A 140,096-nucleotide genomic window follows, 5' to 3' on the forward strand; every position below is an offset into this window, starting at 1 on the left:
CACCCAACGGCAAAGGAAGAGGAGAAAGAAAGAAATCACATTTAGCAACCCTTTGAGATTTTGAGGTCAAAATATCTCCTCTTCTGCTTCTTCAAAGCTCATAACTTTCACACTCAATGGATCAAGTAAACCTTGTCTTTAATACCCTTTTGGAGTTTAATCTTGAAGATGTTAAATTTCTTTTTTCTGATTTGATTGTGTGGGTTTTGTGTATAAACAGGATTTTAGGATGATGAGGAGTCAAGTTCCAGCGTTTGGGAGCTGGGATTGGAACCAAGACCTTCCATTTACTCAGTGTTTTGAGTCGGCAAGGCAGGCTGGGCTTCTGCGCTACACTACTTACTCTGATGAACACGATGAGGATCGTGATCTGTATGTTGCTGGTGATTTGTACGAGAATCATGTTGTCACACCTACCATGATTGTTGTTCCTCGCAGAAGGGTAACTTATAAACTCCATCCATTCTTTTTTTTATACAGCTTGTTTAATTTCCAAGTCCCAATTTTGCTTCAAATTCCGCATTGATCATTCATGACCAACTATAAAATCGTATTTTATCGAAAAAAAGTTAGGGAAATACAGACACACATAGAACCGGTCATAAACGTCGTAAAAATATAAACAAACATAGAATTGTAGGGACACTAAACAGATTATAAGCCGTTTACAAACCACAATTTAGCGCACTTTATTGACGTCTTACTGACTCTCGTGTTTTATTTTTGATTAACTTTTCTCTTAACATGTTTGCTGTGTGTATAATTTCCAAAACCAAAATAATTACATTGTTTCATGGATGGATGATGAATGATTGATTGTTTTTCTATTGGTGGCAAATTCTGCAGAACAAAATGCGGCAGTCGCATGTGAAAGAAGTAAAAGAGCAAAGTTGGATGGTGAGTGATGTGAAGGAGCCACCAAGCCCCGCACCAAGCCGCAGGCCTACACCAAAGCCAGTGGATGAAGACTTGTACAAAATCTCACCACACCTCTTTGCAAAATCCAAAAAGGTAAAAGGCAGTTCTCCAAAGTCTCTCCTTCTCCGTTTGATAAATTATTAGTAATTTGAGTTTTAACAATAAGGATAAAATAAAAGATAAAGTGAATAGTATTAAGATTGATTTTTTAGTATAAAATTGTGATTTTTTTGTTAAAGTGAACAATACCGAGAGTTTTTCGTTAAAGTTTCCTTATTATTATCATTATTGCATGTCTAAATAAATTTGCACCTACAAATACCTCTTCTTTTTAACCTCTTTGTTGACCTTAATGCATAAAGTTCTTATAATAATTTTGGTTTTCAATTTTTGTGAACCTTTTGGTTGCAGAAGAGAGGATTTGGGTTCTTTTCAAGCTGCTTGCTGCCAACTTGTATTGCTTGATGCAGTAAAGAGGAGAATTTGGGCTCGTTAAAAAACCAAAATTAAGACTGAAAGTGTTTTTTGAAAAAATATTTTTGAATCCAAAAGGATTTTAACTGTAGCTGTAAGAAGCATCAGTTATAGACTTCTTGTAAGAAATACTTTTAAGTGTTTTCTCAAGATTTGCTTGTATCTTACTAAGTATTGATTTCAAAAATATTTTTATCAAAACCGCATTCAGTCATTATAAAGATACTTCCAATCGAGCCCGTATCAGAGTTAGTAAATATTTGAGGAAATTAAAGAGCAAAGTGGTTTAGTGTTTTTATTTAGTGTTCCACTTTAATATTATGAACATATTCAGCTACTGAATGATTATTTGTCTTTCTAGGCACAGGATTTGGGGAGTTTGTAACTTTGTTTTTACAGAAACTTTATATATATTTATTTTGTTGTGGGATAATATTGTTGGAACTTGGAGTTTTAATTTTATAAGATATTGTAAAAGTAAAAGAAGGGCTTTCTTTTTGTGGGGTTTATTTTTTGTCAGTTAAGATATGTGGGGTTTAATATTTGAATATTCCAATATGTCGTGAAAAGAGGGGAATAGGGTTGTTTGGATGAAAAGATTTTACCAATGAAAAATGAGTAATGTTTGTTTTTATATTACATTTTTATACATCTTAAGTGATATCTGAGATGGATAGTCGCATCATTTGAAAAATTTACAAAACTTAAAGAAAAGAAGGAGAAAGATTTATCGTTTATCACGATTATCATTTAATTAATTAGTTTTTCTTAATCAAATAATGTGACTGTTTATATCAAATATCATCTAAAATATTATGAAAATATGATACAAAACATGTATGAATATCATTATGGCTTCACATGTGGGGGTATGGGGATATTTCCTTTTCATGATAAAAGGAAAAGGAAAAGAAAAGGGTGAGGCACACACACTGTATATAACACCCACTCAGAACAGTGATTGATACAAAAGGCACTCAACACACGTAAATTATAACTTCTAGTTTTGGGAAATCGAACAAATATTAAAATTATAATTTAATATGAACTAGTGTTTTTTTTTGTAAAAAGCATCAGTTAGATGTTAGGTGGTTGCAATAAGCATTTTAAGTGTTAAGGAGATTAGATAGGCATCATGATCTCTTACTCATTATGGTTGCTTTAGAGCAACTCTACCCTTGGAGCTATCCCCCGGCAATCTATTATTGAATCCACCCTATTGAACAGTAACTGCCTTTAATGAATAATAACTACCATTAATGAACAGTAATTACCTTTTGCATCTTCACCCTTGGAACCCTCCCCCTGGCAATAGGTAATAAAATAATAGTTTTTTTTTGTTTGTTTAAATAATATAAAATTAAAAAAAACAGGGAAATGGGGCTATAGGGCCTCGGGCTGACACAAAAAACAATAAAAAAATGTCTTGGCCCTCGGGCTGCAGGCCTGTCAACTATCCACCCCCCTTGTGCCCGGGCTCCCACTCTCACTCGGGCCCTCCATGGCTGGAGAAGAATCAATAGGCCCTCGGGCCCCTTCCTGCAGCCCGTTCCCCGTCCAAAAACGAAGGCTGGAGTTGCTCTTATAATTCTCCACTTTCTCTCTTTCTTTCTAAAGTAGGATGCATGTGGGGGTTAGGGAACTAAAGGGGATTAAGGAGTTCAAATTCTAAAAGCATCCATCCCTTGTACTCAAATATGTGACTTCAAAATACAGAAAAAAATTGGGAACTTTAACGAAAAGCACCCAATACTGTTCACTTTAACGAAAAACCACATTTTTACACTAAAAAGTCAATCCTGGTACTATTCACTTTACCTTTTATTTTGTCCTTATCATTAAAACTCAAAGTTTTCAAACCCTTTTCATTAGTTTTCCTAAAAAAATTAGGTAACATATGTAAAGGTTTGTTTGTAAGTGTTTTTAAAATAGCTAGAAGTATTTTTTGTGAAAATATTTTTGTAATCAATTTTTAGTAAAAATACAAGTAAATCTTGAAGAAGTACATAATTGGTATTTATTGCAAAAAGTACTTCAAATATTTTTAAAACCTAAAAATATTTTTCTTTTAAAAACACTTTTAATCATTTTACAAGCCCTTCTAAACAAATTCCAATATATTCACCAGTCACTCAACATAATACAGGTTTCGTTTCCCTATCATCAAAAAGCAAAATTTTTGTTCGGTTACGTTTGGCCACCCTTTAACTATTTAGAAAATCTTACTTGGTTAAACCTGTAGTAAACTAATCACTTGGTATAAATTTAGCACTCCATTTGTGGAAAAACTAATCATTCTTTGGCAACCCCTTTATTTCGACCTTCTCCTTCTATTTTTTTGGATTGGGATCCTCTCCTAAGCCAATGGAGAGGATTCTCCTGACCAAACATTGTAGGTCATTGGATTTTCATCAAACAACTATAATTATTATAACTTTAAAGGGATCTTCCTATTTGTAGTTGTTGAATAAAAATTCAACGGCCCACAATGCTTAGTTAGGAGGATCCTCTCCATTGGCTCAAAAGAGGATCCAATTCCGATAGTTTTTACTCCTTTTTAATCTTGTATTGTTACTTGATATCCAAAATATCGGAATTGGATCCTCTCCTGAGCCCAAGGAGATGATCCTCTTGACCAAGGATCTTGGACTGTTGGATTTTTATCCAATAGCTACAAATAAGGGGTCTCTTTAAAATTATAATAATTATAATCGTTGGATGAAAATCCAATAATTCAAGATCCTTGGTCAAGAGAATCTTCTCCTTGGGCTCAGGAGAGGATCTAATCCCAAAATATCTACTTTTAGGTTACTCTTAATCATTTTTTTTCCATAAAAAAACTAGGCCTAATCGGATAAATGGTCCCCGTAGTCATAAGGTATTCGGATGATAGCCCCTGTGGTAAAAAAATTCGGATTAAAACCCCTGTGGTCTAAGTCTGTTAGGATTTATGCCATTCTGTTAAATAATGTTGACGTGGCTGCCACATCTATGCCACGTGGCTGCCAAATGTCTGCCACGTGGCAAAAATAATAATTTTTTTTTAAAACCTGAATTTTTACAAAAAAAACAAAAAAAACCCAGAAGCTCCCCCCGCCCCCCACCCTCCGCCCGTTCCCCCCCCCCCCCGCCGGACTTCTTCTTCTTCTTTTTCCCGCCGGAGCCCTCTCCCCGCGCGACCCTCCTCCCTCTCCTTCTTCCTTCTTCTTCTTCTTCCCGCCGGTCTCCCCGCGCGACTCCTCCCTCTCCCTCTTTCTTCTTCTTCTTCTTCCCGCCGGAGACCAGCTCCCCCCTTCGTCGGAGCCTTCTCCCCGCGCGACCCTCCTCCCTCTCCCTTTTCCTTCCAGCTCCCCCCCTCGTCGGAGCCCTCTCCCCGCGCGACCCTCCTCCCTCTCCCTTTTCCTTCTTCTTCTTGCAGATCTGGGTTTTTTTTTAAAAAAATTAAAAATTATTATTTTTGCCACGTGGCATACATTTGGTATCCACGTGGCATATATGTGGCAGCCACGTCAGCATTATTTAATAGAAGGGCATAAATCCTAACAGATTTAGACCACAGGGGTTTAAATCCGAATTTTTTTACCACATGAGCTATCATCCGAATACCTTATGACCATGGGGACCATTTATCCGATTAGGCCAAAAAACTAACTAAATTAAAAACTGTTTAGTCATGGAGCGGTTATTTGGAGGCTGCATTTATACATTTCATGACGTGGAAAAACTATCAAAAATTGTAAAAGTTCATAAATAAATGCTTAAGGGTTCATCTCAAGACTAATATTTACAGCTCCATGTGTCTAGCAGGTAGCGATCTATTAGTTTTATAGAGGATCGACTTAGATTAAAAGTAGCGAACTTTAATGAAAATCTTCTGGTATTGTTCATTTTAACTAAAAATCATATTTTACACTAAAAAGTTAATTATGATACTATTCACTTTACCTTTTATTTTGTTCTTATTGTTAAAACTCAAAGTTTTCAAACCATTTTCATTAGTTTTCCTTTAAAAGTATGGCTGTCTTCTTTAATCTTACTATTTATCATCCATTTTTTTCTTTAAAATATCTTCAATATGATGAATAGTCTTATCCAAATCAATTCTTTCTATCAAACGTGTGATATCAATCTTGTTAACTACCTTTTATTTACAGTAACCTAGCTATGAAGTTTAAGTTTTAAGCATATGTGTGTCTGTGTGTAGTGTGTGTAAACGGATTTGTGACATCACTTTTTTACACAATTTTTGATACACGTTTTTGTAGAGTCTACTCCGTAATATATATACTCATTACCTTTATTATAACATGTCAATTAATTAAATATTGAGTAATGCTAGAGACACCAAATTTGTAGACTAAATTAGCAAACCAAATGAGGTGCCACCAATAAAAAATGAGCACGTTTATCAACGATTAAGTAATAATCTAATTATCAACTTCCATGTTATTTCGTTTACAAAATTTAGTTTACAAATTGAGTCTTTCTAGCATTACGTAACATTGTAAGACCCTAAAATATTTCTCCACCTCAAACCATATAGACCATTATGCATCAAACTAATGAAGTGGAACAACTATGACTGCTAAACTAACTCTCACTAAAACGTTAATTAAAGCAAGTAATTGTAGCTATGTAGTTTTTTTTTTTGTCAACTAAAGGCAGGGACCTTTATTAATTGAGAAAATTAGAACCCCCTACAACTTTTTTATATCTTTTAAACTAAACATTTGTGTCTTTTTAAAATTTGATTAAAGTGTTTTGACCAATAGACACCTCACAATTTTCTGTTAAATTAAATTACATATCATTATTGTATTTTCTTAAAATAAAATGTTAATTATTAATTCTAAATTTATCCTCTTAAGTTTTTAATGCGTTTTCCCCTTATTTAATGGAGTATTAGTTATTAACTCTATTATCCCTTTTTCCAATTATAATTTTTCGATCAAAATATTTTTTTTGTTCTTCAAACATTAATATTATTTATTTTTGTCAAATGGTTGGCTATCAACAAAGCACTATGTAATTTTTCCCCTTTTTTTTTGTCAAACTATTTTTCTTTGTTTTTTATTTTTTATTTTTACTTATATTTGTTGACAAACTATTATTAGGTACAACATATTATGTGTATACTGCCGTTAGGTATGTTTTAATTTGTAAAAAACATTGATTGGTACGTTTATTTGCAGTTTTGGTACGTTTGATTTGGTACATATTGTTGATATTGATACATTACTTTTGATTTTGGTACCTTTATATGTTGTTAGTCCTATTTTCTCTTAATGTATTGATATAAAAAATTATATTGGTACATTTGATTTCGTGAGATTTAAAAATATTTTCAACCATTTTGGGAATAAAATATTAAATCGTAGATAATCATTGCTAAATTGTAGGAAGTATTGTGAAAATAAATTGTATTTAACTAGGGTTTTTTTGTTTACAATTATCTCCAAAGGGAGAGAAGGTAATCAAAATGCTAGATTATAGGAAGTTTGGTTCAATACTGTGCACTTTTTTGGCGTGAGATTAAGAAATATGGAGTAGTGGCAGGTCATGTAATTTTGGTATAAAAAATGATTAATTCTAATATATGTGGCAACAAAATGATGAGAAGAAAGTTTAATCAAATCTCTAAAAGGCATAGATGCTTAGTCTATAAAATTCAAAAATAAGGCACTTATATCAAATCTTCCCTGATTAATTACACATCAAAAATTTACAAACCAAAAAGAACCAGCCCAAAAAACATAGAAAAAGCCCAACCAAAGTTTGAGCCCAAACCAGAAAAAACCAAGAACAACCTAGATCTCTGCTGCAGCCATTTCCACACCAGAAAATCCCGTCCAGCAGCTTGCTTCCATGCTTTTGACGAAGCATCCCCACTCCGGTCGCCTCCATCAGCTGAGAACAGCTCTTCAATTGCAACCACAAGCTGGAAAAAGCAGCCATGAAGCCTGTGGAGATCCACATGCAACCCTGCCAAAGGAAGAGAGAGAAGGTGGTGGTGTAGATAACACTCAAACCAGTGAGAACACAAAAATTTGATACACCGACTCCATAAATCGTGACGAATCGAGATGAACAGTGGCTACATATGAAATTGGAAATGACCCAGAAAAAGGGATGCCAAAGAACTGTGGAGAACTGACTAGAAAGGGATTGGTAGGAAAGGGAAAACGCAGCAGAAAATCACAAAGGAAAAACATAACGAACAAAGAACAAACTGCCACCGACCCCAGCCAGAGCTAGGATCGGCGACAACGAAAAATGACTAAATTGCAAACACTCACACGAGACGGTAAGAAAGGCTCTCAAGCAGAGAGATAGGAAAGGAAAGTTTCCCCTTGCTGTTTGGGTCGAGAGAAAGTGACCCTCTCCTTACTTTGTTACATTGTAGCTATGTAGTTACGTACATTAATTTTTCAGTGTCGTCTGAATTGTTTGAATACCATTCGATATTGTCTTCTTAAATTTTTGAAAAGTAAAATTTGAGCTAAGACATAGTGAAATTGCTGACACTCTTCACGCAGCCAAACTCGGAGAGGATAAGAGCCGAGACCCGGAGAGAGCACTGATTATACTAGAGTTGTTATAGGACCATGCCAGTACTGATGTCACTCTGATCATTCACTATATGCCAAGTACGAGTCTTTGTAACGCAAACAAGTGTTACGTCTCTGTGCATTGCATGCATGAACGTGTTGCTTCTTCATTGGCCTGATTTCATCACTCACTCTCTCAATCTCTCTCTCTCTCTCTCTCTAGAAAAGCAATCCAAATCATCTAAATACAATCCAGACATCCCTTCTTTATGAGAAGTCCAAGCCATAGCCATATTATTTCAAAGTTTGTGTGCCCACATTCAACAAATCTATTACTTTTGAGCCTTTTTCTTAAGATCTGTCCTTGAATTATTCTTTCTTGGGGTTTCAAGAACAATCTTGATCTTTCGACATCCAGTTCTATTGATGCAATAACAATGCCGGCTGATGAGAATAAGGAGCCCAAACCCATCCGGTATGTTATTATTATTTTTGTGTATTTTTTTTGTTCTGTAATATATTTTGATGGGAATTCTCATCTATCTCAATTCAACTGCTATATCTTGTGTCACTTTTTCGAAGTTGCAACTTTGTAAAATTGGAAGCCATAAATAAATTTTCAAATTGGGTGTTATTACCCAATTTTTAAGGATTCCCTTAGCTACTATATTAACTTCTGGCCTTCTGGACTTTCTGAATTCGAAGAAATATAAGGTGCTGGGGTGTTTTCAGTCTGACTGATTGTTATGGGTTTAGGCAAAAACTTTTAAGAATTTAGAAACTGGTATATATAAAGCTTGAATCAGGTTATAGCACTAATTTGGTAAAACAAGAACTTTTAGATGGTTCATGATTTCATCAGAGATTGGATTATTTCCTCTTTAGGATCCCAATTGTAATTTTCAATTAACCTGTTTTGCTAATGCAGTTTGTCTATTGATCAAGCCCTTTCAACCACTTGCATTGCTTTGTTTCTATCTTTTTAGTTAATTTGTTCGACAATGTTTGTATCCCAAGCATCCTTAATTTGAGAATGCATGCATCAACTTGGGACACATTTTTTTTCCGATGAAAAAGCTTCATATTCGGGTTTCTTTGCTTCTATATGTTGCTTAATACTACAGAGCTGTGCAACAGTCTAACAGTAACGTATATGCTTCTTGTCCTTGTAATGGATACTCCCAATCCCCCCTATGTGTATGGTTTACTATTACCAGGCTTGATAAAGTGAAGGGTACTCTACCTCGTCGAGAAGATGAATTAGCCAAGGCTATACAAAAGAACATTGGAAGGAAGAATACGACCGAAAGCAAACCAACTAAAAATGCCAGTAGTTCCAAGAATACTTGCATATGCGCTCCAACAAAACACGAGGGCTCGTTTAGGTGCCACCTCCATCGAACAAGCTTGGTAGCACAAAATACAAACAAGTCAAACTTGAATGCCAAGAATGGTCATCATGATGTGGTTGAAAAACACGCAAGGCTATCAAGATTCGGCAGGGCTGCCTCTGCAAGAAATTGCCATGGAAACCTTTCTTTTGTTGGAGCATAAGCATGGCAGCTGGATCAAGCATTCAAGGTTGCTGCAATGTGAAAGAAGAAGAAGCTCAAAAATGTCTAAGTGTTGTCCTTAGCTAAGTTTATATGTGTAATAAACGGTCAAGATTATATCATTCAATGGTGTATAACTTGACACGTGTCCAGTTTGTTATATGTTAAGTGAATCCATGTGAGTTGCACATAATCATAGTCGCTTTAGTGGATTGGCAACGGCTATTTAGCTGGTTTGTAGCCGAGTTTCATGGATCGAATCCAATGTAGATTCGAGGAGCAACGTACTCCTTCTTCCCCAAAAGTTCATCTCTGATATTCAATCTTTGAATACATTTCAATTACTTGTTGAATTGATTACAAATACATAGAGAAATTTAGCTCAAAAGTAGCTCAAACACTAACATGGTCTTAGAGCCGCGTTGGATTTGAATCTGGGAGTGAATCTGTAAGTGTTCATCTGGGCTTTCAACAAAGAACTCAGAAGCATAAAAATGGCTGGATCTAGCATCAATCTTCGTGCGCCAGTATTCATGGGAGTCAATTATGAATTCTGGTGTATCATAATGAAAACAATATTCAAGTCTCACAATTTGTGGAGCTTTGTTGAAGATGGCTTCACATTATTGAAGGAATGGAAGGAGACGGATGAGAAGCAAATTCTTATTGATCAAGATCTCATCTCCAGAGATGCAAGGGCGTTGGGATTGATACAAGGAGTTGTGAGTGATGAGATCTTTCCCAGAATCGCAAATCAAGAGACTGCAAAGGATGCTTGGGATGTTCTTAAGCAAGAATTCAAGGGTGATGCTCAGGTCATGGCTGTGAAATTATAAGGTATTCGCCATGATTTTGAATATGCTAGGATGAGAAATAATGAATCTTTGTCTGATTATCTAGCTAGATTATCTAGTCTTGTGAATAAGATGAAGATGTTTGGTGAAACCTTGCCAAACAAGAGACTAGTTGAGAAAATGTTAATTAATCTAACTCCTGCATATGATAATATTGTTTTTGTCATTGAAGGAACTAAGAAATTGGATGCGATTGATCCAAATGAGGTTGTTGCAACTCTGAAAGGATTTGAGCAGAGGTTGAAAAGGCATATTGAAGATGAGGAAGTGAGTGACAAGGCATTTAGTGTAATACCCTAAAAATTTTAAATATATAAATTAATTATACATGTTTATGAATAAGTGAAGGAAATAGGAAAATAAATCAATAAATGGTTAAGGAAATTTTAGTGGGAAAAATGTGAAAAATCCATTCCTGGATTTGAACTTATTTTGTGGTCGTATTCATAATTACAACGCATTTATTGTTACGGCGGATATTTGTATTGATAAGTTAAAAAGACAAAAATGTCCATAGTTGGCTTAATGTAATTATACAAGGACATATTTTATCCTCATATATTATATCGTATTTTTTGATATATTTGGATACAACTCGACCTCACGAGCGTGCAAGCGCAAACCGTTTGTGAAACGGAATTATAACGAAAGAGTTGTTAACGTTTGAAGTTAGGGATATTTTATAAATTTAATCTTCACTTTAGAAGGCTCCAGAAAATATGGAGCAATGGGTCGTGCCACGTGTGTGGCTGGGATGAAGGGAAAGGAAGAGAAATGAGAGAGATGAATGGCTGAGATAAAAAGGAAAGAAGAGAAAGGAGAGGGGGGGGGGGGGAACTGCCCAATCAGAAGTGGGGAAAAGGAGGGGAAAGGAAAAAGGGAGAAAAAGGGGAAACCGGCCGACCCGTATACCTATTGGACCCGGTTTCGACCTGGAATATTTCCCAGTGAAATTCGTTGATTTTTCGACGGATTGAAAAGAATTACCACCACCAATCATTATTTTGTTGCTCCCTTTTCAATTTTCCACCTAAAATCGACCTGATTTGGTCCTGTTTCACGACAAGGTGGGGTTGTGGGTGTTCCGAAGCCACGGCGTCGATTCCGTCATTTCTGAAACAAATTCCATCAACCACCATAACCAATAGACTCCCCTCAACCCTAAGAACAAAGCCCAAGCATTGGTTGGGGCGTCGGAACTATTCTGGAGTCGAATCAAGAACACCCAATTCAAGGGTTACTGGAAAATATGAGTAAAATTGGGGCTTTTCCCAACCAACTTGGACCTTGGCCCAGGTATGAAAGTTGTTCCTCTCATTGAACTCTACAACCTTGCAAAATTTGGTAATTTTTTGTTATAATTGAATTTTCCAGCGAATCGGAGCGGCCGACTACCATCGGCCAGTGAGCCGATGTCGTCTTTTTAAGCTAAATTTTGATGTTTTGAAACCAAATTTGATAAGCATTTGGTGTGATTCACTTGTTTGAAGCTAGATGGTGATTGTTAGTCACTTGTAGAAATTTTGGATTTTGAATGAATTTGAATTGGTGAACTACGAGTGACTTGATCCCTATTAGGGTACGTAGGCAGTTAAACGAGAAGTTAGATGCAGTCATAAAATAAACGAGGGTAATTAATCTAGTTTTGACCTCTTGTTGGGAATTAGAGTGGAGAGGAGAAATTTGGGCTAAATGAAAAATAATAAACGTATGTTCTTTATAGGTAAATTTAGTGGTAGACTTTTATAAGGAATTAAGGAATTTTAATTAGACAATAATGCGTAATGGTAGCAAATCAAACAAGAGTTTGTTTCGGGCCTATCATCGGAACTATTTCCCAAAAATAAATATTTTAGGGCGGGGCGTTACATTTAGCAATCTTAGTATTCAAAACAAAAGTGGATCACACACCACTAGATACAAGGGAAATTAGCCCTTCAAATTTAGATATAAGAAGGGTGATTGTAAGGCTAATGATAGGCCTCAATATGCTGCCGAACCCTGGTTTAATAAGGAGTACACAAAAAGAAGCATGTAAAATCCATGGGAATATACACCATGGTGAATGTAGATTCAAAGGGAAGGTTCTGCACTACAAGTAAGTATTGAGGGCAAGGTTCTAAAAAGCGTTAGGCGCTAGTCGGCTAGGCGGGGCCTAGGCAGATTTAGATAAATTTATTGTGTATCGTGTAATGAAGTAGAGATTACATAAAGTACACGTATCCAACAAGCTTACAATTTGAAAACACATTAACCATGTAATCAATCTGAGTGTTTTTGGATAATACATGTATCCATCAAGTTTGCAATCAAAATGAATGTTCTTGGATAATACTTGTATGCAATAAGCATCCAACAAACTTCCAATTTAAAAGCACATTGTCATTAAGCATGTTTATACCATATTTAGGGCCTCGTATTTAGATCTCGTACAAATACTCAGGGGACTTAAATGTAATTATGGGATAAAGGAAGGGGCAAATATGTAATAAGTGAGGAGTCCTTATTCTATAAAAGGACCCCTCACCCTCACAATTGGGGGGGGGGGCCTCACTCTCACTCTCGGAGGCCAATTCCTAGGCCTGAGATCCCCTCTCTCATCCTCAGAAGCTCTCAGAAGCTTTCACCCTCTCCCTCTCTATTCCCTCAAATAAATACATAATCAGTGTGGACGTAGCCCAAACCTTGGGGTGAACCACGATACATCTTGTGTTATTTACATTTCTGCAGATTCACGGTCGGATTTACGTTGTTCCAAGACCTCCGGTTTTGTGCCTCACTCTTATGATACTGGCGTTTCTGTTCAAGATCCCCTCCAGGAAGCTGGTGACTTTGGGGCTGGATCAGATCAAGCGGCTGCCGCGGCCCCGTCGTGGAGAAGCACGAGTTAGAGCGGTTTAAGAAGCTCAGAGCAGAGGAGGAGCTCAGGCTCAAGCTTTCACCAATCAAGGCGGATGCAGTAAGCTAAGAGAACCGCAGCGAGGGCAGAGAGGTAAGTGTGGAGCTCCGCCTCTTCAACAAATGAGACCCACTCAGACCTCCTGACCCAGCCGACCTCACTCGACTTCGACATCCAACTCTGCTTCTTCGAAATTTTTTCAATTCCGATCCGCAAACACCACCAGCTCTCTAAACTTGGCAAACCATGGTGCTAAAACTTCAATAGTCGTTCGAAGTCCAAGAGGGTGGCTCATTCGATTGAGCAGCAGGTTGAATCAAAAAGTCTCCAGGATGCCGATTTTCTCAATGTTGTTGTTAAGGTTTACAGCACCCACACCGCGCCCGATCTCACTCCCCCCGATTGCTTGCGACGAATGATGCCAGCACCCACTGCCGATGATTTGTTCACCATCTCTACTGTTGGGATCGTTACAAAAACTCTTTGCACATCAGATCTTTTTGAGAAGGTCTTACAGCTCGCCACCATTGTGGGTTTCTCAGAAGAAGAAGAAGCAGCAAAACTTTCAATACTTGACGCTACTCGGCTCCAGATCGAATAAGCTCTACTGGGTTTTTCCCCCATTTCTGTGATCTGCTAGTTTCTCAGTAGCCAAACGCTGGGAAAGTAGCTGCTGCCATTTTTGTAGTGTTTGAAGTTCTCAGATATTTCTGGATCGTCAACCCCGACTCCGACGATGAAGACCACCGTGATTCCAGATATTTCTGCACTGCTTCTCTGCCCATCTTCAGCCCAATTCTTGGCCTGACGGTTCTCTGCTCATCCCCCGACTCTCCTCTGCCGACTCCGACTCCAAGTCATCCGCATCAGAAGGCGTGGTCATCGAGGAACCCTGAGCGTTTCATTCCCCGAGCAAGATCGTGAGTTTCTCTTCTTCTGAAATGAACGACACTAGTCCTCTTATCGTAGATACGCAGCGCACGATGCCTACCACTCCTACGACGTCGTTTTATTCGTTGCCAGAAACGTACTTGTCGTCGGGGATCAAAGATTTTGCGAGCCCTTTGAGCCAGGCGCAGAGATATGAGAGGGATGATAACTCTATAGTTGTTCATAGAATATCTGGGAGGTTCCCTTCGGTCTCTTTGTTCAAGGAGTATCAGAATGCAACTATGGCAATTATGGAGAAAACAGATTACACTATGATTTCTGGGCATCCTTTCATTAAAAAGTCAGGGTGGTAAGTCCTCAGATGGATGGGCGCATGCGACCGGCGTGAGAAGAGATTCAATAAACCAGCAGAGAAAAGGAAAAAAAAGAGATGATGGCTATTGCTGCTAGTGGCCCTAAAAGCTGCTTTTTGACTTTCCAGAAGATGCTGTAAAGACAAGTCCATGCCTCCGCCATTTGCAAATCTGCAAAAGTAAAGCAAAGTAAAGAGAACTTCACTTTACTTTTGTCTGCCATCTGCAAAGGCTAATGCACCTGGACCTCAGCAAGAGCAAAAGAATAATAAATGCAGCGCAAGGAAAGAGAAAGAAAAGCAAAAGAGCAAAGCAGAAAGCATGCTACTCACTGAGATAATTACAAAAGAAAAAAAAAAAAAAAAAAAAAAAAAAAAAAAAAGGGCAAAAGCAAGGAATAAACATCCCACCAGAATGATATAATTTATTATCTTTCAGAGACATCTGTATAAACCCCATCAGAGGGTAATATGTATAAACCCCATCAGAGGGTAAAAAAAAAAAAAAAAAAAAAAAAAAGGCAAAGCCCAAAATAAATGGGCTGGCATGTTGTGGAGGGCGAAGGCCCATATGCCCAAAATAGCACCAACCCGGTCATCAAAAGTACGCCCAGTACTTCAAATCATACATGAGCATTACTCATGTCATTCATACATAAACATTCATGAGCATCACTCATGACAAATCATACATTAACATTCATGAGCATCACTCATGACAACATACATGAGCAACACTCATGTCATTCATACATAAACATTCATGAGCATCACTCATGACAACATACATGAGCATCACTCATGTCAATCAACATAAACATTCATGAGCATCACTCATGTCAAACAGCTTCAAAAGCTTCATTTACAGAGCTCTAGCTACAAAGCTCCAGCTTCAAAACTTCACTTGCAAAGCTTCACTTACAAAGCTTCAGTGCAAGGTATACAAATACCGCCTTAGAACAACCGCCACTTCGGCCCATACATGGATCCAATTTGAAGTCTCCAGCCAACAGACTCTATTGACCGAAGACTTGGGGGACTACATTATGTACCATATATTGGGCCTCAACTGGGCCTCATAAAAAATACTTGGGAGACTCTAGCCCATCACTTATGTATTGAGGAGCGAGCCCTTATTCTATAAAAGGGAATCCTTCACTTTCATTAGAGAGCACCCATTATTCATGTACTGAGGAGTGAACCCTTATTTTATAAAAGGGACTCCCTCACCTTCATTAGAGAGAAACGCCGCCAGCTGAGCAACCGCCTCGCCGCGAGCATCAACTCTAGCCCATCATTTATGTATTGAGGAACGAGCCCTTATTCTATAAAAGGGACTCCCTCACCTTCAACACCACAAGCCGAGCCAACCAAGGCAATATAAGCCACAAGCCGAGCAACCTCGCAACATGTGACAGTTGAGCATCATTTCAGATTGAGCACCGCCTCATATCGAGCATCAGTTCAAGATAACATCTAGTTACTTCGGCCCACACATGGACTGAATTTCAAGTCTCCAACCAAAAGACTCTCTTGACTGAAGACTTGGGGGACTACTGTTTATACCATATTTAGGGCCTCGTATTTAGATCTCGTACAAATACTCAGGGGACTTAAATGTAATTATGGGATAAAGGAAGGGGCAAATATGTAATAAGTGAGGAGTCCTTATTCTATAAAAGGACCCCTCACCCTTACAATTGGGGGGGGCCTCACTCTCACTCTCGGAGGCCAATTCCTAGGCCTGAGATCCCCTCTCTCATCCTCAGAAGCTCTCAGAAGCTTTCACCCTCTCCCTCTCTATTCCCTCAAATAAATACATAATCAGTGTGGACGTAGCCCAAACCTTGGGGTGAACCACGATACATCTTGTGTTATTTACATTTATGCAGATTCACGGTCGGATTTACGTTGTTCCAAGACCTCCGGTTTTGTGCATCAACAAAGCATATAATCAAAATGAGAGTTCTTGGATAATACATGTATCCAACAAGTATCCAACAAACTTACAAATTAAAAGCACATTAAGCATATAATCAAAATGAGTGTTCTTGGATAATACATTTATCCAACAAGTTCACAATTTAAAGTTTAAACACACATAAAATGCAAAATGAAAGGGATAAGGATATAAGATACTTACAAAGTTTTAAAGCTAGGCCTCAATCTCTTCTTCTCCATATCCTTCCAATACTTTCTCAGTGTCGGACTCAAACTCAATTTCTTCTTCATCATCTCCTTCTTATTCCATGTCCTCATCCGATACAAAATCTTCTTCATGAAGCTCTCTTACTTCAACATTTCTAGAACTCCTCCTAGGCTCTAGGGAACTATCCACCTCTAATTGCTCTCCATCCATTCCCGAACCAAGCTCAATTTCTTCATCAACATGCTCCACAATCCATCCTTGCATCATACTAGCTTCACTAGCAAGTAGTATATCCACTTTCTTCTTGTTCATGATCCTCACATTGAATTGGACATAGACCAAATTATTCAACCTTGTAATATCTAGTCTATTCCTTTTCTTTGTATGTATCCCCTCAAAAGTGCTCCCATTTCTCTCACACCCAGATGAACTTGTAGTAAATGAGAGAATTTTGATAGCAATTCTTTGCAAATTAGGCACACCATTGCCATAAGTAAGCCACCATGAAGCTAAAAAAGTACAAAGTACACAATTTGAATTAGACTAGTAAAGAAAAACAATTATAATTAGATTAGTAAAGAAAAACAATTACAATTAGACTAGTAAATAAAAACAACTAGAATTACTTAATTAGAATCATACCTGGATCATAGTTGTCATCATTCTCAACGCATCCAATCTCCGCCAAATGTCTTCCAAATCCACCATTTTTTTTCTTGTACTTCGGCATCTCTATATTAATAACTCAGTTTTGGACTTCAAAGTCATCGGGGAAGAACTTCTTAACACAAGTGAACATGGCGTCCATGACAAATAAATCATGTTGAATGCTTTGATCTTTGAAGAAGTAATAAGGATTCAAGAAGTAGGCCGTCAAATGTAATGGACCATCAAGCCGATCATGAGCTTTTTCATCAATAATTTGTATGATTGGTCTATAATGCGTCTCATTATATTTTAATGCTCCTTTGATCTCATTCCTCGCTTTTTGTAGCTCCCCATACAAAACCCCTATTGATGGATTTTTGTCCCCATCCACAAGTCAAAGAACCTTAAACAATGGTTCAAACACTCTCAAGCAAATTGAGATCCCATTCCAAAAATGTGCACTCACCATTGTAACATATGCCGTTTTACCCTTTGTACCCTTGGAATGTTTGCATTGTTCCCATTCATCACTAGCAACCATAATCCTCAAGTTTTTTTTTCTTATCAACCAAGCTTTGCAAAGTTAGGAAAGAAGTTGCAAATCTTGTGACTCCGGACCTCACTGTCTCTTTTTCTTTGTATACTTTCTCATCAATGCTAATGTTTTATGATGAGCATAAATGAAGATAGTAAAATCCTTTGCTTTTTCAATCACTCCTTTGAACCTAGGTAGGTTACCAATTCCTAAAGCATGAGGTTCAACGTGTGAGTGGCACATGATGTCCAAAACATGTGTGGCATCTTTTCCATCATCTTGGTTGTTACCGCCATATTGTTAGAAGCATTGTCGGTTACTACTTAAACAATATTTTGTGGACTAACTTCTTTGATACACTTGTCAACATATTCAAAGACTTATTCCCTGGTGTGTGATTCACCAGAGTATTCCTTGGAAGAAAGAAATATTGTGCCTTCTTTGCAATTCACACACAAATTCATTATACTTATTCTTTTTCGATTGCTCCAAGCATCAGTCATAATTGAGCAACCATTCAAAGCCCATTCTTCTATATACTTCTTAAGAGACTGATTTACCCTATCCATCTCTTCTTTAAATAAAGGCTATCGCAAATCATATTGACTTGGAGGTTGGTATCCTGGGCCAAATTGACCAACCGCTTCCACAAAGCATTTAAAGCTGTCATTATCAATGGCATGAAAAGGAATACCGACTTCGTAGACCCGTCGAGCTAGCTATTGATCAACCTGATGTGTTATATCCTTCCAAATTGCATCATGGAGATTTTATTGCCGCTTACTCTTGCTTCCATCATTTGATTTTGAAGAACCGGGATTGATGGAGGATGCAAACCTAGCAATAGGCCCAAGAGTTTGCGACATTTCCCTTGATCTAACAACTTCAATATCTTCATCTTCTTCAATATGTGGAAGTTGAACCTCTTCCCTCACTTCCTCACAGTGCTTATTTCTTTCTTTCTTTTCCTCTTTTGCTTTTTCTAATGCGGCTTTACATTTTGCTTTATCTTCATCTGAAGACTTTGTGCATCCAGCTATGTTTCCCTTGACATAGGCTATGTGTTGTTTCATTTTATAAATGCCACCACTGATATTCTTTTACACAACTTACATTACACTTTATCTGAGTTTGAAGGATCCGCCAACACCCCATATTCCCATCCCACATCGTTTGAAGCACGCTTTAATGGATTATTTGATTGGATGGACGACATTGGATTAGATACTTCGGATAATACAATGCTTGTCATTTAAAAATAAAATTCTATTATCAAATTCACTACAAAGTTACAAACAACTGAACAATATTATCAAATGACAAATGTACATATACTTCATTAGTTCATCAACTACACAAATACTTCAAATTCAATAGTTCAAACATTCCATTATCAAACTTTCAAATGCACAGACTTATGAGATACTTGTATTCAGTACCTACTTGAGCACTACCTATAAAAATCATACCATTTGCATTATTGCATATCAATTCATGAGCTTGTATGTTATGCAAGTCGGAAGAAACTGCAAGTCTGCACTTAAGACTAGTAAACCCAATATGACAGATACCATTATTTCATCTTCTACTGTATATAGGTCATTCGTAGTTAAGCACAAAGGTACCAAACTGGTAGATTAACCCCCCTTTTCTGTAAAGCTCAGAACCCCACAAACCTTTACTTTGGATTAAGTAAATTTAGTTCCATACACTTATCCATAACCATTCAGACATAGACAATATATTAGCATTGAAATCAATATGGTCATTATTTCTAAATCCCAACTTGACGGTTCAACCCCATCATGTGAAATACATTGTTAACAAGGTTTGTTTCGTTTCTACACATTCCTATCTCAATTTTTGTAAATTCTTTTTCATCACAATTAGAGTTATTGCTGGTGGTATACTAACATATATGCTTCATTCAACCCCATAATTCAATCACATGGACTCATAGTGTAATGAAAAAAATATAGAAGACTTGTCGCACTACCAAAACAAATATGAAAAACCGGTATCCCAGATTCATTTAGGCATCTTGATTCGTTGTAGAGACTCAATATTATATATCAAATTATCAATGCAGAGTAGCAAATCATCGCAATCGACATCAATTAGATTTTCGAATAAAATATGGGAAATGCTAACATGCAACTGCAAGAGGTGGACCTTGAAAATCTGGAGAGGCGAGATGATTTGCCCAGTAAAGAAGTCGAGAGATGATGCCTAGCGAAGGATTCGAGACGGCCGACTACTAGGAGAGATGCAGAATTGAAGAAACTTCAAATGTTTAGAAAATTAGGTTAACAGGGGATTAGACACATGAACCTTTAAGTTAGTTTATTTAATTTTTAAATTAGAATTCAAAAAAAAAAAAAACCGTCTAGCTTCTTAGCTTTCAGCTGATTTTTCTGAACCCTTTCCCAAAATCGGGGCGAGGCTCCACTACCCAACACCTAGGCGAATTTTTAGAACAATGAAGTCTAAGGGTGATGCTTGGGAATGGCACAAAAGACTCGAGCATTTGAATTTTAATAGCTTGCAATTGTTGTCTGACAAGGAAATGGTGTTGGGATAACCAAAACTCAAGAAGTTATATGGTGTCTGTGAATGGTGCATTGCAGGAAAGCAACACATAGATGCTTTTAGTAAAGAGCTGACTTGGAGAGCAAGCAAGCCTTTGGAATTCATTCACTCATATGTTTGAGGACCAATGCAGGTCACAACATTTGGAGGAAACATACACTTTTTTACATTCATTGATGATGCAACTAGAATGTGTTGGGTTTATCTTCTAAATCACAAATCAGAAGTGTTCAAAGTGTTCAAGAAATTCAAAGCCATGGTTGAATTGCAGAATGGCTACAAAATTCTAAAGTTAAGAAGTAACAGAGGTTAAGAGTACAACTCTCATGAGTTTAATCAATCATTTGAAGATTTGGGGCTTGAGAAACAGTTGACAGCGGCTTATTTCCCATAACAAAATGAAGTTGTTGAGAGGAAGAACAAAACCATTGTTGAAATGGCTAAAAGTATCCTTCATGACAAGCATTTACCCTATGAGTTCTGGAGAGAAGATGTTAACACAGTTATGTACTTACTCAATAGGTGTCCAACCAAGGTTGTGGAACACAAAACTCCATTTGAAGCTTTCAATGGCAGGAAGCTAGGTATTCAACTTTTAAAGGGATTTGGTTGTATCTGTTATGGTCACATACTTGGACAAGTAAGACAGAAACTTGATGAATCCTCTATGAAAGGAATCTTTGTCGGATATTGGAAGATGGAGAAAAGATACATGATCTACAACTTGAGTACCAAGAAGATTTTTCTGTCAATGAGTGTTGTATTTGATGAGAAGGGTACTTAGTGTTGGAATGCAGCAAATTGTGATAAATTATGATTTCATGTTAATCTCAATCTACTTGAGATTGATCAGAACATTCAGCTAGACGAGAGCAAGTATGTATTACATGAATTCACTAATTCTCAAACTGAGAGTGGTGTGTCTAATACTGCTAAAGCTACACCAGTTAAAGAGAGATCACTGAGTGAAATTTATGCTAGATGTAACGTAAGCATGATTGAACCAGAGAATTTCACTGATGTTGCCACTAATGTAGCTTGGAAGAAAGCAATGGATTCTGAAATTGAGATAATAGAGAAAAACAAGACTTGGGAATTGGTTGATAAACCATTAGGCAAACCTATTGTTGGAGTGAAGTGGATATACAAGACCAAATTGAATCTAGATGGGACAATTCAGAAGCACAAGGCAAAACTTGTTGCCAAAGGTTATACACAGAAGCCTGGTGTTGATTTCAATGAAACATTTGCTTATGTTGCAAGATTGGATACCATTAGGACTCTCATTGCCTTAGCAGCTAAAAAGAAGTGGAAGCTATTTCAATTTGATATGAAATCATCTTTTCTTAATGGAGTGTTGCAAGATGAAGTTGACATTGATCAACTTGAGGGATTTGTAGTGCAGGGTGTAGAAGACAAAGTCTATAAACTAAAGAATGCCTTGTATGGGTTAAAGCAAGCCTTAAGTGCATGGTATGAAGGAATTGATACTCATTTGCACAATTGTGGATTCACCAGAATTCCAAGTGAGGCAACCTTGTATATGAAGTTAATGGGAGAAAGTGAAAGCATCATTGTCTCTATCTATGTAGATGGCATTATCTACACAGGTAGCATCACTGAGTTGTTAGAAGAGTTCAAGTTTGACATGATGAACATATATGAAATGACAGATTTGGGTATGTTATATCATTTTCTTGGCATGAGAATATTACAATTCGAAGATCTTCATTAATCAAAGAAAATATGTAGTTAGTTTGTTGCAGAAATTTGGATTGAAGGACTGCAAACTTGTTAGCACTCCATTGGTGGTGAGTGACAAGCTTAAGAAAGAGGATGAATGTGTGAAAACAAATGAGAATGTATATAGGCAATTGGTTTGGAGTCTGTTGTACTTAACTGCAACAAGACCAGACATTATGTTTGCAACTAGCCTACTTGCTAGATTTATGCATGGGCCATCAAAGAAGTATTTGGGAGCAGTAAAGAGGGTTCTCAGATATATATACAAGGCACATTAAACTATGGATTGAGTATGAGAAATGCAAAGAATCAATTCATAAGCTATTGTGACAGTGATTGGAATGGGGATGAAACTAATATGAAAAGCACATCTGAATATGCTTTCCCTTCTGGAAGTGGGGTTTTCTCGTGGACCTCAGTTAAACAACATAGTGTTGCTCTGTCAACAGTTGAAGCTGAGTACATGAGTGCAACCGAAGCAACCACTCAAGTTGTGTGGTTGAGGTTTGTGCTTCAAGATTTTGGTGAAGAACAAACTGAAGCTACTCCTATCTACTGTGACAATACATCTGCCATTTCTATGGCAAGAAATCATGTGTTCCATCAAAGAACAAAGAACAAAGAACATCGGAAGCAGATATCATTACATTCAAGAACCATTGCAGTCAAACATCATCAAGCTAATCTATTGCAAGTCTAAAGATTAACTTGTAAACATTTTCACCAAGGCTTTACCAAAAGATCGATTTTGCATACTCATATAAAAGCTTGGAGTTAAACCAGTTACCAGCTTAAAAGGGCGTGTTGGAGCATAAGCATGATAGCTGGATCAAGCATTCAAGGTTGCTGCAATATGAAAGAAGAAGAAACTCGAAAATGTCTAAGTGTTGTTCTTAGCTAAGTTTATATATGTGTAATAAACAGTTAAGATTATATCAACGGTGTATAACTTGACATGTGTCCAGTTTGTTATATGTTAAGTGAATCCATGTGAGTTGCACATGATCATAGTCATGATGCTTTGGTGAGTTGGCAACGACTATTTAGATGGTTTGTAGCTGAGTTTCATGGATCGAATCCAACGTAGATTTGAGGAGCAACGTACTCTTCTTCCCTAAAAGTTCATCTCTGATATTCAATCTTTGAATACATTTCAATTACTTGTTGAATTGATTACAAATGCATGGAGAAATTTAGCTCAAAAGTAGCTCAAACACTAGCATCTTTCACAATGGCTGAGCAAGTCAATTAATTAGTGATGTAGTTTTTTTGTTCCTTTAGTGGTACTTTGTAAATGACAAAAGTTTTAGAAACGTTTTGCAAATAGTCTTTCATGCTTGTTCTTTTCTTCTTCTTATGATTAGTTAGTAGAGTTTGAACTGAAGGGAATAATCTCAAAGGCGTCCATCGGAAAAAGTTGTAATTTTGGTCTAACTGAATGTACTAATCTCAAAGAATTCCATCAGAAAGAGTTGTAATTTTGGTCAACAATATCTGAATGGAAGAACAATTATAGTTTTCATTATTTTGTTCTCCTCTCAAATTTAGTTTTGACTTTGTTATGAAAATTGTTAATATTATTTTCAAATTTGTTATGACAATTGTTCATCATCCAGAAGATGAATTAGGAGGTGTAGAAGAGAAATCATGGAGATCAACAGACCGGAGAGAAGTTCAGGAACTTCATCAGACAAGTTGTCTCTATATAAATTTACAAAGCTTATATTGCTGGTCAAGAGCATTTATATCTTGCAAAAGGTCATTTGATAGAGACAATTGTCTTACTGTCAAGTCCTTGCACACCAAGTGATGACGAATATTGGACAAGGATAGTTTTAGAGAAAGATCCAGAGGATATAGCTTACTGCAATTAGTGGGCGATATTGTGCTGTGAACTATGGTGGAATCAACGAGGGACTTGTTAGGGGTTTTTAGTTTTTACTTGCCAAGAAAGATACCAACCACTTTCTTGGTTTAAGGATTTCAAGGCGTCATTGAGTGAGGGCAATTGGTTGTTAGACTCCGATGTAAAATCAACTAGGTTTAGGGTTTTCAAGGTGTCAATGAGTGAGGGCAATTGGCGGTTAAACTCAGAGGTAAAGGACTTGGGGAATAGGACCCTATTTTTGTGTGATTATATATAGTCCATTCTCTGTTGAAGGATCCCTCTGCTCTGGATGCAAGGCTAATTGCATAACTCTTTTCCATACCTATCTCATGATCGGAATAATGGACTCAAGATAAAGATGACTATTTTTAATATGAAAGATGGAAAAATCAGCAACTCTCTAGTGGGATACTGGATTCGTGAACTCTACCGAGTTTCTATTAGGGATATCTTAATTCTATGACAACTACTAGAAAAGTTAAAAGATTAATTTTATCATGTAGCAAGTGAGGTACTAGTTCACTTTCTAAGAACGTGACAAACGTTTATTGAATAAATGATGCCATTATAATGGTGCATTGATTGCTAGACGTTTATCCCTGATTATAGGATAGGACCTACCAAGACACTGCACCTATTAGAATGAGTTCACCCGCTTTAGGAAGGCAATGGCAAGGCAAGGGCAAGGGCAAAAATTATCCTTACTATTCATTCTAAATAATAATTATCTTTGTGCAAATGTACCTATTTGAAAACAAAAAGGGCAAGGACAGTAGTATTCACAAATATATAAATATATAAATATATTATTTTGTATGCCTCGTAAAATGTGTACTTAGTAGGTTTTTTCTTTGGAAATCCAACGGTCTAGATGAGAAGATCGTTAAAAATCCAATAGCTGAGGGCGAGGCTTTTGGCTCGGTGGTTTGCACGTGGGTGGACCTGCTCTGTCTGCTGCCTAACGTCAGCTGTGACGTAGACCACTGCTTGCAGGTGCAAGCCCAAGCTTGAATTGGCACGGCAGCCCAACGGGCTGCTGCCCTTGCTCCAATTTCCACAATGATATTGGACCGGTGGAGATGATTTCTTTGAGTCGAGGGTAATTCAAGCCACATGCTTGAACATTGAGCACTGGTGGAGTTGCTCTAAGGAGCGATGGTTGCATGAATTCTCTCCAACCAAAATGTGCTAAAAGTTAAAACTTTGTGGGCCCAAATGAGGAATTTCCCTCCAGACCACCATCATCTCTCTACTGGTCTTTCATATTCCTCATTTCTCCGATGTATTTTTTCACTATGCCTAACACACATATGAAAGTAAAAACTGAAAACTTGGTAAAACAAAAGCCATATTGGAAAAATCAGTTTTACTTCGTTACTAGGAAATAAGACAAACTAATGAAAATGATAAAAGAGGGAAAAGCCAAACTGATGCACACAAAAATTGAAAATAGATGGATCAACCACGTTTTTACTTTGCCACTTCATCTTTTCTAGGTTTAATTTATGTTATGTTGATGTGGTGTATTAGCTCTCATGTTTACAATTTTACAAGGTTTTACTTATATATATCACTTGTTGCATATCACACTCGATTTCTATATCTCTCTCGTCGCATTGTTCCTTGTCTCGAAAAGCGCAGATAAACCACATCAATAATTTTATCTAGTCCTTCATGATATACAATACGCGTTAATCATTTTATAGTCTATGAACGTGTTAATCATTTTATTATAATCGATTCCTTTGTATTTATCTCAAACTCTCTTGTATCAATCTCTTACTTGTAACAAAAGTATTTTATATCATAGCATAGGAAGAAATGCCCACGAAATGAGATGTTGTTTTCTATATTATTATATCAGTTTATTTTTAGGAGTGTCCGCAGTGGATGGAGTATATATATATGGTGTCCAAGAAACCAGTTAACAATATGACTGGAACTTGGAACACGCCAGTTAACAATATGACTAGAACTTGGAACACGCACACAGATGATTTAATCTCATGGCCAGTGGCGGATCCACAGTGGGGTCAATGGGGTCGCACGACCCCTTGGAACCCATGGAAACAACCTTAGAGACCCCTTGGAGCTGCTGGTACGACCCCTTGGAGCTGCTGGTGAGACCCCTTGGCTGCACACAGAGGCGGATCTATTAAGGGACCAAGGTGGTCCCAGGACCATCCAAAACTCACAAAAGTGGCTATGAAAACCTCTAAGGACTACCCAAATCTGGGCTGTGGTGGTGGAGAAGAGCAGCCATGGCTGCCGAGCACCTTCTGCAAAACAAAAGGAGAAAGAAGATGACTATTTTTCTTTCAAATTACTTGGCCAAAACGAGACCGTTTTGAGCCAAACCATTAAAAAAATGGAAAGCATGCATTTTTTTATTGTGATTGGACATCCGGTCAGATCCTTCTGGTTTAGACTTCACGTGAGGTTCTTCAATCAATACACACTGGTGGCTGAGGTGGAACCCAATTCAAAGTAAAACTCAATTTAAAAACTTTGAAAAAGGGAAAGATAAAGTCCACAGAAGCCAAGGACTTGATTGAACCTCGCGAACCTCAGATGCCGTTTTTGTTATAAAAAAATTGCGCGCTGCGCATTATCCTTATTGACCCCCAAACATTATTTCTTGGATCCGCCACTGCTCATGGCAGAAGAAGAAATAACTTTGGAGTACACGCCAACATGGGTGGTGGCTATGGTTTGTACTGTCATAGTTCTCATATCTCTAACTGTTGAGAGGATCGTTTTCTACACTGATAAGGTATTCATATCCACATATATGTGAATTCTCATCTAACAAGTCACACACACTGATACTGTATCGATAACATATCAATAAGTTATAAATACTTTATTGACGCCAGGTTGATATCACTAGTTCGTTATCAATTCTGAAAAATCTCAAAACGAAGTATAACTGGATCAAGAACTAGTTGGTAGTGATTGATCTACAAATTTGTGTTATCATCGTGATTCATATGATGCCATTCTTAAGATATTGTTGCAGAATCTTGAGAAAAAGACCAAGAGACCTGTGCTTAAGGCCTTGCAGAGACCAAAGGTCCTCCCTCCACTACTGATGCAGTAAATTGAATATTTGAAGCTTTCTTAATATGTGTAGAGATAAATGAGTGGGTTGAGTTTGAATTGCTAATAATAAAATATTCAAAGTTTATTAAAATAGAGACTATTGTTAGAGATAAGAAGTTAAACTGAATAGCTAAAATAATTTTTTTACACTGTTCACTTTTTCTAGTTTAACAAAAATTTAGAACTTCCCTTGAAAATGCTCAACAACTAGTCTAATGTATCAAAAAGATGGATTGTCAACATCATAATAATTATCGATTTAACGTCAACAAAATTGTCGATAACAAGAAATATACACGATGATACAAATTCTGTATGTTAACAAAGAACAGACGTCTATAAATTTCTATATCTGTATGTGTATACGCGCGTACGAATATTTATAAGTACATGAACATGCAGAGCTGGTTTTGGGGCTAATAGCACTTCTTCTGACGACATTCCAAGAGCAGATCGGCAGAACATGCATAACGGAGGGAGAAACAGGCAAGTTATTTGCTGCCTTGTAAGAAACAGTTCGTGAGGACAAATGGACACTGCGCAGAGGTACTTCTTTCTCCTTTATTTGTCTGTTTATTTGTTTTCTTCTTCTTTTAACTAAGTATTTATTGTTATTATAATTTGATAATCTGTCACAAACAGCTAAGTTATTAGTTGTCTAGCAGCATACAACTCTCTAGTGTTACTTCGGCTTTCGTCTTATAATTATTCTTTTGTATTATTTTTTTCCTTCTAACAGGAAGAGGGTATCTTGATACTTAAAAAGATTTTTTTTTTTAAACATAATTGAGACTATTTCGCTTTTTTCTCTTAATAATTTAGAAGGTATAAGAGATATGGAGAAAATATATGAAAGAACGTTCAAAGGGATCGGAAAAGTGTATTGGATTGGTCAGTGCTTTAAAAACCTTGCCTCGGGGCGCACCTAGCTTGCCTTGGAGACGGGGCTTCTACATTTTCGCCTCTGTTTTGTGGAAATGGGCGAAATACTTGCCTAGGCTTTGTCAGGACGCTAGGCAGTTGAGGTGTCGACTGGGTCCCTTTTTCTTTTTTAAGTTGTAGAAATCTGGAATTTGTTTAGTTACAGAGCTGTTTTTGAGTTGCAAACCATGAAACCAGCGAAAGAGATGAAGAGATGACTAGGGTTTAGGTTGAGTTCTTTATATATATATATATATATATTCTCTTTAAAGCTTAAATTGACCCCACTTGTTGACATTTATTTATTGAGAAATGATTTCATTTTCATTGAAAAACTAATTAGTTACACTGAGGTATATATATGTACTCTCATATTTAGATTTACATAGGTAAAGAAAATAGTTACAGTGGTAACTTTTCTAACAACTAACCAACTTTTACTAAAGCTAGCTTTTACTAGATTCTTTTACAACGGTAACTTGCTCTTCACACCCCCTCAAGCTAAACGGAGAAGGTTCAAGTGAAAGCTTGGATCTAAGCTGGAGAAATTTAGTGTGAATATCTACTAGTTGATCCGCACTACATACAAACTGAACAGTAAGAAGCTTAGCCAAAACAAGCTCAAGGATGTAATGATAATAGATTTCAACATGCTTTGTTCGAGCATGAAAACCGGATTTAAGGCTAAGGCAATAACAGAAACATTGTCACACCATATTTATGGCAAAGATGGCAATTTGAATCCAATATCACTAAAAAGTTGACAGATCCAAGTAATTTCAACAATGGTGTGAGCTAATGATCAATACTCAATTTCAGTGGAGGATCTTGCAACTATGTGCTATTTCTTTGCACTCCAACTAACAATGCAAGGACCAAGAAAGATGCAAAAACCACCAGTAGATCTTCTATCCCAAGAGCAGCCTGCCCAATCGGCATCTCAAAAAGCTTTGAGAAGTAGGGGAGATGTAGTTTTGGGAAATCATAATCCATAACCAAGTGTCCCTTTTAGATACCTAAGTATTTGTTTCACTGCTTGAAAGTGAGGTTATCTGGGATAATGCATGAATTGGCACACCAAGTTAACTACAAAAGACAAATCAGGCCGAGTCCATGTAAGGTATTGGAGGGCTCCAACAATGGATCTATATTCCTCTAGATGTGATAATAAAGAACCTGTGAGATCAAGCTTGGCTAAATTAAGTGGAGTGGCACATGGCTTTGCCCCATCCATTTTTGTTCTCTTGAGAAGATCTAGTATGTATTTGGATTGATGAATGAAAGCCCTTGAGTTAGATTTCTTAACTTCTAGACCAAGAAAACTATGAAGATCTCTGAGATCCTTGATTGGAAATTGAGAGCTCAACTAAGAAATGATGTTGTTGCAAACAATAGAAGAGGGTCCTGTCACTATGATATCTTCCACATAAACAAGAACCAAAACCATAGTAGGTTTGTGCAGCACAAAAAGATCAAAGTGCGAAGCTTTAAATCCCATGGAGAAAAGTGCAAATTGAAGTTTCTCAAACCAAGCACGAGGTGCTTGCTTTAAGCCATATAAGGATTTCTTCAAGTGATAAACATGAGTGGGATTATCTTGATCAATAAACCCTGGTGGCTGAGCCATATATACATTCTCTTTCAAATAACCATGCAAAAATGCATTACTTACATCCAACTGATGTAGAAACCAGTTTAATTGTACTGCAAAAGTGAGAATGATTCTTATAGTTACATGTTTGGCAACTGGGCTAAAGGTATCACTGTAATCAATGCCCTCTTGTTGATTGTAACCTTTAGCAACTAGCCGAGCCTTGTATCAATCCACAAAGCCATCTGGTTTCCTCTTAATTCGAAATATCCATTTACATCCAACCAAATTATGAGTAGAGGTAAAAGGAACAAGCTGCCAAGTTCTTGTATTTTGTAAAGCATTGAATTCATCTTGCATTACAACCCCCCATTGAAGATGTTTTGAAGTTGGATATATGTAGTGGGAATAAACTCACTGTCTAAATGAGATGGCATATCACTGACTTGGATCGTGTTTGCATTGGGTGAACAGATGAAACAAGAGGTGGCTCAAAGTTTAGAGAATGAGGGATTTGTATAGGAGAAGATTGAGGTGAGGAAAGTTAAGTAGGTGCAGTAAAAGATGCAGGAGAAGAAACTTGCTCAGGTTAAGTAGGTGGGGAATGTATGGGTGTTGTAATAGGTAAATGGTTAGGTTTAGGAGAATAAATTGGGAAATGTGAGAGAAAACGGTGAGTAAATTTATGTGGTATTTGAATTTAAGGATTTAAGAAGATGTGGATCATGAAAGGGAAAAGTTTGTTCATCAAAATGGACATGTCTAGAGAGATAAGCCTGATTAGTGAAGTGATCTAGACATCTATAACCCTTGTGAGCTAAACTGTAGCCAACGAAAACACACATCTTGCTCTTAGGCTCTAACTTGGATTTGGTGTATGGTTTCAACCAGGGAAAACATTGACATCCAAATACCTAGAGGGAATTGTAATCTGGAACTCTTCTGAAAAATTGTTCCTAATGAGAGGACTTGTTGACTGAAGGTAGTCGATTAATAAGATACACTGCAGTAAGAAAAGCCTCAACCCAGAATTTATGAGGAACATGTGATGCAATGAGAAGAGTTCTAGCAGTCTCAACAATATGTATGTGCTTTCTTTCAACACAGCCATTTTGCTGAGAAGTGTAGGGACAACTCGATTGCTACTGAATTCCATGTAAAGACAGATGATGCTTGAATTCAGAAACTCACCCCCTGAGTCTGATCTTAAAGTTCCAATCTTATGTCCAGAAAGATTCTCAACAAGAGCTTGAAATTGCACAAAAATGTGAAACATATTTGATTTATGTTTGGAAGGATACGGCCAAGTATATTTGGTAAAATCATCTACAATATATGACATAAAAGCAATAGCCACTAACAGAACATAATGGAGCTAGCCCCCAAACATCTACATGAGCTAATTCTAGAGACTTAGAAGTAGTACAGAGAGATTCGTGAAATGGTAACTTGGCACATTTGCCTAAAACACAATTTGAGTAGAAAAAATGTTGAATAGTAGTAGAAATAGGCAGTGTAGACTTTGATAGCAGTGACCGAAAAGTCTTGAACGTTAGATGTCCCAAATGTTGATGCCAAACATGATAGGAGGTCCTTATTACAGAATGAGCATGAACCTTCATTGAAGTAGAAGAATAAGCATAAAATGGATAGAGACCATAGCTGACTGGACCTCTAAAAAGCATCATCCTCGTAGTAAGATCCTTGACATTGAAGTCAAAAGGATTTAGGGTTAATGAACACCAATTATTTCGCAAAGAAAGAAGATCATGCTTCAATTGTGGAACATGTAACACATTCTTTAATTGAAAATTTGCATAAGGTGTTTTAAGTAAAGTAGAACCAGTATGGAGAATTGGCAAACCTTGGCCATCTCCAATATAGACTTTACCTGGACCAGTATAGGGTTGCGGATTCTGAAGATTTTGAATATTGTTGGTCATATGAGAACTTGCTCCTGAATTAAGTAGCCATGGTGGAGGAGAAGAAGTGTTGGAACACACCCTTGAAAGTTTGGATTCATGCGGTTGGAACAATCAATAGCAAGATGTCCAATGTCCTCACAAATTTGACATGGAGTTACTGCAAAGTTGAAAGATGAGAAGCCACGATTTCCACCTTGATCTCCACCACAGTTGTTTGAGTTATTATTGTACCAATTGTATTGACTACGGTTGTTGTAGTTCCTCTGAGAGTTGTTCCTCTGAAAATTACCTCGATTATTGTTATTGTAAGAATTCTGAGAAGCATTAGACTGAGTATTGTATGCTTGAAGCTGTTGAGGTGTAGGAAGCAAATATGAGCATTTGAAGTTGCTGGAATAGAGGTGAAGGACTGATACGGCTCAGAGGAACCTTGAGTTTGCTTTCGGCGAGCAAGAGCCATTTATTTGCTAAGAAGAAATCCATGTAAATCATCAATAGTAGTATCAGCAAGATGAAATTGAATCATATTGATCAGGCAATCCATTAAGAATGAGGTGAAGGAGATCTGAATCATCAACTGGTGCACCGGCAATAGCGAGAGCATCTGTAATTTCTTCAATGCGTTGCAAATATTCAGAGATTATGGAAGTTCATTTTGACATTGATTGCAAATTCGATCTCAACTGATGAATGTGAGAACGAGGGACTCCACCAAATCGCTTTTCAAGATTTTGTCAAAGTTCACGCGCTGATTGAACACCAACAGTAAAGGGAATCAAATCCTTAGAGAAAGTGGAATGGATCCAAATGATGATGTCTCCTTTTCATACCAAATCTCAAAGGTGGTGGCGGTTCAGATCCATCAACGATGCCAGTGAGCTTGTAGCGACAGAAGATCGTATCGAACAGAGAACGCCGAAAAAGGTAATTATGACGCTTGAGTTTTGTTTGAATCATACTCCCAATGTTTTGGATCGTGATGGTGTTGAATGAAGCTTGAAAGGAGAAGTTAGGGTTTGTGTTCATTTGAGAAGAATTGAGATTAGTAGGCAGTGGAGAAGAAGGATTCGCGATCACCGGAGAAGAAGCAGCATGTGCGACCACTGGAGAGGAAGAATTAGAAGAATTTGCTGCCATTGATGAACAAGATTGAAGGTTTGCAGACAAAAGCTATGTTGTTTGGTAGGTAGGAAAATAAGCAAGAAAATATCCAAAGAGGATCGGAGTCGGTGGACTTAGGCGAGAGATACCATATTGAGAAATGATTTCATTTTCATTGAAAAAATAATTAGTTACACTGAGGTATATATACGTACTCTCATAAGATTGAGGACCGTTTTATTGATTTGAGAGTTGAACAGCTAAAATGTGTTTATGTTGTGTGCTTCCTTGCTGCCAAAGAGTGGTCAGACAGCCAACAACTAGGAAATCTGAATATGTTATATCATTTACTCTCTAATTTACTTTGCAGGGGAAGGTCCCATTGCTCACTGCCACTGCGTGGCAACATCTTCAGATGTTCATCTTTTTCCTGGCTGCGGTGCATGCCACTTTCTCTTTTCTAACCATTCTTTTTGCAAGGTTAAGGGTAATTAACTTCTCACCTTTCGGTTTTTCTGCTTTCAAAATCTATATTGCGTTTTTCATGTTCTCAATATACATGGAGTAGATTAGTCAATGGAAACGTTGGGAGGATTCATCAACAAATCGCATGTGTATTATTCAGATGTAGGTAACAGCTAATGTGTACGTACAATTTTCATAAGTTCAAATCAAATGCTTTATTCTTAGCTTTTATATCTAGCCAACTTCTTATGATTATATTGAACTATTATGTACACAGTTAGGAGAACCCACGCTCATCTTTTTATTCGCAGTCGTGGTGGAAATTATCCGGCCTTTCTACGTTGGTTGGTTAGTCATATACCGTTTAATTGTGGCTTTTAGCATCAAGCTCTATACTGAACTGAAAGTATCAAAATACTCTAAAGTAATGTTGAATATTCCCCCCCCCCCCCCTCCCTCCCTCTCTCTCCACCCAAAACTTCTTTTTCAGATGGCATTTTCAAGCAATTTTTTGGGTCTGTGAACAAATCGGATTATATGATGATGAGAATAGGTCTCATCGAGGTACGTTGTTTTGACCATTAGTAGAAATTTTATTTAATTCCAATTTCTCTTTATGCTGTCTACATACTTCCTGTTTCAAAATTTTAAGTGGTTGATGTTCTGTAGGCATGTCCGTTCAATTTCCACACATAACATGATGCGTGCTCTTGAATCCGATTTTAACAGAGTTGTGGGAATAAGGTTAATTACACATCATATTCAAAAAACTTCCATCCGTTGCTTCTTTTTTCATAGTTAGCTCACTGCCTCGCTCTTTGAGGATGAGTCACAAGATGCAACCTTTGTGAATCTTATTAACTTTAAAGCTATCATCTGCAGTTGGTATCTTTGGTTGTCTATGGTCATATAAAATAGATATCAAGGGTATATAAAAAGAAAAGTAAATGAGTAAAGCTCTTAGACAAAGAAACTTCTCGGGTTTAAAGGAGACAGGCAAGCAAAGACGTAGATGGCGATCCACCCCCAAACTTGAATTTTTTACAAGGTTAAGTGGCTTCCCTTTTTCTGCAAAACCACAAAATGATGGGCAAGCTAAACAAGAGACTTGTGAAAATAATTTATTATTGAAAAAAGAAACTAATAATTAAAATTAAGGAAAACTAACGAAAAGTCCAAAAAAACTTTAGTTTTAATAAAAAAATGACAAATAAAGGTGTAGTGAATAGTACCAGGGAAAGGTAAAAATGTGATTTTTCGTTAAAAGTGAATAGTACTATGAGTGTTTCATTAGAACTCCCAAAAGCTAAACCAACTAAAAGATGTAACAATCCAATTAAGTAAGCAATAAAATCAAATTCGATCCTTGGCAACGGCGCCAAAAACTTGTTGGTATAATTAGATAACTGAAATTAGCCTCATTAAGTCCCAAACTTTTGTGCTCACAAGTATATGAATCAAATGATAGTATATCATATAACTAAGGATATCGTTTCACAGAGATCGAATTCATTCTAAAGTCTTACTAACGAAATTGAAACAAAATATAATTGAAATGCTTTAACAAAAAAGAGAAATGATTTGAATTTAACTAAAAACTTGTTGATGCACAAAATCAGTGAGGATTTTGGTACAACATAAAGTGTTAAGTTTGTGACATTGGCTAGATTGCTCCGGTCACTAGCGTGGATAAGTATGTAAATGGATAGAGACAGGGAAGCAAACACAAGATGTACGTGGTTCACCCAGATTGGCTACGTCCACGGAGTAGAGGAGTTCTCATTAATTGTGAAGGGTTTACACAAGTATATAGGTTCAAGCTCTCCTTTTGTGAGTACTAGTGAATGATTTAGTACAAATGACATTAGGAAATATTGTGAGAGATTGATCTCTATTTATAGAAGAGAGTTTCTAGTTTCATTCTGACATCGACACGTGTTGTGTTGTGATTGGCTTTGATGTTGACATGTGTCGCGCTATGATTGGCTTATAATGTCGACATGTGTCGTGTTGTGATTGACCTCCTGATTAAAGGGAAACTCTTATGGGTCCTTGATGGTATAACGTTGACCGGAGCTCAGTAGTTTCGGGATTGGTCAAGTATGGTACAAACAGTGCTCCCCTAAGTTCCCGAGTGAGGGAATCTCTTCGGTTGGGGACTTGCAAGATCCAAGCCATTGAGTAATCACGAAACTTCTAAGTACCGAAGTGTGATATCATTTTCACTTGCCTTATCTGTCTCATATGTAGATGTGGCATCTTCTCTGAAAGTACTTTTCCTCCATCCAAGGGTGGTATCTTTAACTGATGAAGATGCACAAGGTAATGTATCAATTTCACTTGAAGCTTACTTGTAGTTTCGGGTTTGGTCAAGTACAATACAACCCATATAGTAGGAGTCCCCCAAGTCGCCGAGTTAGGAGATTTGCCGAATAAGGTAAAAGACAAGGTAAGCAATCAGACTTCCAAGCAAGCAACTTAGATCGGAGGTTCAACTTCGGCTTTCGGTTGATTGTTCTCCTTGTGTCGTAAACAGTAACAAGGATAAGGGGAAGCAAATGGAGAAGAGAGGATAGGAGATACTTTTACTTTTGAAGAAGTAACTTTCCACAAGCTTATTCTTGAACTGGGCTGGAGGGTTTTCTGGTTTCCTCCAGAGTATAAGGCCGACTCAAGAATTTGAGGGTCAAAACAAGTCCATCAAATCTAGAGTATATTCGACCCTGATTATATGGGATACTTTTGCTGTTGACAAAGTAGTGGATGTATCGGCATGTGTTCTGTTACGCTTGTCTCCACATACTTCCTTGTATCCTTCTCACTTACCCTATCTGTTCCTCAGGCAGATGTGGTATCTTCTCTGAAAGCATAAGATGTTGAAGATGAGTACTCAAGAGCAATACCAGGTAAGTAATCAAGCAAGGGTTCCAGGCAGTCAGTTCCTGACTGGAAGCTTGATTCCAAGTGCTGACTGATTGCTCTCTTTCTCCTTGTCTTGCAGGTAAGAACAAGGCCAAAGGAAAAGACAGGGAAAAAGCATGATATGGGATACTCTTGCTTTTAACCCTGATGATATGAGATACTCTTGCTCTGGTGTGGCTTGTTTGCAGAGGTATTATCAAGGGGAAAATAAGCTAAGTATTTCAAGAGACTCTGCTGAGAGTGCCCTCTCGAATGTGAAGAAAAGTTGAGCATTTTTTTTATTTGCAGGTCTGCCTGGCTGTGGAGGATGAAGGTCGACATATATAGGAATTATCCCAACAGCGAGTAGTAACGCTATTCCTTTACCCTTCTCGGTCATAGCAATGTAGTGGAAGCTGCAAGATTCACATGTTTTAACTTTGTTAGAGCACTTTGAAAAAGTGGTCTGTGGTATCTGGAAAGCTAATGTTGCGTGTGAAGATTGCAGACAAGCTTTATCCAAGAAAATCTAGCTCTTGAAGTTCGGAGAGCGGTGCCTCTTCGATTTTCAAACAAGCTATCATGACGGGGATCTAGCTCTCGAGATTCGGAGAATGGTGCCTCTTCGGTTTTTGAGAAAGCAATCCTGCTGGGAGTCTGGCTCTTGATATTCGGATAATAGTGCCTCTTCGATTTTTGAGCAAGTAATCCTGTTGGGAGTCTGGCTCTCAAGATTCGGAGATATGTGCCTTTTCGATTTTTGAGCAAGTAATCCTGTTGGGAGTCTGGCTCTCGAGATTCGGAGAGCGGTGCCTCTTTGATTTTTTAGCAAGCAATCTTGTTGGGAGTGTTTTCTCGAATGTGAGTAAAGGTTGGGCATTTTTACCAGTTTGCCTTGCCACAAAGCACAGAGGTTGACACACATAGGGACTTTCTAGTTATCAAGCAGTGGTGCTGTTCCTTTACCCTTATGGGTAATAGTAGGGTAGCTGGACCTAGCTGGACCTTCAAAATTTATGTGTCTAAACTTTGTCAGAGATCTTTGGCAAAGTTCTCTGTGGTACCCGATGAGCTGATGTTGCGTGTGGAAAATGGTGACTCTTCGGAATCCGGAGAGTGGTGCATCTTCGATTTTTAAACCAACAGCCATGTTGCCCTTTCTTTTATAAGGACACCAATTGTGTGCAAGAAGTACATTCAGAGAGTTATTGCTTGTAGGAATTTTCCCTTTACTTTAGAGATTTATTGCACTTCATTTCTCCTTCATCATTTATGAGAATGTCTGGCCCATCCGACCGTCGTTTTGACTTGAACTTTGGTGAAGAGGCAGTCATGCCTTCTCAAGATAACATATGGCGCTCATCCTTCTTATCCTTTACTGGCCCTCTTAATGTTGGGAACTCTGTGATGAAGAATGATATGACCGCTGCGGTGGTGGCCAGGAACCTTCTCACTCCCAAAGATAACAGACTACTTTCCAAACGGTTTGATGAGTTGGCTGTTAAGGATTCTTTGGCTTTCAGTATTCAGTGTGCAGGTTCTGTGTCTAATATGGCTCAATGCCTATTTGCTCGAACCCGCCAAGTTGAATCATTGGCGGCTGAAGTGATAAGTCTCAAACAGGAGATCAGAGGGCTCAAGCATGAGAATAAACAGTTGCACATGCTCGCACATAACTATGCTACAAACATGAAGAGGAAGCTCGACCAGCTGCAGGAATCTGATGGTCAGATTTTACTTGATTATCAGAGGTTTGTGGGTTTGTTCCAAAGGAATTTATTACCTTCGTCTTCTGGGGCTGTACTTTGTAATAAAGCTCCAAATGATCAACTTTCAGTGCCTCATCCTTCTAGGGTTCTGCCTAGTACTGAGGCTCTGAATAATCACCCTCTAGTGCCTCCTCTTTCTGGGGCTCTGCCGACTGCTGAAACTTCTCCTCAGCAACCTTTGTGAAGGCTCCCTCTTATTTGTTTATTTTGATTCATGTATATGTATATATTTGTAACTTTTCGGAGATATCAATAAACAAGCTTTGCTTCATTTCAACGTATTGTGTTAAATACACCAAGGCCTTCTTTACTAAGTTTTTTGAATTTTTCCTTTTGTTGAATCTTGTATGTTGAAGCTTTGTGAGTGAAGCATGTAGGTTGAGGTAGTGCTCCCTTAATTTCCTGAGTGAGGAAAACTTCTCGGTTGGAGACTTGAAAAAATCCAAGTCACTAAGTGGTCGTGAGACTTCCGAGTATCAAGGTGCAATAGCATATGGTAGGAGTCCCCCAAGTCTCCGGTCGAGGGAGTTGATGAAGGAGGTGTCTTGCTAGTAGCTGATAAGCTCATATTTATATATATTTTACATAAAATTCACTTGTCTTTTCTTAGTTAGTTCCTTATATTTTTGAGTTATTTGCTATGTTTTTGTGTTTTGTGTGATTTATCAAGCAAAGAAAAGAAAAGTAGCACAAGTGAGATATTAAGTAACAAATTCGTCAAAACTGCCTATGCAGATTAGCTGACTTTGGAAGCATGTTACGAACATCTCAGAATGAATGAGAGAATGAGCCTTATATTCTTGGAAAGCTATGGATGTCTATTTTCTGGAGAAATTTACGGATTGTTAATATCATTTTTCTAAAAGAAGTTATAGGCATTGTAACACTAAAAGGTTCAGAAAAGGGCTAAGCAGATTTCGCTAATAAAATGAGAAAGTAAAGGCACTTGTTTTGTGTTTTGCTTTGTCATCACACTCAACAGCAAATGGGGTTATGATTGCACTCATTTGGCTTTGGAGCAAGTGGAAATGCACGGCTAGAAAGAGAAGGCACGTCACATGCAAAAGAGAAACATAGACAGCTACACACATGCAAACTGCACAGGTTGGAAGGCATACACACACTCTACATGGACAGCACACACACAACAAGAAAGGCACGGCATGGAGGGCTTGTCATGGGCAGAAAATGGGTGGATTGTTGGCTGAAATAATAAAGAACATATGTGTGCAAATGCAAAGGAAAAACACACACACATGGGCAAAGGAAACACACACACATGGGCAGAAAATGGGTTGATTTGTGGCTGAAATGATGAAGAACATGTGTGTAAATGTAAAGGAGAAACATGGCAGAAAATGTGTTTGTTTTATGGCTGAAATGATGGAGGTCATGTGTGTGCAAATGTAAAGGGAAACATGGACATCACACACCTATACAAACTGCACATACAAGGAATTGAAGTGGTCCTCTCCCTAGCCTATAAATACATCCACCCTTCACCATAACAAGGAGAACACAATCCACCCATCTACCCTTCACCACAACTCACCTATATCCATCCACCACCATAATTTACCATTCATCCATCAAACCACACCTTGTGCCGCAGCAAAGAGAAGAAGGAGGACCCTTGGACGTGCTTGCCATTCAAGTTGGATTGTTGGAGCGTTTTTAGGTGTTTTCATTCTTTTGTTTTCAATGTCTAAATTTGTTTATCTTTGCTTTGTGAGTATGAGGAACTAAACCCCCCTTAGCTAGGGGGAATTCGAAACCATGTTCATGCTTGCAATATGATTTGATTACCTTCAGTTGTGATTTCATAAGTTGTGAATTCAATTTGTTTAACTGCTTGATTGATAACTTATTCGTGTATGTTTATTAAGAGTGCACACTTAGTTTGCATGCATGAATATGATGCTAGAGTATAAGAGAGTTTCACCTAATAGTTACAAACTTATATTCACAAATAGTGGAGGTCGCTTATAAACGATCGCGTTAAATAAATTCTTGGCAGAAGTTTCATGCTCATCATAGTAACGAATGCCTCGTCAATACTTATAGTTTTCATAATGCTTAATGATCTTTGATTGTATTTTTATTGTGCTGTTCACGTAAAGAACTTTTGAAGAATGCTTGAATTGTTGTATGCGCTTTCCCATCCAATTCAATAACTTAAGGAGAACTTGAAAGTTAATTTAAGCAAACTTAATTAACCTGGGGTGTTGAGTTTCATGATTGATCGAAAGAACAACTGAAAATTAGTTTATGTGCAAGTATGTCATGTGTGGAGAAGAACCTCCTAGCTAGCCTTCCATCCATTCAATTTACTCAAATTCGTGCAGATTTCATTAGTTCTTTAATTTACTTGTTTTGTTTTCAAATTCGTCAAAACCAAAACCCCTTTTACCTTGTTGAGTCATATTAGTTAGAAACTGATTTAGTTTGTGCTTTTAAGTATTTCGAACCAAGTTGAAACAAAATTCGTCCAAAAGTGTGTTTAAAGTCCAAATCTGCCCAATTTGTGTTTTTAGGCAGATTTGAGTGTTTTTAGCTTGTTTTGAGTTCTTTGAGTTTGTTTTGAATTCTTTGAGTCTAGTTTAGTGTTTTTAACTTTGTTTATATATTTTTAAGTCAGTTTAGAGGTTATTAGAAAGCCCTCCTAATCCCCGGTCCAGAACGATCCCTACTTATACTTATACTACAATTGTCAAAAGAGGGTTAAATTTGAGTGCTTAACTCTCATCGCATCAGTAGCCAAGTTTCCAAAGTAACAAAACTTCACCATTTTCCTTTCTAAGTGGTAGCCCAAAACTCTTCCTTCATATATATTTGTTATGAAAGTTGTTAGGCCCAAAAAAGAGGAGGCCTATGCAATTTTTTTTTTCGAATTTTTGAATTTTTGAATTTTTGAATTTTTGAAATTTTGAAATTTTGAAATTTTGAAATTTTGAAATTTTGAAATTTCGAATTTCTGAGTTTTCGAATTTCCGAATTTTTGAATTTTCGAATTTCTGAAGAAAAAAAAAATATATATATATATTAAGCTTTATAGGTGAAGCTTTGAGGTTGAAGCTTTGTTAGGTACCATGAATTGATTTTGCTTCACACTATCTTGATCAAGATAGTGTGAAGCTTTTGTAGGTGAAGCTTTTTTGTTGAAGCTTTGTAGGTGAAGCTTTGTAGGTGAAGCTTTTGTGGGTGAAGCTTTTGTGGTGGATGAAGCTTTTATGGGTGAAGCTTTTGTGGTGGGGGAAGCTTTTGTGGGTGAAGCTTTTATGGGTGAAGCTTTTGTAGGTGAAGCTTTTGTGGTGTGTGAAGCTTTTGTGGTGGGTGAAGCTTTTGTGGGTGAAGCTTTTATAGGTGAAGCTTTTATAGGTGAAGCTATTGTGGGTGAAGCTTTGGAGTTGAAGCTTTGTAGGTGAAGCTTTGGAGTTGAAGCTTTTGTTGGGTACCATGAATTGATTTTGCTTCACACTATCTTGATCAAGATAGTGTGCAGCTTTTGAGAATTTGTAGTTGTCCTCCATTGATGAAGCTTTTGTTAGTGAAGCTTTTGTGGTAAAGCTTTGTTGGGTACCACGAATTGATCTTGCTTCACACTATCTTGATCAAGATAGTGTGAAGTTTTTGAGAATTTGTAGTTGTCTTCCACTGATGAAGCTTTGTTGAATTTCCCATTTTTTTTTTTTGGGGGAAACTAGAAATTTGAAAATGTTGGAGAGACAACATATACAAATTTTGCTTCCACACTATTGAGCAAGAGATTGTGATGCAAGCCACACCTTGTAGTAGTCGAAGGTTTGGATGAACCATATAAATTGAATTTGCTTCGAACAGTCTTAAATTTGCTTCGAAGGTTTGAGAATTGTAGTTGCCCTCCATTGATGAAGCTTTTGTTGACACCATAAATTGGTTTTGCTTCACACTGTCTTGATCAAGAGTGTGTGAAGCTTTTGAGAATTGTGATTGCCCTCCATTGATAAAGCTCTTGTTGGCACCATAAATTGGTTTTGCTTCACACTGTCTTGATCAAAAGTGTGTGAAGCTTTTGAGAATTGTGGTTGAACTCCTTTGATGAAGCTTTTGTTGGCACCATAAATTGATTTTTTTTCACACTGTCTTGATCAAGAGTGTGTGAAGCTTTTGAGAACTGTGGTTGCCCTCCATTGATGAAGCTCTTATTGTCACCATAAATTGGTTTTACTTCGCACTGTTTTGATCAAGAGTGTGTGAAGCTTTTGAGAATTGTGGTTGAACTCCTTTGATGAAGCTTTTGTTGGCACCATAAATTTGTTTTGCTTTACACTGTCTTGATCAAGAGTGTGTGAAGCTTTTGAGAATTGTGGTTGCCCTCCATTGATGAAGCTCTTGTTGGCACCATAAATTGGTTTTGCTTCACATTGTCTTGATCAAGAGTGTGTGAAGCTTTTGAGAATTGTGGTTGAACTCCTTTGATGAAGCTTTTGTTGGCACCATAAATTGGTTTTGCTTCACACTGCCTTGATCAAGAGTGTGTGAAGCTTTTGAGAACTGTGGTTGCCCTCCATTGATGAAGCTCTTGTTGTCACTATAAATTGGTTTTACTTCACACTGTTTTGATCAAGAGTGTGTGAAGCTTTTGAGAATTGTGGTTGAACTCCTTTGATGAAGCGTTTGTTGGCACCATAAATTTGTTTTGCTTCACACTGTCTTGATCAAGAGTGTGTGAAGCTTTTGAGAATTGTGGTTGCCCTCCATTGATGAAGCTTTTGTTGACACTATAAATTGGTTTTGCTTCACACTGTCTTGATCAAGAATGTGTGAAGCTTTTGAGAATTGTGGTTGAACTTCTTTGATGAAGCTTTTGTTGGCACCATAAATTGGTTTTGCTTCACACTGTCTTGATCAAGAGTGTGTGAAGCTTTTGAGAACTGTGGTTGCCCTCCATTGATGAATCTTTTGTTGGCACCATAAATTGGTTTTGCTTCACACTGTCTTGATCAAGAGTGTGTGAAACTTTTGAGAATTGTGGTTGCCCTCCATTGATGAAGCTTTTGTTGACACTATAAATTGGTTTTGCTTCACACTATCTTGATCAAGAATGTGTGAAACTTTTGAGAATTGTGGTTGAACTCCTTTGATGAAGCTTTTGTTGACACTATAAATTGGTTTTGCTTCACACTGTCTTGATCAAGAATGTGTGAAGCTTTTGAGAATTGTGGTTGAACTCCTTTGATGAAGCTTTTGTTGGCACCATAAATTGGTTTTGCTTCACATTGTCTTGATCAAGAGTGTGTGAAGCTTTTGAGAATTGTGGTTGCCCTCCATTGATGAAGCTCTTGTTGGCACCATAAATTGGTTTTGCTTCACACTGTCTTGGTCAAGAGTGTGTGAAGCTTTCTACGAGTTGTAGTGTTTGCATTGTTACAGAAAGGAAATGTCTGAAGCAGATGCAAGAGGGCTGAATAGCTTGATCTTCGTATGCCATGCACTGAAGTTGTTGTTGGCTTGCAATAAGACTTTGTTGGTGACTATAACTCTTGTTGGGCATAAGTGCTCCCCTAGTTGAGTTGTCAAGCTTGAGGGTTTTTGATTATTTGTGCATGCTAGGAGTTCACATGTACAAGTTGTATCACTCGTCTTCTGGTAGGTGGAATGAATGGTGAGTTGCTTTCATCACTTGGTTGGTGGTACGAAGGTCAGTTCCTTCATCACCTTTCATCACATTTCATCAACTGGTTGGTGGCACGATAATGAGTTCCTTCTGCACCTGGTTGGTGGCATGAGTGGCAAGTTGCCAAATGATATTAGAGTATGGGTTGTACATTTCATCACCTGTTTGGTGGCATGAAGGAGAGTACGGGTTGTACATTTCATCACCTGGTTGGTGGCATGAATGGCAAGTTGCCAAATGATATTAAAGTACGGGTTGTACATTTCATCAGCTGGTTGGTGGCATGAATGAGAGTACGGGTTGTACATTTCATCACCTGGTTCGTGGCATAAAGATGAGTTCCTTCTTCACCTGGTTGGTGGCATGAGTGGCAAGTTGCCAAATGATATTAGAGTACGGGTTGTACATTTCATCACTTGGTTGGTGGAATGAAGAGGGATTCCTTCTTCACATTTCATCACCTGGTTGGTGAGAATAAAGGCAAGGTGTTTAGGCACAATGTAGCAAGTGTCGAATGACACAAAGTATGTTGAACCTTTTCGAAGCACAGTTGGCTTATGTATAGATGTGTTGGAATGTATGATGTTTATGTATGAATGTGTTAGAATGTATGATGTTTATGTATGAATGTGTTGGAATGTATGATGTTTATGTTGATTGATATGAGTGATGCTTATGAATGTTTTGCTATACATGAAAGGATCCATACTTTTGATATGTGAACATGTTGGTTGTAACACTTAGTATCATATACTTTGTATCAAAGTACGCATGTTGAAGCTCTAAGTTAGAGTATAAGGGTAGGTCAGCGCAGACCAAGTGTTCCAGTGCTAGGAACACAAAAGACTCAGAAGAAGTTGTTTGAATTCCCTATTCTTTAAATATTTGCCGAATGGTTTGTGTGACAAAAGATCTCAAGCGGTTGAGAGTCAAAACATTTGTAATATGTATGCCTTCTTATAATAGCATTTCCTTCAGTACCTAGTCCCCACTTTGAAAGAGTGAGGCTTGGCCCCATAGTCATAATAGTCGACGGTACATTCACCCCTGGTTGTCTTGATATGAACTTTTATCCCTCTTGTTGTAATGGGCTTGCTAAGAGTAAAAATCCTTCCTCTTACCAAGAGACAGGTACGTTTGATGGCTTATCGAGTAGCTAAATAAGGCAGAAGATGATGCAATGGGTGTTTGAATGGCCAATATCTCCTCACTTGGTAGAACTTAACTTCCACTTCCCATTTGTTGATAGGGGTTAACCATATAGGGGGTTCCTTTAGTATGTCCTTGCTTCGGCGGAGGCATGGTTGTAAGCATGTGACATCACTTCAGAGTAAGTCTTCCAAGTGTTGGCATTAATCATGTACTTAAAGAAACAATCACGTAGGCCTACCGTGAAGGCCTTAAGAGCGGTCTTGTCATCTGCCTCAACGCAGTGAGAATACTCATGGCTGAAGCAACCGGCATACTCTCGTAATGACTCGTCTAGCTTCTGACAAATAGTGTACAAGTCATCTGCAGAATGCAAGCGATCGGTCTGGAAGATGTGTTGAGAAACAAACAGTTTCCTCAGTTCCTCAAATAAGTCTACTGTCTCAGGTGGAAGACGGCAATACCAGTTTAGAGCTCCGCCAGATAGGGTGGAGAGGAAGAGAAGACATCGTTCTTCGTCGGTGTGCATCCGATATGCCATGACGAACTCAAAGAGGTTAAGGTGTTCAATTGGGTCCTCCCTTTCAGTATAGAGTTGTAGACCAAACTTTTGTTTTGTCTTCGCTTAAAGGGGGTGTCGAGGATCCTTCTTGTGAGAGGGCCAGGCTTGGGTTGGTTCCAGTCAGGTATCTCAGCCTAACGTTTAACCTTCAACTTGTTTACTTCCTCAAGGAGCTGTAGGACAAGGGGGTCCTGAGTGGAGTCATGTACCACTCGAATTTTCTTTCGTAAGTCTCCATCGCCTCTTGGAAGTGGGAAATTTTGAGCAAGGGTGTGGTTTTTTCTTGGACTCGTCGTCCTGACTTCTAGGGCGAGTCTATCGGAATACCTCAGAGTCCCATGTACCTTCATGTTCCTCTGGGACCTGTCGTTCCTTCCCTAGATTGGCAGCTGGCCTGGGTCGTGAGAGGGGACCGAGTCTTTCAGAAACCCTCGCGTGTTTGAGTACGCTTGGTTTCGTGGAGCATCTCAAAGAGTTTCTCATACTGCTCCTAGAGGACCTCATTCTTCATTGTTATCTTGTTGTTCTGAGCTTCTAGCTCATCGACTTTAGCTTGAAGAGCAACCCTCTTTCCTTCCTTCTTTCGTTGCTTTGCACTAGGTGCAAGAGGGGTGTCATTCTGTGTGCTATGGCTTCCTTTGCTCCCCATATTGGAGAGGGATGCCTAGTCAAAAGAGAGTGTGCGAATGGTGGAAACCAGCTTGGCAAAGCTGAAGAGAATGGGAATAAGTGTCGTTCCCACAGACGGCGCCAAATGTTGATGCACAAAATCAGTGAGGACTTTGGTACAACAGAAAGTGTTAAGCTTGTGACCTTGTCTAGATTGCTCTGGTCACTAGTGTGGATAAGTATGTAAATGGATAGAGACAAGGAAGCAAACACAAGATGTACGTGGTTCACCCAGATTGGCCACGTCCACGGAGTAGAGAAGTTCTTATTAATTGTAAAGGGTTTACACAAGTACATAGGTTCAAACTCTCCTTTTGTGAGTACTAGTGAATGATTTAGTACAAATGACATTAGGAAATATTGTGAGAGAATGATCTCTATTTATAGAAGGGAGTTTCTAGTTTCATTCATGATCTCTATTTATAGAAGAGAGTTTCTAGTTTCATTCTGACATTGACACGTGTCGTGTTGTGATTGGTTTCTGATGTTGACACGTGTCGCGCTATGATTGGCTTCTGATGTCGACACATGTCGCGCTGTGATTGGTCTCCTGGTTGGAGGGAAACTCTTCTGGGTCCTTGACGGTATAACATTGACCGGAGCTCAGTAGTTTCGGGATTAGTCAAGTATGGTACAAACAAAACTAAATAAAGCTTGAAAATAAAATGCATGAAAATAATAAATTTAAAGCATAAGAAAACAAGACCTAAGGCATCCGAATTCACCGTAACCAATTCGACTTAATTCCCTTAATATGTTATGCTCAAGTAATTCTCCAATATTGATGATCGATTTTCCTTAAATTATTCAATTGTCATGGCATCTGGTTGCATCAAAAGTATCCTTACATGTTAACCTTCTATGACATATGGATGGATTAAAACAAGTAAGAACCCATTAAGCTATATGGAAATCGTTAGAAAATCACACAAACCCTAATTGCATGACATCTACAAATACATGTTTATGGTATCAATTGCAAGAAGCTAAACCCAAGTTAAGTATGGCATCTACTCTAACTTGCATCAAATCAACTTAATCTAAACCTAGATGGTAATCAAGCATCTAAATAAAAATTAAGCACATTACAAATAGAAAAATACTCAATAAAGATGAAAAACATGATAATAACCATGCCACAAAAAAATTTAAATATTCATGATCACGCTCCATTGTAGCCCTAGCAAAGAAAAACCCCAAAGCCCCTCTCCTTTTTCACTTTTTGCCGCAGCCTTATGTGTGATACGATGTGCTTTTTTTGTTGTTTGGTGGCTGACCTCCTAATCAAATGTGGAATGAATCTCCCTAATATAACACTCACGGCAATAAACATAAATCCTACTAAATTCTAATAAACAAGCCACTAACATTCTAACTAATGGACTTTAGGTTCTTATTAAACAAAAGGGAAAATAAACGGAAATGATAAAACTAGCAATTAAGTTCTCTTTTAAAGTATATTGAATAGCATTTTCATGTCTTTGATCTCTAAAAACCATTTTTGTCGCATCTTCTTACTGTGCATGTCTTTGTGCAGTTAGTTAGCCTCTTGCTCCACTGGAATTACTCTAGACATCCGAAATTGCCATTTTCTTCTCATTTTTCATGTTGTTCCGTTATCAAATGCCTAAATATCAAAACAATATAATTAGTGCATTTAACCCATTCATATATACAAAATTCAAAGAAAATATTGATAAAAATATATGAAAATATGCACACATCACATAGTTTTGTTGACAAGAATCGAAAGTTGGTAAATGTGGAGTTTAAACACGATCCACAGTAAAGACATGCCATAATCTTCATTTGCATTTTTGACCTTGTTCATGAAGTTCATTATCAACAGTTATGTTTCTATGCAGGTTGGCATGCATATTTCTTGATCACATTCATTCCTCTCGTTGTAAGTTTAATCTCTACATCTCTAGTTATAATTCAGTGATCATTTTATCTTTTTATAAAACACATTTGGACATTATAACAAGGGGGTGTGCTATCCACACACCCCTTGTTAATTTCTATCATTTGATCTTCTTTAATTCATTTGATTCGACGGTCGAAAATTAAAAAAGTGTGTAAGAAGTAAAAGAGGGTGTTTCAATAGCACACCCTATGACTACGGTGATTTCTTTGCTACAGCTTTTACTTGCTGTCGGGACTAAGTTGGAGTATGTAATTACTCAAATGGCTAAAGAGTTTGCTGAGAGATACACTGCAAGGGCGGGGGATGCGATTGTTAAACCTTCAGACGATCACTTTTGGTTCCACAAGCCCGAACTACTTCTCTTTCTTACTCATATCATAGTGTTCCAAAATTCTTTTCAACTGGCGTTTTGCTTCTGGATATGGGTAAGAGTGACCTAAAATCTACCACAACTAGTACACTTCTAGATCAAGATGGTTCCAGTACTCTTATGATAATTCGTGCTTCGATCTCTTGCAGTTGTTGGAATTTTTGGATCGCTGGGCCCGCCCCACTCTAACGACACCGATACTGTCCCCACTTAACCACCTGCACAATCCTCAGGTGTGGGGTTTTACCACAAAAGGCCTCGGTATTAGTTAGAGTGGGGTAATACTATTTAAACCCCTTTGGTTTTCTTCACCCCATCGATGTGGGACAGTTTAACACTCCATCTCACGTGTAACCTCATTTAGTGGTTCACATGTGGAGATCCACATCGGTGATTGAAACTCAGAGGTCGGCTGACGTTGGGCCCACTTGTTTTCAATTGGAACTCAGCGGTCGTCTCTATATTAAGAGCTCAGACTTGTTTCCTTCCGGGTGGTGACAAGCTCGTTGGCTTGCACGGGCCCGCAACCGTGGGCTCTGATACCATGTTGGAATTTTTGGTTCGCTGGGCCCGCCCCACTCTAACGACACCGATATTGTCCCCACTTAACCACCTGCACAATCCTCAGGTGTGGGGTTTTACCACAAAAGGCCTCGGTATTAGTTAGAGTGGGGTAATACTATTTAAACCCCTTTGGTTTTCTTCACCCCATCGATGTGGGACAGTTTAACAGCTGTAACAATATCGTTTTGATTCCTGCATGATGAGGGAAGTTGGTTATGTTATTCCGAGACTCGCTATTGGGTAAAACCTTGTTCTGACAAGCTCGGTTACAAGAGTGTGAGTGCATGTGTACTCTATTCTTCTTTCCTTTTCTGATCTTGTTCTGAATGCTAATATCTATTCTCAGAGCATTCATTCAATTACTCTGCAGTTACAGCATCTTCCCATTGCATGCAATTGTCACATAGGTGAGGTGCCAAGTTATAAACTGCTGCACTGTATTCTCTGTTTGCTAAATCCTTTTAAACATTTGTCACTGATATATTTATATGTTTATGTATGATTTGTAACGAAGATGGGAACTTCTATGAAGCCGGCCATATTTGAAGCGTTTGATACTGCAAGGAGCATTGCTCGCTGGCATCAGGCTGTAAAAAGGAGCCGGGCATTGAGAAAAGCTGCTATCAGTGATGAATCGTTTGATACTGCAAGGAGCATTGCTCGCTGGCATCAGGCTGTAAAAAGGCGCCGGGCATTGAGAAAAGCTGCTAGCAGTATTGAGTTTAGGCAAGAAGATGCCGATCAGGCTTCTGTCGTAGTTCAGTGGTTTGAAGTAAAAAATCATGAGTCTTTGCTAAACAATGGCACCGACGTAAGAAATTGAGTCTACAGGAAGATGGCACTAAAGAAGAATCTAAGCCCAAGGAGAGATTACAGAAGACAGTATAACACCATTCAAATTTCTAAAACCGTAGTGACATACAACACTAAAACATAAGAAGCGTAATGATGTAGAAAATAATCAAAACAATCAAAACATGACAAGCGTAATGATGTAGAAGATAATCAAAACATGAGAGAAAATAATGAAAACACCATCGGTGGAATTTTTCAAGTCAACGGGCCGAGGGGCCCACTCTAACAAGGCCGATACTATTTCCATTTTATCCCCTGCCTAATCCTCAGATGTGAGGTTTTATCACAAAAAACCTTTGTATTAAAGTGGAGTATTTCTACTTAAAGTGCTTTCTTTCTTCCCTCCTGGCCGATGTGGGACATTGGGGTTAATAGGCAACTGGCCGACGGATCAAATTAACGAACTGGCTTATCAAAATTTGATGACAATATTCTACTTACTTCGGTTATAACTACAGGTGGTGTGTTTGATTTCTTTGTTGAAAGTGTGCTTGGTTTAATGAAGAGGTAATGGAAACCAACCTAATCGAGAAGACGACGAAGACGATGCTAACAGATGAGTTCATTTTCTGTTACTACGGGATCATTTCATGAGTTCATGGCCAAGAATTTAGTATGTTTCTGGAGGGGGATTTATACTTGCATCGTTCATTCCTCTGTCAATTTGTGATGGTGGTGGTCTGCAATCCTATTTCAGTGAATTTTGAGGAATTGGTTGATATCGATTTGGGAAATTGGTCTCACCAGCCCTCTTACAAATACACCCACTAAAATTAACCCTGTGCTCAAAATGCAATCTCTACTACTAGCCCTTTTTTATGAAAATACCCTCAATATCGTGTCACTAATCTACCAACACAGCATCGAGAATGTATTAGTATTGTGTCAATGATAAAAGTGTTTTGTCAAAGAGGACTAGTAGAGATTGCATTTGAAAAGAGAATAATTTTTCGTGAATGGGCTACTAAGCCCAATTTCCCTATCGCTTTTATTTTTTGTTTTGTAACCAAGAATTCAATAGTTTCGATTATAATTTCTTAACAAAAAGTGATGCATAAGCCTTTTCATGTTACAGAAAAATGTCAATCCTTTGAAATTATATTTTCATTTTCCTTAAGTCATTTTGTATGGTGTGGCGAGTTTCAATTACTTTTCCACCAAGAATATTGAATGAAAAGTAACACCGAAGTGTACCAGCTTCAGAGCTTCTTCCTGGCCTCTTGGGAAAATAAGTGAAACTGATTTTCTTACCGGTACAACGAGACAGACGGTGCGCCGTTGGCATTTGAACAAACCACACGAAATAAATTTCCTGAAAACAAACTCACATTCACTGAGATTGAACTTATGGATTTGAGTACAGAGATCATTGGCACCATCCATGGCTATGTTAAATACAATAATTCAGCTCAATATCCATCTCTCTCTCTCTCTCTCTCTCACACACACACAGAGGCACAGAGGCAGGGACAATCTATATGCAAGCGTTACGAAACCTGCAAAGCTCTGACTCGTGCAGTTAGCTCTCGAACTTGACTCCTCAGACGATCAGGATTACAGAAAAACTCAACAAAGACGCCTCGTTGAAGCCCAATTTCCTTGGCATGATGTTTAACAATCTGCAAGCCATGCGTATTGCCAATATTAATAACTCGATTAAGGTCCAGAAAATAGTTAACTAAACCAATATATGCACCACAGAGTAGTTACCTCATTTTTCTTACGATGCTCCAGTGTCACCTCTTCAACTGCAGCAGAGAGTTTTGCGTTTATTTTTTCCATTTCATCAAGCTCTTTCATCAATGGCTGGAAAACAAAGACAAAGATATATTAATTTTGTACAGGAACAAAGGGGAGAAAATACTAAAGAATTACCGCAACAAGCTGCAATAACAACATGATGACATTATGTTCAAATGGCCAATAGCGGATCAGAAAATGTAGAAGAAAAAGAAAAGTAGCATGTCTAACATGAAATTATGATTTCAACGCTACGATACATAAGGACAACTGAAGGTTTTTTCATTCTTTAGTATTCATACAACCATCATTTTAAAAGGAAACATAACTTGTTAACCACGGTGAGTTATTGTTATATTATGAACAATACTTGCATTATGTCTTTCAACCAAATTTAGATATCAAACGTATCGCACACGAAAACCATCCATTTTAAAACAAGTTAAAGCATAGAACTCTTCAACGTTGAAACAAGATCTCAACAAGACACGATTCTCCATGGTCAGATCTTCTACTTTGTGCAACTTAAAGAGCACATGAAGCATAGAATACCATACAACAACAACAACAACAAAGCATTTTCCCACTAAGTGGGGTCGGCTATATGAATCCTAGAACGCCATTACGCTCGGTTTTGTGTCATGTCCTCCGTTAGATCCAAGTACTCTAAGTCTTTTCTTAGAGTCTCTTCCAAAGTTGTCCTAGGTCTTCCTCTACCCCTTCGGCCCTGAACCTCTGTCCCGTAGTCACATCTTCGAACCGGAGCGTCAGTCGGCCTTCTTTGCACATGTTCAAAATCACCGGAGCCGATTTTCTCTCATATTTCCTACAATTTCGGCTACTCCTACTTTACCTCGGATATCCTCATTCCCAATCTTATCCTTTCTCGTGTGCCCACACATCCCACGAAGCATCCTCATCTCCGCTACACCCATTTTGTGTACGTGTTGATGCTTCACCACCCAACATTCTGTGCCATACAACATCGCTAGCCTTATTGCCGTCCTATAAAATTTTCCCTTGAGCTTCAGTGGCCTACGACGGTCACACAACACGCCGGATGCACTCTTTCCATCCAGCTCGTATTCTATGGTTGAGATCTCCATCTAATTCTCCGTTCTCTTGCAAGATAGATCCTAGGTAGCGAAAACGATCGCTTTTTGTGATCTTCGCTAGATTGCTCCGGTCATTAGTGTGGATAAGTATATAAATGGATAGAGATAGGAAAGCAAACACAAGATGTACGTGGTTCACCCAGATTGGCTACGTCCACGGAATAGAAGAGTTCTCATTAATTGTGAAGGGTTTACACAAGTACATAGGTTCAAGCTCTCATTTAGTGAGTACAAGTGAATGATTTAGTACAAATGACATTAGGAAATATTGTGGGAGAATGATCTCGTAGTCACGAAACTTCTAAGTATCGGAGTGTGGTGTCGTCTTGACTTGCCTTATCTGTCTCATAGGTAGATGTGGCATCTTCTCTGGAAGTACTCTTCCTCCATCCAGGGGTGGTATCTTTAACTGGTGGAGATGCACAAGGTAATGTATCAATTTCACTTGAAGCTTACTTGTAGTTTCAGGCTTGGTCAAGCGCGATACAAACCATGTAGTAGGAGTCCCCCAAGTCGCCGAGCTAGGGGGTCTGCTGAAAGAGGTGACAGACAAGGTAAGCAATCAGAGCTTCGACTGATTGTTCACCTTCTCCCCATCTTACAGCAGCATGAAGGATAAAGAGAAGAAAAATGAGAAGAGATGATATGAGATACTTTTGCTTTTGAAGAAGTAACTTTCTACAGGCTTATTCTTGAACTGAGCTGGAGGGTTTTCTGGTTTCCTCCAGAGTATAAGGCCGACTGAAGAATTTGAGGGTCAAAACAAGTCCATCAAATCTAGAGTACGTTCCACCCTGCTGATATGGGATACTTTTGCTTTTGACAGAGTAATGAATGTATCGGCACGTGTGCTGTTACGCTTGTCTCCACATGCTTCCTTGTATCCTTCGCACTTGCCCTATCTGTTCCTCAAGCAGATGCGGAATCTTCCCTGGAAACATAAGATGTTGAAGATGAGTACTCGAGAGCAATGCCAGGTAAGTAATCAGGTAAGGGGTTCCAGGCAGTCAGTTCCTGGCTGGGAGCTTGATTCCAAGTGCTGACTGATTGCTCTCTTTCTCCTTGTCTTGCAGGTAAAAACAAGGCCAAAAGAAAAGACAGGGAAAAAGCATGATATGGGATACTCTTGCTTTTAACCCTGATGATATGAGATATTCTTGCTCTAGTATAGCTTGTTTGCAGAGGTATTATCGGGGGGAAAGAAAGCTGAATATTTCGAAAGGCTTCGTTGGGAGTGCCCTCTCAGATATGATGAAGGGTTGAGCATTTTTGCAGGTCTGCCTGTCCGTTGGGGATGGAGGTCGACATATATAGGAGTCTCCCTAACAACAAGTAGTAATGCTATTCCTTTACCCTGCTTGGTCATAGCACAGTAGTGGGAGCTGCCAGTTTCACATGTTTTAACTCTGTCAGAGCACTTTGAAAAAGTGGTCTGTGGTATCTGGCTCTCGAGATTCGGAGAACGATGCCTCTTCGATTTTTGAGAAAGCAATCATGCTGGGGGTATGACTCTCGAGATTCGGAGAGCAGTGTCTCTTCGATTTTTGAGGAAGTAATCATGTTGGGAGTCTGGCTCTCGAGATTCGGAGGGCGGTGCCTCTTCGATTTTGGAGCAAGCAATCTTGTTGGGAGTGTTGTCTCGAATGTGAGTAAAGGTTGGGCATGTTTGCTAGTCTACCTTGCCACGAAGCACAAAGGTTGACACACAGGGACTTTCCAATTATCCAGCAATGGTACTGTTCCTTTACCCTCTCTTCGATTTTGAGAAAGTAGTCATGTTGGGAGTCTGGCTCTCGAGATTCGGAGGACGGTGCCTCTTCGATTTTGGAGCAAGCAATCTTATTGGGAGTGTTTTCTCGAATGTGAGTAAAGGTTGGGCATGTTTGCTAGTCTACCTTGCCACGAAGCACAGAGGTTGACACACAGGGACTTTCCAATTATCCAGCAGTGGTACTGTTCCTTTACAGTTGTGGGTAATAATATGGTAGCTAGACCTTCAAAATTTATGTGTCTAAACTTTTGTTAGTGCTGTTTCTTTGCTATTCTTTTACCTTTCTTGGTCAGAGCGATGTAGTGGGAGCTGCAAGCTTCACGTGCTCAACTTTGGCAGAGAACTTTGGCAAAGTTATTTGTGGTACCCATGAGCTATTGTTGCGTGTGGGAAGTGGGTGATTGAACAGTAAGATTCATGTGCTTTCTACTTCACCAGAAGTCTTCGACAGAATGCCCATAATTTCTGCAAAGCTGAGTGTGTGTGTGACAGGTGCTGACAAGGCTAGAAAAGTAGGTGCCTCTTCGATTTCTGAGATCGGCCCTCGTGGTCTCTGAGCAGCCCAGCTTTTGAGAAAGCGAGCGCCTCTTCGATTGATTCGGAGAACGATGCCTCATCGATTTTTGAGAAAGCAATCATGCTGGGGGTCTGGCTCTCGAGATTCGGGGAGCAGTGTCTCTTCGATTTTTGAGAAAGTAATCATGTTGGGAGTCTGGCTCTCGAGATTCGGAGGGCGGTGCCTTTCGATTTTGGAGCAAGCAATCTTGTTGGGAGTGTTTTCTCGAATGTGAGTAAAGGTTGGGCATGTTTGCTAGTCTACCTTGCCACGAAGCACAGAGGTTGACACACAGGGACTTTCCAATTATCCAGCAATGGTACTGTTCCTTTACCCTCTCTTCGATTTTTAAGAAAGTAGTCATGTTAGGAGTCTGGCTCTCGAGATTCGGAGGACGGTGCCTCTTCGATTTTGGAGCAAGCAATCTTATTGGGAGTGTTTTCTCGAATGTGAGTAAAGGTTGGGCATGTTTGCTAGTCTACCTTGCCACGAAGCACAGAGGTTGACACACAGGGACTTTCCAATTATCCAGCAGTGGTACTGTTCCTTTACCCTTGTGGGTAATAATATGGTAGCTAGACCTTCAAAATTTATGGGTCTAAACTTTGTTAGTGCTGTTTCTTTGCTATTCTTTTACCCTTCTTGGTCAGAGCGATGTAGTGGGAGCTGCAAGCTTCACGTGCTCAACTTTGGCAGAGAACTTTGGCAAAGTTATCTGTGGTACCCATGAGCTATTGTTGCGTGTGGGAAGTGGGTGATTGAACAGTAAGATTCATGTGTTTTCTACTTCCCCAGAAGTCTTTGACAGAATGCCCATAATTTCCGCAAAACTGAGTGTGCGTGTGACAGGTGCTGACAAGGCTGGAAAAGGCTGGAAAAGTAGGTGCCTCTTCGATTTCTGAGATCGGCCCTCGTGGTCTCTGGGGAGCCCAGCTTTTGAGAAAGCGAGCGCCTCTTCGATTTTTGAGATCGGCCTTCGTGGTCTTTGAGCAGCCCAACTTTTGAGAAAGCAAACGCCTCTTCGATTTCTGAGATCAACCCTCGTGATCTCTAAGCAGCCCAGCTTTTGAGAAAGCAAACGCCTCTTCGATTTCTGAGCAGGCGCCTCTTCGATTTCTGAAGCTTCGTCGAGTGCAGATTTTTATAGGGGCTGGCATTAAGTTCCAAAGCACACTTGAATCTCCACCAGTAGAAGCTTCATTCTTGCACTTCTAAGATCTTGATTTGTCCGACCTCTTCTCTCTTCAACACCTTTGAAAATGTCTGGCCCCTCCGACCGTCGTTTTGACTTGAACCTTGTTGAAGAGGCAGCCCCGCCTTCTCCAGACAACATATGGCGCCCATCCTTCGTCTCCCCTACTGGTCCTCTTACCGTTGGGGATTCCGTGATGAAGAATGATATGACCGCTGCGGTGGTGGCCAGGAACCTTCTCACTCCCAAAGATAACAGACTACTTTCCAAACGGTCTGATGAGTTAGCTGTTAAGGATTCGCTGGCTCTCAGTGTTCAGTGTGCAGGTTCTGTGTCTAATATGGCCCAACGCCTATTTGCTCGAACCCGCCAAGTTGAATCATTGGCGGCTGAAGTGATGAGTCTCAAACAGGAGATTAGAGGGCTCAAGCATGAGAATAAACAGTTGCACCGGCTCGCACATGACTATGCTACAAACATGAAGAGGAAGCTTGACCAGATGAAGGAAACTGATGGTCAGGTTTTACTTGATCATCAGAGATTTGTGGGTTTGTTCCAAAGGCATTTATTGCCTTCGTCTTCTGGGGCTGTACCGCGTAATGAAGCTCCAAATGATCAACCTCTGATGCCTCCTCCTTCTAGGGTTCTGTCCAGTACTGAGGCTCCAAATGATCCCCCTCCGGTGCCTTCTCTTTCTGGGGCTCTACCGACTGCTGAGACTTCTCCTAAGCAACCTTTGTGAAGGCTCCCTCTTGTGTGCTTATTTTGACTCATGTATATGTACATATTTGTAGCTTATCGGGGATATCAATAAATAAGCTTTCCTTCATTTCAACGTATTGTGTTAAATACACCAAAGCCTTCTTCGCTAAGTTCTTTGAATTTTCTTTTGTTAAAGCTTGTATGTTGAAGCTTTCTGAGTGGAGCATGTAGGTTGGGGTAGTGTTCCCTTAATTTCCCGAGTGAGGAAAACTTCTCAGTTGGAGACTTGGAAAATCCAAGTCACTGAGTGGGATCGGCTATATGAATCTTAGAACGCCATTGTGCTCGATCCTGTGTCATGTCCTTCGTTAGATCTAAGTACTCTAAGTCTTTTCTTAGAGTCTCTTCCAAAGTTTTCCTAGGTCTTCCTCTACCCCTTCGGCCCTGAACCTCTGTCCCATAGTCGCATCTTCTAATCGGAACGTCAGTAGGCCTTCTTTGCACATGTCCAAACCACCGTAACCGATTTTCTCTCATCTTTCCTTCAATTTCGGCTACTCCTACTTTACCCCGGATATCCTCATTCCTAATCTTATCCTTTCTCGTGTGCCCACACATCCAACGAAGCATCCTCATCTCCGCTACACCCATTTTGTGTACGTGTTGATGTTTCACCGCCCAACATTCTGTGCCATACAGCATCGCCGGCCTTATTGCCGTCCTATAAAATTTTCCCTTGAGCTTCAGTGGCATACGGCGGTCACACAACACGCCGGATGCACTCTTCCACTTCATCCATCCAGCTTGTATTCTATGGTTGAGATCTCCATCTAATTCTCCGTTCTTTTGCAAGATAGATCAATACCAGTAAAAATGGAAACAAGTGAAGTAATAAGAAATGAAGGTGTAATAGTGATGTCATACCCGTGGTGTCAATATAGGTTGCGCAGTTGTTGAAGATGCAAATAGCAATTGCTGCAAACTTTGAATTAGAGTGCACCTGATACAATTAACAAGTTAGAAGTTTTCCCACAAAACAAAAAGGTGGAGAAATACACATTCATGGTAGATACTTTTGAAGAGATGACCAAATCAGTGTTACTGAGGAGGCATGTTTATTGGTGTTAAGGATAGGGAAGACATGCTAGACCACTACCATAAAAGTCTACCAAAATGCCAGACATGCCCATGATGCCAAATTACATCAAATTCTACCATCAACCCTGCATATTTGCATTTCTCACTAAAAATACAGGAACAGATGCCAAAGATTAGATAACTTGTTTGTTTCATTGAGGTTCTGAATGTTATATTGTATAGAATTGCTTGTCATATCAGGCTATCAGTGTTCCAGCAAGACTGCTTTGCCAATGTATTTAGTGTACTATGGATGTGGATTCATTCAGCCATCGAATTTTCAAAGTGAATGAGCAAAAAAGATATCAAAGAGCAGGAAAAAAGCCTTATGACCATGTGACGTTGTTGTCCATATGGATGCAAAAAAGAATACCATACAGAGCAAGGCTTGTATAGGTTAGCACCTCATCAATAGTATATATGAAGTAAGCAATGTATATTCTTTAATTTTGGGGTGTAATTTCATTAACTTGAGTCGTGTAGAAATCCTACCATTTGCAGTGAGTAGGAAAAGAAATTAAGAGTACTAACTTGCATGGTTGCAATAACCAACGTGCACAAGGTATGCCACTTAAGTTGCACACGGCTATTTATAGGCCAAAGTGAAAATTTGTTATAGTAATACTCTCAATGGTTAAGAAAAAGCGTGGTAACTCACAACTCATTAACACATCTATTTCTGTCCTCTGGAAGTGAGTTCTCAAGATCAGACTGAAGGGTCATCAAGTCTGAATGAAGACTAGATATCTGCTGCACAATACCCGGAGCTGATACATATGTTGATAGCCCAACTTGAGCATCTAATGCAAGAACATATAAATTTAATAATTGAGAAAAAAGAGAGGAAATAATAGTATTAATATAAAATCTTATCAACTTTAGGTTTATTGAAGAAGAATGCACTGTCATTACTTGAATGGATACTTAAAAGATCTCTAACACCATGCAAAAAGTGATCCTGATCATCCACTCCTCCTTGTTCTTGAACATCAGATGCTGCTTGAATTAATGCCAGGCAACGACCCTATAATGATTAGAAAGGAACATAAACAAGCCATGATAGTGGAAAAAAGGAAAAGATGATGAAGGGTTTAAGTATGCAACTGTAAGCAAGGTTTCCCAAATAATATGGAGCATAATACTTACCAGTTCTGAGCATAATAGTATTACAATGAGATGTGTTATGACTTAAGTTTTGAATACATGTATAATCATCTAACAGTAAGAGAGAATATTTGATAGAGGTGAAGGAGGGGAAATGAATAAGAAGTCTACAGAGGGAGAGAGAGATACCACACGGCCTTTTGTTGCTGACAGGTAGGCTTGCACCTCTGATTCAATAACTTTAAGCAAGGAGTATGCTCCAAGCATGTTTTTCTTTTCCAACTGACAAGCCATTTTTAAGAACTGATGCCTTGCAAGCTGATTAACAAGATGATTTATAAACTGACAAGGCAAAATTGAATAAGAAAATGTTAGACCAGAAGATCAGGAATCTTTGTGATATGAACTCAATGCTTTATTGATTGATGATAAGACAATTAGTAGCTAACAATACCGCTTTCTGCCGGTTAATGTAATATTCTTGTCGCATGACCTTTAAGTCATAATCACCTACAAATTGATAATTCAGATCACGTTAGCTATAAAGAACTTTTTGAGTCATGCAAGGCAAATAATTTGATTTTGTTTCATCTTACAGTTCTAGATTGGTTTAGTTACTAATAATACCTTGCAATATGTATGTGTCTTGGAGTTGAGCCAGCTCCCAACAAAGACCTGGAATAGTCTGAGAAAGGAATACACAGTACCTCAAACTAAATCAATCAATGATATGAATGTGTTTTGAAGGCAGAAATAAGCATATAGAAGAATCTTGTAAGAGTATCAGAATATGTGCCACCCCCAAGAATAACAACTTCAAGAGAAAACCCCACAAGATAAATGAAAGTATAAATACAGGCAACATGATTAGCAGGTAGCATGTCCATGATCCTTTCCTCATGGGGGTTCTCTCTATGACTACAATTAGAAATCAACTTTTTTCTGCGGAAGATTTTGGAAATTTGGATATAACAGGTAAACATAGGAAACTTAAAAACCAAGAACACATACAAACCTCAGATAATAATTTCTCTTCCTTGTGATAAGAATTTGATAGTTCTCCAACAAGTTCTGCATGCTTTCTCCTGTACACATATTAGATACTCCTTAGTCAAAAGATATTATGAAATGTAGCAGATAAGAAACAATTGAAGTCTACCACTATACAAAGTGTAATGAATTAACATGTTAAAATGCGTTGTACCTGAGGGAATGAAGATCAAGATGGATGTGAGCTTCATCCGATGATACTTGAGATTTAAGTGCCATTAGAATTGCTTGCTGCTTAGCATTCTCAACTTGGGCTTCCACCCATTGTCTTTCACTTGTCCCAAAACTGCACAATATTTAGCAGTAACAGAGTGAGCAGGGATTCCAAATTCACCAACAACAAAAAAATGCCAGCATGAAAGTTGACAAGAAAAAGGTTAACCAACCACAGATATAGAAATACCACATCTATTCAAGTACCAGAAATAGATAAATCATCCAAACAACAAAAGTATGGTTGAATTATCAAAATACCACATCATTTCAAAGAATGTGTTCGTATGTGATAGACTGATAGTGATACACAAGCATGCGTGTAGAGAGGTAGATTGATGATGACGAAGATAGAACAGAATACAACAACAACAACAACAACAACAAAGCCTTTTCCCACTAAGTGGGGTCGGCTAATAATCAAACGAATAAAAAAGAAATTTTTTTCTGTGCCTCTCAGGTGTCAGAGAAGTAAAATAATTAACTACTAGAATATACCTTCTCACTCTGATTACACAAACGGAATACATCCTCTAATTTTCGTCATACTGAAATCAAAATGTAACATTTTTGTATCTTTGTAGATTTTCTTAAAAGAAATAAAACAATTGATTTTCTTAAAAGAAATAAAACAATTGAAGTAATAATAACAGCAATTGTTCTAGTTTCTTAAAGTGGATGTAGGGATCTGAAATCTGACAAAATAAGTAGGTATTTCTTTCATTTTATAAAAGTTAAACTTTTGTGAATAGGGGAAAAAGTTACATACATAGAACGAAGTCGTTGCAACTCAGAGACACGCTGATGATGGGATTTTTCTAAATCTGCTGCAATCAAGAGGCCGAGTAAAAGGAGTCAATATTTGCTACTTTATATAAATTAAAACAGCTTAAGATATCCGAATACCTAGGCAACTCTAGATTATGCAAATGATCAACATTTGCATCAAAGTGATAATGATGTGATTACATATTTACTGAATTCCGAAAAGCAAAAAAATAACATTACAAATAAAAACATATTCCTATATTTCATTTTTTCAAGGAAGTATGTGCAGAAAAACAAGAAGAAAATGATTTGTGGCATACATATTAAGTTTCTGTACATGACTAAGCTGTGTACATCACTCCACTCATTGGTTTGTGTAATTGTTTTTACTTTTAAGAGAAGGTTAAAGTGATTTTATGACTCAAAAAAGTAAATTTTCATATCAAAAATAGCCTCTGGTACCAGTTGAAGTATCAAATATAAAAAAAAATCTTCTCAAAGTTATAAGCGTCCAGCAAGCACATGTAATCTCTACTCCGTTGGAAAAGAAAAAGAAATACTTAATGCAGAGAGAGGAAATTAGAAGAGTGAAAAATAAGCAAAAGCCATAGGACAGATTACCTCTTACTATGATATTTGAGATGTCTTCAAGACTCACCCATGAACACTTAGATTTGCCCTCTTCAACAACTAAACGAAAAGGACCCTGTTCATATCACTTAGTAAGGCCTTCATTTTCCTTTTAATAATACGAAGTATACAATAGAAAAACCGGCAAGACACAAAAAAGATACAGCGTAATTGATAGGGCCATAAGAAATATACAAGAGATGAGGGGAAAAAACATGATTTCAAGAACTTATCCAGAAGATTTTCAAAACTAACAAGATAGAATTCCATGAGATGAACTTCTGTGAAATATGAATAGTGGAAATCTGAATTTTACTTAGTTTTCTTTTGATAAATAGTGATCTTGAAATTATTCCCCAAAAAAAAAATATTCAACTGGGACAGAGTGTTACAATTTACTTTCAATGCAGAGGATCTAGAAATAAAATCTGGCAGCCTGGCACAAAGTAATGATGGATATCTGAAAAATAAGTTGCAGCAATACTGGCTAAATTTCCATCCTAAGTGAAAGCAACACTGACACACTGATGCGCGACCAATTAGATTAGCAATAATTAAAGCTGGAAAAGAAAAGGATACTCGTTCATACACAATCAGTAATTAACAATGCTTAGAGAGGGGGAGGGGGGGAATTATCTACACACCGTGTCCAACTGCTTGGCAAACCACTGATTTAGCTCCTTGATACAAGATGAATCTCCAATTAAGTATGGATGAAAGTCTGCGTAAGCTAAATAGATGCCATCCCCTGCAAGTTAAGTAGGGCTAAAAGCTCACAAATATGAAAAGGCAGAAATAGTGAGCTTGAATGTGGAATTCCTAAGCAGAAAAGTGAACATGCATTCCTCCTTCACTTGTGCACAAATCACATAATTATTCTCAATTTCTCATCTTAAAATGCAGAACATATACTGGGCATTAAACAACAAAGGTTATTGTAAAATGTTTAGAAAATCAACACAAGTACTGAAAGCTAAAAGAATACAATACCATCCCCAGAATGATAATGGGCCAACTCTTGTGCTGTAGAAGCCATCCTTCCAAGAACTGCATTCATCTAGAGTAGAGTGAAAGAATTACAAATCTTATGAAATTTGAAGTAGCAATAACTTCTTAAAGTACTTTTCTCATTAAAAAATGGATCAAAACCCTATACACATGGTTCTCTGCATACACAAGGGCAGGTTGAACTGCACACATTTGTTTGTAGATAAGTCACTGAGCATTCGAATGCTCATTCACATGTTTGCAGACAAAATAGTATACATAATATATGGAAAACCAAGCCCAATCAAACAATATGAAAAAAGCTAAATGGATCAAACTTATCATAATTGCTGTCCTCAATTTATCACACCACCAGTGTCTAATAAATTGCTTTTACAACTTAGTCAAGAAAATGAGGGTCACTAATGCGCAGAATATACTTCAGTGATTGTAGCTATTCTAGTAAGGGAGCCTTCTTTTTACTAATATACCTGCAAATTTCTTGCAGAAAGGCTATCGTCTATAGTTGTAAGATGTCCATTGACAGTAGATGTTGCAGCAACTCGAGCCCGTCTCCCTTGGATCAAAGCCGAAGCCTGATCAGTAAGCATGTCGAACTGAGAATGCAGATGTCTAAGCTGTCTCTGCAACTGTAAAGCTTCAGCTTTATAGGCCAAAGTTGCATCCCTAAGGAAGAAAACAAGTCCATAAGTACTGGGAGCAGGGCATCACTAGCCAAAAAAAGATACATCTTAAAAGAGATACCAAGTTGCTAGAATATGCAATGACCAAGCATACTTTATGTTATACAAACTACTGAGAATTTACTGGCATACTAGTTCTCCGCCTGTTTTCTGTACATTATCCTTTCCTTTAACGTCCTCCTTTCTCGCCATGATTTACCCGCAAGAAAAATGAAATAAACAAATCAAGTAAACGATACCCACACCAAAAAATGTGCTGCGAAAATCTCTTCTCAGTCCTCATGTACAGGCCAGAACTAATGCATCACAAGAGGATAAATAACAAAATGAGTATAAATGAATGTAAAAGGTATGCAGTAGAAGTATGGTACCGGATATCTTTGAGTCCCTCCTCAGCTGCGAAAACCGCCTCCTGGTTGTCTGGCCTGGAAGCAAAGGCTGAAATGCTGTCGTACGCAAAGTCCAAATCTTCCCCCTGCAAAACCAACATTTATATCAAATTATCAATACACATACTTTGAAGTTCGAACACAGCATATAAAAACTCAACAATTTTGATTACAAACAACAGAAACTACAATTTTACCTCTAATAGCTTCCCCTCCTGCACAAATTGATCATATCTAAACAAAAAATTTGAGAAAAAAAATCAGAAATTATATATTATTACAAATTTTCAAAATCCAACCAAATGACTATGAATTAGGGGAGAGAGAGTAACTGGGAGAGTTCGGGGAGAGAGAGGACGTTGGAGGGGCGGAGGCTGGAGCAGATCCAGTCGAGGATGGGTCGAGCGTCGTCGTATTGGAAGGGCCATTCGAAGCTGTCAGGGTCCAATGCGTCCGCCCCTTCGTACCCTAATTCACCCAACAGAGCGCACAGCGTCGCCCCGCTCATTTTCCGGTCGTTTTCTTATCTCTTCTCTTGCCCCGTCGTGAACGGCGGTGCCTCGGGATCAGATCTTGCGATTTCAAATGTTCGCCAGCGACTGAGGGGACGAGTGAATTTTTTGGGCCGTTTAGCGCCGGCCTCTGCAGTATGACGTCGTTTCATTTGTGCTTTTTGCGTAATTTCGAACCAAAAAAAAAAACGTCGAGACCAATTTTGTCCTTTTCTCTTTCGGACAGATGATATTTTTGCTGACCGGCGGTCTGTCGTTTTAAATTGCCTCAAAAGTTTTAAACGGCCAGGCTCTAAAAGAGATGTCAAAAAGTTCACACAAGTAATAATGGTTAGAAAAGATAGTACTAGTGTTTTTCAACGGAAATGTCAATTTCTATATGGTATGACATGAAATGTAATAGATAGAGTTGTTGTCAAATTTAACAGCAGCTTCAAATCTATTTTCAATAAATAATAAATATTTCTTTATAATTTTTGTTATTATCTTTTGTTTTAAAATTACTAATTACAATTATAAAAAGTTAATAATGCAATTAATGATAGTTTCAATTTGACATAGTGGATGGAGAACCAAATTTACAAGAAGATCAATGTGCCACATAAGTCTTCAAATTTAAATTTTGTGTTTAAAATTTGAATGAGGATCCTCTCTGAATCCTCTTTGTAAGGATCAAGATAATTTTTTAGTCGTGTTCGTTCATCGTAAATTGTGCAATATATAATGAACGGACACGATTAAAAGATTCTCGTCGGATCCTCCTATCTGTTAACTACATTGGAATGGTTGAGAATTGAAGACAAAATCAAGAAGAAAGATGAACACACAGAGTTTTAGTGAGAGAGAGTTTAGAGAGAGAAATAGGATTTGTATTGACTAAAAAACTAATGAAGATTACACATCCTGTTTATATAGAAATCCTAACTACTTTAACCAAATACTAACTACCTAACTATATTACTAACTGTATTACATTTTTACCCTTAATACTCCCCCTCAATCTCAACTGGGATAACCCAGTTGAGATTGGAAAACAGAACACAGAGGACAGAAAGTTCAAAATACTTCCAATGAGCAGTAGCAACTTGTAGAAACAGAGGACAGTGCAATTTCATACTCATCAATCAACTTCCCAAAGAATTTCAGCCCCTCAAACTGATTTCTACACCGCTGTAGCTACTGTTTTCTTTGCGATAAGGTTTCCAATATTTCACAGTCAACAAGCTTTACAATCACAGAAATCAAGAAACACAACCCCTCTTCGGCAATCGGCATTCAATGAAGAAAGGGAACAAGAACTGCACTCTGGCAATCGGCCTTAATGGAGTTGCACACAATAACAACAAACAAAACTTTTCAAGAACGTTACTCCGGCTATCGGCGAGTAACACACAATACTTGAAACAGAACGTTTCACTTCAGCTATCGGCCTTGTGGAGGAAACATAAAAGGGAAATGGCTATCGGCCTCTCTATCCCAACAAACAATTAAAGAATACCCAACAATCAATCAAAAAAACCAATCTTTCAGCAATGGCAATTGGCCTTCATTTGCTGATCGATCAGGTAATGATAGTACACTCTTGGCAATCGGCCTTCTTGAGTGTAAAATACCCAACAATCATAGACTTCCAAGAAACTGAATCCCTCCATGTCATCTCTCGGAACACCATTTCCGCAGCCTCAATGTTGCTCAACCTAACATGCCTTGCCAACAAGGTATTCCACGAAACCACATTCTTCTCAGGCATCAATCTAAACAAAGAATTCGCGGTTTCGAAATCGTTAATCCGGTCATAAGCCGATATCATAATATTCCAATAAGCAACACTTCTCTCAGTCATTTCGTCGAACACGCACCGGGCAAGTCGCACAAATCCACAATGACAGTACATACAAATCACGATCGAACCCCAACTTCAAAACCCGGCAATGAATTTCCCAGAACTTCAACTCTCCTGAGTGCCAATCGACATATTCCTTCGGAACCATTCTTCAACTTTCCACCAGTCTCCATATCTCAAATCCTAACCGCACTGAAATGCACTGAGAACCTGAGACACCTTTTGGCTCAAAAACCCAAATCAGAAAATCAAACCCAAAATTCCAAGACTCACAGAAAATCAAACCCAGAAACAAATCAACCCAGAAGATGGACGGGAGCAGAGAGCTTCAGTTCTTGGAGGTGGCGGAGGCGTCAATGGAGAATATCACAAATAACCAGCGCGAATGGCCTCTCTGTCTAAAAATTCCTATCGTCTGTAATCTTCGACGGCGATCAGTGGAAATAGAGGTGGGAGAGAGCGGAGACAGGAAGAGATCAAAACCCAGATGAGCATCTGGTGTCGGAACGAAAGAAAAGTCATCGAGATCCCAACAATCGCAGAAAAATCAACACAAAAACAATCACGGAAGCACCGAACATCTAATGAAAATTTGGAAAGAAACTAAGCTAGAAACAGATGAAAAATAATGAGAAATAGAACCACCAGAATCAAAGGCGTAAGCCTGGTGGCTCTGATACCATGTTAACTACATTGGAATGGTTGAGAATTGAAGACAAAATCAAGAAGAAAGATGAACACACAGAGTTTTAGTGAGAGAGAGTTTAGAGAGAGAAATAGGATTTGTATTGACTAAAAAACTAATGAAGATTACACATCCTGTTTATATAGAAATCCTAACTACTTTAACCAAATACTAACTACCTAACTATATTACTAACTGTATTACATTTTTACCCTTAATACTATCTCCATATGCTCACCACCATTAACCAACTTAAAACCCTAAAAGTTGCCACGTGTAATTTATTCTGCTCAGCTTTTCTTTTTCTTTTTTTTTTTCTTTCGAAGTATTATGCTCTGCTTATTAGGAGAGTAAAATCCTCTTTTAAATCAGTGATAAAAGATCATAAAAAAACATTTTAAACTTTTCGAGATCCACCCTACAATATGGGGTCAAAAAGCCAAAATAAATGATTTAAAGTGTATCCACTCTTTTTCGAAGCTCATCAGCATACATAATGCAGTTGGTGGTGATCAGTTTAAGCCAAATCAATTGCGTAGTACAACGATAGAAACAATGGGGGCGAGCCTTCGCCGTCACCGTCGCCTTCCACGGCTAAGAGTTGCCATAGCCTTCCTCCAACAAGGATCCCCGTCGTCTTCCTCGGATAAGGGCTTTTTCATTGTTTCGCCATCATCTTCATTAGATAAGATTCTCTAAAAACACTTTCAGTTTCAGACATTTAGAAGCAGTTTCCAAATGAGACCTAAATCATACTTTGGCTCATATATACAATATGCAATTAAACAAAAAACGACTAGACAAAATTGTATGACTAAACAAAAACAGTATCATCATCAAAAAACGTATACACCTTTTCTCATCTCTGCTGGGATTAAAATCTCAAAACTCCTATGCATTTCGAACAATATCAATCGATTCAAATCTGCCAACCGTCACAAGAAAAAGCTGCCTGTTGTAGTACAAATATCAGTACCCGTCACAATGACAGTCGAGGAAGAGATGAAATGGAAATGGTGACCATTCCAAGCCTCTTGTCGTGTACATATATAAGTACATAGATCATGATTAGTTCTTCAGTCTGTTTCAGAATCTGAGAAGTATTTCTGGGCATCAAATGGTTGTCTCCGGGAGTTCATATCATGGACATTTGGCTGTTTTCTGAGAAGTATCTTAAAAGAGATACCAAGTTGCTAGAATATGCAATGACCAAGCATACTTTATGTTATACAAACTACTGAGAATTTACTGGCATACTAGTTCTCCGCCTGTTTTCTGTACATTATCCTTTCCTTTAACGTCCTCCTTTCTCGCCATGATTTACCCGCAAGAAAAATGAAATAAACAAATCAAGTAAACGACACCCACACCAAAAAATGTGCTGCGAAAATCTCTTCTCAGTCCTCATGTACAGGCCAGAACTAATGCATCACAAGAGGATAAATAACAAAATGAGTATAAATGAATGTAAAAGGTATGCAGTAGAAGTATGGTACCGGATATCTTTGAGTCCCTCCTCAGCTGCGAAAACCGCCTCCTGGTTGTCTGGCCTGGAAGCAAAGGCTGAAATGCTGTCGTACGCAAAGTCCAAATCTTCCCCCTGCAAAACCATCATTTATATCAAATTATCAATACACATACTTTGAAGTTCGAACACAGCATATAAAAACTCAACAATTTTGATTACAAACAACAGAAACTACAATTTTACCTCTAATAGCTTCCCCTCCTGCACAAATTGATCGTATCTAAACAAAAAATTTGAAAAAAAAAAATCAGAAATTATATATTATTACAAATTTTCAAAATTCAACCAAATGACAATGAATTAGGGGAGAGAGAGGACGTTGGAGGGGCGGAGGCTGGAGCAGATCCAGTCGAGGATGGGTCGAGCGTCGTCGTATTGGAAGGGCCATTCGAAGCTGTCAGGGTCCAATGCGTCCGCCCCTTCGTACCCTAATTCACCCAACAGAGCGCACAGCGTCGCCCCGCTCATTTTCCGGTCGTTTTCTTATCTCTTCTCTTGCCCCGTCGTGAACGGCGGTGCCTCGGGATCAGATCTTGCGATTTCAAATGTTCGCCAGCGACTGAGGGGACGAGTGAATTTTTTGGGCCGTTTAGCGCCGGCCTCTGCAGTATGACGTCGTTTCATTTGTGTTTTTTGCGTAATTTCCAACCAAAAAAAAAAAACAAATCGTCAAGAACAATTTTGTCCTTTTCTCTTTCGGACAGATGATATTTTTGCTGACTGGCGCTGTGTCGTTTTAAATTGCCTCAAAAGTTTTAAACGGCCGGACGGCAAGTAATCCTAAAAGAGATGTCAAAAAGTTCATACAAGTAATAACAGTTAGAAACGAGAGTACTAGTGTTTTTCAACGAAAATGTCAATTTTTATATGGCATAACATGGAATGCAGCAGATAGAGTTGTTGTCAAATTTGATATCAGTTTCAAATCTATTTTTAATAAAGAATAAATATTTCTTTATAATTTTTGTTACTATCTTTTGTTTAAAAATTACTAATTACAATTATAAAAAGTTAATAATGCAATTAATAATAGTTTCAATTTGACATAGCTGATAAAGAACCAAATTTACAAAAAGATCAATGTGCCACATAAGTCTTCAAATTTAAATTGTGTTTAAAAATTGAATGATGGTTCTCTTTAGATCCTCTTTATGAGAATCAAGATGATCCTTTAATCATATTTATTAATCGTAAATTGTGCGATATACAATAAACAAAAACGATTAAAAAATTCTGGTTGGATTCTCCAATGTCCATATACTCACCACCATTAACCAACTTAAACCCCCAAAAGTTGCCACGTGTAATTTATTCTGCTCAGCTTTTCGTTTTCTTTTTTTTTTTTTCTTTTGAAGTATTATGCTCTGCTTATTAGGAGAGTAAAATCCTCTTTTAAATCAGTGATATAAAGTGTATCCACTCTTTTTCGAAGCTCATCAGCATACATAATGCTGTTGGTGGTGATCAGTTTAAGCCAAATCAATTGCGTAGTACAACGATAGAAACAAACAATGGGGCGAGCCTTCGCCGTCACTGTCGCATTCCACGGCTAAGAGTTGCTATAGTCTTCCTCCAACAAGGGTCCCCGTTAGGGATAGGCAACGGTTATAGCGAGCGGGTAACCGCGGTTATTTACCCATAACCGTTTATGTTTATACCCGCATAACCGTTTACCCGTTGGGTAATTACCAAAACAGTTATACCCATACCCATAACCGTTTATAAACGGTTAACCATACTCATAACCACATACCCATTTAACCGTAACCGTTTAATACCCGTTTACCCATTTACCATTTTTAACCTGTTTATCTTCTTTATTTTTACCATTACCCCTTTTTCACCCGTCTACATGTTTTTTAACAACTTGAAAATTAAAAAAAAAATATCATAATTTTCTTTTTTTTTGACAATTAAACACCGTTATAGGTGGTACATTCATCATACATTTCCGTATTTTAATTTTTTAAGTCCTTATACCATTCCAATAAGTGAAATAATAGTTTACTGATGATATTTTTAACTGTTACCAATGAAGGTAAATATAATATTTGTTAAGTATTATTGGGTTACAAAAATTGTTTAGGAGACATTTCTGTCAATTTTACGGTTACCCGCAAGGAATTAAAATTAATTTAGCGAATTCCTTGATGATGAGAATCATCATTCCTGTAGCAATGTTATTGAGAGAATGATTGATGAATTCCTTGCTAATTCATTGGGTGCTAAGTATTATTGGATCGAGAACATTGTTTGTGTTAGTTTTACATATATAAAATAAATGAGTAAACGGTTACCCGTTTATAACCGCGATTAATACTCATAACCGCCCATTTAAATTTCATGGATAAACGGTTATACCCATAACCGTTTATTTATGTAAACAATTACCCATAATCATAACCGTTTAATTTAAATGAATGGGTAACCACAGTTAACCATAACCAATAGGTATTTGTCCATCCTTAATCCCCATCGTTCCTCAGATAAGGGCTTTTTCATTGTTTCGCAATCATCTTCATTAGATAAGATTCTCTAAAATCACTTTCAGTTTCAGACATATAGAAGCAGTTTCCATATTACTTTAGTCTAAAGAAGGCTTTTCAATTGCACTGTACAAATGAACAGTGTTTGGAGCCGAATTTCACTTTATTTACAAAATTGCCACCACCGCTAATCGTGATGTACATGTGTTGATGATCGTGGGAAGGGAAGGAGAATGGTAAAACCGCCTTTTTCCATTTCCTTCTCAAACCCTCCTTGCCTTTTTTGCCTTGCAGACCCCGCGAGAACGACACAGACGGTCTTGCCTCCGTCCTATCCTCCTCTCGCCGCCATCTCCCTTCTCTCGCATGTGTCATCTTACTCCACCTTTTGCGTCAGGAAAGCCCATGCGTGGTTTTTTGGGGTGGGGATTTCGAATTTTAAGGGGCGAGAGAGGCTGTGCTTCGTTTCGGTCGGGCCGAGCCTTTATGATTCGATCGGATCGAGGTGATGGGGACAACGCGAGGGGTTGAGGTGGCGTCGGGAAGGTGTGTCATTTTTTTGTTCCTCTTGCTGATGCATAAACCCATCAGTTCCTCTGTAATTCGTTTAGGTTTTCATTATTCTTTTTCGATCATATTTAGGTTCTGTGCAATGAAGGGGACATATAAATCCTGCTCTTGATGATTCAATATGCCATCAAACATTACTTAGGCTTCTAATTTCATTCATAAATCGAAAACCCATTTGGTGAGCCCTTGAGTCAGGGGCTACGCTAGAACATTTGGAATGAGAGTGGTCAAAGCCAATCATGTTTTTGTATTATTTTCGAGTTGAAAATTTAGGTTTTTCTTCATAAGAAGTTGAAATTACACTCTATTGGGTCTGAGACTTGGAAACTCAATATCTTTGTGATATTAGATTAACGTAGTTTAACTATATTTTCTTTTGGTGGGCATGTCTAAATTTCTGTATTTGCACTGTAGGGATGTCTTATCTGGTGAAGTGTTCAAAATCCTTCTGCTAACTGATTTAATAGGTTGAATTTGTATCCAAGGTTTCCTTCCAATATGGTCTGAACTATTTTGTTTAATTAATGAAAACAGGTCACTTCTCTCTATGGTGGTCCCTTAGAGTTTATGTTTATCGTGGAAAGCACAGAAGACCCTACTTATCGGGCTGTATATATGCTATTATCACAGCTTAAGGTGTACGCAACAATAATGATGGTTTCTTTAATATAAGAAGAACATCCAGGACAAGTCATCTATAATATATGCTTGGAAGCACAAGTTTAATGCATAACATTTTTTAGGTTACATGTGTTCCCAGAATGATCTGTTTTAAGTTTAACTTCATTTCCTTGCAGGACGAGGTTGATGCTAAGATTGTTGTGGCTGGTATTTCAACAACCTGTAGTCAGAAAATTCACAACCAATTGGTATGTACCTGATTAAAATAATTTACGCTTTGCCACCATGCTGGTGCAATAGCAAGGTCTTGCACAGTTTAAGTATTATCTTATCAAATCATTATGTACCTATAATTGTTCTATATGACGAGTTTCTTTTCTTTATGGAATACATGAATATAAATTTATTACTAAGTCTTAATGATGTAGGGTATATGTAAATGAATTCAATTAAAAGTTTGACGGACTTCATCAACGAGATCAAAGCTGATCAGAATGTTCTCCTTGATCTGTCTTGGTGAGTATCGTGATCCCAACTCTTTGTTATTATTAGTTCAATTTTTTTGTGCGTATACCCTTTTCAAGGTACGGTCTTCACCAATTTGAAATTTTAGTTTGTTTGTGATTTTTTTTTTCTTTTGGATTTGCAATTTATCCTTTTGTACCCGACAATTTGTGATCCAAATATTTTTTCACGCGTTTTGATTTTCCTGTGAATTTATATGGGTTTAGATTTTTATTGTTAATTTACTGATGTTGGGGGATCATTTTGGCTTCTAGATTGGTTTGAACATTTTTCTATCTTTGTTTTTTCCTTTTTGTAGTTTTAGTCAGATTGAAGTGTTCTTTTCAATTTGAGATTTAATTGAAGTGTTTAGGATTATCTACATATATATAATCAATGTTGAAAATTTAAACTAAATCACTATGCTGCAATCAAACCCACAGATTGTTAGGTCCAAAAGAAGAAGAAGAAGGAGTGAACAACACGAAATTGGCTTTGGGTAAGCTTCCACTCTCTTCTGTGTATAATCTCTTTGAGAAGTGATTTTGGTCGAAAAAGATGATGGCAAAGCACCTTTTCCGTTTCCATATCAAACCCTTCTTGCCTTCTCCATCTCGCAGACCCACGACTCTCACCTCTGTCCTATCCTTCTCTCGCCTCCACCTCACTCCCACCACCATCTCCACTCCCTCACCTTCCTCGCTTTCCTTCTCCTCCAACAACCTCACTGGTATCTCTCTCTCTCCTCACTCCCTCTCTCTCTGTCTCACTCCTCACTCTCTTTTTAAGTCCAAAATTGACAGGAAACTGATGGCGTGTTTGTGAATGCAGGAAAGAGGAATTCCTGGAAAATAGTTTTGTGTGGGCAAAGTTTGATCTTGAGAGTGAGTCGAAACTGGCAAGCGATTTGATGGAATCGGAGAAGGAATTTCCGGAGTTCAAACGGAACCTGTATCCAGATATCAAGCCATACAGTTATGGGTTTTTGAAGGTTTTGGACATCCACACAATCTATTGGGAGCAGTCTGGAAATCCCAACGGCCATGTGAGTTGCAATTCTTCGTCCTAATAAATGACGTAGTTTTTGCATTTGTTGTTCGAATTTAGAGTTTTTATTAGATACAATTTGATTTGTTTTTTATTTTCACTTTTCCAAACCATGATATGATTGATCAACTGAAATTTATTCTTCCAGTAATGGTGCAACAGGTTTGAGCATGATCTATTTGTTTCATTCAGCTTAATTAACACGTTTTGCACTAAATCTGAATAGATATGTCAATAAACTGGCCTGGATATACAAACAAAAGATGATTCAACATCACACTTTTTTTTTGGTAAACCAACAAAATGCATTTAGGGCACGTATAATGGAGATGTTAAGAAATGTTTAGCTTAGGAAACGTGTTTTCAGGTGCCTAACACAACCTCTCACTACTCACTCCCATCAGTTGGTTTTTGTAATTTGAACTTTTCTGTCTGATAAATTTGTATGCTTTCTAGATTTTTTTATGGCAGTTTTGGACCTTTTCTTTTCTGAATTTGTGTGCTTCTCTAGGGTTTTTTATGGCAGTTATGAGGAAGAGCAAGAAAAAGGAAGAACCAGTATTAGGTCTTCCTAAAGAGTACTACGATGATGTGAGTGCCTTTATCCTTTAACTTGGCCAAATGGGTGCTCAAATTTCATGTTTTTATGTGATTATATGAGTAAATTTTTGTATTTTGTTTTTGGGTTTTGCCAAATTCAATGGTGTTATTTATGGGTTTGGTATCGATTTTCAGTTAACAATGACTTTGGGGGAATTGATTGAGTCTGCATTCAATGTAACTTTTCATGCAGTTACATATTGATGAAATAGAATTCAATTTGTTCATTCCCTTCTTTTTTTTAAATGCAATTACATTTATATGATGATTTACAACATATATTCATCTTTTAGTTTCTAATTCTTCATGCAGTCTAAGCTATGAAGGATTTGATAAACCCACAATTGATAACAATGTGTGGCGGCACCAACGGTTTTGGACAAGGAACAAGTAAGTACCATTTTGCTTCATTGTTCCCAAGTATTATGTAGAGATTGCTTTAATATCTTGGCTTCTTCGCTGTATGTGGGGTGTCCGAGATAGGATTTAGGAGATTTGGTTTAGGATTTGCAGAGAGAGATAGAGGGTGTTTTGAGAGAAATGTGGGAGGATTTAGGCGAGGGATTTCAGGGATTTGTTTAGGGTTTCTTTTCTGCGATTTGCAGATAGAGAGATGGGACAAGGGTGTGAGAGAGAGATGGGAGGATTTTCTACGAGGGTAAAGGGAATGGGTAAGGGAGGTATGGGTAATGTGTCGCGGCACCAACGGTTTTGGACAAGGAACAAGTAAGTACCATTTTGCTTCATTGTTCCAAAGTATTATGTAGAAATTGCTTTAATATCTTGGCTTATTCGCTCTATGTGGGGTTTTCGAGATAGGATTTAGGAGATTTGGTTTAGGGTTTGCAGAGAGAGAGAGGTAGGGGGTGTCCGAGAGAAATGTGGGAGGATTTAGGCGAGGGATTTCATGGATTTGTTTAGGGTTTCTTTTCTGCGATTTGCAGACAGAGAGATGAGACAAGGGTGAGAGAGAGAGATGGGAGGATTTTCTGCGAGGGTAAAGGGAATGGGTAAGGGATGGAAAAGCATTTTGTTTTCCATTTACTTCCTGAAACCCGAGGGATTTCTGGGATTGCAGAAAAAGAGATGGGGGTGTCCGTTAGGTGCCCTTTAATTGTCACTTTTGTGATTTCTCCACCCTTGATTGTTGTGTGATTCATTCTCACGAGCGTTCTATGCACAAGGTTTATATTATTCCTTCCTTTTAATTTTGATATTGTTGTGAGTAATTTCTGTTTTATTTTATTGGGTGATTAGATTACAATTTACAATCCCTAATTTTTTTATTTTTACTTTTAATGCCTCAGTGCTATATCGTATAGAACAAAGACTTTTTTGAATGTTATTACTGTTGTGGTTTCTATGTATTTGATACTGATATTGGTCTTTCCCACATGCGCTTTTTCACATGGTTTCATATTTTTCACAGGACACGCTTACCCTATGGGCACCGGTGCCCGTGGGCTCGGCCCTTCCATCTCCTCCAACCGCAGGTGCCTTATATATATATATATATATATATATATATATATATATATATATATATATATCTGTGTGTCGTATCTACTTATTTGCATGTGTTTTTGTGTAGGGTTTGTTCCTTATCAGTTTTCCATCACTTTTAACAATCTATGCAATTATATTGCTTTGAATTAGGATTTCAAATTGAGGTTTTTAATACGTTTGTTTTGGAATTTTTGAGAATGTTGGAAATTTTAGGGTTTGATGATTCTTATTTCAAATATTCAGTTTTACGAAGCATAATAACAATACACAAGGAGGAGCCAAGGCAAATGCAGCCACTGCAAACACTAAGGATTCCAGTATTGCTTCTGCCAACACGACAGTGTACAAAATGGAGCCCGTGTACATCCCCAGTTACATGGTCAAGATTTCCAAGTATCAGTTCTCTTTTAGTCTAGAAAATGTATGTGTTTGGAGGAGTTTGGGAATCTTAGATAATTGTGTTCTTTTTTAACATCTGAGTTGCCCATTTTGTTTGATTTTCATTTCTTGGCAATGATTTTCCTTCGACTGATTTAATGTAGGAGGTTCTGATACGCCCGTTGCAAGCACGCTTCCTAGACAACTGAAGCTTCAACCTCTCAGAGAAGCTCCCGAACTTTTCCAAAGGCTCCGACTTCTCAGAGAAGCTCCCGAACTGTTCCAAAGGTTCCAAAGGCTCTGACTTCTCAAGAACACCCACTACGCTAGTGAAGGGTGTTGCACTCAATGGTGGGGAATGTAGGCATATTTTCACTGTTATATAGCGATCGTATGATGTCAATGCTAGATTCTCTTGGCAGTGTTCTCCCAAATAGGCGACTTAGTAATGAGTTTAACGTGCTGATATATGATATACAAATAAATGCAAATAATCAGGTATTAACTTTTTCTGTTGGTTTTAGCCCCAGGAGATGTGTTAAAGGGGCTTTGCCTTTTAGGTTGAGTCTATAAGCCCTGGTTTCATGAATGGGATGCAGGTAATGTTATATGCTTGCGAACACTTGATTAAAATTCTCTAATTTTCTATATTTCTAAGTGCTGGACAAATTTATAGCATGTTTTTAAAAGCAGAAAGGTTGTGTCTCACCCACCTTTTCATCTCAATTTATGATTATCCTAATTAGGGGTTTCTTAATTAATTATGCTTAAATATTGATCAGTGCTCAATTCCTATATTTCCAACTCCACCTCTCTTTCATCAACAAAGCTTTGATAATTTGTTTTATTTTTTTTTTCTGGAAAAAATTCTGATTTTGATTTTATTCAATTTTTTTTTTGTTTTGTTTTTGTTAATTGCAGCTGCCAGTAGCAATTTTCCCAGTACACATGCCCTCGATGCAGCTTACGCTACTGTTCCCTGCACCGCTACAAGGTATGCGTGCTGATTTGTACATATTCTTATTGATTTTATTTTGTAATATTTAGCAAAATCAAACATTTGATCACCTTATGATTTTGGGTTTGGTGGGTTAGATGCGTACTGATATAAATTTATTTGGTTTTGGTTGATCTGATATTGGTGATTGCATAACATGTTGGAATGTGAATTTTCATGCGTTTTGTAAATCTGAGTCTCTGTTTGGATGCTTTAATATGTTGGATTACCTTAGATACTGGTCTTTCGTGACTCCCTTGATTTATGCATAATGGAACTAATTTACTTTAGCATAGATGATTTTTCTGGTCTTCTTACTTTTGTTGGAATGTTGTTAATGTAATCTGTTAATTTTGGATATTTGTTTGTCATGGGTTCTGTAGAAATAGACCTCAGTTGTGTCCTCTCTGTTTTTCTGATTTTTTTTCTCAATTAGGATGATTTCTTACCAATTTCCTTTGAGATTTGTGCATGTGTGTTTGTTAATGCTCTGTTTCTTCGTTTTTACAGGAAGAATTGTTTAAAAAGCGCATCATCTATATGATCGGGCAAAAGTGCACTTGGTGGTAAGGTGGTGGCAGCTTTGGGCGTTGATGAAGTATCGATCCAAGGTTCACTTTGTTTGAAACATTCTAAAAGCTGAAATAATTCCAAGAATTAATGATGAACAAATTATTTCCATTCCATGCATAAACTGGTTAAGTAGTTCTAGATGGTCTGTGCATGTTGAAGTTTCAAAATAATGACGAAGTAATCATGCTTTAGGTAAATGCCAACCTGAGGGTTTCTTGAGACCCAATATAGATCACCATCAAAATCTCCACCACCCATTTCATCAGCTACTAAGCCCGAACCTTTGCGAGAGAGATTATCTTAAAATCTATTTTGTGGATGAATCTAATTTGTTAAATTTGTCGGGTTTAAGTTATTTAAGAAATTTAGTCGCAAAGTTAAGTCTTTTTTATGAGTTATGTTAATAATTCTACCTAAAATTTTTGTAAATTCATGGTTGGGTTCAAGTTATATTAGAAAACATGGATCATTCAAGTCTTAGTACAACTGGATGTTGTTTGCTTGCACAAAATCTTTGTGCATAGAAGTTGAGTCTTTTTTCTGAGTTATGTTAATAATTCTACCTAAAATTTTTTGTAGGTTTTTTTTTTCATTTAATTTAGGTATTTTAGGGGTTTTTTCTTTTGGCTTTTTTTTCCCCCTGATTTTGGAGTTCTCTTTTTCAGGCTCGAATGCTGTCGTCTTCCGAAGTCCTCAGTAATAAAGGTAAGCAATTTGAAATTTTGGGGTTATTGAAATCATAGCTTCAATTTTGTAGTTTTGTTTAGATTTGTTATATTGAAGATGAATTTGGTATTATGGTATGTTCTCTTTGGATGCTCGGAAAGATAGGTGGGAATTTGAATTGTGTGTAAAATTGACAATTTAAAGTTGTTTTTTCTATTGCTAATGTGTTTTAGTTCAATTGAGTTACAAGGATTGGGGTCTTCACAATTAGGAAGGGTTGGTGCTTTTGTAATGGCACTTTGCATTTGTTTTGAGCGTCCAAAAATTGCTATATCTTGCGCAATGCAGGAAGAAACAAAATAGGTGTCCAAGCAGTGAGAAATGAAGTTGATCATATAAATTGTAAGCCTTCATTTTAAAAATTATCCCTTTAGTCTAAAAGGAGTGAGAAATGAAGTTGATCGTATAGTATGTGTCGTAGTGTCATAAAAATCTGTCGCAATAGTGATACTGAGTATATTATATTTATGAAACAATGCTGGATTTGTTGGATTTTTTTTCTTTTTTGTTTACTGTGGATTCTCTTAGTCTTTTCTCATGTAATTATTGGTGCTTTCACAGACCATGTGTGAATTGCATGCCGCTGATGTTTCTTATGCAAACAGACAATATTTTTTTAGATAACAACTTTTGTGAATAGAAACTTTTAAGTTCATCCATTTGATTGTACAGTGACTCTTGATGTCAGCTAAATTGAATGTAAGTGAAAATCAAACTGCTTTGCTTGGTTCACCTATCTCTTGGTTATTTAAATTCTTTAGTGATGCCTATATTGATTTGTGAGTTTGTTAGATTTACTCTGGTGAAATGTGTGTTATCTACATTGGTGCATTTTAAGTGGTGACTCCGTTTGTACCGCCTTTGTAGTGCATCTTTTTGTGCAAATTATTTACCATTCTGCTACTGGCTCTCTCTCTGCCCCTGCTGCACGTTATTTACAAAATTGCCACCTCCTCTTAATTCTTTGTTCGGTGAGGGTTTCGGGGATGGGAGGCCATGCCGCATCTGAGATAGAGATAGAGAGAGAGAGAGAGGGAGGGAAAGGGAGAGGGACGAGTAAGGATCGCTCGGTGAGGGTTTCAGGGATGGCAGGTCATGCCGATAGAGATAGAGTTAGAGGGAGAGGGAGACAGAGACAAAGTGATAGAGAGAGAGGGAGAGGGAGGAGTGGGGATCTCATTGTCATTGCTGCGGATCCTCGATTTCATGAGTGGGAGAGGGGGGACAGTCTGAGAAAAGCATGTGGGCTGTCGGAATTTGAGGGAGAGGGGTAGGGATCGTGGCTGGGGGTTTGTGTTTGTCCCTTTGATTGTTCTCTGGGGTTGGTTTTGTTCATGAATAAAGTATTGTGTTTTCTCTATATTTTGGTTTTGAGAAGTTGATGGTTTTGGGTTATGTTCTTTTTTCCCTTTTTTCTCAATTCTCAGTGAGTGGCACTTTTTCTCAATGGAAGATGATAGTTCAAATGTGTCAATGGTTCTGGAAATGTGATTACAAGTTTCCATATATTCAATCTACCAACAGCATTTCTATGCACGCAACTCAGACACATGGATATGTTCCAATCTCTGCGACAAGCACTACTGCGAGGCCACTACCATATGCGAATATCTTCATACATGTCAGTTCCCTTTCTCACCTTCTTCATGTTTTATCCAATATTATGTTTTTTATCTGATTTCATGTGTTTTCTTGACGTTTTTGGTTGTCCAAGATTTCTAAGTTTTTGTATAAGAATATAAGAACAAAACTGCACATCGAGGAGTTTATGAACTTTTTGGAGTGTCGGTAACACTTCTCTTTGGGAATATGTAAAACTACTAATCATTGTTTGATAATTCCTCACATGTGTGTGTAATGAACGACTGGACTTTACCATAAATTAATTTAATTTCTATTTCAGCAAATCTGGTCATTTTCTGTGTAAGTTTCCCCTCATGGTTCAGTTCTGGCATTCCCCTCAAAACATCGTTCGTGTCATTTCCTCTTTTTCTGTGTTCAGGTTATAGACCTTACGTATATATTGGAGACTACAACGATAAAAGATGTCAGTTGAATGTATATAAAAGCAAAACTGCTTATCTTATCGTTCTCATTCACTCATGAATCCCTTTGTTCATAATTGTATTGAATTTATTCAACTAAAATGTGTTTTATTCATCCAATTACGTCTGAAACAGCTGGTTCCCGCGGCAACGCGCGGACATATTTTCTAGTGAGACCTAAATCATACTTTGGCTCATATATACAATATGCAATTAAACAAAAAACGACTAGACAAAATTGTATGACTAAACAAAAACAGTATCATCATCAAAAAACGTATCAGTACCTAGACGCCTTTTCTCATCTCTGCTGGGATTAAAATCTCAAAACTCCAATGCATTTCGAAGAACAATATCAATCGATTCAAATCTGCCAACCGTCACAAGAATAAGCTGCCTGTTGTAGTACAAATATCAGTAGCCGTCACAGTGACAGTCGAGGAAGAGATGAAATGGAAATGGTGACCATTCCAAGCCTCTTGTCGTGTACATATATAAGTACATAGATCATGAATAGTTCTTCAGTCTGTTTCAGAATCTGAGAAGTATTTCTGGGCATCAAATGGTTGTCTCCGGGAGTTCATATCATGGACATTTGGCTGTCTCCGGGAGTTCATATCATGGAAGTTAGGCTGTCTCGGGGAATTCATATCACGGAAGTTAGGAGCTTCTCCAGACATCGGTGCAAATGCTGCAGCTCAAATACATAGAACTAATGAGAAAAGCACACCTAAGGCAATTTTTCAACGGAAAATAATTTAACAGAAAGAGAAAAGTTGCTAGTACGAGATAAAAATATAACTTAACTAGCGCATATGTGAATGTCACTTTCAACAAAGACCATCCTAATATACAGTTTGCAAACAATGATATTAATAAACTATTTTATAGAGCTCTTACATGTTTGTTTGTTTAATATCTTTTTCAGTTTGCAAGAAAGATATTTCAGAATCACTCGGGGATTTCTAATACGAGGTCAGCTCTGTAGCGGCTACAATAACTGGACGAATCAAAAGTCCTATGGGAACTGCAGCGCACTCAATCATCAATTCACAAAATTTTGTAAGTTCTATAGCCAGTCAATCTAGGAATCTACAAAAGATGTGAGCAACAAACTTGGACTACCCAACTAATGAACACCAAATAACCAAAACACTGCTCAATCTACCATCAAAGATATTGGTAGAAGAACTTCACCTAATGGTGTACGAGGGGCCAATTAATCTGCAAACCAAATCACAAAAGCAAAAGTTCATACATGCTGGGCTGTATGAATTCTAGAACGCCATTGCGCTCAGTCCTATGCCACGTCTTCCGTTAGATCCAAGTACTCCAAATCTTTTCTTAAAGGTCTCTTCCAAAGTCTTCCTAGGTCTTCCTCTACCCTTTCGGTCCTAAACCTCTGTCGCATAATCGCATCTTCTAATTGGAGCGTTTATAGGCCTTTGTTTCACATGTCCAAACCACCGTAACCGATTTTCTCACATCTTTCCTTCCATTTCGGTTTACCTCAGATATCATCATTCCTAATCTTATCATTTCTCGTGTGCCCACACATCCAACAAAGCATTCTCATTTCCGCTACATTCATTTTATGTACATGTTGATGCTACTGCCCAACATTCAGTGCCAGAAAGCATTGATGGCCTTATAGTCATCCTATAAATTTTTCCTTGAGTTTGAGTGGCATACGACGGTCGCACAACACACCTGATGCACTCTTCCACTTCATCCATCCAGCTTGTATTCTATGGTTGAGGTCTCAATCCACAAAATTTTGTAAGTTCTATAGCCCGTAAATCTAGGGATCTACAAAAGATGTCAGCAACAAACTTGGACTACCCAACTAATGAACACCAAATAACCAAAACACTGTTCAATCTACCATCAAAGATATTGGTAGAAGAACATTCTTCACCTAATGGCGTACGAGGGGCCAATTAATCCGCAAACCAAATCACAAAAGCAGAGGTTCAAACATAAAACTTGTCAAAATACATTCAACTAACCTTTCTCTCTCATTCTCCTTTCTCTGTCATACTCAAATTTATCCCGAATCTGGTTGACCTTTTCCCAGGTATCACCTTGCCTACTTGCAAAAGCATTGTCCTGCAACAAAATATAGGCAGTTGAGTGTATCATCGCACATGCATAACCATGTGACCAAAGTAGTAAAATAGATCCAAAGTAAAAGATAGCACAAGCAACCCTCTAGTATAGTGGGATCCTACAGATACAAAGGTATCACATCTTACTCTAAAAACAATCAGGGTATAATAAATCATAGTTTGATGACAAAAAGCTATTTAGTTCAGCTATAAAGCTTGCTTCAGAGGGCTTCATTTACCAATGGAGATAGTGAGAAATAATTGCATTCACAATAACACAAAAGACCAGGTTTGAAGATTAAACAACATATTATTACGTGTGGAGTTTCAAGTTGTTGGTAATGAACAACTATGTGAAATGCCGGGCTGTCTACTCATGATTCCTAACGTGTAATTAGCGAGGTGTAGGTGCCGAGAGAACACATGTTTTGGTGCATCATATATACATCTGCAAAGCTATAACATATTTGACTAGGCCCAATAAACTGCATCAAATTCGTACCTTAAATGGCTCGGGATGAAACCGCTTGTTCCTGAAACACAAGCAACCAGAGCTAAATTAGCATCTGAATGTCATTAGACATACAATGGGCAGTGAGATTTTACACTACTAGAAAAAAAAAAACCGAGTAATAATTACATTCATGTACATTAACAAGTCCAGATTTTCTAAAAAGTTTCCATCTTTTATGTAAGGATGTACAAAATTTGAAATTAAATATCTACAAATGTCAATTCTTTGCAATACTGAAAAACCATTTGCAGAAATTAATCAACATGGCACACCTGTACGGAGAGAAATCGTGATCATCGTCCTCAGCGGATTCATAATTCGCATGATCCTGAGCAATTTTTTTGGAATAACCCTCGTCCCAATACAGCCTCTCCCAATTTTCCCTCAGCTCCTGGTAAAGTTCCATGTATCTTTTGCACCAAGGCTCGTGTTCCTGTCAACAAATTAAAGTAAAATCACATTAATACAAACCCTAATTAATACGAATCACACAACTAATCACAATTAGCAAGCACAAACCGTTTCCTTGAGGACGAGGCGAGTGCGGCGCATGAACTGGTCACGGAGCTGCTTGCGGCGCTTGTTGGGAATATTGTCCCTGGGAATGACAAACCGCTCACGTGGAGGCACGTGATCGCCGATCTCGTGGATTTCGCCGTCAACGATCCACCACTCGGACTTCTCCTCTTGCTTCCGCATGGCCAGGGCGGGAGACTTGTGGCGGCGCCGAGATGGGCCGGACTCGGTCCGAGCCCACCGGAGTTGGGTGGCGGCGGCCGCAGTCTGGAAGCATGACGGCGAGCTCTTGAGTCGTTTTGCGAGGGAGAGCATTTGGGTTTATGACTTTGGTGCAGTCGAGTGTACGGTCGAGCGTGTAGCCGGGATTTTGCTGGTTGAGACCCGCAAAAGCTTATCCGAGGGCTTAACCGGTTCGAACCGTTTGCATTAGTTTTTTAATTTGTTCTTCCTTGCCCGAACCGGCTGGACAGACAGGTATACCAACTCCAAGCCCAAGACCAAGACGAAGCCCAGTCCAAATAAAATGTTTCAGAAATGGCGATTATCTGGTACAAGTGTCCCGATCAGGGCATTGACATCTGGAAATCGGGGAAACTGCCAGGGGAGGGAGGAACTCGAATTCAAACCATTTGAAATCCAACGGTCACCAATAGTGCGATACAGAGAGAAAGTCCCACCGCATTCGCTCGCTTCCCGCCCTTTGTTCAGTTGCTTCGAGTCTTTCCATCGAGATGTGTGGAAGGGCTCGCTGTACTGACGACGTCATTAGGGCTCACCACCGCAACCATGCCCCTGTCCGTACCGTTAACATGGACCGGTGAGCAAACCTCATAACTCAAAACTCTTTCTCCCCTCTTTTGATTTCTCTTTTGGTTGTAATTTTCTCTCATTTTCCAAGCAACCAAACAGGTCTTAAATCTTGCGTGTTAATGGTCTCTTTAATCAATTGTTTTGCTCATGCTGATTGAAACGAATTTTCGGTTTATGCTTAGGTATCGGCCGTCGTACAACGTGTTGCCGGCGGGATCGAATGTGCCTGTTGTTCGCAGAGAAGACGGGGCGGATGGCTACGGCGTCGTTCTTAACTGAATGAAACGGCGGCGGATTCCTAGTTTCACCAAGAAAACCGAAAAGCCCGATTTCTACAGGATGGTAATAACGTTAGCGTTAGCATTGGCAGTCAGCCACTGTCTTGATTAATAGATTGTTTACATAAATTGAATGGGTTTTGCAGTGATGTTGTGGAAATCAGTAGTAATTTAAACCTCAGTCTATGTGATGTGTCTCAAGTTTCTATTTTTCATAACCGACACGAGAAAGCCTGGTTCTTTTTATGAGATGAGTTGTGAAATTGAACAGTTTTTGTTTGATGATTACATGTTGTGAATTGTGCTAAAATTTGCAGTTTAATACTCGGTCTGAGTCCATTTGTGAAAAGGCTTCCTTCCGTCGTTTGGCTCCTAAAAGCCTCTGCCTCGTTGCGGTTGAAGGGTATGTATTATTGATTTTACTACGTTTGTTATCATTCCGGACTTTTTTTTTTTTCAATTGTCGTTGTATTGGAGGGTCCGTGCGTCTTTCCCTTTCATTGTTGCTGTTTGATTAGTATCATAAAGCAGTTTATTATTTCATGATTTACTTTGCATTCTCCAGTTTTTATGAATGGAAAAAAGATGGTTCGAAAAAGCACCCTTACTACGTCTATTTCAAGGACGGCAGACCTCTCCTGTTTGCAGCTCTTTATGATTCATGGGAGAACTCTGAAGGTAGCTAATGACAACCATGTTGTTCGAAAAAGCCCCTCCCCGTGACCACCGCTTTTGTTAATTTGTTATGCTATTATGTCTGTTTGTTTTGGTCTTGGCGATGATAATTTGTTTTCAAAACCGACTTTATCTGAAATTCTTCGTCAGTAAATTTCAAGCTTGAGGTAAGTTTGTTCTAGGCGCTGATATATCCAGTGTACATTATCATGCAGGCGAGAAACTTCACACCTTCAGTATCATAACAACAACTTCATCATCAGCTTTAGGGTGGCTGCATGGTGAGCCCTACTCATGTTTGTTGATTTTTACAATTTTACTACGATTTGAATACCGTAATGTCTGGATAGTACTAGAAGCCTATAAGTTATGAATTACTGCGTGATTATCTAGTTTATGTTGATGAGAGTAACTTGGAGGTGATTCTATATGTATACATATATGTGTGTGTATATATAAAAAGATATTTGTATAGATATAGTTTGTGATTTCTAGTTACAGTTTCTTGGCTGAGCTATGAATTTAGTCCTTGTTGTGTGAAGTATCTCCTTTGCCGCATTCTTGCTGTGGCACTCTTTGACAAACTTGAGTAGCATTTCTCTAATATTTTGGTTAATTTATCATTATGGACAGGATGCCTGTTATCTTGGGTGATGAAGAATCAACTGACACATGGCTATATTGTTCTTCATCATCCAAGTTTGATTCATTACTTAAACCGTATGAAGATCCCGATTTAGTAAGTGGTTATTGAATTTAGAAAGGAGAAACATAAAATTTACTATTTAATGATCCGGGTATCAAACGTTGGAAGTACATTTTATTGACTGCTAAAAATTTTATTCACCAGGTATGGTACCCGGTGACACGGGCAATGTATAAGGTGCCTTTTGATGGGCCAGAGTGCATCTGTGAGGTGAGGCAGTTTCATTTTTTCTCTTATGTCCATGATGCTTATGTTTTAAAATTATGGAGGGGGACTTAAACGCAATAATCTTTACCCCGATCTCTACGACACTGCAAAATTGGAAATTTTGGCTGCCAGCTTGAATCAAACAAAATGATTCTTGCACTTGTATAATCCTTTAGCTGGTGTTCCAATAGAAGGTAAACTTTATAGAAGTGACAAGGTAAAGGTGTTAAGGTGGTGGTCTCATGGAAAATTTGCCGAACAAGAGAATCATGCTGTAGCATTCCCCACCAAAGTTTTAAGACTGGCTTTTTCATTACATTTTCCCCCTCATATCATGTGTTGCATGATTTGATAGACAAAACAGTGACTCTGCTTCCTATGGGTATATTCTTAATTATATCGACTTTTCATGGCTTGGTGATTGTGTCTTGGTTTCTACTTGGGAGATTGGAATCCTGTTTTCGTTATGGTTTGGTGATTGTGTCTTGGTTTCTACTTGGGAGATTTCTAGGTAATATCTGCTCGATTTTCAGTAAATGTTAAATCCCGATTTGGTTTCACACTTGTGTGGATTATAAACAGAGAGCTTGATTTCAATTAAGAGGTTTTGTTGCAACCCTCCTTACAGAATTCAACAAGAAACGAAAAACAAGCGAAAAGAAGTTGCAGAACTAACAAAGAGGAAACATTTGGGGACGTAAAATTGGCAGAGACCAACTGTAAGCTTCTATCCACCTTTCACTAGGCACCATCTCCATGAACATCTTCTTTATCATCCGAATGGAGCCGGACACAGCCCCCCATTGTAACACCGGCCGCGACCCTAGGCTGAACCCTCGCCGCTTGTTCCCTAGCCACACGGTGATGCCTCTCCGTCTTTTCAGCCGCCTCCGTGGCCGGCACCAGCCAACCAACACGGTGGAGTTTGACAGAATAGATATGGTGACACCACCTCTCCTCAGCATCCCTATTGTTGTTGTTATGCAATTTTATGCATAGTGATTTTGTGATGCTCATTCATTCCTAATTACTTATATAGTGTGGATTAAGGATGAATTGCCGGTGTTAACAATGATGATCAATGATAATGGCAGCAATTATGACAATCATGATTTTTTATCCCCTGATGCCAGTGTGGAATAAAGCAATGTACCCCAGGATGGATTTTATTCAATTTACATTGTTAGGGTTGTGGTAGTCATGATTAGAGTAACACTTTATGATCAAAAGACAATTACTTTAGTGAAATTGTAGGTGAGATGTGTCCATCACGGGCTTTTAACACAATTGTTTGTATCTCCCGCATCATGTGACTTATAATAATAATATAAACTCGTCACAGAGTAATTCTCTCTCGTCGAGATAGGAATCACAAATCTTCCCTTTTTATAAAGCAACTTTAATGACTTGATTATTGAAGTAGAAGATGCTTAAACTTTTGTTCTGTCCGTCGCTTCGACATGTGCCGTGAAAATGAAGTTGGTAAATTGATGGTTTAGATCAATGATTCGATTTGAATACAAGTAGTTTTAATTAGTTTTATGCTGCATGCGTCTGAGAGGGATCGGCATATTTTTTTTCTTTTCATTTGACGCAAGGATGTTCTACTCTAAATTCTAAAAGGCAGATTCTCAATAGCACAACGATTGGGGTATTTTCTTTAACTTAACTTCATGCTTATGTTGGTTTTTAGCCCAACTCAACTATCTTAGTCTCAAATATTTTTTACATACATGATTCGTACAATTTGATTTATAATATGAATGGCTTCGATCATAAGCATGAAGTTCTATAAATAAGCCACGAAGTATTTTGAGGAGAAACTTCTCAATCTTAAAGAGCCATTCTCTTTTCTAACATATCAGAATTAACTTGGCTCCTCAATAGATGAGAAGAAGTTCCTCCTCAAGATGATTTATTATCGAATCTCAAAACTTCATCCTTATGAGGGAAATTAATATATAGAGATATCCCTTAAGAATATCATTGTAATGTCAATTTAAGAATTCGTTGCAATGTCAAACATCCGTCTCCTTGTCCATCAATTTGTATGTTAAATGCTGACGTGGCAAGCGAGTATCCCACTCTCTCGCCCAACTGAATTGAGAAATTAATTAATTTTATTAAATCAAGGATTTTTTTTTTGCTTGAACAAAATTAAAAGTAATGAAAAAAATCTCTTTCCCTTCACGGTGAGCTTCTGGGTCAACCCTTGACGCAGGTATGTCAGTGTTAGACCAAGTCCAACTTCAGTTGCTGTTACAACGGTTTCAAGTAGTTGTTAACTGTTTTAAGTTATTGGTTATACGGTTTTGCTGTAAATGTTGAATTAGCTTCTGCTGTATCTTTTTGAATTTCAAACTTTCCTTGTAAATAAAGATTTCAACATCCTAGATGTAAGTGTTATAAATATATGCAACCCATCGTCGAAATGGGTATGCAATTGAAGTGAAAACCTCCAGTGTTTAAGTTTTGGTTTCTAGAGCCTTTAAAGTCTAACGAGAGAAATCCTTGTTTTTTTTTCCAATTTGAGTACTTCTACATGATAGACTTCAACAGAAAACTGAAGAGTAACGACAACTAGTGAATGAGTTCAGTAGTTCCTCATATAAAATGATTGACTCTAGAGATATAGTAATATGGAGAAGACAAAATTGTTTCAAGCACCGTTGTTTTCAAAGAGAGGAGGACGAGTTATTCACATTTCATTTGATGGTCAGAGATGAATTAAAAGCTAAGCAGTGGTAATTCTAAGGATTCCCCCAGGGAAAAATAAAGATGTCTCTTACGTTACTCGGTCTTGCCCACCATCGTGTTCAGTGGCTGAAAACAACACTGCCGCCACTACCAACAACACCACTCCCTCCCCTCCCATGCTTCCTGTGAACCTCTTCAATGACGACTGTTGTCAATATTAAACTGGACAAGACTAGCAATTCTTCATGGTTGGCCCAAATCCTGCCCATCGTCAATAGCAGAGACCGTACAGGGTATGTTGATAGCGCGCCGCCCCACCCCCCCCCCCCCCCCCCCCCCCCAAAAAAAAAAAAAGTTTTTGAGAAATAATTCTTATAGACAAGGAAAGGTGACCTCTCTGTGGCGGATTACCTGGATTGCATGAATACTATTGCAGACAAACTTGCGTTAGCTGGACAACCTGTGAATGATGATGAATTAGTTCTGATCATCCTGAACAATCTTGGACCTGCATTCGAGATGACAATGAGTGCGACTCAAGCACGTGATACTCCAATCACGTATCCTACCCTCAAAGCTCTCCTATTGGCTACGAAAAAAAATGATGGCATAACAAGCTGCTCCTCTTGTGGAGGCGGCTCATGTGAATGCTTTCGTGGATGCAAGAGGCCGTGGAGGACGATCTCGTGGTACTGGACGTGGTGGTTCTCCGTTCGCTCGTGGTGGTGATGCCAACCAGCGTGGTTTCATTCCACGCAACAACAACAACAATTTCAATAATCCACGCAATGCTGCGTGCCAAGGTGAGAAGTTTAATCCCTGCAGGAGAAAGGATTACCTGCCAAATATGTGGGAAACTAGGGCATCTTGCCCTTAATTGTTATCAAATGATGAATGCAACCTATGAAGGTAGAATTCCAGCAAACACCTACCTGTAATGACGTCTTCACCAATCACGCTCAATAGGTAGAATAATGGACAATGGCTCTTGGACAACGGTGCTAATGCACATGTTACTCCAGATATACAAAACTTGGTGAATGTAAAAAAAATACATCGATAATGAGAATGCTGGTGGTGTAGGTAATGATATTGGTCTTTCAATCTCTTATTGTGGTTCGAATAAAATTCATATTAAATCTTCCTCATATGAATTAAACAATATCCTAAGATGTCCCATTGCTTCCACAAATATATATTACATCTGCCCATAGGTTTATCCTAGACAATAAATGTAACTTATTGATTTTTTCTCAAGGCTCGGAAGACGCTTTTTTGCGGGAGATGTGAGAATGGTTTGTACCCATTTTCAGGTGACGTTGGACAATTCAAATTACCCTATTTCAACGTGTGTAGGCATTCGAGTTTCAACCCAAAAGGGGTATTGTTGGAAGTTTTGAGACTCTTGTCCCACATTGGGGAAAACAAGATTCCCAATGGCCTTTATATAGATTGAATGCTTTAGTCTAGTAATTACAACATGAGCCATTTGGAAACGGATTGAAGGCTTGGGCCTTATTGTTGTGTGGTGGATTAGGCTTGTATAATATAGCCTAAATACAATTAATATTAATTAATCTGATTCATTAATTTTAATTTTTAGATTAAGTTTTTAATTAATTTATTAATTAAAAATGTTTTGATTAAAAGACACAGCTTTTAGAAAGAGTTGTGTACCTTCAAATACACTGAACATGTATTTGAAAGGGTGTGAAATAGCTTATATATCTGCAATCACAGTTTCCAAATGGATCATCTTTTCTTGATCTTTCCTTATGTACGAATTTTCTAGAGAGTAAACACATAAAAAGAAAATTCGCTAGAGTTCTAGAATCCAATGCGGATTGTAGAATTAGGTAGTTGAATCCTGATCGAACAGACGTTATGGAACCACAAGCACAAGAGTGGGACGAAAATACTGTTCGAAGGACATAACTTTTACGCTAGCCTCTACCTTCTATAATCAAGTTAGTAACATTAATTTCTGTATTTATTGTGTAATTTTCGTTTTGTATAGCAAGTATATTTTGGTTAATAAAATATTAGAATTTCTGTTATTTTTGTTTATTTCTGAATTGTTCTCCAACAGTACTCTCGGCCTAGTCATCCTGCGTCAACAATAATCAAGTTTTTAATTTCCAATGAACGAGTACCAATTCATGGTGTTTCAGATGTAACCTTTTGTCATTCATGTCCACTAGGAAAAAGTACTAAGTTATCGTTTAGTTCTTCAGAGTCTCTTTCTCAATTTTCATTGCAAATTTTACATTCAGATGTTTGGTGTTCTCCAGTTGTGTTAATTGAAGGTTTTTGTTAGTATTTGTTGTTTGTAGATGATTATTCTCGATATTATTGGATTTTTCCTAAGAAAAATAAATCTGAAGCTTTTGAAATATTTATTAAAGGATTTTTATCACAAATATTCTCTGAAATTGACCCACTCAATCAAGATAGTCTCTGAAATTGAAAATCGATCAATGTCGTCCTTGAAAATGAGTGATGCAAATCAATATCGTCATTCTGTTTGAATTTCGTTAAAAATCTGTTAGTATGCTAACGTGGCACGTTAGGACCCCACCCTTACCAAATATTTAAAAATTAAAATTTTTTTGGCTAAAAAAGATATTGTGAGCCCTACCCTTACCAACCCATCAGTCCTCACCCTTCTTTCCCACCCCGTCCGTCTCACCCTCTACCTTCCTGCTTCCCAATCTAAGAGTGGCGGAAGAGTACAAGGCTTGGAAAAATGCATCAACCCATTACAAAAATGATGATTTTTAAGATTGGGGATGCTGAAAAAGTTTGGGTCTTTAACAATTTGGCCATAGGCTCCGAGGGAAATGAAACAAACTGGTGAATCGGACAACCATGGATCTCATCATCGTCAATCAAATCCAAAGACACAAGACTTTGAATGATATCTGATTCCATTCTTCGATGGAAAGAAACCCCCCATAAAAATTTGGAAACCCAAAATTTAAAATCCAGAAAAAAAATAGATTTGGGTAACCTAGTGCAGCACTGCTCCTACGTCTCATTGGCCGCCAAAGTGGAGGAGACCCATGTGCTCCTTCTACTTGATTTGCAAGTATGTGTAAATTTCCAGTGACCCCAAACCCAAAAACCGTCGTTCTTTGAACCCTAAACCTAGAAACTGCTGTTGCCAAACTTCACATCTGGGTCCCCGGAGAAGACGGTGGGTGGAGCTGAATTTTTTTTAAAAATTGATTTTTAATATTTAACTATTTTTATTTCCCACATCATCAATATATTTAGGTCCCACAATGCCATGTTTCTGCACTGTCATCATCTAATGGCGTGCCATGTCAGCACATTAACAGATTTTTAACGGAATTCAAACAGAATGACAACTGATTAGTTTTCTATTTTATGGACCATTTTAATTGACTAGGTCAATTTGTGATAAAAACCCTTTATTAAATTTAAAGCCACAGACGTGGTTCAACCCATGTTGTCATTAATTTTAATTTTTGTTCAGAAAAAAAAAATCTCTTAATTTATTAATATTTAATTAACAAAAAAATTCACAACCAATGTTGCATCCCACATCGCCCAAGGAAGTGGATCGTGTAAGCCTTATATGTGTATTCTGATCTCTACCTAGTACAAGGCATTTTGGGAGCTCACTAGCTTTGGGGTCCATCGGAACTCCAAAGTTAAGCGAGTTCACGCGAGAGCAATCCCATGATGGGTGTGAGTTCCCAGAAACAAAACCGTGAAGGCATGGTCGGGGCCCAAAACAGACAATATCATGCTATGGCGAAGTCGAGCCCGGAATGTAATGGGGCCCGAGCCAGGATGTGACAGCCAAAGGGACGAAGGTCTAATTAATAGATCATAAACTGTTGTATACAATGTTCAAAAGACGATGTATGAGGTTGTTTTTTTTTTTTTTTGAAAGAGAACCAAGGCCGAAGTCGAAAACAGCAAGAGAGCCAACGAATGGCGAACACCAAACAGGCACAAAGAGAGAGAAAATGATGGAAGGGGATACAAACAAGCAGACACTGCAACCAGGTGGAGTGTCACCCCAACCATCGCAACAACAACTCAAGGCGGACAAGGAAGACCATCCTTATTCAGAACATGCACCAACGAAGATGGGGGTCTGTTAACCCAAACCCGATCACACATCTCCGGACAGCCAACCGACGCAAGAAAGTCCGCCGAAGAATTGGCTGATCTTGGAACCCAAGACCAGCGACAGAACTGGAAAGCTTCACACAATTGCTTGACCCTTACCAAGATAGGAAAAGCCTCCCAACTGCCAGAATCCAAAGAGCCAGAAAGACAAGAAATGGATTCACGAGAATCCGATTCCAAAATGACCGAGCTACAACCTAAAGCGGAACCCAATTCACAGCCACGCAATAACGCACAAGCTTCAGCCGCAGCAACATTGGGGGATAAGATAACATACCTCGCAGCCACCACAAAACTCCCCCCATCCGCACGTAGGACCACCCCAACAAAACCCATTTTAGACTCCTTAGACCAGCTAGCATCAACGTTGATTTTAATGAAAGGAGATGTTGGAGGGATCCACCGAGGATCCAAAACCTGCCTAGCTGGATCTACCAATCTCCCAATCTTCGAAAAACCCCCAGCCTCCCAGTAAGACCCGACAGTAAATGCAACATCCCGCAAGACGAAAATAGGACCTGATTAAAAACAAAGTTGCAGCGAGCATTCCAAATACTCCAACAAGTGAAAGCAACATAAGATTGAACCCATTGCACATCAGCCGAAGCCCCCAGAGGAAGAGTGAACACAGCCTGCAACCAGCTCGCCCACGAAGGAATACCATCCCTAGCCACTCAATAATGAAGAGCACCACCAAACCAAATAGCTGCTACCCACGGACACAGGAGGAATAAATGCTCCACAAATTCATCCTGGTAGAGACAAATGGGACACACTGGGGAAGGGGATGATCGCCGACGGAAGAGCACCGCTCGAGTGGGAAGGGCATTATGTAAGGATAACCAAAAGAAATGACGGAGCTTATGAGGCCCTCTCAATTGCCAGACCATGCGCCACAACTGCCTCGGAACTAAGCGAGCACCAAGCTGGCGTTGATCCCGTAACCCAACAGACCTAGACAGCAGCAAATGATAGCCCGATCGAACTGAGTACTGCCCATTCTTACTTACATCCCAAACTAGATGATCTTTCCGACAAAGATCACCAAGAGGGGTAAGACAGATAACATTTTGCTCCACCTCTGAAATAAACTCCTGCAAAAAACTAATATCCCATGCATGTGACTCAGGCCGAATAAGAGACTAAACCCGCAAGCTGGGAGTAACCGCCACCTCCCCAAGCGGTGTCGGATGCCCCTCAGGTAAGGATGGGAGCCAGCGGTCCACCCAAACACGCACATCCGCACCACTCATGATTTGCCAATGAGAACCATTCCGTAAAACCTCTCTACCAACCAGAATACTACTCCAAGCCCAGGAAGCCCTCCCACCTTTTTTGGCATCCCAAAAGGAACAGTGCGGAAAATAACGAGCCTTAAGAACTCGAGCCCAGAGGGAATTCAGATCAGTGATCAACCGCCAACACTGCTTAGCCAACAAAGCGTCATTAAATTCACTGAAATTCTGAAAACCCAAACCTCCCATCAACTTCGGAAGACCAAGAACAGCCTTAGAAACCCAATGTGTCTTCCGCCTGTCCCCAAGACTACCCCACCAGAAGCCAGCCACCAAAGCATCCATCTCCTGACAGACTATTGCTGGAAATTTAAAAATGTGCATCGGGTAGGCAGGAATAGCTTGAACAACTGCCTTAATCAAGACTTTTTTCCCAGCTCGGGATAAAGTACACTGCTTCCAACCTTGCAACTTTCCCAAAAATTTTCCTTTAATATAAGCTAGACCTCGTTTTTTGGATCACCCCCAAATAGCTGGAACGCCTAAATAAGCGCCAGGATTAGCAACCACAGGAATGCCAAGAACATTAACCAACTCATTGGAAACTTGCAGAGAAATATTCACCCTAAAGTAAACACTCAATTTTTGCAAATTAACTTGCTGACCAGAAGCCTCACAGTACCTCCCAAGAATGTCCACCAGGTTCCGATAATTTTTAGCATCAGCCTTTAGAAAAAGAAGAGTATCATCCGCGAAAAACATATGAGAAATGACGGGCCCTGATGCGCCAATCTTCACTCCGTCCAACATCTTCGAATCCACCGCCTCTTGTATTAGACAAGAAAGGACCTCCCCAACCAGCAGGAACAGATATGGGGAAAGAGGATCACCCTGCCTGAGACCCCGAGAAGGAGTAAACTGCTTGCCGGGTTGTCCATTAAGCAGGACAACAAACTGCACCGAAGACACACAACTCATAATTAGATGTCTCAAGTCGCTGCAAAATCCCTTCCTAGCCATAATAGCATCAAGGAAGTCCCATTCCACACGATCATAGGCTTTCTGCATATCCAGCTTAATACCTATCTCAAACTTATTTCTAGCCTTTCGCCCTTTTAAGAATTGAAAAAGCTCATGAGCTATGCCAACATTATCGTGAATCATCCGACCAGCCACAAAGACATTCTGGGAGGGAGATATAATATGCGACAGAACACCCTTTAACCGATTTGCAAGAACTTTAGACAGAACCTTATAAGAATAATTGCAAATACTGATGGGTCGAAATTGCGAAATCGTTTCCGGATGAGATACCTTAGGAATTAGAACCACGTGGGTAGCATTGAGCGTACACGGGCTGGCCGTACCATGCATCAATGATTTGATCAAGCTGTTAACATCATCCTGCAGCTGCTCCCAAAAGGATTGATAAAAAATCCCTTGGAAACCATCCGGCCCAGGAGCTTTGAGACTTCCCATATGTAACGATACCTTCTTAACTTCCTGCTCGGACACCGGCGTAATGAGCTCCTGATTCATTGCCGCGGAAACATCCTGATGTAGGCAATCCAAGAGAGAACCCTAATTCCTTGGACCCCCCGACTGAAATAAGGAAAGAAAATGATCATCAACTAACTCCCGAACCCTACGGGGATGCTCAACCCACTGCCCATCTCCATCCTTCAAAGTAAAGATCTTGTTCCGCCTGCGACGTTATAATGTTGATTGATGGAAGAATTTAGTATTTGCATCACCCTCACGTAACCACTGAACACGAGATCGTTGATGCCAATAACTTTCCTCCTGAGCGCGAAGGTCATCAATCAGTCTAGACTTCTCCTGAATTACAGTAAAATTCGGACCCCAATTCTCCTGAAGCACCCCGAGTTGCTGGGTGAGGTCCTCAATTAGCTGGCCGCGCTTTTTGAATTTATTGCGACTCCATCGAATAAGGCAAGACCTACAATCATTAATTTTAGACACCCATTGAACCGGAGCCCCTGCCTCCCCCCGCCGAGCCCAGCACTCACTAACCAACAATTTACATTCCTCATCCTTAGCCCAAAAAGCCTCAAAACGAAACAACTTCTGTCGTTTAGGCCCATCTAACTCAGACTGAATAAGCAGAGGACAGTGATCAGATCCCTAGACTGGCCCATGCAAGGCCATCGAATTGGGCCAAACCTCCTGCCACAACCCATTAATTAGACCCCTGTCCAAGCTTTCTTCCACCCACTCCCCACGCCTAAAACCCCTCCACGTAAAGGCAGGGCCCTTGAACTCCAGATCAAACAATTCAGTAGCATTCATAAAATCCGCCAAAAACTGAGGCCGATTGTAATTAACCGCCACTCCTCCGGACTTCTCATAATCCCAAATGAATTCATTGAAATCACCACCACAGAGCCAAGGAACATCCGATGGAGAGAAATGAGATTGCATCCAAGCCCAAAATTCAGCTTTTTCACCAGAGTAAGTTGTACCATATACACCAGTAACCCGCATCCACTGATGGAAACCTTCAAATCTTACAATAGAATCAATTACATACCTTGACGAAAAAACTATTTGCACCTCCAGAGAATCTTCCCACCACAAGCTCAAACCCCTAGCCTTTCCGATTGGGTTCACATTAAAACCATTCGAAAACCGCATACGTATCCGCAAGCCATCTAGCCTATGACTCTTCATTTTAGTCTTAGATAAGAAAATCATAGAGGGTCTGTTGTTTCGTATAAGCCCATGAAGAGCTCGAACTGCCGTGTCCGACCCCAGACCACGGCAGTTCCAAAATAGATAATTCATGGCAGCCTTGCGGCTGTTGAGGGCCAGCCGCCACCACCCCGAGTTACAATGCCCGCTTCCTGAGTCGCACTTGGATGCTGCTCGTCCACCAACTCAGCTTCAACATGGGCCAGCACACGAGTGCTCAGATTAGAACCCTCATGTGGCTCAACCTCAGCATAGACCGCACGCTGTATCATCAAGCAGCGTTCCTGGACATTCAGCCCTTGCCAAGTCTCCCCCATCATCCCAGAACTGCCACCTTGATCACGTATTCCCCTGACCTTCTTAAAAGGATTTTGTACCAATTCCCAGCTTTGACACCCACCTCCCCTTTTCATGCCACTAGCCTCCACGAGAACAGATCTTGGATTTAACCAATTGCCTTGAGCCTCACCTGCAATAGTGGATATCAAGCCCAATGAACCTGGACTAGACACAGAGTGCTGATGTGTCCCCGCGCTGATAACCACCGACTCCCGCTCCCTATGAGGATAAAGGTCATGTACATCCTGTTGAAAAATATTTAGACCCAAAATGTTCCAATTCTCGTGACTGCGATCATCGGTCTCTTTCAATAAAGTCATACTATGAGCATCCTAAGTTTTCGACTTCCGTCTCCACTTCCTCGTTGCGCAGCATTGCGGTTGAGAGGCCTCCCCAGGCCCAGCCATCGTCGGAAGAACCTCGCGTCGTTGATTCAGCCTTGAAGCACTACCCAAGGGCTGTTCTATTGCAATAACGTCACCCCTAACGGCTCCAGCTATCCTTCGTGCTCCAACTCCCAAAACTGAAGGTCTCGAAATAAAAACTTCATCCCTAATTGGAGGTGCTTTGAGCCATTCTCCATATCCTGCCTCCCCTCCAGAATTAACGGCAAAAGGACAGTCAGTATTGATGTGGTCCACACGCCCACACCTATAACAGAAGTCTTGTAGTCTTTCGTAGCGAAACTCCACCCACATATCCCGTTTAGACTCACGTCTCAGCCAGCAACCGTTGATCAGAGGGGCAGCCGTATTAACGAGTACTCGGACCCGTAAAAAGCCTCGTGCCTTAGCCGGGTCCTCCAACTCCAGAACTTGTCCAGCAGTCTGAGTTAGACGCTTGACATTCGCCAGTGAGCTGAGCCCCAGTGGCACACCGCGAATCTGCACCCAAAAAGGAACCAATTTAAGCTGCACTTCTTCCACCGCTAGGTCCGGAAGCCATTTCTTTACCGAGAAATTTTTCTTCATAACAACCCAAGGTACCTGATCCATAATTCGCTTAGCCATCCTCTCATCCTGAACCGATATAATGAAGGTATTCTCTCGTACCCACTTAATATCGACCTCCCCAAATTCTCTCCAAACCGAGTGAAGGATGTTTCACACTCCCCATCTGTTTAAAGTCTTGGTTGCTAAGACCTTACCCACTAGTTTCACACCATGTTCCATGGCAGCTAAATCCAAGGAATCTTCAAGCTGAACAACAAGGTCCGCTACCCCTGGAGTAGCCATGAGTTTCCTCCGAGCTAGCAAAGGATACCAGTGAGATCCAATCGAAACTAATAGAGACACCGAAAATAGCCACAAGCACAAAGTACTTCCCCAAAATTTACCACTCAATCTCTGGTATAGCAGATGCAAAAGGGACTGAGAGACCCTGACCCAAACATCCGTAAGAGAAGAAATTTGTGCATTAAAACCCTCTAACCCACTGACACCAGAGTAATTAAAGTGTGTTCGGTAGACCGAACTACCAACAGTGGAAAACCCTAAATTCGCTCTGCTCAAAACAAACATTTCTGACTCCCAACCACCCAAATGGAGCCCAAAAGCACCGAGGATCGAATTAATGGCCAAAATCCCCAACTCAGCAATCAATATAGCTACCTCACCCATCGAGAAAAACAGAAGAGAAATAAAAGCTTACCCACTGCACAGCGACATCAATGATGCAGTAGCAACATACAACCACCACCCTGACAACAAAATTAACACTCCCAGAGCTAAAAGCACCATCAACCTCCCAAAGCTACAAAAGGGACCCAACGCTCAAAGATCCCTAAAAACCGAATAACCACAACACCGAATCGCACCGAGGCCAGGAAGACCCCAGCAACCAAACGGATCTGGAACAACAATCCCCAAGCCGCACCGAAATCAGGAAGACCACAGCAACCCACCGGACCAAAACAACAATAAATCGACAGCCCCAAGGGCGAAACGCACCACAGCGGAACTCACGAAGGAGGAAGAGCTCTCACGAAACCCGGAGAGAAAAAAACATTGATGTATGAGGTTGTTTGTGACCCTTGAAATTGATACAATTGAAAAGACATGGACTAAAGTGAAACTTAAAAGTAAATTAGCGGGACAAAAACTAAACTGAATTCCACCACTTCCCATTTTTAAACCCCACCCCCCAACCTTCCCCTTTTTCGTACTCAACAAGGTGAAGAACCCTCGATTCCGTCGACTCTGAATTCAGCCTTTCAAGTAGAACATCTTCTTCCACGTTAGTTTCTCTTACATATCCATCTCTCAGTTTTGTAATTCTTCGATTTTTTCTTTCTTTCTTGGTATTGATTTTTTATGATGACCCAACAGTGTTGGATTCCTACTGGATCAAATCAAATCCCCAAATCCAACCCCACTTCGATAACTTCGTGAATTTTTATTGGTTTTAGATTGGTTTGTTTCCTCTGAAATACCCAGATCTCAAATTGTGATTTTGTGTGATTTTTGATGGGTTTGGAAGCTGAATTTTTTAACAAGAGTATGAATGGTGGTATGCTACTATTGTTTTCTTAGGGAATAAAGTTCTAATGTAAATTCATGTGGTGGTGGGTGTTAGGTATAAATGTACAAACTGTAGAAGAGATGGCAGTTCAATGTTTAGCTAAAATGTGTTGGGTGTTAGCTTCTGGTAATTTGCTATTTTGGTTCTCAAAAGCAGTGTGATTTGTCAAGTTCTGTGAATCTGCTAAACAAAACTATGTTTTGCGTTGTCCAACATATTCTTTAACCACTAGAGAAGTCCAAGAACAAAATGAATGCTGTCTCTCTGCATTTTTGTTATGGAATTTGTGAAGTTCGATTACTCTGTCAAATTAGGATTTTGGGCCAATATTACAGTTTTCTTAATTGACTGTGCTTAAGTTGATGCATCGTGCTTGATATATAATATGTTCAGAAATTAATCTTTAGCCTTAGGAAGTCTATGTTATGATTCGAATGGTGATAGCGTCTGTCCACAAGACTATGAAAGTGTGTCATGTCTTCTCTGTAAATTTGTTCGGATCTTATGTCTTGAAACTTTGTTTGGACGTTGCATCTTAATCAAAATAAATGAAGCCTCGGAGAAGCAATTTCCAAAACTTAGGAGAACTTCCCATAAATGTTGAATAATATAGGAAAAAAAATTGTGCTTAGACATGTAGTTTGTAATGTGTACGATGTATTTGTGCCACTATGGTTATGCTTTTTTGTTTCTGGTCTGAAGATGTTTTTTGTTCTTCTTGGTTCATTTTCCTTTGTGTTGGTATTTCAGCATATTATTTTGAAAGATGTTTTTCTGTTTTTAAACTATTGCATGGATTATTAGGGTACTGTGGTCGTCTTCAAACAGCGGTATTGAAAGAAAATGGAGGACAAGGGCAAAGGAAGCGAAAGATGGAACGGAGCCCTAGGCAATCTGACAGAAATGGCTTTCAATTTGGAGTCACTTCAGAAGCTGCTCCTTAAAAAGGCCGTCTTTGTTGAAGAGGAGACCTTCGCTAAAGCTTCACTTTGTTCCGAGCAAGCTCGAACCATCAAGGTTCTTGAACAAAGGGTAGAAACTTTGGAAAGAGAACTTGATGCTGCCATTACAGCAGCTGCTCGTGCTCGTGCAGAAAAACGACAGGCCGAGGCAGCAGAAAAGGCAGCTGAATTGCATGCGCAGGAAGTTACAAAAGAGCTCGAGAACACCTCAAAGGTCTTTGAGCTGCACATGGAAGAGTTGCGTGCCAAGCAAGAAGAAATCGCCAAGCGCGACAAGGAAATCAAACTTTTGGAAACTATAATTCAGACGCTTGGGGGAAAAGAATCATCCTCGCATTGAAAAAGAGGCGAGAAAATCTGTTGTGAATTTTTTGTATCAAGTTGGGTCTTTCCCTTTTCGTGTAAATTTACATAGGAACAATTCAATATATGCACTCTTAAACATGATATAAAGTGCTTTATGTGTCTATGAAAGCAAAACATGATAGTGTAATGAATGGATTCATAATACGTTGAAGCTTCAGGCCAATTGGGAAAGACAGTGTGTCCACTTCTTGACAAGTTCAAATGTCCTTGCCCATTGTAGTTAAAGCATTACATAGTCACAATTTTGTTGCCTACAAAAAGTAGTCCAGAGGCTCATTTAGCCGGAAAAGCCCAATCCAAATATTTTCGAGCTGAGTGCAATATTTGATTGGCATGATCCTAAAAGAAGAAAAGCACGATTCACCAATGGCAATGCACAATTCATATTGAAAGCTGTCTCAAGTTCGATCTACCATCTTATATCCAATAATTTACGCGTTGGACACTTGACCAATTGTTTTAATAATTGCATTCAAGAATTTCTCCAAGAGATCCAATTTTAGTTCCTTTACCAATATTGACTCTAGGTTCTATGGTCGTTTCTCGTGCGGAAAAAATCTGCTATACAACGATGTATGATACGCAATTACTCTTAACCCCCTTTTCGCCCTTGGATGTGTGGTGTATGCCATACAATCACTCTTCTTTTGTGAATGTTGAACAATAATTTCCATATACCCAACTACCTTCTTGTGATACCAATGTGATTCTCATAACTCTGTCAGCAAAAGAAGGTGCCAAAGTTCTGCGGTTTTTCAGAAATACTTACACTCAATGCCAACACGTTTAATTGTTCAACGGCTTAAACTGAATGATTAATTACGTTCAATCAAATCTAATGATCAAATATGTGTCAGCTACGATTGTATTGGTGTTTAATAAGGATAAGGATAGTTTGCCCTCCCACTTCCGGTGCTCTTCCGTGTCCTTCTGTTTGTGTGGTCACGGTTAAACCATATCAACATTTTATATTACTATTTATTTTTATCTTATTATCTCTATAAAAAAAAATAATGTGTTAACATGTCTTAATCGTAATCATATAAAACAAGAAGGTACGAAAGAGCATCAGAATTAAAAGGGCAAACAATCCTTGTCCCTTCAATAAACATTGCAAGTCTCAATGCGTACAATCACACACCTACTTTATCCGGCAATAAAATCTTTTTGATTTCTTGTGTTGCGCTGCCTCTTTCAATTTCAGAAAACGTAATAACCATGTTAATACCACTGGTCCCACAAACATGCATATCCCTTCGTCGTTTACACTTTGCAGGCTGCTTTAACATATGTCTACAGCAATATGACTTGTCTCATACCTTGTGCCGTCTCCGCTGCACTTCCACTGTTTCTCAAGTCACATTGTTTTTATTTTTCTAATTGATTCACGTTTCTCTGGGCTTAATTAAGTTGGCTACAACGTTGTGCTTCATTTCATATTCCAAGTTTGCTTAGAGTATCTCCAGCAGCCGCTAATTGCCTTTGCAATTGGGTGGGACTGCCTTGTTGTCCAAAGAAAGTGGCTCCACCTAGAGATGGACAACGGTTATGGTAGACGGATAACCGCGTTATTTACCTATAATCGTTTAAGCTCATACTTGCATAACTGTTTACTCGTTGAGTAATTTCATAAACGGGTACATTCATATCTATAACTGTTCATAAACGATTAACTGTACCCATAACCGTGTATTCATTTAACCGTAATTGTTTACCCGATTCTTTACCCGTTTGCTCGTTTTAACAAGTTAAAAATTAAAAAGGAAATTTGTCATAATTTTCTTTTTCTGACAATTAAATATCGTTGTTGTTACATTTATCATGCATTTTCAACATATTTTTCCTGTAACATCCCACATCGCCCAGGGGAGTGGATCCTATAGGCCTTATATGTATATTCCCATCTCTACCTAGCACGAGGACTTTTGGGAGCTCACTGACTTCGGGTTCCATCGGAACTCCAAAGTTAAGCGAGTTCGCGCGAGAGCAATCCCATGATGGATGATCTACTGGGAAGTTCTCGTTTGAGTTTCTAGAAACAAAACCATGAGGGCGGTAATTGTGGTTACCCATACCCGCGAGATGCAACATCAAGTCACATTCAGTAGAAGACAAAAGGTGGCTTGCCCACGTGGTGCGTGATAGGCAAACGGCTCTTTCTTGATCGTTAGATTTTTAACTGTCCTTTCATCTGGACTATTGGTTTTCTAACTGTTAAAAAAAAACAAAATATCATCTCTAGTCAGTTGCCATGTGGCACAATATTGGCCTTTTAACAGTAATAATTTTGAAAATCAATGCTAAGATTATTCTAATGGTAAAAAAAATCCAAAATTCAATATTTTTTTTCTATAAATACCCAACCATATTCTTCATTTTGCACACCACAATTCAATATTTATTTTTACTACAATCTCCTATATTTGTTCTCTACCTCCCAACTCATTTTGTTACCAAGAAAAATGAATGAGTAGTCAAATTGGTCAATTGGGGAAGACGTTGCTTTGCTTCAAGCATAGGTGCTTGTTACTCATGACCTGATCACTATAAATGAGATGAAAGTACAACACATGTGGCATAAGATTCATGCATAATTTGTACAACAGATTCAAGGCACATTCTAGAGTGAGCAATCTATGTCGAGTAGGTACATATATATATACATAAAGATTTGAAAGATTGGCTAGAAGCACTTGCAAAAGTGAAAGGAATTTATCAAAGGGGCACTAAGCTGGCCGATGTGGTAATATTATTTTATTGTTAATAAATTTAAAATGTAATTAATATGTTAGTTTTTTCTAATTTTGTTATATATATCTTTATGTTGTTTCACAAATATTTTTATAGCAACTACAAGCTAAAATGTGGTTTAATCTTGATCATTCACAAGGCACGAATGTTGGAATATTGTGAAGCAAACTCCGAAGTACAAAATTTTCCCTATTTGTCCACAAGTTTAGTTGAACAAGACTCTAGTGCACGAATCAACTACTCCTAAAAAAGGACACCATTGGTAATGTAGTGAATAAGGAGTTTATTCAATGGGGCTTTTGGTATTTTGGTGTTCATCCATTCCGTTAATTATTAATTTGAGATTCATGTATCTTAGGTTGTGATTTAATGTTTTGTAGTAATTTTGATGCATTGTAAGTTGTGTTTTAAATTAAGTGGCTAGGTGGAACAATTGTCATTTAATACGTTTCAGTGGCTTAGGGAGTTGTATTTGCATTGATGAAGATGTTTTGGCACACTAGTATATTAGGGAGGGAGTTTGATATGCTAAAGGAGACAATTTGGAATTATAATTTTATGGTAACAAAGAATTGAGCATTGCTCTTCTATCATTTTTCTGTCAAGCCTCGTGTGTTTTCTGACATCTCCTCTATCTCTTTGTCGTTCTGCATCAATTGGAGACCTTATTTGAGACACCATTGGCGACTCCGATTGAATCGGTCGCACAAAATAAATAAACAACAAGGTTTGTTGGTAAGAAGGCTGCTAAGAAAAAAGTTGGAAGAGGGAATTCTTTGAATAATGATTATTCAAAATTAGTTGATGAATTGGCTGGCCAACATGCACTGCATATGGAACAGGACAAGTTAACGTATGAGCAAGACAAGGTTAGAGATGAAGTAAAGGTGAGAGAAAGGGAGTTGAATATATAGGCAAGAAAGACAAGAGGAGAATGATCGGATATCACATCCGACAGCTTGATGATTAGTCTCCTAACTTCAAAACGTTTTTTGAGAAGTGAAAAAATCGCATCATGAGAATAAGGTTTTTTGCGGACTCCAAGGGAAGATGGACCAAGACACATTGATTTTATCCCCTAGTTTAAATTAATTATGTTTGTTGTAGTGCTACGATTTTCTGTTTATTTGAAATTATTTATTGGAATTAGACTTTATTTGAGAAATAATGACATGTAGGGGATAATGCTAAGAAAACATAAATAAAAATAACAATAAATATATTGGTGAATAATAGTCGCTATTGTCCTTACGCTTCCTCATAGACGAGTGGACTTGTACGAAGGCAATTACTGTTAGAGTGAATAGTAAGGGCAATGCTCTCAATGACCCTTGCCTTCCACTAAGAGCATCTCCACCGCTGGTGGAAGTCAATTGCAATTGGAGGGCAATGATCCTCAGTATTCACTCTAAACAGTATTTGTCTTTGTGCAAGTTCATCAGTTTGGAAGGAGGAAGGGTCAGGCAAATGCAATTACTATTCACAAATATATATCTTTTAATGTTTTCTTCGTCTTATCCCCACATATCATTATGTCTGTAAATTTTTTAGTAATTTTAAATATTTAATTTGCAAATGTTTTGAACTTTGTAAGAAATTTAAAGTTTATAAGTTTTTTGAATTTATGAAATAATTTTTAAATTTTTATGTTTTTTGAGAATTAGATTTAATCCTAACCATTGAAATGGAGAATTTTTTTTGAAATCTAAGGCTCACAAAGAGCAACGTGGCAGGCTGCAACATTCAAAAGTCTGATGGGCTTCACGTGGTTTTAGGGGGTTTTTTTGGGGGGTGGGGGGGAGGGGGGGGGGTCCCATGCCTTGTCTGCTGGGCTTTCACTTGAACCCAACCTCTTGCAATTATTGAAGGAGTTTTGTTTTGTTTTTGGGGTGTGATATCCACACACTCCTTTTTACTTCTCACACACCCTTCTAATTTTCGGCCGTCGGATCAGATGAAATGAAGAAGATCTAACGGATAGAAATTAACAAGGGTGTGTGAGAAGTGAAAAGGGGTGTGTGGATAGCACACCCCTTGTTTTTTTGTTTTTTTTTGTCAATATATTGAAAGGCGTATTTGACTTCAACCCAATTGTCTCCCTTTTTTTTTTTTTTTTTTACCGGTGGAGCAACAATCTTGGGGTGGCTTGCAACTTAACCCAATTGCAAGTCCATTGGAGACGCTCTAACCAGTGGAGATACTCTTAATTAGAATTCTTTTTGTTTTTTGGTGAAGAAAGAGGTGGGGGATGCAACACGAGAACTTATGAAGAGGTCACACATCCTAGTAGTACTGTCACCCAAACTCGCTTAACTTCGCAGTTCTGATGGGATTTATTGCATGTGAGTTGGTATGATCGCATCATCCTAGTACTACTTTTGCCCAAACTCGCTTAACTTTGGAGTTCTGATGGGATTTAGTGCATGTGAGTTGGTATGATCGCATCCAAAAGAGGTGGGGGATGCAACACGAGGACTTTCCAGGAGGTCACCCATCCTAATACTACTCTCGCCCAAACTCACTTAACTTCGGAGTTCTGATGGAATTTAGTGTATGTGAGTTGATATAATCGCATCTTCTTAATTAGATTTTTCACTATACACTATCACATTCTATTGACAAACATAATCCGAAAATCGTAAATATAAACAACACATGTAAATAAGAACCAGTTCGATTAATGAATTCAAATTCAAGTTATTGTGTTGTTGAACTGTCTGATCGAATAGATATAAGTTAATCAAAATTTTGACAACTCATTACCTTGTAATCAAGATTAACCTTATATTGGAAAGACACTGAACTTGAACAACTTTCAGCTTCCAAAACATGAAACTATTCCAAAAGTAGGTTAAAAAACATTCAATTGATTTGACCATTACACCTTACAGAAAAGTGATTTCCGCACATTAACCATACACATTACTGTTTACCTTTCGCTTTAAATTGAATAAATCGGTGAGACGAAGAGGGTTCACAAAGTAAAAAAGACGAATACAAAATATCATTTAATATCATAAAGTCTTGCTCATTTGAAAAGAGAGTAAAACCAGTACCCAAAAACTGGATAAATAGGGCAGGCTAGCATATATTCTGAAGAAAAAGAAAAGGTAATATACATATTAGTCTAAATAGTAGCAAAGGTCCCTAATCCATTCCGCGAGTTTAGTTTACGTCCTTTAACTCTACTAATACTTTATCTTGTCCTCGAATTATGTCATTTGTTGCACTAACAGTTTTTTTCGTTAACTGCGTCAACTTTTTCGTTAAATTGAAGGATAAAATAGGAATTACATTCAAAAAATAAGAAAACAATTTTTTTAAAGAGAAAAACTTGCCTCTTCAAGGATTGAGGAGGAACTGTTCTTTAAAATACCTTGTAACTTATTCACAGAAATTCGTGTTTATAATCGAAACTTCTTAAAAATTTGACTAAATGATCTTAGTTTTAGTTGATTTTTTTGCAAAGATGATATTTACATAGTAATTTATAATATAAATATTCTGATCATAAACACATAATTCTATGAATAGGCCACGAAGTATTTTGAGGAGGAATTCCTCTTCAACCTTAAGGAGCCAAACTCTTTTTATTTTATTTTTATAAATTAGATTTATTCATGTATGAAAAGACCACTATACCCTAAATTGGACGACGAAAAAGAAAGTACATTTGACGGAATGACCACTGTACAACGCAAAATTAAGTTAAAAAAAAAGAAGGAGAAACTAATATAAAAATTTAGAGACGAAAATTAAACATGAAGTAAAATAAAGACTTTGCTACCTCGCAAACTGTCAGAGAGATTCCATTCAGCGAATCAGTAAAGCCAAAACAGTAAGAAAATCTCTGAGAATCATCAATGCACATAAAACAGCACCAGTTACTGGTCCTCTGACTGATGCAATGAAAAGTTGGAAAGTTGAAACCATCCTAAAAAAGCTCTTATCGTAAAAGCCCCAACCCCACACATTCCCCCCAAAACACACCAAACATAGTATTGACAGGTCAGTAAAAGTAAAACTTTTAGTTGGCGTTTGGAAGCCAAGAAAATTATCCCAGCTGTGCAATGTCCTCATTGGTGGCGGTGGTTGTTTCGCTCTGCTTCTGTGAAACAGGATACTTAATGGCATTGAGTTCCACCTTGCGCAGGGCAGCTTTGCCTAGATCAACACCACAAATGTCAGAAAGCCTGACCAGATACAGCAGCACATCAGAAAGCTCTTCTCCCAGGTGCTCCTTTTCCTCCTCCTTCCAATCTGGCAGCCCTTTTGGAACCTCCCCTTTCCATTGAAATATCTCAGATAGCTCTCCCACTTCTCCCACCTGTAATTTCATTAAAAAAGCCAAACCTTTGCATCAATTTGTGAACCAAAATTTAACACCCTTCTGGTTGTTGAGTAAAAAGCAAAAGCCAAATGGCAAACAGCACTTTGGGGGAAAAGGGTAACACAGAAAAGTGGGGTAATTGTAGATTTGATATGACAAAAACAATAAAAAAGAACATCTCTTTCCAAATAGTAAATTGTAAAGCAAGTCAAATTTGACTCTGGTTAAGCAATATACACTTTCACCACTTAACAAGTTCGAATCTCCTTTTTCCTTTTTCCTTTCTCATAGGTTAAAACAAACAAAGTTACAAACTTCAAGAAAAACTCAATTTGGGTTTTGATAGGAAGGTGAAAAGGAATTGGAAACAAACAAAATAAGAACCAACTTGCGGGCAAGAAGCGCATGCAAAATAGAAAAAAGAAGTCAGAAACCACAAAACCCCAATTTGTTTAAAATTAAATATATGCAAAATCCAAACTACAGTGAGTCAGCTGTGTGTACATATTATTTGGTCAAATCTTACACAATCCCATGATGAAAGTGAATGCAAAAATATGAAATCATGATAAAATCGCAAAGCAATCACATTTTTATTAATTGGGTTTCTCCCCATTTCATGGATCACACAATTATTAAATAAAACACATATCAAACAGTTAATGGGCATAAAAAAATGGCATGCGAGAATTATCAACCAAAAAAAAAAAAGCAGAAAGAATATTTATGGGGTTGGAAAGATGAACAAACCATAGCTAGGAGAAGGTTTCTGGGGCTGTGGAACTGATCCCAGTCTCTCTCTTTTGCAAACTCGGCCATTTTCTTCTTGAGAAGATCAAGGGTGACATTTTCTCCTTCCGCAAAACCAGTCATCTTCTCTTTCTCTCTCTAGAAACAAAGGGAAATATTGAGAGTGATTGCTAAGAATTGGAGGAAATTTAAAGAGGGAGGAAGCAGGAAAGATAAGACGGAGAGGCAGACAGCTAAGCTCTCTCTGCCCTGCAAGCAATTACTCCTGGTCAGGCGACTCAGGGTTTTTTAATATATATAGACTTATGATGACCAAATATTCTATCTTTTTTTTCCTTTTTGTTTAAAACAATAAAAAAAGAGACAAATAGATTTGGAAAATAAAGCGTTAGTTTGGAAGGGAATCGATGACAATTTATGAGTATCTTTTTATATTTTATGCATTTTTATACAAAAATGATTTTACACGTTTATTTTTTAATTTTTAAACTCCTCTTAACGCCATCAGATTGAAAAATAAAATAGAATCAAGAGTTCAAATTAAACAGAGGTGTGTATGAGACAAAATAGACAATGCAAAAATTACTTTTCTTTTTTATTTATGATCATTAAATTAAATAAATTAAATGATATGAATAGATATGATTACACAGATATGCAAGAGGCTCAAACATTTGTAGTTATTATATTTCTTTTTTTATTGGTTATCAACTTGGAAATAAATCATTTCACTTACTATTGGTTATTTACGTGTTATCTTATAACAAAAATATGTGATTGTTTAACTTTTACTGCACCTACACTAATCTATACTTAGAGAAATGAGATGATTTGAACCCTGAAAGCATTAGAAGCTTAAAAAAAAAGTAAAACTAATGAAAAAAGTTCGAAAACTTTGAGTTTTAAAAATAAGGACAAAATAAAGGGTACAATGAATAGTATCACGATTGACTTTTAGTGTAAAAATGTGATTTTTCGTTAAAGTGAACAGTACAACAGACTTTTCGTTAAAACTCTCTAAAAAAAATGTCTTAACCATTAGGTCAATTCGGTACATGCAAATAAGTGATTATAATTAAAATAAATAATAAGAGCAGGTATAATAGATGAAATATCTCACTTTTTGAATACAATTTCATAATAAATAATAAGAGCAGCCATTAAATTATAATTTGGGGATTGGCTACTTAAATATATTTGATATAAAAGAAAACTAACGAAAAGTTCAAAAAAACTTTAGTTTTAATGAAAAATGACAAATAAATGTTTAGTGAATAGTACCATGAAAAGGTAAAAATATTGTTTTTCGTTAAAAGTGAACAGTATCGGAAATATTTCGTTAAAAGTCCCTCAATATAGCTATAGGATATAATTATGTCAACATATGTATTTAATATAATTTATAGATGACCAAACCCGAAATATTGTAGTTAAATTCTATAATTTGAGCGGAAAATAACGCCATTTAATAGTACCTCACATAAACTGAAATGTTTCTCGAAATAGAAAAAAATGTTGTATAATGGACACCGGCTACTGTCCGTTTTTTTTTTGTACTGAGAATTGACACATGTTAGTTCACATGATTTCTCAGCTGGATACGTGGTAAGCCACTTGTGTAGGGACCATGTGTTCGGCTCGTTGGATTTTTCATTAGCTAGTTTGTAAGTTTATAATTTTGGTCCTAGGAACTTGGCTCTCGTCCTTCTCAGTGTCCAACTGTTATGACATGAGACCTCTGAGCTTGCCATGAAAGTTTTGAGTGCCAATCTATAAGTCCACCATAGTACCAGACACTTGTATATTCAAGGCCCGATTTTGAATTTTCTTTTGAAGGTGGAAATTTTGTACTCTAGGTTAGCTAAAAGATGGTTATTGGTAGATATATATATATTGATAGAAGCAGTCTCTGCTTCCACACATTCTAATCCTTGAGAACTAAACCCTCTTCATATAGTTGAGGATACTATCGAGTGCTGGAAGTAGAAGACTACTTCTGAACCTCCATCAATGGCGACACATTTAGGTAGGTTTTCTTGCAGAATAACACTAATATCAAAGCACGCTTTGTTGGTCTGTCTGTATGATGTTGTAACCCTAATACCAGGTTGATATAATCTATATAAACTCTTACAACAGCATGACCTTATCCATGAAGATTCAGTATTATATAACTTCGACTTCTTAAAGAAAAAGATTGGTAAATGATCTAGAGTTTAACTTTTGATCTCAAATTTTGATAACACCAATCATTTTTAAATACTCAATCATTATGTTGCTTGAGATGACAATGTGAAAAGTTAGTAATAAGTTGATGATTCAGCATCTGAAAAACTCTTAATTGAGTCTTTTCATGAGCAAACTTTGTTAATTTTGTCGGCCTTTCATATTTGATATATACTCGTTGCAAGGATTAAAAAATGCCTGTGAAGGAATACAACACGAATTTCTCTTGTACAAACACGTTAGGCAAGAGACATGTCCAAAGGTTTGAATGCATTTTGCCAAGAAATGCATGTGTACATGAAGATTGAGCAAGCAATGATAGGTGCAATTGTGGTCAAGCTGAAAAATAACAAGTCTTCTTAACCAATGAATCATATGTGCCTGTGAAACTACGTAATATGCTGATGTAACGTTGCAACTTATAAATATTACATACACATTGTTCTGTAGTTGGATCGCTATGTCATGTTTGAGCTATTATTTGGTTGCAAGAGAAGTCAAAATCTAAAATTTACCATTAGCTCTACTCCGTACAAAAATATTGTGTGTGAGAACTTTCATGACATGCCAGTATGATATTACGAACAAACAAAGGCCTTTACCTAACTGCATCAATTATACAATGTTCTGCATATGACTGCAATGCGCCGTACCCAGAAAACAGTAAAAAAAGGAAAAATAAAATTGAAAGACTTAATCACACACCACTAAAACACTAATCATTGTGGTCTCGTGGTATGCATGTGGATAGTTTAGTTTATATGATGAGAGGCAGCAAAGTGCATATCTAATTTAGTGGCAACTGAATCTACACATAAGTACGCAGATCTTAATTAAAATATGTTTAGCCTCATCCTAAGAATATATATAAACCCTAGCTAGAATATATTATATATGAGGATGATATTCATATATGCACCTCACATATATATAATTTTATCTATAAGAATGGATGATATTCATATATGCACCTCACGTATATATAATTTTATCTATAAGAATATATATACACATACACCCTAGAATATATTATATGTTTGACATTCATATATGCATGATAATGTTTTGCTTTAGAATATTATGCAGCAATTTTATAGTTTATTACGTGTGGGGTGAGAGAGACCTGGGGGATAGGCAACGCATTAATAGCTTATATCTTACGTTATGTATTAGTTCACGAAAAATGGGAGATAAAAAGAATAAAAATGTGTAACTAGTAACACGGTATAGCCGTTTTTTTTAATGTGTAACTGAGAGTCACTTGTTTGACATAGATGAATAACATTTTGTCTTGAGTTTATTATCTAGTTATATAACTTCATTTGTGGCTTAAAACAGCCTTCCACTCTTTTGAATACAAAATAGAGTCGCATTTCAAATGGGATTATATTATAATCTGATATGCTGCTTCCAATTACGATTATGCACTAAAAAACGTGGATAGTTAGTCACCCAAAGTGTCATTTTCCCCAAACTCTCAAGATCCAATTGGTTTGCATGTCATCTGATCTCTTTCTATCTGTTTCTGGGGATCATAATAAAATTAAATTAATTAATCCACGCGTATTAGGCATGCTAAGCACCACTTAGAGGCAATGATCATCTTTTCTTGGTAACAAAATGGAGTACGGTAATCTTTTCAGGTTGCTATACATTCATCACCTTAGAAATGAAATCACTATGATGTAGGCACGGACACATGATACAAAAATGGAGTGGGCTGAACTTTTATCCCAATTTTTCCAAACTGGAAATTTTTTGACAGTCTTATAAGTTTTTATGACATTTTCCAATTTACATTATGTGTTAAAGTATATCCTCGTCTCATAAAATAATCATATGAAAACATAAATAACCACAAAAATTAAAACACAGCAATGACAAGAAGAGAATAGAAGTAGGAGGTGAAATGTTGAAGTACGGTGGTTATGGGACAACCTGATTGGGTGAGTAGAGTCTTGTCTTCACCGTTTAGTAGGTGAAAGAATTTTTAAATATACCATGCACACGCTTCTTATCATGCTTAGTAGAAAAAGCTTGAAGTGTTTGAAATGCTTTTTGAAAGAAGTACTTGCTGTGTAAAAGTGCTTTTAGTGGAAGTGTTGTGAGTGTAGAAGAGCTTTTATTGGAAGTGCTTTTGAATAGAACTACTTTTAAAGGAGCATTCTAAACGAGCAGAAGTACTTTTTTTAATTTTTCTTTTTTCTTATTCAAGAGAATTAAGAAAGGAGGAGTTGGATTTATCAATACCTTAAATGTAAAGAAAACTCTTAACCAACTAAGCCACAAATCTTTTATAATTCAGGTGGTGGTTATTTACGCACAAGTTGTCATGTCGTGATCCTAGTAGAAAGTTAATAGAAGATCAACCAAACAAATAAAGAAAGAAAGTGAATAGAAGAGGCCGGGGACCCAATACTTGTCTGACACTCATCCCAATTTATGGTCATAGTTTCCTGGTTTCATGGGCGGGAAGCTTCTCAGAAACCAGTGAGAGTCAAAGTGATCATATAACTTCCAAAAGCAATAGACCAATCATGCATTCATGTTAGATTTGAATACACACACACAGATAAAGGATTAATTTAGGATAAAAAATAATATCATGGAGAGAGAAGGATTATTTACATGCTCATGAATGAAGATCAGAAGATAAGTACCTCAAAAACCCTAGCTAATTATATAAACCCCTTTGACAAATTACTGCTCTCTCTCTCTCTCTCTCTCTCTCCACACAAAATCTTGCTTTTTTTTTTCAGTCATAGTCATAGTCTTTAGGGCAAAATATAGAACTTTTATATCACCATCCTTGTATAAGAAGAAACAAAAGAATGAGTCATGGACCGATAGCAAACATCTTTTACCCGAATTGTGTTGGCATCCGCATCAAATTTCTCAAAGATCGGGATTGGAATTGGTGTGGCCAATTTTTCTGCTTTGTAACAAAGTAGTAGTTACAAAAAGAATAGTATAAAATTCAAATTTAGAAGACTTTGACTCCCACAGAGTTTTAGGTGGACACTTGTGAAACCAGAGCATCTCCAATATAAATTCCCATTTAGGAACTCCCACCATCATTTTTGAGTACTCATTTAAAAGGAATCTTTGTGTTTTTAAAGGAATATTGCCTTCAATAGGAGAATTATTATAGTAGAATCCCTAAACTTGAAATTTTTATGATTTTATGTGATAATTTGATTAGGTGCACAATTTTTGTTTATGTGAACCTTTTTTTAATTAATTAAAAGCATTAAAAACTTCAATCAAGATTGTAGGTCCCGTTTTCTACTCAAGGTTGTGTCCCTATAGAGTCTCTATACGTGAGTACATACACTATATATCCAATGAGTCCCTATACTTTAGGGACTCACTTTCCGATCTATTGGAGATTCATTTTGTCCCTATTGTTGTAGTCCTATTAGAATAGGAATGTGATTGTGTAAATCCTAGTATATCTTGGAATATCTCTTATATTCCTATTAGGAATATCTCTTATATTCCTATTAAATGTTGTAATCCTAAAGGGAAAGGTTTTTACCTATCCTACTACTATAAATAAAGGCACAATAGGGTGGAATAGAACACACCCACAATTACATATCTCTCTCATCTCTCTCTATATGCCGCACCCTCTATCTCCATATGGCCTCCATAATTGTTTAGTAAATTATGCCTACAACACGTTATCAGCACGCTCTTGACGTTGCGCTAACAAGAGAGTTTTTGATAAACCTAATGATTCTACATGTTCTCCACATCAGCAATCATTGTCAACTCAGCAAACACAGTCCGCATTATATGGTTCCCGCTCAACTACTCCACAACAGAGTTTGGATAACACACGTCTTCAACAGATTGAGAAGAATCACAGTCCTCCTTCAACATGACTATATCATCACCGTGTATCTTGGCTTTCTATTATGTATTTTTGTAATTTGAATTCCATTGTAATCTTGATAACAGATTCATTGTAATCTTGTAAAGCCTATATAATGAAGTACAAAACTCACTCATAATTAATTGAGTTGAGCTTATGCAATTAGTCTCTAAAACCCTAGTTTAAACTCTTTCATGGTATCACAGAGCTAAAGTCTCACGACACAATCATTTTTTTTCTTCTCTCTCTCCCATAGTTTCCCTATCACAATCAGTCACTTCCATTCCCCTCCCAAATGCATCCAACTTTTTTACAATCAAACTGGATCGTACCAACTACCCCTTCTGGCAAGCTTAAATGCTCCATCTCCTCCGCAGCAGAAACCTTGTTTCCTTTGTTGATGGAACCTGTCTGTGTCCTCCTGTTTTCCTCAAAGATACGGATGGCAACCTCACTGACACAGTCAACCCTGACTTTGAAACCTGGATACAACAAGATGCCATAGTCATGTTGTGGATCAACTTTTCAGTTGACCCTACTGTTCTCGCTGCTTTAATTGGGAAAACTAGCTCCTATTTTGCATGGACAACCCTCCGTACTGCTATGCTTCTCAGTCAACCGGTCTTCTCCTTTAGCTTCGTAGTGAGTTAATGAACATTCACAGAGGTAATTATTCCATTTCTAAATTTTTGGATAAAATTAATTGTCTTGCAGACACACACTCTCTCTCTGGTGCTCCTGTTTCAGACTCCGACATCGTTGCAATCATCCTTAATAATGTCGGTCCTGCGTATGAGAGTACCGTTGCCTTCGTCCAAGCTCGTGACGAGGCGATTACGTACAGTGCTTTGGAAGCACTATTTCTTGGCGCTGAACGCCGACAGAAAATGCATTCTGCATTCCTTGCTGAAATCGACCCTTCTACCCTTGCAGCAACTCGCATTGGTGGACGTGCTTCTGCTCATTTTCGTGGTCGTGGATCCTCCTCTAGGTTTCGAGGTCGCGGCAGTGGTCGAGGTTCTTCATCTTGCCCATACAACTCCCTAGGCTCTCATTATGAGCCTCATCAAAGCTATTTCCAAGGCTCTCAATCTCGCCAACCTGATGGAATTCTCGACCATGCTCATTCTTAGAGTTCTTTTCCTATTGGTTTGATTCAATGCCAGATCTGTAATCGACATGGCCATTCCGCCATTGATTGTTTCAACCTTTTGAACACGTCTTATGAATGGCGTGTTCCAGAGCCAAAACTACAAGCCGATGCTGCAGGTGTTCCACCCACATCTGCCAGTATTCCCGCTATCCAGAATTGGCTTTTTGACCCTGGTGCCAATGCTCACATAACAAATGATCCAGCCCAGGTGTCTAATCCTCATCCTTACCATGGTCCTGACCAAGTCAATAGTTTAGTAGGTGGAACAGGTTTGCACATCTCTCATATTGGAAACTCTTGCATTCGTACACCCAAAGCCATTTTTAAATTACCTAACACACTATTTTGTCCTAATGCATCCACAAATGTTATATCCATTCATAAGTTTACCACTGACAACAATTGTTCCCTAACCTTATATCCAAATTCACACGAGGAAGACGTTTTTCCAAGGCCCGAGTAGAGATGGTTTCTACCTTTTTTTCTAGTGTTTCATCATGCAATAAAGGAGTCTCTGCATTCTTAGGTGCTAGGGTGTCTAATCATGTTTGGCACTCTAGATTAGGTCATTCATCATCTCATATTTTGAATTCTTTAATTTCCAAGAATACATTACCAGTCAATGGTGTTGTAACTAGTGCCTTTTGTCACTCATGTCCACTTGGCAAGAGTCATAAGTAACCCTTCAGCTTGTCTAGTTCCAGGTCCACTTTTCCTTTACAATTAATTCATTTGGATGTATGGACTTCTCCTTCTGTTTCAATCAATGGATTTAAGTATTATGTAGTGTTTATTGATGACTTTTCTAGATACTCATGGTTATATCCCTTAAAACTAAAATCAGATGTTTTTCTACCTTTGTCAATTTTAAAAAAATTAGTTGAAAACTTGTTTAGCACCACAATCAAATCCTTTCAAACCGATGGTGGCGGAGAATATATTAATAACAATTTCAAAACCTTTTTTACTCATCATGGTATATATCATCGTTTCACATGTCTTCATCATCCCGAACAAAATGGTGTTTCAAAACGTAAACATCGTCATATTGTTGAAACCGGTCTTACTCTTCTTGCTCACGCATCCCTACCCACTTCCTTTTGGGATGATGCTTTTCATACTGCCAATTATTTAATCAATCATTTACCCACTAAGGTCTTGAATGATGAGTCCCCATTTCAAAAACTTTTTCTCAAAACTCCTCAGTATGATATTCTTAAAGTATTTGGTTGTGCATGTTTCCCATATCTTAAGCCATACAACTCCAATAAATTATAGTTCCGTTCTACACGTTGTGTCTTTCTTGGCTACTCATTAAATCACCAAGGTTATAGGTGTCTAGACTTGTCTACATGTCGCATCTTCTTGTCCCATCATGTTGTTTTTTATGAAACTATTTTTCCTTATACAAAAACCAACTTTACTCATTTTTCTTCTTCTACCTCCTCACCTAACACCATAATTACTATTGACCCCCACATGCCCACTTTCTTTCCCATTCCCCAGACATCACCTACATCTACTTTTCCCATCCTTAATGCTACCCCATGTCTTACTCTTAACCCACATTCTGCCAACCCCATTTCTACCCCATCAATCCCTTTTGACAGCCTACTTCCCACTCCCACTATCCCTTCTGCCAACCCCACTCCCTCCTCCTTATCACTTCCAGTCAATAATCCACATTTAGATCCACTAGTTTCTCTCCACCCTACGAATGCAAGTACATCCACTGTTACCTCTTCATCTTAGAGGCCCACTCTACCTACACATCCCATGGTTACTCGTGCCAATGAAAGGATTCACAAACCTAATCCCAAATATGCATTTATTGCCCATACAACTAACGATGTGGTTGAGCCTACTTGTTTTACACAGGCTAACAAATATGCAGAATGGAGACAGGCTATGGCAGACGAGTTTAATGCCCTTCAGCGAACCAGTACATGGTCTTTGGTTCCATTTCAATCATCCATGAACGTTCTTCCGAATAAATGGGTGTACAAAATTAAACAACATTTTGATGGCTCCATATAACGATTTAAAGCACGACTTGTGGCAAATGGTTTTCATCAACAAGCCGAAATTGACTACAGTGAAACTTTTAGCCCCGTTGTCACACATGCCACTATTAGACTATTTCTTTCCATTGCCCTGCACTACAACTGGCCCATTCGCCAACTTGGCGTCCAAAATGCCTTTTTACATGGTTCTTTGACGGATGAAGTGTATATGCGCCAGCCCTCTGGCTTTGTTGATCCTCAGTACCCCTCACATGTTTGTTGTTTGCATAAATCTTTATATGGTTTAAAGCACGCTCTTGACATATGGCCTCCATAATTGTTTAGTAAATTATGCCTACAACACGTTATCAGCACGCTCTTGACGCTACGTTAACAAGAGAGTTTTTGATAAACCTAATGATTCTACATGTTCTCCACGTCAACAATCCTAGTTAACTCAACAAACACAGTCCGAATTATATGGTTCCCGCTCAACTACTCCACAACAGAGTTTGGATAACACACGTCTTCAACAGATTGAGAAGAATCACAGTCCTCCTTCAACATGACTCTATCATCACCGTGTATCTTGGCTTTTTGTTATGTATTTTTGTAATTTGAATTCCATTGTAATCTTGTAAAGCCTATATAATGAAGTACAAAACTCACTCATAATTATTTGAGTTGATCTTATGCAATCAGTCTCTAAAACCCTAGTTTAAATTTTTTAGTTTTATCTTCCATCATGGAAGTATTACGTTTTAATCATTTTTTATGATTAATTTATTATTTTATTGAATTGATCAACATGCTATTGATTCAATTTAATTTTTCTTTGTTGAACGTGATACAACGCATTAAAGATGCAATTCCGGCTTTCTGCGAATGATCTTCTACAAATTCAAAGGCTTTTGTTGTTTTCTGCCAATCAGGTACGCTTAAAATAAAGTAAGATATTTGAAACGACCATGAAGCATGAAAACATTCCCCATGATGCATGAACCCCCCTATGTTTATATTTTCCTTCCGTTATATATATTGTATATGTTCATATATTTGTCAATATATATATATATATATATATATATATATATATATTATTGGTTCATGCATTACGCAATTAAATCACTATGTGGAATTTGTGAGTCAAAGTATATTAATAAATTAGAAGCATATTAGGGTTTCTACAACCCTAGAAATTTCAAAAAGAAAAAAGAAGGGGAACTATCTGCACCGTGAGACAACAATAGATTTGTTGCGTGTGTGAACTAGGCTCTAGGCCTGAGTTTGACTTGCTGGACCTCTTACCCTTCCAAACACACAAAGCCAACATCTTTCTCACTGGGCTTTCTCACACCCAATTCGCGTCAGACTAAGCCAGCCGGTGCTGGGCTTGTCCAGCAAACTATGCCCAACCAATTAGGCCTGGGTTTCTTCTTTCCTTTGCTACTGGACTATTCCTCTTAGCTCGCAACTGTAGCAAGCCTGCAAACTTGCTTTTGCAGGTGATTGGGCTGCTTGCAGCAGCCTCACATGGCCCAACCCACAACTTGTAGCTGATGGGCTATTCGAATTAGACAGCAGCCAGCAATCCAATGCTGGGCTACCACATTTTCTTGGCCCAAAGCCAATTTTTGGCTTGTTTTTTTTCTATTTTTTCAGCCCATATTTTTGGTGCCCTACTCTCGGCACCTAAGCCCAATATTATTGAGCTATGACTTTTTGAATCCAATGCTATTATTTTAGCATGCTAAATAATTTTAACCCGTATGTTAATATTATTTTGCTTCTACAATCGACCCCAAATGGCCTGATTTATTAAATTAATTAAAAGTGACATGCAGTCCATTAATATGATAATGAATCCAAAATTATTGACCTGAAGATCACTTTTGGACATTAACGATTCAATAATTTATTTTTATACTTTGAATTGTTGACAAACTTTCATAGTCCTGAAGCCCTCACACTTAAGTTCTTGAAGCAACCCAAATCCACTACACTTAGTTGTATATTGCATTATGTATTCTTGTAGGAACCTCTCTTTCATGAACTAAACGTTCATAAACTAAATTGAACCTGTAGTTTCAAATTTAGTGCATTTGAAACCCAAAGTTTTCATAAAACAATACACCCATGAAAACCCGACGTTTTTCATGAAAACCATGTCTTAGAACTCGAATGTTCTAACATTGATGCTTATGGATGATTCATTCCCATAACACCAATCACAATCTTGTTCCCTCCAATTCAGTGGATTGTCGAACCGTCACAAGTTCAATTTTCCTTATTTGGACATTTCTAATAGAAATCACTTTATGTGGGGTTAAGACGTGAATCTCCACTTGATTATCAAGAAGCTGAGAAACCATTGAAGCCAACGATGGCATGGAAGAGCTGAATAAGCCTCCGCCATGATCTTCATTCAAAGACTATGCTCAAAGCATTACAAATGGAAATACCTCTTGATCGAGGATTCCTTGGCTCTTTGGCTCGCTCCTACGAATTGTCTAATCATGAAAGACATTGCCTGAAGCACATCATGATTACGTCCATGAATGAGTACAATTATGAAGTTTATAAATCCGATCGAATATTGACTAGAGAATACTTTTCTTGTCCTTCCTTGTTTCTAACTCGCCCCTGAAGCAGCAGTGTAGATAGCAAAAGTTTACCAGATTCTCAGATTTGATTACTACCACAAACATGAGAGCAAGGTATGGACCCAGTTCGGCTGGAGTCTACTGAATTGCTCGACCTAGTTCGATCAAAGCCTACCAAATGGTGATGTACTGCTTCGACAGGGATACATCGAATGGCATATTTTCTCACAATCCAATTTCGAGTTTGTTTTTACAACATATGGTAGAATTAGGGCCTGCCAAGATATGGCATCATGCATGAAGCATGACCTTTGGTACCTAAGACCTAAAACTTCAATAATAGGGGAAAATATTTCTAAACCTTAACCCTTCAGAATTTATTTCCGTCTCGATGGAATAGACCATTGGTTATGCACCTGTTTGTGCCCCTGCCAATGTTGTTAAGGAGTACCATTCTAGTAGTCAATACGTGAGACCAATTTTGCTCCACTAATCATCGTTGGAAGAGCATAATTTTAACATGGATGGCCTTGTTGGCTGAATCCCCTCAGTAAATCATTTACGCTGTGAACATTTTTCCATGTTCTTGGATTCACGTTTGGTGTATGTTTTACTTATGGATAATCTTATTGATATTGTCCTCGAATATGAGTTAATTGAATCATGTTTCTTAATACATGTGATCGATTCAATTAAACACGTGATTAGGTAGGAATGTGGAAAAGTTAGTTGTCTGGATGAATGCGTACTACGCACACTAACTTTACACCTAAATCACATCTCTAACAACAACTTCAGGTCTATCCAACCTGATTAAAAGCATTGGCACACTCCTCGTTGTATGAATGGTACTGAATCACCATTTAAGGGACCTTAAATTCTCCCTGACGTTGAGTTTTTAAGGATATTCAAGATGACAATGATCATAAATGAAACCACTGAAGAAAATAGAGTGAAATATCTTTGCACTACCTCCAAAAAATGAGCCTGCAACTTTGATTTGGGGCTAATAGGTTGTCTCCCAACTGGGAATACACCACATGTGGCCGGCCTGGAACTAGGTGATTAAGCAGTGTACTTGTTTTGGCACGACCATTTAAGACACTTAGGTCGAACAATGATGCTACGACGCATCTCCTTACCCGAAGTAAGGATCTTGTGCCTACAAGCACAATTTGTCAAGCCTACTCATTAGGGAAATCGACTTTCTATATCATCATTCGCAAAGATACGAAATCACCCATTTTCACAATGGATTCAAGGGAATAAACGTGGACTAATCCAACCTAAATGCGGAGCATATAAATACTTATGGTTTTGGTTGATGAATCAAGAAATTGGTCATATGTTTGTCCACACACATTGCTGCTAAACCTCTTGGCTGATTAAGGGTTCACCACTTTACTTATCCATTAAGGTCCAAGAGACTGGATAATGCCGGAGAGTTTTATATCTACAGTTTTCGATAAAGTATTGCATGTATTTTGGGTTTATAATTGAACATCAAATTCTCATGTTCACCCCAAATAGCCTTGCCTAGTGATCATAAAGTGCAATTCAAATGATCACCCGAATTTTGGTAAACATACCAAGTTTTTAGTTTCTGCCTAAGGCTATGCAATACTTGTACACAATTATGTTGGTCCGCCTTAAGGCCCATTGCTACCTAACCTATATGACGTTACGGTTGCTTACTGGGTAAGAACCTGACGATTTTAGTATTTACGTATTTGGGTGTGCATTCCATGTGCCAAGTTGCGCCGCCGCAACGTACCACCATGGGTCCTCATCTTTTGTCAATAATGATTCTCCTTTACACTAGCTCTCTTAGAGCCTTTGCATGAGATCTCTTTACCGTTCATTTGCCGGTTGTCACTTTAATGAGACAGTCTTCCCCCCGTTAGGGGGAGATAAGAACATCAACATTCCTGTAGAACGGTGCGAATTTCTTAGATGTTGCCCACTATGTCTCATCTTGATCCCCATACCGCACAAGTGTGATAAGCAAGTGCGATGAATTCTAGTTTTCAGAATGTTGCTCTAGATGCATTCCTCTGATCTAGCTAAAGTGACGAGACCATATATCAGCTGCAAACATGCCTGCAAGGATAGACGTACTTACGGACATCGAGTCAACATCCTTGGAAGGTGTGCCGCCTCTGTTGGACGGTTTGGATGCCCTGTTGGATTGTCCGGTACACCGGATAGCCAATCAATCTATCTTAGCCTAGAGCACGATAGATCATTCGGTTCATAGGATTCACTTCCGTAAAAAAGGAAGACATGGCACAACAATGAATCTAAACTTGATCGTTGTCTCAAATCATTTACATCTCATGAGATTAATCCGGATTTCTCCCGAGACTTAAAGTTCTTGGTCCAGTATACTAGTTTGTATAAGCTAAATGGAATTGAAATGAGATTATCATTGATGATGTTTTCACTTATATGGTAGCTACCGACATAAATGAAAAGTGACGATATCGAACCTATTTCGTTGATTAAGTGATAACGTAGAATTGATTGGACAACTGAAATTACAATCCAGGTCAAATTTCTTACCAAAGTGTGTTGGACCTGTTGTTCCTACACTACCCAAGGTAACCTTGTTGTGTTACAAGTGGGAAAGGAAGTGTTATGAGATTAATGAAATAATGCAATATGATGCACGCCTTACGGTGTAAGGTTTCTCTTAAACGTCCTGTGATTGATAGCAGCATTATGAAATGTGGTTAGTGTTTTCTCCATGGGGATATAGATACGGAGATTGACATGTAAGTTCCCGAAGAATTACATGGACTGGTTCAAATAGTTCCAAAACCACGGAACACCCTCTTAACTCGTTTTGAGGCGTTCATTTATGGATTGAAAAATCTAACGGATGTGGTATACCAGTCTACGTGATTATTTGATCAGTTAGGGATATGAATTATGCCCTTGCGTGTTAAACTATGAAGTCTGTTTGTACCATACTTGACCAATCCTGAAACTACTGAGCACTGGTCAACGTTATACCATTAAGGACCTAGAAGAGTTTCCCTTTAACTATGAGGCCAATCATAGTGCGACACGTGTCGACAAGAGGAGATAGAGATTTACAAAAGAAAGCTTCAGTGGTACATGACTCCACTCAGGACCCTCTTGTCATACAGCTTCTTAAGAAAGTAAACAAGTTAAAGGCCAAACGACAAGCTGAGATACCTGATTGGAACCAACCTAGGCCTGGCCCTCTTACAAGGAGAATCCTCGACACCTCCTCCAAGCAAAGATGAAACAGAAGCTTGGCTTGCAATTCTATACTGGAAAGGAGGACCCGATTAAACACCTTAACCTTTTTTAGTCCACCATGGCATACCGGATGCACACCGACGAAGAGCGATGTCTTCTCTTCCCCTCTACCCTCTCTAGTGGAGCTCTAAACTGGTATTGCCGTCTTCCACCTGAGACGGTAGACTCATTTGAGGAATTGAGGAAACTGTTTGTTTCTCAACACATTTTCCAGACCGATCGCTTGCATTATGCGGATGACTTGTACACTATTTGCCAGAAGCCAGATGAGTCATTACGTATGTATGTTGGCCGTTTCAGCCATAAGTATTCCCGTTGTGCCGAGGCAAACGACAAGACTGCTCTCAAAGCCTTCATGGCAGGGCTACATAGCTGTTGCTTTAAGTACATGATCAATGCCAACACTTGGAAGACTTACTTTGAGGTGATGGCTCAGACTTATAACCATGCCTCAGCCAAGGCAAGGACATACCAAGGGAAACCCCCCACAGCCACCCCTTATCAACAAGTAGGGAGTGGAAGCTAGATCCAACCAAATGAGAAGAGGGCAGCGGTGCCTCCTTCTGCTTTACTTAATACTTCGCCAAGTTAACAGACATATCAATCTCAGGGTAAAAGTAAAGATTTCCATCATCACCAGTCCCATTTTAGTAAAAGGAGTAAGAGACACTATCGCGATAACCAAGGGTATCGTCACGATAATGCCTGCCCCCAGGCAGTCAACACAATGAGCCAAACATGTGTTAGGACAGACCTTACCCCGAGGTATGAGACATACACGCCTTTGAACGCCACATGCGTGGCCATTTACCTCGACATAGCACACTTGATATCGAAGCCAATGCCGAGGTAGTCGGGTTACAAGCCCACGAAGAACATGGGCACGTTTTGCTGCTACCACGAACATAACGGCCATGACGGCGAGAAATGTATCACCCTTCATGATCATTTTGAAGCTTTGGCGCGTGAAGGAAAAATTGATCGATTCCTCTTTCACCCTTCAAGAGATAACTGTAACCAACGCCAAGTGAATGTGATATATTCCATAAGCGGTGACACAGTCATATCTGAATCTTCCAATAGGGCCATGAAAAATAGTGAACGAGCTTTAAGGTTTGGCCACCAAGTGTTTCACGTGGAAAACATTAGGGGAGGAAAATATCAAAAGCCTAACTGGGATCCAATATGTTTCTACCCTGAGGAAGAAAGAGGTATCATCTACCCTCAAAACGACCCACTGATCGTGGAAGCTCACATAGCCAACTTTGAAGTACGACGAATCCTGGTAGACACGGGGGCTTCGGTTAATATCATGTTTGCTGAAGCTTTCAAGGCACTTAATGTAGCTGAACACTTGATCGATCGCTCGATTTCTCCTTTGATAAGCTTCTCCAGTGATATCGTGCAACCTTTGGGGAGTATACACTTACCTTTCACCAATGGTACAAGCCCTTACACAGCTACCATTACCACTAACTTCCTAATGGTTGATTGCCCAACGGCATACAATGTCATCTTGGGACGCACAGGCATCAATGATCTCAAGGCCATGGTATCCACACATATGTTGTTGATGAAATTTCCAACCCACTATGGCAATGGTTACATTAGAGGAGATCAACTTAGTGCACGATTATGTTACAAGATTTCGGTCAAGTAACAGCTCCAGCCTGTGCCCGAGGAAACCCTTTCTATACATGACCAAGTCATAAAGACCAGCCCAGACAAAGCCAACTTGGATCTTCACGGTGGCAACAGTCAACCCGACGATCCTCGAGATGACTCTTTCACCCAGCAAGCATAACCCGCTGAAGAGTTAGAGAAGGTTTTTATCTCAAAAGATTATCCGGATCACATGGTGAAGATTGGCACCACCTTGTCACCACCAATTCGGTTGGCATTGATCTCTTTTTTTGCAAGAGAACACTGAAGTCTTCGCTTGGTCATACGAGGACATGCCAGGCATCTCTCCCGATATCATATATTATCACTTAAGTATTGACCCCAAGACCAAGCCAGTGAGACAAAAGTGAAGATCTTATGACGCTGAATGGTACGACGCAATGAAGGTAGAAGTTGAAAATCTCAAAGGTATAGGTTTCGTCCGCGAAGTCAATTATCCAACATGGGTAGCAAATGTTGTCCTTGTTAAGAAGAATCCGACCAAAGAAAGTCTCCTGCTCCAAAAGGTCTTGTGGAGAATGTGTGTCGATTACACCGACCTAAACAAAGGATGCCCGAAGGATAACTTTCCTCTTCCTTTCTTAGACAGACTTATAGACTCTACGGCAGGGTGTGAACTCTTGAGCTTCATGGATGCTTACTCAGGATACAACCAAATCCTCATGAACCATCCGGACCAAGAACACACAGCCTTCACTACTGATAAGGGACTATATTATTATAAAGTCATGCCCTTCGGCCTAAAGTATGCAGAAGTAACTTATCAGAGACAGGTCAATTCAATGTTTGCCCAACAGATTAGGAAGAGCATGGAAGTTTATGTTGATGATATGCTAGTCAAGAGCAAACATGATGACCAACACATCACCAATCTATCTGAAACTTTCACTATTCTGAAGAGGTATCGAATGAGGTTGAACCCCAACAAATGTGCCTTCGGCGTAGGTTCTGGTAAATTCGTAGGTTTCATGATAAGCCAACGAGGCATTGAGGCTAATCCCGAGAAGATCAAAGCAATCATCGACATGAAGGAACCAGGTACTTCAAAAGACATCCAGAGCCTTACTGGCAAGGTGGCAGCCTTAACTAGGTTCATCTATAAGGCCACAGATAGATATGCTCATTTCTTCAAAGCACTTAAGGGAAATAAGAAGTACATTACATGGACTGATGAATGTGATGAAGCATTCAAAAACCTCAAAGACTACATGAGTAAAGCCCCTATTCTCTCCAAACTTGAGGTTGGTGACACTTTCATTATCTATCTGTCGGTATCGGCTTCAGCAGTAAATTTCATTCTCATTCGAAAGGATGGTAATGTCGAACAACCTGTCTACTACGCTAGCAAGGCCTTATAAGATGCGGAGACACGATACTCCAACATTGAGAAATTGGCTCTAGCATTGGTCATGTCTGCTCAAAAACTTCGCCCTTATTTTCAAGCAGACTCCATCATCGTGCTTACCAATCATCATCTTCGACAGATACTCCAAAGTCCTAACACTTTTTGGCGAATGATCAAATGGACGATATCATTGAGTGAGTTTGACATCTCCTACCAACCAAAGCTAGCTGAGAAGGGCCAAATAGTGGCAGACTTCATCGCCGACTTCACTTATCATGTTGACATTGTTTCTACGCCTAAAGAAGTGGTTTCATTACTCTCGGAAGCTTAGAAAATAAAACCAACAACCCCAGCATGAAGTCTATATGTTGATTGTTCGTCCAACCAACAGGGTTGTGGAGCAGAACTAGTTCTTACAACCCCTGACAAAGTGGCGATGGAGTATGCTCTTTGTTTCAAATTCAAGGCGTCGAACAATGAGGCCGAATATGAAGCCCTCCTAGCAGGCTTACGTTTGGCCAAACACCTTGGGGTTAAACGAATTGATATTTTTAGTGACTTCTAATTGGTGGTTAACCAGGTCACCAACAACTTTGACGTTAAGGATAGCTCCATGGCAGCATATCTGGCACAACACACAATTGTTGCTCAAGCACTTCTACTACCAGATCACCCAAATTCCTCGAGCGGTAAATAGTCATGCAGATGCTTTGGCTCACCTCGCCTCAGCGGTGGAAGACAAGATTGGGAGAAAAATTCAAGTCGAATTGTTGGCAGCACCAAGCACCATGGCTGCGGAAGTGTGCAACTTACAACAAGGGGATAGTTGGATTACCCTGATTTATAGATTCATTTCTTATGACACCCTTCCAAATGACAAAGTCCAAGCTAAGCAGATTCGATACAAGGCTACCCGTTACTTGATCATTAATGACCAACTCTACAAGTGGGGTTTTAACCTACCATACTTAAGATGCATTACGCCTGCAGAGGCGAAAACTGTCATTCGGGAAATTCATGAAGGAGTATATGGAGATCATGCTGGATCTCGATCCCTAACACACAAGGCTTTTCGCCAAGGATATTACTAGCCAACACTCCACCAAGATGCCATCAGAATATCCCGCTCATGTGATAAGTGTCAACGCTGCGTAACTATTCCTCACTCCCCTTCCGAGCCGCTCACTCTTATGATTAGCCCTTGGCCCTTCGTCCAATGGGAACTTGATTTGATAGGCCCAATGCCTGTAGGGAAGGGCAAGGTTCGCTATGAAATCATTGCAGTTGACTATTTCACAAAGTGAGCTGAAGTAAAACCCTTGGCAACCATTACTGAGGTAAAAATAAAAGACTTCGTATAGAAGAACATCCTTTGCAGATTCGGCATTCCTAATGCGATAGTCACTGACAACGGGCTACAGTTCGACAACAATAAGTTCATGATGTTCTGCTCTAAGTTCAACATCAACTTATGTTTTGCCTCCCCAGCTCATCCCCAGTCTAATGGACAAGTTGAAGCCATCAACAAAATAATCAAGCGAAATTTGAAAACCAGCTTGGACAAGGCTAAAGGTTGTTGGCCACAATTTGTACCCCAAGTTTTTTGGTCATACCACACTTCGTATCGGACATCAACAGGAGAAACCCTATTCTCACTTGCCTTTGGTACAGAGGCAGTTGTCCTAGTTGAGCTTGAGCAAGCAACGTTCTGAGTCCAAATCTACGTGCAAAGTGAAAATGACAAACAACTTACCCTCAACTTAGATCTAGTCGAGGAACACAGAAGCCAGGCTCACTTGAGGAATGTCGCCTACAAGCAGCGCATCTCTAACTACTATGACTCAAGGGTCAAACCTCGTTCTTTCAAAGTTGCGGACTAGGTATTGAAGAAAAGATTACTATGCGACAGAGTCCTGAATAAAGGAATCCTTAGTCCAAACTGGGATAGACTGTTTGAAGTTGTTGGCATCAATCGCCCTGGCTCCTACAAGCTTAGAAGCTCCGATGGCAAGACCCTTGGCCATCCATGGAACGCTGATCACTTGAAGTACTATTACAAGTAAACTCACATTGTACAAGTGTTAAGCTTCAGCCGTTCGGCATCCTATGTAACGAAGACTATTTGGCATGAATTCAATAAAGAGGTGATTTAGACAACTCGATCCTAATCCTCTTACATTCCTAGCAATGAAACACTTGGGTTCAAAGCTTCAACATGAATGCTTCCAACATGAAACAAAGTCTAAGTATATGTCAACAAGACTATACAAATAAACGAACAGCTTCACAGTATATTCGTTCAATCATACATTCCAACACATTCATACATAAGCCAACTGTGCTTTGAAATGGTTCAACATACTTTGTGTTATTTGACACTTACTACAATGTGCCTTGACACCTTGCCCTTATTCTCACCAACCAGGTGATGAAATGTGAAGAAGGAACTCATCTTCATGCCACCAACCAGGTGATGAAATGTATAACCCGTACTCTAATATTATTTGGCAACTTGCCATGCATGCTACCAACCAAGTAAAGAAGGAACTCATCTTCGTGCCACCAACCAGGTGATGAAATGTGATGAAAAGTGATGAAGGAACTCACATTCGTACTACCAACCAAGTGATGAAAGCAACTCACCATTCATTCCACCTACCAGAAAACGAGTGGTACAACTTGTACATGTGAACTCCTAACATTCACAAATAATCAAAAACCCTCAAGCTTGACAACTCAACTATGGGATCAATTATGCCCAACAAGAGTTATAGTCACCAACAAAGTCTTATTGCAAGCTAACAACAACTTCAGTGCATGGCATACGAAGATCAAACTATTCAGCCCTCTTGTATCTGCTTCAGACATTTCTCCTCTGTAACAATGCAAACACTACAACTCGTAGAAAGCTTCAAACACTCTTGATCAAGACAATGTAAAGAAAAACCAATTTATGGTGCCAACAAGAGCTTCATCAATTGAGGGCAACCACAATTCTCAAAAGCTTCACACATACTTGATCAGGACAGTGTGAAGCAAAACCAATTTATGGTGCCAACTAGAGCTTCATCAATGGAGGGCAACCACAATTCTCAAAAGTTTCACACACTATTGATCAAGACAGTGTGAAGTAAAACCAATTAGTAACTTGGATTTTTCAAGTCTCCAACCGAGAAGTTTTCCTCACTCGGGAAATTAAATGAGCACTACCTCAACATACATGCTTCAGTCACAAAGCTTCAACAAAAGAAAAAAATTCAAAGAACTTAGTGAAGAAGGCCTTTGTGTATTTAACACAATACGTTGAAATGAAGCAAAGCTTGTTTATTGATATCTCCGATAAGTTACAAATATGTACATATACATGAATCAAAATAAACAAACAAGAGGGAGCCTTCACAAAGGTTGCTCAGAAGAAGTCTCAGCAGTCGGCAGAGCCCTAGAAAGAAGAGGCACCGAAGGGTGATTATTTGGAGCCTCAGTACTGGGCAGAACCCCATAATGAGGAAGCACCGAAGGTTGATCATTTGGAGCTTCATTACACGGTACAGCCCCAGAAGACGAAGACAATAAATGCATTTGGAACAAACCCACGAACCTCTGATGATCAAGTAAAATTTGACCATCAGATTCCTGCAGCTAGTCAAGTTTCCTCTTCATGGTTGTAACGTAGTCATGTGTGAGCCTGTGCAACTGTTTATTCTCATGCTTGAGCCCTCTGATCTCCTATTCGAGACTTATCACTTCAGCCGCCAATGATTCAACTTGGTGGGTTTGAGCAAATAAACGTTGGGCCATATTAGACACAGAAACTGCACACAGAACACTGAGAGCCAGAGAATCCTTAACAGCCAACTCATCAGACTGTTTGGAAAGTAGTCTGTTATCTTTGGGAGTGAGAATGTTCCTGGCCACCACCGCAGTGGTCATATCATTCTTCATCACAGAGTCCCCAACGGTAAGATGACCAGTGGGGATAAGAATGATGGATGCCATATGTTGTCTTGAGAAGGCATGGTTGCCTCTTCACCAAAGTTCAAGTCAAAACGACGGTCGAATGGGCTAGACATTCTTAGAAATGATGAAGGAGAAATGAGGTGCAATAAATCTCTAAAGTACAAAAATAAGCGAAAAATTTCTGTAAGCAATAACTTTTTGAACGTACTTCTTGCACATAATTGGTGCCCCTAAAAGAAAGGGCAACATGGCCGTTGGTTCAAAAATCGAAGAGACACTATTCTCCGGATTTCAAGAAGCAAATTTTCTTGAGTAAAATATGTCGACAATCCCCACACGCAACATCAGCTCCTTGGGTACCACAGATGATCGGATGATATTTATATATATTTTTACTTCGAATTCACTCGTCTTTTCTTAGTTAGTTCCTTATATTTTTGAGTTATTTACGTTATTTTTGTGTTTATAGGATTTGTTATGCAAAGAAAATAAAAATAGAACAAGTGAAATTTTATGTAATAAATTCGTCAAGAGCAATTTAAATTACAATATTGCTAACCCATTGTGACGCTAATTGATAAACCAATATTTAAACTATATATTTTATCCTTTTATATTTCTTTTCTTGTCTAATTTAATAGGAAGCTTTAAGTATTTATGATACTTTTGATTTATTGTGTTTGTAGGAGAAGAATAGGGGAGTAAAGTAGAGAGAGGCTGGCGCATGAGGGGAGGCTGCCCTTTGGCAGCTGAGAAGAAAAGAAATGAAAAAAAAATATAAAGGGACAGCTACGGAACAAGGAGAATCCAAGGCATGTTAGAAAAGGAGCTGTAGAGAGGATTGGTCAGCACGGGTAATGAAAGCAGGTGAAAGAGAGAGTAAAAAGAATAAAATAATGAGGAGTGGGCTGCCTTTGGCAGCTGTGAGGATAGCTGGAGAAAACGTGCGTGAGGATGATGATGCTCTGGCATCTGTAGGTGAGCGCAGCAAGAAAATAAAAAAAAAAAAAGAAAAGAAAGCACGGAGACAGCTGCCTTGCGGCAGCAGAAAACCGAAGGCAGAGCAGAAGCACAGAGGCAGAGAGCAAAGCTTCACTTCACTTCTCTCTCGGTTTAATCTTTCCAAACTCCTATTTTATTTTTGTTTTAATAATGTGTAATTAATTTTATTTTGGCTAGAGGTTAATTCGAAACCATGAATATATTTGTAATATGAATTGATTACCTTCGGTTGTGATTTCATAAGTTGTGATTTCAATTTACTTATCCGTTCGTATAAAAACTGATTTGTGTATGTTGGTTGAGAGTGCACGCTTAATTTACATGCATGAATTTGATGCTAGAATATAAGTGAATTTCACCTAATCGTTATGAACTTATTTTCACAAGTAGTAAAGGTTGCTAGTCACAATCACGTTAAGTAAATTCTTGGCAAGAGTATCATGCTTTTCATAGTTACGAATGCCTCGTCAATGCTTATAGTTTTCACAAAATTTAATGATCTTTGATTGTATCTCTATTGTGCTTTTCACGTAGGGGACTTTTGAAGAATGTTTTGAATTGTTGTATGCGTTTTCCCGTCCAATTCAATAACTTAAGGAAAACTTGAAGATTAAAAAAGTGCTGTTCACGGTTAATCTGGAGTATTGAAATTCACAATTTATTGAAAGAACAACTGAAAATCAATTTAGGTTGCTTATGTGTCATGTGTGGAGAAGAACCCTCTAGCTAGTCCGTCATTTATCATTTTACCTTAATTTTATGTTTTTATCAATTCTGTAATTTAATTAAGTTTAATTTACTTTTAATCAAAACCAAACACCCATCCATTATTAAATTATATTATTTAGTTAGTTTTCTTTATTGTTAGTCTTTTAATTTAATTTCCGTCCATTTCAGTTCCTAGTGTTTAATTTAATTGTTTTCATTATTTTGAGTCATTTTAAGTGTGTTTCGAGTTATTAGAGTTTTTAGCCTAATTTTGTGTCCTTGAGTCTTATTTAATATTTTTAAATTAATTTAGAATAGATTAGCAATCCCTCCTAATCCCCGGCCTAGAACGATACCCTACTTACATCTATACTACAATTGTCAAAAAGAGGGTTTAATTTGTGTGTCAAGTAATTCTCACATCAACAGATAACTTTGCCAAAGATCTCTGACAATGTTTAGACACATAAATTTTAAAGGTCCAGCTACCCTACCATTACCCACAAGGGTAAAGAAATAGCACAACTGCTTGATAACTAGAAAGTTCATGTGTGTGTCAACCTCCATGCTCCGTGGCAAGGCAGACTGGCAAAAATGCCCAACCTTTACTCACATCGAGAAAACACTCCCAACATGATTACTTGCTCAAAAATCAAAGAAGCACCGCTCCCCAAATCTCGAGAGCCAAACTCCCACTAGGATTGCTTTCTCAAAAATCGAAGAGGCACCGCTATCTAACTCTCGAGAGCCAGACTCACAACATGATTATTTTCTCAAAAATCGAAAATGCACCGCTATTCGAATCTCGAAAGCCAGACTCCCAACATGATTGTTTTCTCAAAAATCGAAGAGGCACCGCTTTCCGAATCTTGAAAGCCAGACTCCCAATAGAATTGCTTTCTCAAAAATCAAAGATGCACCATTCTCCAAATCTCGAGAACCAGGTCCCCGACATGATTGCTTGTTTGAAAACCGAAGAGGCATCGCTCTCCGAACTTCGAGAGCCAGATTCGAGAGCCAGATTTCCTTGGATAAAGCTTATTTGCAATCTTCACACGCAACATTAGCTTTCCAGATACCATAGACCACTTTTTCAAAGTGCTCTGACAAAGTTAAAACACGTGAATCTTGTAGATCCCACTACATTGCTATGACCGAGAAGGGTAAATGAATATCGTTACTACTCGCTGTTGGGACAATTCCTATTTATGTCGACCTTCATCTTCCACAGCCAGGCAAACTTGTAAATAAAAAAAATGCTCAACTTTTCTTCACATCCGAGAGGGCACTCTCAGTAGAGTCTTTCGAAATACTCAGTTTATTTTCCCCTCGATAATACCTCTGCAAACAAGCCACACCAGAGCCAGAGTATCTCATATCAGCAGGGTTAAAAGCAAGAGTATCCCATATCATGCTTTTTCCCTGTCTTTTCGTTTGGCCTTATTCTTACTTGCAAGACAATGAGAAAGAGAGCAACCAGTCAGCACTTGGAATCAAGCTTCCAATCAGGAACTGACTAACTGGAACTCCTTGCCTGATTACTTACTTGGCATTGCTCTCGAGTATTCATCTTCAACATTTTATGCTTCCAGAAAAAATACCACATCTGCTTGAGGAACAGATAGGGCAAGTGAGAATGATACAAGGAAGCATGTGGAGACAAGCATAACAGAACACGTGCTGATTCATATATTACTTTGTCAACAGCAAAAGTATCCCATATCATCAAGGTTGAACGCACTCTTGATTTGATGGACTTGTTTTGACCCTCAAATTCTTGAGTCGACCTTATACTCTCGAGGAAACCAGAAAACCCTCTAGCCCAGTTCAAGAATAAGCCTGTGGAAAGTTACTTCTTCAAAAGCAAAAGTATCTCATATCATCTCTTCTCATTTTTCTTCTCTTTATCCTTCCTACTGCCTGCAAGATAGGGAGAATGAGAACAATCAACAGGAACTCGAAATCAAACTTCTGATATGAGACTGATTGCAGGGAGCTCTGATTGCTTACCTTGTCTGTCACCTCTTTCGGTAGATTTCCTAGCTCGGCGAATTGGGAGACTCCTACTACATGGTTTGTATCACGCTTGACCAAGCCCGAAACTACAAGTACGCTTCAAGTGAAATTGATACATTACCTTGTGCATCTCCACCGGTTAAAGATACCACCTTTGGATGGAGGAAAGTACTTCCATAGAAGATGCCACATCTACCTATGAGACAGATAAGGCAAGTGAAAACGATACCACACTTCGGTACTTAGAAGTTTCGTGATTACTCAACATCTTGGATCTTGCAAGTCCCCAACCGAGGAGATTCCCTCACTCGGGAACTTAGAGGAGCATTGTTTGTACCATACTTGACCAATCCCGAAACTACTGAGCACCGGTCAATGTTATACCTTCAAGGACCCAAAAGAGTTTCCCTCAAACCAGGAGGCCAATCACAACGCGACACATGTCGACATCAGAAGCCAATCATAGCGCGACAAGTGTCAACATTAGAAGCCAATCACAACACGACACGTGTCAATGTCAAAGCAAAGCTAGAAACTCTCTTTTATAAAAGGAGATCATTCTCCCACAATATTTCCTAATGTCATTTGTACCAAATCATTCACTAGTACTCACTAAATGAGAGTTTGAACCTATGTACTTGTGTAAACCCTTCACAATTAATGAGAACTCCTCTACTCCGTGGACGTAGCCAATCTGGGTGAACCACGTACATCTTGTGTTTGCTTCCCTGTCTCTATCCATTTGCATACTTATCCACACTAGTGACCGGAGCAATCTAGCGAAGGTCACAAACTTAACACTTTTTGTTGTACCAAAATCCTCACTGATTTTGTGCATCAACAAAGTTTTATTCCAAATTGCTAGAGTTACAGTTTATGTTGTTAACACGAATCTCACTAAGACTCCTGAAGAGCTTGAGCAAATTGCCTCGCACCTGAAGATGGAATTTGAAATGAAGGATCTTAGGAAAACTCGTTTATGCCTTGACCTGAAGTTCAAGCGTTGTTTTGATGGTATTTTGGTCTACCAGTTAAACTACACCTCGAATGTGTTACCTTTGTGTATACCTTTGATCGTCCATACGTTATATGCAAATGAGACCCTTGAAGATGTTATGGAATCCAAAATTTCATATCTAAAGTTCAACTTTGCGCTTCGTTGTACTTAGCTCATTGTATTTAGACATGACATCTCCTTCACTGTTGATTTTGGTAAAGATGCAGCACTGCGCCTACACACATCCATTGAATTGGTATTAAAGACGTACCCTAAAGGTACTACATGGGCAAATCCCAATTCATCTCGAGTGGATCCAACCCCCCTGATCATCGGAATGATGTTTGCCTTGTAGTTATGCTAACGCAGGTTACTTATCAAACCCGCACAAGGCAAAATCCCCAAATGGTTATGTCTTTACCGTTAGGGATATCGCAATATCTTGGAGGTCCACGTTATGACCTTAGTTACGAAATCTTCGAATCGTTCCAAGACTCATCTCACTTCACTACGCCACAAGTGAGACATCGTTAGAAGTTCTTGTTGAGCATATTTCGAAGTACTTGCTATGTTTTCATCCATTATTGAGTCCCAACGACGATCCATGAAGACTATGCCACATGTATCCACCCGACCAATACATGATACATCAACGAAGCCAACGCCAAGACATACTGCGTCTACATCTACATCAGCAAAGCATCAGGAGATTGAAGTCATGCAAGCCGATCCCAGACAACCTTGCCGACCTCTACATGACATCACTGCCGAAGTCAACCTTACAGAAGCTTGTCCGAGGAATTGGTATGCCTAACTATCCTATGCAATGCTTGTAGTTCTCATTTGGAAGTTATGTCAAACTCAGGGGGAGTATCCAGAAGTATACTCACTTAATCTTAATGTACTCTTTTTCCCTACGATTATGAGCATTTTTCCCACTGGTTTTTGCTACCTAACTAGGTTTTAACGAGGCACCTATCTTAGGCTGATCATACCCTTGTGAGCTCTTCTACTTGCGTCCAAAAGACGTATAGTTTTGATTTAATGCAACTTCTCACTTTTCTCCTTAGTCTATGGGTTTTGTCCCATCTTGGGTTTTACCATAGTGAGGTTTTGTGAGTTTTACTTTTTATGCATTCTTCCGTTGATTTAAGACTCTTATTTGCTTATTGTGCCGACGACTTCATCAACTGTATTTGCTTCATCACTGAGACCTGATGCGCCATTTCTTGAGTATTTACACACTCAAGGGGGAGTGTTGCGGTCCTATTAGAATAGGAATGTGATTGTGTAAATCCTAGTATATTAATATCTCTTATATTCCTATTAGGAGTTGATTACCTATTAAATGTTGTAATCCTAAAGGGAAAAGTTTTTACATATCCTACTACTATAAATAAATGCACAATATAATGGAATATGACACACCCACAATTACACATTTCTCTCATCTCTTTCTATATGCCGCACCCTCTCTTTCCATATGGCCTCCATAATTGTTTAGTAAATTATGTCTACAACACCTATATTTATTATATACCCTTTTTATACAGCAATTATCCCTATTTATAGACTTCACTTGAGATGCTTTAAGACTACTAATATCGTCTGGACGCTGGAGGGTACTTGTGATCATGCAGCTAAGATTTTTTTTTTTGTTAACAAGATGGAAGGAATCGGTGCTTGAATTTTTTAAATGATTGTTAATGTTGATTGATAAGATTTCGTTGTGTATAATATAGAGATATTATATTCACACACTCCAAATTACTTATCCCACACTTTTTTAATTTTTTAATATTTTCTACACATCACTAACCCTTGATAGAAAAATATTAAAAAAATAAAAAGGTGTGAGAGAAGTAATTTGGGATGTGTGAATATAATCTCCCATAATATATGACCAATGTTAAAAGGGTAAACATCATCTGGATATTTGCAAATTTGGGAAGTAATCTCCGGACTCCCCTTTCTTCCTCTGCACTGCTTCCTTTCTTTTCTTGTAGTTATATTGAACATTTGTACTGGATAAATCAAAAGTGAATCGATGACAAAAACAAATTAAAAAAAGAGTGCAAAATGAGAAAACGAAAAATGTGAAACTACTACCCAATCAACTGCATTGGACTCATCTTAATGTAAAACATCCAAGGTACCCATTTTCAAGCCTATAGCCCAAAATGATGATTTTTCAACTGGGCTCAGAGTAGTGACTTGAAATTTCAGGGGACTAAACCCTAAACCCTAAACCCAGCATGTGTATCTGTTCATTCATTTTGTATCATCTTAGGTCCATGAAGTTTGTTCGCTTATATTATAATACATGGATTAGTAACACCACATAACCAAACGTTTTAAAAATTCCTCCGCCGTCCTTGTGCAAGCGATATGTTCTCTGGAATTCACGCAAAAAAAGGGGAATTTCATGGAAACATGCTAAAAAAGAAGAAACAGCAGTAATGGTAAGATGGGCAAGTGCATGAAAAGAAAAGCTTTTACTGACTGGTGTTTCATGCTTGTTTGTACACACTGCAAAATGGGTCCTCATTTTCTGCCTTTATTGTTTTCAGTTTTTGTTATTTTGTGCAGGGGAAAAGGATCGTAACAGATTCCCCATGTGAACCTTTGTTTACTTATGACCCAATTTTAGGACCACCCCTCCACTTTCACTTTATGTCTGCATTTTTCTATTTTTTCAGAGAGTTGAGAGCCCTACTTGTTCTTAATTTGAAATTACCATGTGGCATCAACAAATGTGAAACACAAAGCATGCGCTATGAAATGGAAAGCAAAAATGTGTATTCCTAGTCTCCTAGATACTTTTGGAATGCTGCTTGAGTACTTCTTGCGAGAATGTGAACTTCCAACCCAAAATCAATTGGCAATTTGTTGAGATGCTCAAGATTATGTAAATTATCGAGTAAAGCTTTCATTTTCCGACGTGAGAGACACACTCTCAACATTTCTGAGTTTTGAATTTGGCAGATATTACCGAGAGAGACACAGTGAAAATATATATGACGTGGTAAGCCAAAAATTGATGCGCTGTCCTTTTTTCAAAACTCCAGAGCAGATTACAACAGCTAATTTAGGACAACCCCATTGAACTTAATTCTGCTACACCAGCAAAAATGGGACCATTTTTTCTCAAAAAGATTTGGAATTTTAGATTCTGATACATGGCTGAATCTTAAATTGAAACAAAGTCCCTACTCATCTCTCAAACTCCCAAATGTGAAGAAATATTTTACCCATGACAAACACATCTGTAGTGGTATGCACTATTGATGGGGTCATTGCCCTCCACAGGGACTTGCTCAGCTCTGCACTTGTACTTGCACCCTCTGCATTCATTGTATGTGCATGTTGGTGCTGTCGATCCGATCATCAATCTCCTTACATAGTTCATCCTTTCCTTGCTTCTCTATACCGTCAAGAATTATGCAGAATTATTGTCAGAAAAATTATGCTGATTTAATTTTGATTTAAATTTGTTATATGTTTGGCAATGTTTATCACCTGCTTAAGTTGTTCTCCTTGTGATGTAGAGAAATCGTTGACCCTTTGACCGTGTGGAAGTTCTGCTACTTGAGTTCTCGACCCTGCATCAACAATGAGACCATAAAATCAAAATGTTGAAACAAACTTGGCTAAATAATGCTATTAAAGCTGGGAAATTTGGTGGTGGGAGCACGGAGACAAAAGGAGAATTTTGAGCAACTAACACCCATTTAGACCAATTGGTTAGTTCAGTGTACTCGCCCCTATACCTAAGTTCAAATTCTAGTTTCCGTAGATTACAGTACTTTAGACTATCATTTCTATATATAAAAAATATCCAAATAAATTTGAAGAAAACACAAGCTGGAATTTAATATTGGGAACAACCAATTTGGTAAACCTTAATTTGGAAACCAAATTGCAAAAACTTCGAAAAGACAGATATATGTATGTATATGTATGTATACAAAAATATGTGTGTGTTTGTATGTATTATATATATATTTTATGAAAAAGGAGCATATAAATGGAAGCTTTAAAGAAAGAATTTAGGAAACAAAAGAGGAAGAAGGAAAGAGCTTAATTATGAAGGGATAACCTTGTACAACATAGGCTGCAAAGACTAATATTATGAAGAATGGTAAGAGTAATTTAGGTCTTGTGGATTTGGCCATCTTTTTTCTTTTCCCTTTGAATGAGAGATGAAATATTTGTGGTCAATATATTGGAAGGATAAGAAATGAAGGAGAAGGAGAGGGAGAGGTGTGTCGCAATGAGCTGAGCCGCTCAGCCAGAGAAGAGATAGGGTGGCAAAAATATGTGCAGTGAGTCAGTCACTCAGAAGAGG

General features: G+C 38.5%; 7 protein-coding genes, 1 long non-coding RNA gene, 1 other non-coding gene and 1 pseudogene across 11 annotated transcripts in view; 3 read left to right on the forward strand and 7 right to left on the reverse strand.

Annotated features, from left to right (window-relative positions):
- Positions 1 to 1,825, forward strand: part of LOC114827665 (uncharacterized) — a 2,207-nt gene extending 382 nt beyond the window's left edge. The window contains exons 1-4 of one of the 2 annotated variants that reach the window (XM_029109872.2): positions 1 to 125; positions 221 to 442; positions 847 to 1,011; positions 1,330 to 1,825. The exon at positions 1 to 125 is cut by the window's left edge and continues 382 nt beyond it. In XM_029109872.2, the coding sequence (XP_028965705.2) occupies positions 117 to 125; positions 221 to 442; positions 847 to 1,011; positions 1,330 to 1,383 (450 nt within the window). In that variant the 5' untranslated portion in view covers positions 1 to 116 and the 3' untranslated portion in view covers positions 1,384 to 1,825. The remainder of the gene's footprint in view (positions 126 to 220; positions 443 to 846; positions 1,012 to 1,329) is intronic. The other variant, XM_029109873.2, reaches the window with a different exon arrangement.
- A 49,051-nt stretch (positions 1,826 to 50,876) lies between these two features.
- LOC103416055 (AUGMIN subunit 3) lies at positions 50,877 to 64,311 on the reverse strand. Of its 2 annotated transcripts, none has more exons than XM_070805682.1 (18): positions 63,959 to 64,311; positions 63,824 to 63,860; positions 63,609 to 63,712; positions 63,025 to 63,220; positions 62,537 to 62,603; positions 62,191 to 62,294; positions 61,538 to 61,622; positions 60,918 to 60,972; positions 60,090 to 60,221; positions 59,901 to 59,970; positions 59,513 to 59,570; positions 59,340 to 59,395; positions 59,075 to 59,227; positions 58,694 to 58,805; positions 58,440 to 58,581; positions 57,569 to 57,644; positions 51,279 to 51,374; positions 50,877 to 51,187 (listed from the first exon to the last, which is right to left on the reverse strand). In XM_070805682.1, exons 1-18 carry the CDS (start codon positions 64,132 to 64,134, stop codon positions 51,056 to 51,058), a joined length of 1,851 nt encoding a protein of 616 aa, XP_070661783.1. In that variant the 5' UTR covers positions 64,135 to 64,311; the 3' UTR covers positions 50,877 to 51,055. The 2 variants fall into 2 exon arrangements, with proteins under 2 accessions (XP_070661783.1, XP_028965708.2); XM_029109875.2 differs by having other exon boundaries at positions 60,918 to 60,975.
- A 3,152-nt stretch (positions 64,312 to 67,463) lies between these two features.
- Positions 67,464 to 68,817, reverse strand: LOC139188381 (AUGMIN subunit 3-like). Its single transcript, XM_070805684.1, has 3 exons — positions 68,513 to 68,817; positions 68,378 to 68,414; positions 67,464 to 68,266 (listed from the first exon to the last, which is right to left on the reverse strand). The coding sequence occupies exons 1-3, from the start codon at positions 68,660 to 68,662 to the stop codon at positions 68,184 to 68,186; spliced, it is 270 nt and encodes an 89-aa protein (XP_070661785.1). The 5' UTR covers positions 68,663 to 68,817; the 3' UTR covers positions 67,464 to 68,183.
- Positions 68,818 to 80,594: 11,777 nt separating this feature from the next.
- Positions 80,595 to 83,862, reverse strand: LOC103445344 (uncharacterized). Its single transcript, XM_008384341.4, has 5 exons — positions 83,389 to 83,862; positions 83,142 to 83,302; positions 82,858 to 82,888; positions 82,257 to 82,356; positions 80,595 to 80,938 (listed from the first exon to the last, which is right to left on the reverse strand). The coding sequence occupies exons 1-5, from the start codon at positions 83,698 to 83,700 to the stop codon at positions 80,769 to 80,771; spliced, it is 774 nt and encodes a 257-aa protein (XP_008382563.3). The 5' UTR covers positions 83,701 to 83,862; the 3' UTR covers positions 80,595 to 80,768.
- LOC108174270 (uncharacterized) lies at positions 83,856 to 87,170 on the forward strand. The gene is made up of 6 exons (XM_070805683.1): positions 83,856 to 84,205; positions 84,381 to 84,540; positions 84,794 to 84,879; positions 85,367 to 85,432; positions 85,785 to 85,890; positions 86,002 to 87,170. The coding sequence occupies exons 2-6, from the start codon at positions 84,478 to 84,480 to the stop codon at positions 86,134 to 86,136; spliced, it is 456 nt and encodes a 151-aa protein (XP_070661784.1). The 5' UTR covers positions 83,856 to 84,205; positions 84,381 to 84,477; the 3' UTR covers positions 86,137 to 87,170.
- An 8,703-nt stretch (positions 87,171 to 95,873) lies between these two features.
- Positions 95,874 to 96,665, reverse strand: LOC139188643 (uncharacterized). The gene is made up of 2 exons (XM_070806284.1): positions 96,345 to 96,665; positions 95,874 to 96,275 (listed from the first exon to the last, which is right to left on the reverse strand). Exons 1-2 carry the CDS (start codon positions 96,663 to 96,665, stop codon positions 95,874 to 95,876), a joined length of 723 nt encoding a protein of 240 aa, XP_070662385.1.
- Positions 96,666 to 99,305: 2,640 nt separating this feature from the next.
- LOC103445345 (uncharacterized) lies at positions 99,306 to 101,230 on the forward strand. The gene is made up of 2 exons (XR_011572143.1): positions 99,306 to 99,446; positions 100,536 to 101,230. It is a non-coding gene; the product is annotated as an uncharacterized lncRNA (long non-coding RNA).
- A 4,825-nt stretch (positions 101,231 to 106,055) lies between these two features.
- On the reverse strand, positions 106,056 to 106,174 carry LOC139189081 (5S ribosomal RNA; annotated as a pseudogene).
- Positions 106,175 to 106,268: 94 nt separating this feature from the next.
- Positions 106,269 to 106,387, reverse strand: LOC114819380 (5S ribosomal RNA). Its single transcript, XR_003766436.2, has one exon. It is a non-coding gene; the product is annotated as a 5S ribosomal RNA (ribosomal RNA).
- A 1,202-nt stretch (positions 106,388 to 107,589) lies between these two features.
- LOC103412147 (uncharacterized) lies at positions 107,590 to 109,289 on the reverse strand. The gene is made up of 2 exons (XM_008350743.4): positions 108,891 to 109,289; positions 107,590 to 108,137 (listed from the first exon to the last, which is right to left on the reverse strand). The coding sequence occupies exons 1-2, from the start codon at positions 109,011 to 109,013 to the stop codon at positions 107,865 to 107,867; spliced, it is 396 nt and encodes a 131-aa protein (XP_008348965.1). The 5' UTR covers positions 109,014 to 109,289; the 3' UTR covers positions 107,590 to 107,864.
- Between the last annotated feature and the right edge of the window lie 30,807 nt (positions 109,290 to 140,096).

The sequence above is a fragment of the Malus domestica genome, chromosome 10 (assembly GCF_042453785.1).
Source record: "Malus domestica chromosome 10, GDT2T_hap1".
In the NCBI taxonomy this organism is placed as follows: Eukaryota; Viridiplantae; Streptophyta; class Magnoliopsida; order Rosales; family Rosaceae; genus Malus; species Malus domestica.

Excerpts from the sequence above, each read along its gene's own strand:
- LOC103412147 (XM_008350743.4), bottom strand. The coding sequence starts at position 109,013 with ATGACTGGTTTTGCGGAAGGAGAAAATGTCACCCTTGATCTTCTCAAG. Across the intron at positions 108,138-108,890 it reads GAAACCTTCTCCTAGCTATG|GTGGGAGAAGTGGGAGAGCT; the intron begins GTTTGTTCATCT and ends ATGAAATTACAG.
- LOC103416055 (XM_029109875.2), bottom strand. The coding sequence starts at position 64,134 with ATGAGCGGGGCGACGCTGTGCGCTCTGTTGGGTGAATTAGGGTACGAA. Across the intron at positions 63,861-63,958 it reads TCTCTCCCCGAACTCTCCCA|ATATGATCAATTTGTGCAGG; the intron begins GTTACTCTCTCT and ends TTTTTTGTTTAG. Across the intron at positions 60,222-60,917 it reads TTGCAACGACTTCGTTCTAT|TTTTGGGACAAGTGAAAGAC; the intron begins GTATGTAACTTT and ends AATATTGTGCAG.
- LOC139188381 (XM_070805684.1), bottom strand. The coding sequence starts at position 68,662 with ATGAGCGGGGCGACGCTGTGCGCTCTGTTGGGTGAATTAGGGTACGAA. Across the intron at positions 68,415-68,512 it reads CCAGCCTCCGCCCCTCCAAC|ATACGATCAATTTGTGCAGG; the intron begins GTCCTCTCTCTC and ends TTTTTTGTTTAG. Across the intron at positions 68,267-68,377 it reads AGGAGGGGAAGCTATTAGAG|GGGGAAGATTTGGACTTTGC; the intron begins GTAAAATTGTAG and ends ATGGTTTTGCAG.
- LOC139188643 (XM_070806284.1), bottom strand. The coding sequence starts at position 96,665 with ATGCGGGTTACTGGTGTATATGGTACAACTTACTCTGGTGAAAAAGCT. Across the intron at positions 96,276-96,344 it reads TTAATGGGTTGTGGCAGGAG|TCTGAGTTAGATGGGCCTAA; the intron begins GTTTGGCCCAAT and ends CTGCTTATTCAG.
- LOC103445344 (XM_008384341.4), bottom strand. The coding sequence starts at position 83,700 with ATGCTCTCCCTCGCAAAACGACTCAAGAGCTCGCCGTCATGCTTCCAG. Across the intron at positions 83,303-83,388 it reads GCCTCGTCCTCAAGGAAACG|GAACACGAGCCTTGGTGCAA; the intron begins GTTTGTGCTTGC and ends ATTTGTTGACAG. Across the intron at positions 82,889-83,141 it reads CACGATTTCTCTCCGTACAG|GAACAAGCGGTTTCATCCCG; the intron begins GTGTGCCATGTT and ends CTTGTGTTTCAG.
- LOC108174270 (XM_070805683.1), top strand. The coding sequence starts at position 84,478 with ATGAAACGGCGGCGGATTCCTAGTTTCACCAAGAAAACCGAAAAGCCC. Across the intron at positions 84,880-85,366 it reads TGCCTCGTTGCGGTTGAAGG|GCGAGAAACTTCACACCTTC; the intron begins GTATGTATTATT and ends ATTATCATGCAG. Across the intron at positions 85,891-86,001 it reads CGTATGAAGATCCCGATTTA|GTATGGTACCCGGTGACACG; the intron begins GTAAGTGGTTAT and ends TTTATTCACCAG.